Source organism: Odontesthes bonariensis, chromosome 10, assembly GCF_027942865.1.
Source record: "Odontesthes bonariensis isolate fOdoBon6 chromosome 10, fOdoBon6.hap1, whole genome shotgun sequence".
In the NCBI taxonomy this organism is placed as follows: domain Eukaryota; kingdom Metazoa; phylum Chordata; class Actinopteri; order Atheriniformes; family Atherinopsidae; genus Odontesthes; species Odontesthes bonariensis.
The window spans coordinates 22,527,925-22,672,103 of NC_134515.1; the positions used below are offsets into that span (position 1 = coordinate 22,527,925).

The window sequence follows — 144,179 nt, forward strand, 5'->3', positions numbered from 1 at the left end:
AGAATTTACTTGCGGTGGTTGGTTGACTTGTACCAATTAACCAAAGTGCTGTGAACAACCAACATGCAGGCAACAGAAAGTTATGAAACCGAAACAAGAGAACTTTTATCCAAATTATTATCACCACAGCGCTCATATAGTCTGAGTTTTTCCATTCCCGGCAATACACTCAAGTTCCAGACAAAAGCAAAGGTCTACAAGGCTGAGGTAAAAACATACAAAAACAACCATGCTTAAGGGTTGCCATCTCTAATGTTTTTGATGCGAGACATCTTTTAGGCTTTGCTTCATGCTTTCACACTGTTCAAACTAATCTCTTGCTAGAAAGACTTCAAAGCTCATTCTTTATCAAAAAAAAAAAAAAAGCTAAAAAAGCTTGCTCCATATGGGACCTTTGGTGCTGAACACAAGGTTCTTTCAACATTTCAGCAACAGTAATAAACGCATTGCAATCATGCACACACAGACCTCTCCACAATCATAAACTTTAATAGGTCTTAAATATGCATTTACAGCTTCCCACTTACTGAAAGAGTCATTTTCCCCTTATTACACAGCTCCTGCCTCCATTCAGCAAAGAGATGAAGATTGTCTAAGTTAGAGTTGTACACCTACATATAGCACAACAGCAATGAATTTATTAATTATTCAGAACTACTAATTACTCTGACTTGTAGGATTCTTATTGTTTTTCTTCCCGAGAAAGATGAGACATTTCTAGTTGGATAAATTGTCACATTTAGCTAACCTAATGTGGGGTCAAGGGAGGCCTATGACAAAGGGAATTTATGTTTTAAGTTACAATTGGTACCTTTAAAATGTGTAAGCGCACAGATTTGAATGCACTTCAGACGTGATTCCAGTGTAAATACTTTACAGAAACTCTTTTATTTTAAGATTTCAGTTCACTGAAATAAAATGCAAATGCAGTAATAAAACCTGATGCTGAACTGCCATCCAAAGAGGAGGTCACTACCCCTCCACCAACCCAAATATGCATGCAAATTCTCAAAAAAAATATATATATATGAAGAAAATTAAACAAATAAAGCCATAAAACAAAGTGTACACCAATTCAGGACTGAGCAGTTACAGTAAAGCTCATCAGATCCTGTTCAAAGTATACGGTTAGGTGCTAGACATGAACCAACTTGTATGGATTGCCTGGACACAACTCCTAAACCCACATCTCAAGCCTGCAGGACAGTGCAAGTGGAGACCCACAGAAATCACAGGTGGAGACACTCTAAAACAAGAGGGAAAGATGACTAGATGCAAGACAACAGAAGCTGGGACCACGGCACCACAATGCACCAAGAAAATACAAGAAAACTACACGTTACACATGCCCACAATACAAATAACATACCTTATATGGGCACATACATATCTGGGAGCTGAGACACAGCTTCACCACACATGGTAGATCGCTGAAGCAGTGAGTCACATCCAAATAAGTACTGCCTGCAAATTTAGAAGACATACCTCAGGAGGTACAACTACACGCAAACACAAATGCCACAGCCAACACACAGCCTGCTACAAGGCAAAGAATCCGAGCAGCTTAATGCCAGCAATCACTTAGCAAAGTTCAACTTAAAAAGGATCTGAATGCAAAACTTACGGATCCAGGTGGACAGAGGAGCCAACACAAGGCATGCAAGAGCCATGCTGCTGCAGGCCACCACACCAACACCTGGAGATCAGGTTCTAGCCAGGGACCAAGGCATACTGATAAATGCAAACACCTGCTAATATATGCACACACCAGGTGTGTGTTTAACGAGAGAAGAAGGCAGAGCGGTAAGGTACTGTTATTTATTTTGTTATATGGGATTGTATAATACATCTGTGTGACATTATGTCCTAATATTAAGTTTATGACTTGTTTTTGATGCCAAAGCATTACCTGAATTCACCTTCAACCTATTTCGTAACTGCATAGCACTGCAGCTGTTTGTGCAGGTTAGACTGGGCCAGTGTTTTTCAATTCCGGTCCTCGGGACCCACTCGGGGCCCTGCATGTTTTCGATGTTTCCCCCCTCCAGCACACCTGATTCAAATGAATGGCTCCTGATCAGGACACTGCAGAGCTTGATGACGAGTTGATCATTTGAATCAGGTGTGCTAGGGGAGGGAAACATCGAAAACATGCAGGGCAGTGGGTCCAGAGGACCAGAATTGAGAAACACTGGACTGGGCTAACTGTAATCTGTTTTATGGTGGAGTCATTAAAAAGTTATTTCCTTGGCCAATAGTGCTATAAAGTGGCCTCAGTTCAAAGAATGACTCCTAATGAGGCTTGATTTTGAGATTGTGCATATGCAAAATAAGTAGAATTCAGACATTTACATTCTCATCATTTGCTTCTCTCGCTGAAAGCAAACGGGATAAAATGAAATGACGAGCGATGGTTACATGGACAACTATTACATCCACACAACAGAATTCAGCCAAGACATTCTAATTTAACTTTTCGAGTGGACACTTAACATGGCTTTTAGGTGTGTGTTTACACGTGGGAGGTAGTGCCTAAGGACATGGAGCAGGTTGTCCACGAGTCGGAAGGCTCCAGCTTACACGACACCCGTCCTTGGACAAGACACTCAGTGGTCGACAAGATTAGTAAAGCTCGATACAAGCACTCTGGTTTTGCCTTCTAATATTCTGGAAATTGAATAGATTTTATGTTTTTTTTTTTTAGATTTAACTGATTAAATTCAATTAATCTATTCATTTGTTCATTTGGACGAAAACCAAGTTGGATTTATAATGAGCCCTGGGATCAATATTTGCATTTCTGCTGTTTCTGATTAAGCATCAATCTTAGCAGCACATAATTTTCTGGCCATCTTTCAACAAGTGTGTGAAACTCCTATAGCTCACTAAGAGTTACATACTTGACCTCCTGCCTTGGACAGAAGCTGGTGGATAAATGACCAAAGCAAATACTGGAGAGAAAGAGAATAATAAATAGAACTAAATTATCTCAATTAGGCAGCATTGTTTATCAAATTATGTATAATAATGGAGAAGCATATAGTCCAAGAGGATGGTTCTGTTCCACCTGGAAAATTGGTCACACCACATAATGTTACTAATGGGGTAAATGTTCAAGGAAAAAAACACTGATATGTTGAAAGGGGAAAAAAAAGAAAAGAAGAAAAACAAACAAAAAAGAGTTCCTAAGAGTTTTCCTATGAATGGATTATCAAATGGCTTACATCACCATACTAAACCAAGAGAGAAATTCATTCTGATTGGTGCCGATGGGGCCGGTATGTTTTAACTGAAAAAAAGGACATGTTAGAATACGATTCACATTGTCTGTGGAAAGTTCCATCTTGTATTACACATGCATTTTGAGTTGTGGCAGTAATCAGGTCAAAACCTATTGATCACTTCATAAGTGGCTAGTTGCCACTACGGTATCTAAAAGCAGTGACATACTCATTAATTGAATCCCAGATAATATTTATTTACCATTCCATTTTACTCCAGAACAAATGATATGCCCTTGGGTAGATGAATTTACCACTTTTTATACAATCCTTTATATTCTTTTGAACAAAAAAAAATGATGTAAACATTTTCACAGTGCATCTGAAACTTCACTGACAACAATCAATAATTTAATAATTGTAATGTTCTAACATATTTTTTTAAACCTATATAGATAGATATAACTTTTCCATGTATAAACATACATAAATGTACATCACATCAAATTCAGCCTGGTTTGTGTCTCCAAAAACTGGGGGAGGAGGATTGCTGGGAGATGTGTATGTGTGACAATTTGTATTTACATATGCCAGCATACTGTGTAGGGCACTCAAAAGCTGACAATCTCCTGAGGACAAAGTTTTTGCTTTCCAGAAGACAAAGAAAAGTGACTCATAGAAAGACTTTGTCGTACGAATTTTTTGTTTCTAGCTGCATCTTCCTCAACTCATTTCACTTTAGATTTGTGTGTGTATATAGATATATAGATATATCTATATATCTATATATATAGATATATATATATATTTCACTCAGACCTATAGTATGCTTAGAGGAACCAGCACTTCTGGGAATGGGATTAACAAAGTCTTTGTAATGTTTTCAGCCTGCATCTTGACAGATACGATTCCAAGTAAAGAGGAATAATTTGGTCAAAGGTATTAATATGATCCATTTTAGTGCTGTTGACAGCAGATGATTTCTTTATTTTAGTCTTTATGATAATTGCATCTAGCTTGAGGTGTTTTCATGAGCACACCTTCCTTTATCAACACTTTGATTTCTCTATAATTAAGCTCGCTTGCAGTAAACAGCTCCACCAAGAAAGCTTCTGCTTCTGGAATCTTTTTAATAATAAATGCTTCAACATCCCAAATGAAATTGAGCAACAAATACATTCTTATGATTAATTGGGAGGAAGAAAGAGTCACCTTATGGATACGGAGTGAAAATGGTCCGTTGGTTTGACCATGAACTTGTTAAGTAGGTATCCCTCGTTAAATTGTTCATATCTCTGAAGAAAAGAAAAGCCATCCTGTACTCTGGGGGCGTATTTAGGCTAATTTTGCATTTTTTTGATGGGGTCAGCTTTTCTGGCCTGTGTGGCATCCTTAGCTTCTTTGTGTGAAGAAACACGCACATATGCAGAGGCAAATAGCACTGCATTAGCTGTCTCGTGGCAACCTTAAAGAGCTCAAGGAAAATAGACTCCAGCTGCAGTGAGGGACTCCACAGACCCGGCAGCTACTTTGCACTTAAACTTTATAATAAGAAACATTTTTGAAAACACCTGGAATGCGACCCGCCAGAAGCTGAAACAACATGAAATATAAAACTCTTCATCCCCATTTCAAGACACTGCTAGGGGTTTCTCCATCCTTTTCATACATTTTGACTGATATTAATAATTGATATATGAATTACATTTGGCATCTGTACAAACAAATAATATCTACATACATGCAGGCATATATATTATATACAAGATATTTTTTTGAATGAGTAAAGCCAGTGTGGATGACCCAGGTGGGAATGGCTAGTGATACAGAATATGCACCTAGGTACTTGCAGGATTAGTTCTTTGAGTAGAACGCAGTAGAAAAAAGAGACATCGGGAGCAGATTTTCACAGTTATGTTTCCTGGTTTGTTCATTCATCTTTGCTCACATTGCTGGGAAACAAAGCCTTTCCAGCACAGGACCTGGAGCAAAGTCTTTGATATGTATATTCTTTTCATGGTAACCTGCATATTTGTAGAAATAGCTTTTTGGCTTTGACAGTGAGTGTAAAGGTGACTGTAACCTTTGGTTGCAACATGACAAGGAGAAAATTCTCCTTGCATTTCACTGATCTTACATTTTTCACACCAGTTTCCTTTTTTCCAACTGCTCCAGTCAACATAAAACCACCACTATTCTGGAGACATCAGAGGAGTAAGTACAATCATTTTTGTTTCCATAGGAATGAGCACCATGACATGCATGTAGGCTACTTATCTCTTTCCATTTCTTTCTGGAGGTTACAAAGCAAGATACAGTAATAAGCTGCTACCCTAAGACACCCATGTATTTGTAATTGTCGAATACACACTGTAGCTGAAAAATTAAAGATGACAGTGCTGTCTCCAACATCCTGATAAGACCTCTGTATGTCTGTGGAAAAGCCTATTTGTCTTTGCAAACGGTCCTTCTTTTTACAGCAGTAAGGCTTTCACATGCAGCTACACGTGTCAGCTGAAATAAACTCAGGCTACAGACAGCCTGAGGCTTCTTTCATTTCATCTCACAGTTCGAGTGTTAAAGGATTCACTTGAGCTGCACAAGTCTGGGCTGAGGTTATGAAACTTGTTTGATTTGATTCGACAACATATGCTCATTGCTTTTTATCTTTTGCCAGATTAAATCATTTTCTCTGTTTTTATTTTTTGTCATGGAATAACATTAAGAATTTATGAATTACTATAATAACCCCAGATTTAGGGATTGGTAAGGGAAAATTTTGCCTGGGGATACTCCACATTCAGGGGATGAAGCAACTGTGTGTTCACAGGAGACAACACCGCAGTCCAAACTGCAAAGAGTTGCAGCTGCGGTGGTTTGTTACATAAAGAAAGGCTGTGCCATGTTGAATGCAATTTATGTCCCGTGCCAAGTGCCAAGAAGGGGGGGGGGGGGGGTGGGGTCCGACAAGTTATGCACCAACACAGAAAGTATGTGATGAGGGGGTGATACCATATTTAAACCACGTGTTGTTTAATAAAAAAAATAGTAATTTTTCCATTCTGTTAACCATACTGCTGTTAAGAGAACACTGTGCTGTGGTGTTAATAGAAAACATTGGCTCTGGATGTCAAAAACAAATTAAGAAAATGAAATTTCATGCATTTACAGATTGAACTTACAGCAATTTATAATGCTGTGAGACATACTTTAACTGGAAAATCATGGCAGAAGTAGTCTTTATCCTCCATCTTGAATTTAAAGAGGTAGAAATGAACCTTTTAGGTCACCAGTAATGTGCACTTAAACATACAGTATTTCATTCGCCAACTGAGTGTGTGGCTGAATACATAATGGCAAAACTAAGCCAGACGAAGAAATTTACTAGCTGACACTCCTTACTAAGATGAACAAGGGGCATTTGTTCTTAATGAAGAGTTAATGTCTGTCTGAGCATGGCTTACGTCCACCATTGACAGAGACGTAAGCCCTGCGCTAACAAGCATCTAACCCTAGGGCTAAGTGTCATGTGAAATGCCCAAGTGCAGTATTAGTTTAGCTGGTGATGGTAATTTTGTTTGATGTTCTTATAGAAGTCGCTTGCAAGGCGAGAGCAGTAATTTGAGGAGTGTGGCAAGCAGCAAAACACACCCCAATTGGTGACCTGGTTGTTCTGTATGACCTCAGGCAAATTATTTTCATGCCATCTCAAAATAGGAACACCAAATGGGAGCCGCTTTTCTAGTCAGGTAATTAATGGAAACTGAACAGAGTTGCTGTCTAAATGAAGGAATCGTGAAAGTCATGCCAGTCAAGCACAACATTCACTCAGGCAGATCTAATTTATCTCGAACATGGCATGTCTTTTTGCACCTCCATTTGATAACCCCTGCTGCCAGTGAAGAAATACAAAAGTGCTTAATGGGCAAACACTACAGTTCAGTTGCGCTCTGTGGGCATTTTATTGGAGTAATGTTGGTGGGTGCTGAGGCGAAGCCTTCTGTCTCTCACATTGCAAACTCTTTTATTGAACAGCAGATAAGAAGAGCACCGAAGGCAAGTGGTCTATATTGATGCATAGACTTAACGTTTTTCTTTTTTTCTCATTTTGTAATAATGACATGGAAACACGGACATGTTAAATGTGCCCATTTATGTGTTCTCTTTTCCTATTTTTTTTAGCCTGTGTATCACAGCCAAACGAGTTTGCTGAGACACAGTTAGCTTTTCTCAGCAGCTGCACACTTGTACTCCTGCCCATGAAAGCACACTTTCACAGAGGCACATTAGAAAAATACACTCACATACAGTATATAAATACAACACATGATTTTTAAAACTCTTTTTATACACACAAAAAAACAACTGCTTGATCAAAGAAGCTCTGATCAAAGGATCTCTCTGATTGGTTGCAATTTTGGGCCTAGCTTTTGTAGGACTTGACCTAATAATTGACAGTAATTATACACGATCCAGGTCAATTGCTGTAATTTAGGGGCGCAACCATCACTTTAAGTAGTCCAATGAAAAGTGAAGGCTTGACTTTTAACAGTCAAAATCAAAGAAAGCTAAATCAATTTCCCCAACCTTGCTGTATTGACTTGTTCCCAACCGCTTGATCATTGACTGCTTCTCTATTCTTATGCAATGTATTTATTTATTTAACTTGTGTTTTGTTTCATAAAGATGTTGCTGCATTAGCTAATGCAAACCCAAAAGATTGTCTGAGAAAATCCAAAGAAGCGATATTTTTAGAATGAGACAGCTCCTGGGCTAGACACATCCTGGAAAAAGGAAGGGGCCAATACGTGAGCCCAGCCTCCTCTTTATATAGTTGGTTTGGCAAAACTCTGGCCAAAAGAATTTTCAGTTTGAGGAAAATGAACACAAACACTCATTAGCATCTAATCATAAAAGTGCATTAGTTTTTTTTTTTGTTTTTTTTTTACATTTTTGTCTTAATTTAATTAAGAGAATTAATTTGTTACTTATTTCACATCTTGGTCCTCAGAAACTGTAAAATTGACCATCCAAACCCAACCAAAGAGAGTCTCCACATAAAGCATATTGGGAGTGAATAGTGCTTATTGAGGGTTACTGTATGGGAGATTCTGCACTCATATCTTCCCAGGGGTGATTAGACAAAATAGACATCGACACAATTGGCATAGCTTTAATACATAGGATACTACCCTCTGGGCAAACTGTCCATAGAGAGGTAACAGAGGGCTTACTAAGTTAGATCGTTTGCTCTTTGCTTTTTTTTTCATCTCCCCAATGAACTTTGTTTATAAAGTTGAATATAAAGTTCAGCACACTGTAGGTAGATTAACTGGAGCTTTGAAGGCTTTGTTCATCTTTAACATTAAGGACACAGTACCTTTTTCCTGTTGGATGACAACAGCAAACCTTGTGGTCCTTCAGTTTGAGGCATGCATAAATAAGTACAGTATTTGTGAGAAACACTAAAATAAAAACACGTAAGATTTCAGTTCAGGGAGTAGTAGTAGTAGTTTCAGTATCACTTCCTCCCTCTGAATCCAGCGTAAACTGATTTGCATTGTGACTTCACAGTCTCGTTTGCTTGATGTTGATTGTTCAGAGTGATAAGATAGTTACTAATGCTTATTCATTTGACCTGATGGAATATTAATGTACACATCTGTTGGCTGTTTGGCTCACTTATTCTCCTGTATTGGCTTTTAACTATATGGTCATTATCTTTTTCATATTGTTTATTCTTCCTTTCTCTTTTTTTTGGCAGTGTCACATTTTTGAGGCATTAGATAAGTTTCTCCATATGTGTATGTGTATTTTTACATGTATTTTTTTTTTTACTGAATACAGAATCAGTCTTTATCCTCCTATTTTTCATTACATTTAGTTTGATGAGGACCTTTCCCTAAGTCACTATTAGTCTCTTTCGTCCATCATTCTTGCCGTGTTTTCTCCTTCCTTCATTTTACCCAGCCTTTTATAGTCTTTAGCTTTCTTTCTTTTCCTCTACAGGAAGTCGCTCTGTAGCTCATTTGAGAGCTGACTGACTGCTACCTCACTGTGCAGAGATCCCGTCAATATCCTGGCAGTCTGCTGAGGACTGTAATCTGTAAAGTTTTCCCTGGCACCCATGACTGTTTCAGGGCAAGGACAATGTCTGCAGGTCCTGTGGTTCTCGGGCAGTCCATTGGACAATCTTGTAGAGTTGCACTCTTCATTGTGATGTGATTGCCTGCAAGATCCCTTCCGTGGCGAGCTGTGCTGACACACACATCCGCAGAATGTGCTTTTGCACTGGGCCACATCCCGACACAGCGACTTGCGGAAATTGGGCTTGAAGACCAAATAGACAATAGGGTTGTAAAGGGTGGAGGACTTGGCAAATATAGCTGCCAAAGCAAAAGCCATGGGTGGTACATTTTCTGGGTTACCAAACGCTGCCCACATGGAAACTATAGCATATGGACTCCATGCTGTCAGGAAACCGATGCAAACTGCCACAGAAAGCTGTAAAGCAACATAACAAAACTCAAAAAACAGTGTCATGTAATCATGAAATAATTTGGTGACTAATACAAAGTATGAGTAATCCTGCAAAGTAAGCCTTTGCATTTACCTTAACGATAAGTGCATGTGCGTTGGTGATCTTGTTCTGTGGGGACATATGCTGCTGCACTGCCTGGCGAGAGCCTCGCACAGTCAGCAGGATGTAAGTGTAGGACAGAAAAATGACAGTGCAGGGTATAATGTAGCAGAAGAAGAAGAGGCAGATGATGTAGCTCATGGCTGCAAAACTTTGGCTGGGAGCATGCCAGTTGATGCAGCATGCTGTTCCATAGGGCTCAGCCCCATACTCTCCCCAGCCAGACAGTGGACCTACAGCAAACACTCCAGCATAGCCCCAGACACCAGCAACCAGCAGGCAGGCGTGGCAGTATGAGAACTTGTTACCTGCAGAAAAGTATAAGAGTGCAGCGATAGAGGGAAAGGTATGAGAGTCTGGGAGTAATTATTGATGGATAAGGACATAAAGGAAGGCTTCAAAAACAGTTAAGGAACAATGGACAATACAATAATCCATCCATCCATTCTTTTTCTATACCCGCTTAATCCAATTCAGGGTCGCAGGGGACCTGGAGTCAATCACAGCTGTCATTAGGCGAGAGGTTTATCCAGTTTATCACAGGGCCACATAGAGACAAATGAGGCAAACAACCAGCCACGCTCACACACACTCCCAGGGTCAATTTAGAGTCACCAATTAACCTAACATGCATATTTTTGGGCGGTGGGAGGAAGCCGGAGTATCCCGGGAGAACCCACACAGAAAGGCCCCAGCTACAACAATGGACCACTGAACCATCTGGAAAAAGGTGGAGAAACGTTGTCCCATAAGTAATGAATAACTCGATAGGATGTGTCCCTTGAAGGAATGGGTAGATTTGACAGGGAGAATGAATTGCTACACAAAGAAAAAAATATTATATCCTCTTTTAAACTTAAAATATGCATTCAAGCCAACACATAATTTACCTTAGGCATGTTCCAATGAGAAATCACATGGTCTACAAGAATGCACATATGGAGTTAGTAATGGTTATAAGGTCCCCAACCCAAACATAAACAATATTCAGTGTATTTGGACAGCTGCCATACAGCAAGTTGGCTTGGGGCGAATGCATGTGAGGAAAATCCCTTGAGAAAAGGTACTTCTCAGAGTTTGAGACATGTGCACACAAGACCTCCAGAAACACATTCACCAATGTTTGTGTGGGTTTTTCTGCAAGAAAAGATCACTGCAGATGCACATGAAAAAGTATGTGTGTGTGTAAAATGTGTGCATGGCAACCATGCATCAAGCCTTTCATTTGAATTCTTGAATCTAACATGAACACTGTACAGAAGGTGTTCTTACAATATTTTTGATTTCTTGAAAATGGCAACGTTTTATTCAGAAAGCATTACATTTGTACAAGGGCTTCTCTCAGGCAAGTGAGCGTCTTTGCACAGCAACACAAATTCATTAGTGACGCTGAACTTTAGATACAAGCCACCGTCCTTTGATTTGAGCAAAATTGCTTACTCATTTGATGTCAAACTTATTTTCCAATTAAGAATAATAAGTCCAATTTTTTTTTCTGCCAGAAATCAAACAGGCACCCCTTGCATCTGCACTCATGCAGTATGCAGTATAGCCACTCGGCTATTGGGTTGTATGATACATTTATGACACATTACAATTTATAGTTTTGTGTGACATGTTGTACAGCCCTCCATTGTCACATTACTCGTGTCAGAGTGCGAATCAGAGAATCCATGGGAAATACTGAAACCTCCCTCACCATATTCTGCTTTAATTGATTTAGTCAAGGGTTTCTTCAGTGTGCAATCAGTGAGGAGAAGAACACAGGCAGTCTTATCTGGCACCAAACAGCCTCTTCAGCAGAATGTCAGTCCCTCTAACATTTCAAGCTGAGGGTGGGGGGAGGTGATTACGCCCAGTGGCACTCGCTGAACTGTGTGGCGCTAAGGAAGGGTAGTTAGCCATTGCAGAAGGCTTTTTATCTGATGCGGAGCATCCCCTCCACAAACAAAAACTCGAGCTATCCAACTGGCACATGAAGCATTCAACTTAAGCTCTTTTTTATGATGAGAGCTTAATTCAATTTAAAAAGGAGCCCACAAATATATACCGTACTTCTACATTTTAAATAGGGATGCACCAAGTGTTATTGTCCTCCTGATATAGATTATCAAGTCCACAACTGGAAGGTGTGAATGAATGACTGCTCTTACCATTTACCCACCTGATATGAGCACACCATTTCCTTCTAGTTGCTATTGGTGGTGGTGGAACCAATCAAGTTTTAAAAAGGCCATCCAAAAACCATATGTTTACAATTTGGTGTCATAATTCTTGAGATTACCATTGTGCCAGACAATATTTGGTTTTATTTTATTTCCTGATATAGCAATTTTGACATTCTCATCAGAAAAGTGTGAAATGATCCAATTTCCGTGCAACCAATTACGTGTCAAAGTTAACATGGTTTATTTTCTTTTTTCATTTAGGTGCTGTTTACACATACCCGGGTATTTTGATAAACGAAGACCTTTCCCTTCGTTTGTGCCTTTCGTTTATACACAAACGGAGTTTTTTCCTCCGAAAACGAAGCTAAAAAAAAACTCCGGCAAAAGTGGAGATTTTTTAAAAACCCTGTTTAGCGTTTGTGTGTAAACTGGTTGAAAGAGACAAAAACGGAGTTTTGGGAATGGAATGAGGAGTTGTCGTCATAGTACAGAGCCCCGCCCCTATCCGCCATGTTGGCAGGATGCTAGCGTGAAAACGCCATTCTCTCCGTCCATTGTTTATCTAGCAAGCATGGAGGTACTAGCAGCATTTCTGTTGTTGAGAGCTATACTCGCTTGTGTGATTTTGAAAATTACAGTCATACAATGTATTGAACAACAAAGACATTTTTCACGGCTTTAGCAGTTTTATAGTCCAGCGCAACGTGTAAAAGTAGCTCAGTCTCGCTATCAGTCCACACACATGAGCCTGGCGCCATATTTTCTTCTTGAAAAGGATCCGGAAGTTCTTCCTGTCAGCGGTTCTCTATTAGGCTTCTGATTGGCTTGTGTGGAATTCTCATTGTTCTAACACTGCCACCGTCAGCCTTTGCGTAATTTAACAGCTCTTGATAGCGTATTTATGCGGATCAATGTAGACGTGTTTTTTTTTAAAAACGGGGCTGTGTGCACCTAGTTTTTTTTTGCAAACGAAGGTTAGAAAATATGCATTTATCAAAATACCCGGGTATGTGTAAACAGCACCTTAATCAAATATTTTTTTTTTTTTTTGGCCAAATGTAATTCTAGAGCAAAAGAAAATTAAACTAACAATCACCTGAAAAACACGGCAACAGAATAAAGGTTTCACATAGGTCCTGAGCCCCAGTGGCCTGACTAAAGGTCTATAGCAGTCAGTGTTGTTTTCGTCAACGATGACGATGACGAAATCATTTCGTTGACGGCACTTTTTTTCATGACGATAACGAGACGGTGACGAGATAAACATAGCTGTCTGATGACGAAAACATGACGAGACGTGTGTGAGTTTTCGTTGACAAGACGAGAATGGACGAAAATGTTAGTGGGTGATCTGTCAGACGTTTAAAATGCATGACATTTCTGCTTATTGTGTGTGTCAATTAAAACCTAAAAAGTATCTGCTGCGGCACCTTAAGGCTCGCCACAGGGATATTTTTTCAAAGGTAAGTTACAAATGCTGTTAACATAATCGATAAATTTCATAGTAAGCTAATACATTAGTACGTTTTCCACATACTCCTGGCGCAAATGGGCTGCTAACTTCAGGCTAAAGTTAGCTTTTGTTACGCTAACGTCAATTCATTATGTGTGTGTTACTTTAGCAGCATGTTTAGCAGCATGTTTACATTCAGTGACGATGTGGTTATCTCTTTGTGTGTACGTTCTGTCAGCACGTAACTTGATATGTTAAACAGGTCGAGTTACTGTTATACGTAGAGTCTGCTAGCTTTAGCCTAAAAGCCACAAGTGACGTTGTGCAGCCCTAACCAGGACCTGTGCGTTTAGTGCGCTTACAGTAAAGTTGGGACACACGCACAGTACAGAATGAAAAATCAGAAAGCTTTAGTACAGGGTCAGTTAATAAGCTATGTATTTTCGTTCTGCTTGTTTGATAGTTAAGACCATACTATTTTCTTAACACGGTAGACTATACTTATTTTTTCTCTTTTTTTTGACTAAAACTAGACTAAAACCCTTTTGAGTTTTCGTCGACTAAAACTGGACTAAAACTATCACATATAGAAATGACTAAAATGTGACTAAAACTAATAAGCATTTTAGTCCAAAAGACTAAGACTAAGACTAAATCTAAGATGGTTGTCAAAAACAACACTGATAGCAGTCATGCTGTTCCACCACCATGCCTACCTGTCTTTATATGCTGACTTTTGTCAGTCTTTATACCTCCATTCATGCATTGTCTATACTCGTTTAGTCCAGTTTATGTTCGAGAGGAGTCTGTGTGGATGAGGGCCACACAGACACAAACAACGACGTACACTCAAACTCACACTCACTCCTAGGGTCAATTTAGTATGACCAATTAACCTAATGTGCATGTTTTTGGATGGTGGAAGGAAGCTGGAATACCCAGAGAGAACCCACGCATGCACAGGGAGAACATGCAAACTCCACTCAGAAAGGCCACAGCTGGGATTTGAACCAGGAACTTGCTGTGAGGTGACCATTACACCCCTGTGAAGTCCAGGGGCCTCATGTACAAAGCGTGCGTACGCACAAAATAGTGTCGTACGCACCTTTTCACGTCAACGATCAGATGTATCAAGAACGAAAAGACCGTGGAAATGTGCGGTGCCTCACGGCAGGGCTGGCGTACGCACGTTTCTGCAGCTGCTGATTCTTTGGCGACACCTAAGGTGATGTTAGGAAACTGTTATAATAAATAAATGTGAAAACAATTAGTGCTCAGACAGTGATGTGCACATTTGAGATAGATGAACAATTAATACTGATAAACAATTAATACACCCATGTGTCTCCATTTACACGAGTGGATATAAAAGCAGCGCAAAGTGGTGCAATGCATACCATTAAAAACAATGGCTGCTTTAAAAGTATTAGAAGACTTTGCAAATGGTGCAATTCGAAGAGAGCGTGTGTTCACTACAACAGAGAGGATTAGCTGGCATATGATGGCGACTGACTCATTAGCCGTTTTGAGGGAAATCCTCCTGGAACTGTGCGCAGAGCTGCGGCCGGCGTTGGAGCGCAACACAGCCAGGAGCCATGCGCTGCCTGTGCTCACAGGTGATGTGCACACTGGGGTTCCAACCGGAGCATTCCAGGGGCAGGTGGCCAACCGATTGGGACTGTGCCAGTCTACCCTGAGCCGAGCCATGCCAGCCGCGTGGGACAGAATTATCCGCATCTCAGCCACGTATATCATTCCCAAAAGGCCAACATTAAAGCTCAATTTGAAGCGAGAGCCGATTTTGTAATCGGAGCTATCGACTGCGGACACATTGCTATAAAAGCGCAATCACATGATGAATTTGTATGTTAACAGGGAACATTTTCATTCGATCGATGTACAGATCATATGTGATGCGTAAATGCAATTAACCAACATTGTGGCGAGGTGGCCTGGTTCAACGCACGATTCATACATTCTGAGTAACAGCATCGTTGGGAACAGACTTACAAGGTGGCACTGTGCGTGATGGTTGGCTTCTTGGTGAGTAACTTCATTCTTGTAATGGTCCTAATATTATTCCCCGTGGAATAATATTGGGGGCGCATTGAGTATGTGCGCCCCCAATTTCTATCCCGTCTTCACAGCATCATTATTATATTATATGTATTAGTCGGTGGTTAAAGTTAGTTTCTTGCTGTTTTTTTTGCTGGTTAAACTTCAGTTTAAGATCTTTCTAACAAGCCCCTGATCGTCTCTGTGGGCAAATGTTAATAACCCCATGCGTAAAGTGTGAAATGTCTTAAAGGTGGGGTAGGGGATCTTTTTCTGGAACATTTTTTTACATATTGCTTGAAATACTCTTCACACCCCCATTGCAACCAATTAATTAAAAGTTTTGACACAAATATAAAAAGTTTTAGTGGCCTCTAGAACGTACAATCTAGGACAGAGAGTCTCTATTATGAGGAGAGGGAAAACTGGCGGCTATTTCCGGGTGGTACTGCACTCTAGGGGCGCCAACGAAGCAGTGCAGAGCACGCCGAACTCTATGGTGGTACTATGAAATCCACATTAGATCCAGCCATTGCTTTCGATAGAATTTTTTATATTTTTTTATTTTCATTTTCCTAAAGGAAGGATAAATTATCCTTTCAAACGGCACTTGGTTTGATTTTTTAGACTCGCTAGATCTTTTTAAAATACACATTTATTGTCAGTATTGCCTCACGAGTGACGTCAGGCATGTGGCATCACTTTACGGCATGGTCAGTCCTAGCGCTGAGCTAGCAGAGAGGGGTTAGCTCAAATAGTTACAGATTTCAGCACATCCCTTTTACATAGTCTCTGACTAGCCTCTGGTTTAGCTTTGGTTGTAGTTAGCAGCACCAGGTTAGCACTCTGGCACAGTGGACGAGTGCCGTAAAGCAGCCGGTCGTAATCTGCCGTGCGTTCATCAGATTCCGTTAGCAAAATGCTAGCGGAGACTGACTCGCAAATGCCAGACCTGTAAGAAAACAGAAAGATATAACTCCCAGGTTATTGTACTTTTGATATAAATCTACATCCCGCTGTCAGAAATCACAGTAATATTTTCAGGTTTCAGTCGCTAGCGGGGACATTTTTTGAGTTATTAGCGCCAGCCCTATGGAAAATGGTCATTCTGCACTCGCTCGCCAGCGCCCCCAGAGAAAATCAACTGAACTGCAGCCAAATTTTTTATAATGGGGCGAATAGGAAGTGGAACGGCTGTCTGTAAAAGGGCTGTGTCTAGGAAAAACACTATCCAATCATACTGAACGGACCGTTAACAATGATTGGATTCTGATGCCGTCTATCAAACTGCAATCTGCTCCTCCCTCCCCCTCCTTCCCCCTGTGCGCGTACCCTGCTCTGTGAACGAATTACGCGTCCAGAAGCTTGACAGGAAGCTAAACTAGAGCCAGCTTGGCTAGCACCTAGTATTATTAAACGTATAGTTATCATATACTAAATAGTAAATACGGCAACGATCGATGCTTGCTGTCAGAACAGCGCTCGTGCACCTTCGTGCTTGTGCGCGTTCATGTACTCTAGAGGCGTGCCTTTGGGGGGAAAGTGAAGAAAAGGGTTGGGACTTTTTACCTGTGTATTTTCGCTGGACTCAAAATCCAGGATCTCCTACCCTACCTTTAATCAGCCTCGACTTTTCCCCGGCGCAATTCTGCACGTTACTGTACACGTTGTTGTGAGTTTCCCAAAAACATCGGTATTTACCTTGGGGATAATCAGAGTCACCCACATGAGCTCCCACCACCCCAGAGAGAGCAGTGTCACCCATAGTTGCACCAACTCTCTGTTCAAACAGAGTCGGTCACCCCCCCCACCCGACTGTTTTGGCCACACTGCGGCGGTGGGCAGCCAGTCTCCGCTTCACATCCACCTTAATGTGGGACCACTTCTTCTTCCCCTCTGCTTGTGAGGCTTCTCAGACCCCACAGCATTAACAGCCTCGTACACGCTCTCCCACCCACTCCTCTTAGTTTGCTGCTTATGCCGGAGGACAGCGTACCAAAGAACACATTTTTTGCGGGCCTCCACTTCAGAAAGTAGCACCGACATATCGCTTTCCGTGAAGTTCTTCTTTTTTCCTGTCTTATTCATTCTTTTTTCTTTATTTTCTGACCGTACACAGAGGGGAATCGCAGGTGCAGGGCTCACTTAAATATGATTTGTGTATTTAAGTAGGGGCGTGGACAGGGAGGAGTCGGGTGCTCCGACGTGCGCTCAATTCCACATCTAAATTCTGTATGAATTAAGATGTGTGAATACCGAGCTTCCACTTTAATATTTTAACTGTAACACCCAGATTTTTTGGATTTCTCATTCAAAAAAGAGAACTTCAACCCCACCCTCAAAATGCAAGATGATTGCTCCATCTGTCATCAGTAAGGTAAAGGTGCTGAACTTTGTACTACTGTTATAAAATGCTAGTGCTCACAATGTTCCTCTCAATGCCTTTGTGTGAAATTCTATGCTGTTGTTGTCTGTATTTTGAAAGAGAAAACACAGCAAAGGTTTTCCTAAAGGCAACCTTCTAGTTATTTCAACTTTTTGTACAGGAACACTGTGAGCTCTGATGTGACGCCAGATGAAACAATTCTTTACTCTTTCCGACTTCTTCCTGATCCAGATCATGTGTCTCCTGAGTACCCCTCTTTGTGAGGTGATGCACATCATCAGATGCCTCTTGTGAATGACGGATTCAGAATGTTTCAATGCTTTTTCTCCTTATTTCAGCTGTTGTTTATGTCATTGTCCCATGGTTTATGTACATTTTCCATCATATCCTATATGTGGTTGAATGAGAGGTTCAATATATTTATATATATATATATATATATATATATATATATATATATATATATATATACAGTATATATAAAAGAACATAATAACTGATAGATAGCAGATGCAAACGGGTTATGTTTGCTCATGATTGTAATTTAGATCCTTGTCAGTTGTAAGATAAGCATGCACATAGATGCAATCAATTCCAGATGGTTCACTCTCTCTTTATTCCGTGTAAGCGGCTAATGTTTTTGTTGGCACAGTACATCTGCAATGATCATCTGGATTTCCGCATCAACAATTTAGGGATCCCTGTTCATTTCAATTCATAATTTTTTTTGTTTTGTTTGTTTGTCAGAAACTGAACGCTTGCCTGATAAAATGGGTCTGTCTGTTGCAGTGTATAAACCACTGTATACTCACCTAACCCAAAAGCACAAGGCAAAGCCATTTTTTTCTGTTTCTCCTTCTCTCACTTGCCTCAGATAATAATCATGTTTTGACCCAAGTTTAGCTGTACTCACTACCCAGGTGAGTTAATTAACTTTTGAATTACTTCTGAAACTTGTGCAGTCCATAGCTGTAGTAAAAACACAAAATGAAATAGGTCTCAAATGTCTGCACAGTGCTACTACTATGTGAACCACAAAGGAAAGGAGATGTTGGTCTGCTGGAGGTGTCTACCAGTATGATAAAGCTACTGGGACTGTTGCAGAATTTCACTTACTAGGTCACTTGAGCAGCATCAGGATAAAAAATTTAATTGGCTTTTTCCGCCTGTGAAAACGATGTTCGCCTTTACCCCCAGAGCAAAAAAAGGAAAGGTACAACGGACGTGGATCTGGAGGAACAATGAGGATATGTGACCTTTAATTTCTGAGTGTTCTAAGCTTTGTCTATTTTTTAGTTTTTTTTTTCATTTGTTTTGATTTTTTGTAATTTATTTTTCCATTTTAATACCCTCTCAAAACGAACATTTCTCGTTGTGCTTTACATTTTTAAATCATCCTAAATAATAGGGTAGGTGCATTTCTAAATCCCATGTGTATGGTTTAGAGGCAAAGGAAGTCTTGCAGGCAACTCTCCTAAAAGTGTAATAATTTATGCTCATTTCCATTTCAAACACTTTTATTTGTAAGGCTTGTTGACTCTTGAGATTTACATTCTTCATTATAGACTGTGTTTCCTTGGAAAACAGACAGGAAAAGCTCTTTGAAAACACAGCCTTCAATTATAGTGTGCAGTCGTAAAACCTGCTGAGTATGGAGAAACACTTTTAATTCTATTCTAACTAGTGGTGGGCCGTTATCGGCGTTAACGTGCTGCGATAATTTGAGAGTTTTATCGGGCGATATATAAAATATCGCCGTTACTCTATTCTCAAAGTTGGGTTGGGAACTGGGTCAAAATAGGTAGCCTAAGCAAACTGTGATGACTTTTACCTTGATATTTTAGCTCGGGTGTGGGCTGATGTACTTTGTCTGCCGTTAAGTGTGATTAAAACAGAAGAACGCCACTTTGCAGAAGCCTGTGCTAGGCAGTTTATGGAGGTCGCTAATCTGTGGGGGATAGTTGACAAAATCTGCTCTGTAGGAACAGACAGCGCTCCTAATATGGTGGCCGCAGGGAGGATACTGCGCGTGTGGCGCAACAGAGACGCACTGCACACAACGCTATCTCAACAGCAGCACCACCTGGCCCTCCCAACAAGTGCTGAATTTGAGAAGTTGGCGAAGCTAGAGAAACTGCTGGAGCCATGCATGTGAATAAGCTGGTCTGCCTGCTGCGTGTACACCAAGAGCGACCTCGCTAGAGAAGCTTCGCTTGAGAATTTGCTTTGGTAGCTTTGGAAGCTCGTGACGTCACATTTAGAATGTTCAATTCTTAAAGGCCCCGCGGCTGTGCAGCACTAGCCTGGGCGAAAGCCGACTGTTGACTCCGTCAAACAGTCTGGAAAAACCCAAGAGGAATCCGTTTCCATGGAGGGTGGGACCTTACTCAGCAACTTAAATTCATTGGAGTTCCCTTAACAAATCAGTAATGTTTAGAAATGACGTAGGTTATGCGCCGAGGTTCTTGCTTACTCTCGCGAGGCTCTAGCTCGCGAATCACGCTTCCCACATCCGCTTTCATTATACCGGTACCATTTGATAAATCAAACTTTTCCCAAAGCCAGTTGGAAGGAGAGCTACGACATCCTTGCCACTAACAAAATTGACGAGGCATTCCTCTTGCTCTTGTTTTAATTGTGTAATGCTCTCCAGGGTTGAGACAACTTCATGGATAGCTTCTAGCGTTCTTCCGTCGCCATGTTTATTTCCGCTGCGGTTGAACTACAATCATATGGACTACAATGGACTCCGCGCGTGAGTTCTGCGTCACCACTCGCAACTGTTTGTTAATTTGGCAAAACACTGAGCGAACCGAGGTAGGGGGATTTGGCCAGACTATGTGCGGAGCCAAAATCTTTGGGCGGAAGTACGTAGGATGGCGTCGCCAGGCTAGTGCAGCACCCCCGCGAGAAAAAAACATGAGGAAAGTGAGGGCAGGGACACGAATAAACGTGTTGTTATTTACAATTTGTTATACAAGATATACATCACGTTACAAATGATGTAAAACTACATTAGGTACACCTGAGAAGAGCAGGAATAGCAGAGGTAGCTGTGAAAAAGAAACTAAATTCGAAATAAAATCCGAAATAAAACTTAATTGCAGTGAGAAAGGTATGCGTGGGGTTACTACACTATTGTATTGAAGCACTCGACACGGCAATTGCAACAGTCTCAGGATTAAACGACTATTGTTTGGATAGGAACTAAAGTTTACACGTCTGTTTCCGCGAACCCCGCGGATTGTCGGACCCCTGAATGAGCCATTTTAATCTAGGTTAATCTAGATTAATTTCAAGATTTCAGTGAGATTAATCTAGTAAAATTAATCTATGCCCACCACTAATTCTAACACTGTCAAGCTGGATGCATACAAGCGGGAATTAGTTCATCTTTGGTATGTTAGTGCCATGCACCGTTCTTCAGATCAACACAATATTGAGCTGAGTTTGGTAACCCCGCATTTCTAATGTCTTAATCTGCATACTAAAGTATCCAGTTTCTATTTGATCAAATCTGCCTTCTACTTTAAACTCTGTCAGTGCATGTTTACCACATCTATAAGGGTTTATAATTTCAAATGATACATGTTCACTTCACTCGACAGTTGGATTAAGCAGGTATAGAAAATGGATGGACATGTTCACTGACAATGAAACCTGTTCAGATACATGTTATGTTCAGACTGCTTTTATTCTGTTTGCCCCTGAGGTGTCAGTAGATGAGTATGAGAGTGTGAGGAATATAAACGAGAACATCCAAGGACTTTGTGCTGCATGATGAAGATTCCTTGAGTGAGGAATCTGTACAATAGAGTAAAACTCTGTCAGACATGGTTGGGACTCACTATTACACTTACTTATGTGTAATCATTGCATTGCAAAAAACAAAGAATCCATCTACTTAACAACCAGCTTGGTTGGGGAGCAACACAGATTAAAGCAACAACCTCAAATGCTGTTCTTAGCCTGAATAAATAAATGGAGAACCATTTTTTATGAGGAGATAGACATGAAAGAAATAAGTGGTGAACAGACTTTAAAAGGACCAGAAAGGAGGAAGCTCATGTTTATTTCAACTGCTGAAAAAAATTCAGCCCTTCCATAACACAATTAAATCACTCAAATTCAATTTGGTGTGTTCGGACGATCTTAATAAAGATGTCCTGGCAGCTCAGCTCAACATCATTCCCGAGAAAGGCTGCTTCATTACAAAAACATCAACCAGGGATATGTGTGTAACAGCTGAACTCTGATACTTAAGTACTTTTAGCGATATTGGAACAAGAAGGTGGGACTCATAGTACTCGACGATACCTTTTGACTTAGTTTGTAACCAAATGCAGTGACTAGACCTGAGAGACAACACTCTCACTCTCCCCTGTGAGACAACAGCGAGAGCTCATTACTTTTGTTTAAAATCCAAATTTTTGCCAGGGAGAATTCAGTCTCTGAGTATTCACATCTGCATATAGGCCATGCCAAACGCTACACTCATTTGTACAATACGGACAGTAAAATGGAAATGGTCACAGTTCTGCCATTACTGGCAGGTTTTGGAGCACATTGCATATGGTCTCTTTTAGATGATGCCAATTCAAATGTATGACAGAGTCCATATTTCTAAATCAATTATGATTCATGATGATTATGGCTAAGTGGTGCTGTGTATTACATTATATCATAAAGACAAAATGAAAAAATGGAATAAGAATCTTTAATGAGTAAATTAGAAATGAGTAATGAGTCGTGAAAAAATTCAATTTGCATTAACCTCCTGCAAAAACCGATATGCAACCACGTAGCCAGTGGAACTGTCCTTGGAAGCCCCCACGGTGCATTTAAGAATAAAAGATACGGACTCTATCTCAACTGCCTGTGCTGCTGAGAGATTTGGCTCATAGACACAGCCATTTGTGTAAATAAAGCCTCAATGGCTAAAAGTGCGACTAAAAGATTAATTATGCTCTGCAACATTGAGCTGCTTGAACAGAAAACATTTTTTTCTACCAGTGTTCATATGCACTAACACTATATGACCGTTATGTGACACTTCATGATAACTGAGTTGTTAAAAATGGAGTTAGTGTCATTAGGAAACTAATGTCAACTTATACTATATTGTAAGCTTGGGGAAATGCTAATACATCAACAGAACCAGATTCCGTCTTCCACTCACAGTATATCTGACATTTTGAGCCTTTCTCTGAGTCTCTCATGTAATGCTGCATTTAAAGACCACGCAATAGCAGTATTTCACTTGAAGTACCCTGTATGCGACGGTCCCATAAAACACTTATTATGTTATTATGGTTTCTGGAGGCAAGAGAATCAGGTCCTTTGGAGATTCTGTATATAAGAGTAAAATTCAGTGACCACCCATTATAAATGCCTTTGGGGGATGTTACAATTTGTTTGTCCACATCCCAATTATCCCTATTTCTCGTTGCTCATTCTGATTGTCTGTGTTTGATTCTTTCAGGAATGTTTCTCTTTGTAGTTGGGAATTTTTAACTAGCCCATTAACATTCTGATCATGTATGATTGACATCATTAAAGATCGGTTAATTATCTTGTGTTGCTTTGACAGTATCACAATGCTTTCTGTCCGTCCGCTTTACTCATGTAAATGCTTCTTCCGTTGACATTGCAACTACAGTAACCAAGCTTGGCTTTTAATTGCAACACAACAGAATGCCATTGTGTTTTTATTTTTTATGACTGCTCTATGAGAATGGTGTTAAACCATTAACTTATTCATGTTAAATACAGCAGAAGGACATAGACACCCAAGGAAAGTCAAATCCAAGTGCTGCTGCAAAGTAACAATCTTGACAACAACCTTGTTGCAGAGAGGGCAGGAACTGAAATAGAAAGTTAAGTTTGGTGTATTTCATTCATTTTGGGTGAAAAGAGTATCTATATGAAATCAAAGCTGTGTGAAATTATAAAATGACCTATCTGGGTCTCACAGCTATAAATCTCAGATGCTAAACTGCTACAGAATATGAAATTGTAACCCTTATGACTCCTACCTGTCAGTGTGTCAGTAAGGGGTTTATGGAGTTGCCTCTACAAGTCATGTTTGATAATGACAGCTGCAGTTGTTCTCAATGTCCTCTTGAAGTGTCCCAAGCGATTTCAATGCATACAATCAAACAAAAAGTGTTCTGAGACATTGGATCTTTTATCTTATTGCCAAGTCAATAATCAGTGTGGCTGGTAGGGCTTTGATCCTTTTTGATCAAGTCAAAATGAAAGAGGATTATTTCAAAGCTGTATTTCGTCCTGATAACAGAGAATTAAAAGTAGCAGCACTTTAAAAGTTTAATAGCAACTGGGGTGGTTCAGTGGGTCAATTTCACACTTCACCATGATACTGAGTCCTTACTGTACAGTATATTGTGTTTACAGTACTTGCCCAATTTCCATTTTATAATGATAACCTTTTAGCTTAGTGCCATCTAGTTGCCAAGAACTCAACATGCGGAATAGCCTCCCCTTTCAAGCACGTAGAGGAAACTACGCTGGTCATGAAAAATCCCCTCTCTATAGCCAGAGTTTGATTTGACCTTTCTGTACGAATGATCAAACTTCAAAAATAGATTCCACCCTTTTGACAATATTGATCCAAATTTTACATTACATTTGATACTACACAAAAACTACAAATTATATAATTATATAATATAATGCCAACGGGAACTCACTGTAACTTCTAAGAACCAGTGCTATCATCTGAAAAAGAGATTTTATTGTGGGGTTCCCTGAAGTGGACTTCACTCAGAAACAGTTAGGGTTGAGCCAGATGATCATCTGTGAGTGCTTTCTGGAAAGAGGCTTAACTGTTTGAGAGGTTTACATAAGAGATGTGGGCATCTGACCATTTTGAACCCAGAAAGAAGTTGTTGCCATCAGTTTTATCAAATGCTGCCATCTAAACTAAGCACTTCTCTATTTCTAAAAGAAATTAACTTAATGTACTTTAAGTCTCCTTAAACAGCATTCATAGGCAGTATAATTATGCTTCATTGGTGGATCATAAACACTATAACTGCAAGCAGTGGTGCTTACCTCAACAAAAAGAGAATGTATAACAAAAAAAACAGTAAAACACAATATATGACAGTTACAGCTCTTGTTTGGTTAAAGTAACTTTTAACATCTACTGAAATTTAAGTCTTTAGTCTATGCAGTTTTATTTTGATATTTGTTCTTCTCCAGCTGGCAAAATAAACTGTTTTATGTGGTTGTTATCAAAAAGTCAATAATCAATCATTTCTTTTTTTTTTTTGTTACTTTGTTTATTGGTAGAGTTGTAGGCTACAACATATACAATTTCATCATCATCATCAAAATATATATATCATTTATTTTTTTTATTTATTTATTTTTTCCTTTCTTCTTTCTCTTCCTCCAGTTCACAGTGTATGCCCATACACGACTACAGTTATTTTCCATTATGTTTCAACATACCACCATATAAATTTTTTTTTTTTTTTTTTAACAAAGATACACAATAATAAAAAAATCAATCATTTTGAAAGTACAGATGTAGCTGAAATAGCTCCTCTCGATCCCCAGAGCTCTCTCACTTGCTGCAGTCTGATTTGTTATATGCATCATGATTAGGACTAATACCTGGACATAGTGTAATAACAGTGACGCAGATTAATGCAGACTGTTAATTAAACCTTCATGTGGCAGGGGAAGTAACTGGAGAAAGCAGAGTGTGTGCAGCCACCACCGCAATGTTTCAAATGCACTCTGATGCAGCAGAAAGACTGTTCACTGCAGCGATTTCATGCACAAAAAGATCATGAGGACTAAAACTTTAATAGCTATAGATGTTATATAAGATTTACACCTTTGCTGATAGTTGTTTTTTTTTACGTCTCATTGACATGAAACATTGTTTTGAAATGAAATTCTTTCTTCTGCACTTTCCTAACTGATAAACAACTGTGGTGCTCCAGTACGATGTTCAACTGCAACAAAGTGTTCACGTTTACTCATGTGTGGAGGATGTATTTAACTAGTGCATGAACAGAGAGGATTAGCAGTTGAAATTAGCAGTCTGATGATTTGTATGTATGGCATGGAGTGGAGTGTGGGCAAAAGCCTGGTATGAGTAATTGTTTCAGCTGGTCCCCCACAACCACCATTTTTAATACGTGCAATGTAGTCATGTTGTAGTAATACAAAAATATTTTTGATGATGGCAGTTTTTATTCAGTTTTATTTTATACTTTAAAAAAAACAGTTTGGATTACCGTAGTTTGGGCAGCAGACCTTGAGCCAGCAGACGCAGGAGAGCACTGTGAGGTTCGTCAGACTGCACAGGCCAAATAAAACACCACAGAAGGCATAGACAGTGCAAGTCGTCAGATTAAACAGCCACCTGAGCGGAGAAAGAAGAGAACATTTGTTACTGACTGACATCCTGATATTAAGTGAAGGTTTCTCTGCACAATCCTTGAGGTGGATTTCACAATTCATATCCAAGCGATGAGACAAGTAATACATTTTCTGGCCTTCCCCCTCAGTCATGTATGACGTTTGTGAGCAGTGATGCACTTTGACCCAACACTGGAGCATATGACAACTTGGATCCCGCCTCCTCAGGGGATCAGTGAAGAAGGCAGGGAAGGTCATAGGATGAAGCAAGAGGGCTATGAGCGACAGAGGAAGCATGTATTGTGTCATTTCAACTGTTTGTACACGTGGTGTATGTTATTCTCACTTTGTGAGTCAGTGTGGGTTCTTGTCGTCTCAGCTAAACGTGGTCCTGCAGACACAGTAGCCCAAGTACCACAAAGGCTGCTTTTAGTACTCTGGGAGGTGATTTGATCCCTAGTGCATTACAGCCATTTAAAATACAAGGTGCCATTAAAATCCCAATAAATTTGAAGATGCAGTGAGTGCTCACCTAATCATATAATTACATAGTGTCTACTGGCGATTCATGAATTGGAAAGTCGACATGTTGAATGCATTTGCAGCTGATGTGATCCCACAGCAAAATGGACTCAAGTTAATGCTATTTTTTCCATTGCATGTTCGCATGTGATTGAGACGCTGCTGTTCATCTCGGCCAGCCAAGATGGTATTTTTAAACTGCTTTGGTGCTTGTGCCTTTTCAGGCAACTATTAACTCTAAAAATGATGGATTGTTAAGAATTGTCTTGGCTGCAGCAGCCCTAATCTACAAAGTGGTGCACACTTGTTGAGGCCTCAGATGAGAAACTCAGCAAATCATTTCTGAAAGTTTTAAAAGTTAAAGCTCTGAACCAAGGCCATATTCATTTGCCAAGTAAAAATACTGCATGTACTGCCTCACATAAAGAAATGTAAATATACTTCGTGGAGAGGCAGGACTGGAGGTCAAACTACTCACCTGTAAGTGCTCTCAAGTGCTCTTCTGACTGAGGAAAATGAAATTAGCTGCTTCTTTCTTCTGTTTTGGTGTTTAATTAAAGCTTGAAATGTGCTGAGATGATAGCTGAAATGTCCTTAACCTGTTTGACTTTGATCTTTAGCCTGGGGTGACCCATATGTCACATTTCTAAGCAACATGAATAAGTGTAATTATCAAAAAAAAATGTTGAGAACCATCAGGGAAAGGTTTGCAATTTCTAGGACATTAACCTGAGTTTTATCGTGGTATATTGGACAGAAAAACCAATAAGTCTTTTTTCAACCCAAGGCTTTTTTTTTTTTTTTTTACAAAGCCTTGGGTTGTAATGGCTTATAAGAGGCATTTATGATTAAAAGTTGTCATATTTGAATGTAAATATTCTCCCCATCTTATGTTTTCAGCTTGATCTTATGTAAACCTCTGTCACACTTAAACACAAGAGAATGCCTGAAGAGTCAGGTCCTGAATTTCTCTGCAGCTTCACATGTGCACATGTAATGGATTCTAATAATTGGAAATACTCCTGAGCTGTGCACAGCATTATGCTTAAAGTAAGTAAATTACAATTTTTGCCTACTGCACATTGAGGCTGGAGGATGAAGCCCGACATAAACGTAATAATGATTTTTTTTTGTGTCAGTTTTGTTTGATAAATTTTTTGGACATTTCTGCAGTTTTGAGGAGCAAGTCGAAAACAAGTGTGTGACGTCCGAACGGTTGCCAGCAGCCTGCTCACTCACTGAATTCTCCAGAAGATTACCTGGCAACTGAGCTGGATGGGTAAACTCTGATATAGGTTCAAATAGAATGCTATGGATATTCATGTTTACATATGAAGCTGTCGCAGGAACTCCTCCTGAGACCCAGCAATTCATTTTTGTCCTCTGTAGAGGACATAGGTTTTTGGTCTGTATCTCTTAAGCCATACATGCCACCATATTAATTCCTGTTGGCCCTTACAGAGGACATCCTGGGCTTTTCAAAGATATGACATGTGTTTGGGTGGAGTCTCGACAGAATTCTCTTCCTGGTTCTTCAAAATGGCCGCGATCACAACAAGCACATTTTAGGGAAAGAAGAAAGGTAAGTGTATAATTGTGTAATTATGAGCTTTGTGAGTTTAATATTCAGATTGATTCTAGTAAATTAATATCTAAGGAATAGTTTAGATGAGTTTTCAGAGGAGTGTAATTATTTTTTCACCTAAGAAATATCTTGTTTATGTGTGTCCTCCATAGAGGACATCAAGATGTGCTGACTTTGTTTTCACCTGTTTTACACAATAAAATAGTGTAAAATATCTGCATCTCAAAGAGGAAGAACTGCTTCATGGAGTACCACAATCCAAAACCAACCCAGAACTAACACACCTGATTCAACTACTACACTAATCAGCTAGCTCTTGATTTGTTAAATAAGGTGATGGGAACGACTGGCTCAAAGGAAGTGGCCATTTTACTTACCTTTGTGCCAAAGTAACGTACCTTTGTTACATTACTTTGTTACGTTACTTTACTACGTTACTTTGGCTGAGTATCACCTCTCTCTCAGGAATATTCCTTGCACCAATAACTAAGGTTCAAAAGAGTTCAGTTGTAAATGTACAACCTTAAAGGTGGTCAGAGTTCAGAGGTAAATGTACAACTCTAAATGTGTTTATATGTTCATATTTGCAATAGCGGAGTCCCGATGTCCTCTCCAAAGGACATACTGTAAAAAAAAATAAAAACATGTTTTGACATTTTTTTTATCCTAGTAATGTTTTTTTTCACCCCAAAGACTTATGTGGTGTAAAAAAAAAAAAGAAATCCAAAAACTTTTTTTTCTCTGGGTCTCAGGAGGATATAAAAAGTGGTTGTAATATTTCAGATTGAAAGGGAATGATGGAAATGAGAGTGTAGTGATCTGTAACTTAAAGAGTGGGGGTCAAGTGTTTAAAGTAGGAGAGCAAAAAGGCCTTTACTGTTCTTCTTCTTCAAGGACTTTGCTTTGGGTACAAAAAATTGGAAATGAAAGGCACGTGAGAGTATAGACACTTTAATCAACGTGTTTCATTTTGATACATTTTTGTGTAATTTACCTACAAAGAAAAATCCAAAGAAACAACCTAATGTTTTATTTCATTCAACAGGAGAATAGCTAGATCCTTTTCAAATATATATTCTTAGAACTTAGTTTTAACAACAACAAAAATATATTCTCTCTCTGCCTAAAAAAAGAAACCCTCACGTTTGTATTGGTAACGTATGTGGGAATGTCATTGCCTTTTCATTATGCCGATGCGCTTTTCATGAGGCTAACACGTCTCTTTGCTGCAATCACTTGCCTTTCTTTGTGGGTCAAAACAAAGATAACATGCTATGATGCGTTCAGGATCCCTGCTATAGTAGTCATACTACTGACAGCTGTTCTGAGAACAAGCTGGGACCCAATAGGATTCCTGTATTAATTAGTAAAAGAAGGAATCGAAAACAGTCAACCTGCTTGGTGAATTGGTCTAATCTGTTAACGGTTCCATTTACAACTCAGAATACAACAGAGACCAGTGTAAACTCCACAAAACTAACTTTGCTTAATATTAGATCTTTGTCCAATAAGTCACTGTTAGTTAATGACTTCATAATTTCACACAATTTAGATTTCCTTTTTCTGACAGAAACATGGTTAACAGAGAGCACAAGTGCTACTGTTCTTAATGAAACAGCCCCCCCCCCCCCCCCCCCATTTTAAATGCCGAAATGAGAAAACAGGTGCTCAGTTTAGGGAGGCCATCTATGTCCTCAACTATGAGTGCAAAGTCGGTTGAAGGAATGCTGGATCATTTCCACTTCAAAATCCACTTAGAATGTAATGGAAGCTGTTGCACCAATAAGAATTAAGAGCACCTTGATCAAACAGAAAACCCCATGGAGAAACACCACAGCGGTCAAAAATCTGAAAAGAGAATGCAGGAAAGCTGGACGTAAGTGGAGGAAAACAAAGCTTCAGATTTACTATGAGCTGTACAAACACAGCCTGCATAGTTATAACAATGAGCCGTGCAGGGCCAGACAGCTGCATTTATCTGAAATGATTAATAAGAACGTCAACAATTCTCGAACCTTGACAGGATCATGAAAAGCTTCTGTTGCTAGTCTCACCGCCTTATTTAATTTTTTCCTCCTGAGCGGGTTTTACTGCATGTTGAGATGACAGAACAGATGAATGGATGGAAAGAAGGAAAAACCATGAAAAGAAACAGAAGGGTGACTCACATGTGAGCATAGGCTGAAGGAATTGCCAGTGGGAACAGAGTCATTGTCATACACAGGTCACTGATGGCCAGGTTGACAACAAAGTACTCTGCTGGCTTCAAGGAGGACTTCTTTCTGTAGGCGACAAATAGCAGGATCCCATTTCCCAGTATTGACAGCACACCTATGAGACGGAGAGGTAACATACATAGAAGCTCTTGGAATTGAGTTCACATTCATTCACTTAAGATTTGCAAAAAAAATTAAAAAATTCACTTACCAAAAATGGTGTAGAGTGTGCCCATGACAAAGTCACTGTCTTTTGATATTCTGGACACCAACAAAAATGTTTCGGTGGCATTTCCCATCTGGAGCAAAGATGTAGAAACAAGAGAAAAGAAAATATGGAAGAGACATTTTTAACTGTTTTTTGTGAATTGAGGGAATTAAAACATACCTCAAACAACTATCTTGTTTGAGGGGGGGCTTTTTTTTAATTATACCCCAATATATTTAGAGGAAAATAATGTTTTTTTTGAGGTGGTTCTTTTAAAGTTAAAGAAAAACCTAATCCAACGAAGGTTTGAATTTTAACACTCTGCTCTTTCACCATTTTTTCTGTAGAGGTAACATGGCAAAATGCAGACACACGTGTCCACCTCCCTCTGTTTTAATAACTTGGAACCTTCTTGTCTCATCAAAGAGAAAAGAAGAGGGTGCAGAAATTCAATGCCATCTTTCGCTCCGAAATCAGCCTCATCTCAGAAACCAGAGTGTGATTTGCATACACAGCATGCACCTGCTGCCGGTACAGTATTCACTGTGGCCAAGGCAAATTGCTGAGGCAATCTTGCTGACAGAATTCATGGGTGGAGATAACATGAAAATATATTCATAGACTTTCTATTTACTCAGTGACTTTACCTGTATTTACATATTAAAGGAAAAGAGTCAAGTTAAATCACCTGGGGTTAAGAAAGGAGCCGCTTCTGGATAATTCCAAATTACCACACAATGTAGCCAATCTTCAAAGAGGAAATTCTTTTATGTTATTTCATGCAGACCTTATATTAGAATGTTACATGACCTTTATGTGGCAAGACATAGCTTGAAAGTAGATACATAAAAGTTTATAGATAAGTGGTAATGTGATGTGTGTAGCTCCTGTTTTGGGGGATTTTAAATACGTATGACACATTACAGTAGAAATCTGAAAGTAATCCACAACTAAATGCTTTTTCCCCACATTATTCACCAATTTTTATTCACATGGTATCACTCAGCATGTACCATTGTATTATGCAGTTAATTTATTTTCTCATGAATTATTCTGTGTGTTATGACATGGGTTGAGACCTCTGAATATGTTTTATTGTAAACTTGAATGTGAGAATATACATAACCATAGCATTTGCTTTTGTTTATTCATTCATGCTAAGTACTAAAAACTATCTTGCACAAGTTTTGTACAATATGTACTTCCTTTTCACTTTTCTATTCCCACTGATGTTAGGGGGCTTGAGGGTCTGGTGAGTGTGTGGAGAACAGATGGGATATGATGGTGCTTGAGAAGCCCCGAAGGAATCGCAATATGTCACACCAGCAGATGAGCACGTAGATAAGTGTAGATAAAGAATGCACTTCTACATAAAATTTCATAAGGTGGGAACGTGTGAATAATGTAGAAATAAGACTGTCAACATTATGAAGAAGGTGAGATTATGTGGCAGTATAATGTGAATAAAATCCACTCAAATGTATGTGTGTTGCACTTTTTCGAATACAAGTGTAACCCAAAGTGCTTTACACAACTAAAGTGAGACTTAAAGGGAAATATGGGAAACAGGGAAAAAAGTTCAATAAAACAAAATGTAAAAGATTAAAAGATTAGCATCCCTTATGAAAACAAATGGACACTAGCGGTAAAAATTTGATATGTACAAAAATAATAGAAATAAAAACAAAGTTTAAAGTAAACATAAATCAAAAGGAGCATATTTAAGCAAGTAGTGCTCAGCGTACAGGAATCAGCGTATTAAATATAAGGTCTTTCAAAAAGGCATATTTTAAGCTTAGTCTTAAAAGTAGAGTGTCCTGTACCAAAACCGGAAGCCGATTCCACAGGATAGAAGTCTGAAGGGCGGCGCTTTAGAGGAAGGAGGCCATATAGAGATGTTAAAATGGGAGACATTTGATTTTTCAGAGTGGTAACTTGGTGCCAAGCTTTTGGATAAAATAATTCATTTCTAGGGAATTTTGGACACCCAGCTAAGATGGAATTGCAACAGTTTAGCCTGTTTATGATGAATGTATGAACCAATTTATCTGCGTCGCTTTCACAACAGATGCTCCTGTTTTTGATAATCTTCTATTGATGAAAAAAGGCTCCTCTAAGTCCCTGGTTTATTATCTGCATTAGACAAAATGCAAAATGACCTTTTTAAATCTTGTGAAGCTACCTTTAAAGGCTAGCAAGATTGAGATTTTATGATTTCCTCTCCAGTTTTCTCATTGCGTCTCATCACACAATTCTTTATCAAACCATCAAACCATCTCATCAAACTGTGTCAAAGTCACGCAGCCAATCCAACTGTGATGGAGTTAAGTTGGGGGAGTTGCCCTCCCCACTATCTAGAGATGAAATATAATGTTGATAATATTTAATTAAATCTGTTCATAAAATTTTCAGACGGTAAAGTAATAATGTTTTCTTCTTTTTTTTCTCAAGCTCAGTTTCATCAAGATCTGGACCAGTCATCTGAAGAGCAGCTTTTTACTTAGAGGAGTGAATATGCAGCTGAACTCCTACAGGATTAATTCACTTGAAATCAAATGATTGGACTTTTGAATTAATTGGACTTTAAACTTCTTAGCAGGACTTTTCATGCACTTAATCATCTTTGTCTTATTGTCTCACTTTATCTCTTTACGTCAGTGTTACCTTATCTAATTTTTATTCATTTATTAGGCTTTTCCAACAGCTTCTAACTGAATTTCGTATATTTATTTTATGCAATGATAACAAAAGGATCAATCTAATGACAACCTTTGCTTGGGAAATATATATATATGAACAGTACATAGACATTGACACGTATGACAACTCTGCCATCTTTAGTTCATACAAAAACCTGCCAGCAGTCTTTGCACTTTGTTACTTGTCTTCTGCTGCTTGAATTCAGGGAATTTTAATCATTAGGAAAGCACAATTAGCCATAGAAGAGCTGCAGTTTTTGCAATTAACACCGACCCACATACAGGTGAGACAGCAACACCAATATGCATTTTAAATTAACCAGTCCAAACAAACAAGTCCTTATTTCTTCATCCATCATCATATATAAATTGGATAACCATTTTCTCACCTATGGGACATTACACAACCGTCTCTTGAAATAGCTGATTAGCATTACTAAACTTTATAGTAAAGTAAAATAATACTGACATCATCCTTTTGGTGTCAGTATGTAACCCAATTATCAGGTTGCAACTTGATCGAATTGGTTAATCTGTAATCTCACTTTCACCCCTTGGACGCTGAAGTCTCCTGCTTCTTTTTCTCCAACCTCCACACAGAATTATACCTTTTTAAGTGTGTATAGCTCCTCCGGGTAAGCTAATTCAAAAGGAAATTTAAATATACACATTCCTTTTTTTTGTCTGTTGCAGAACTTTAAATTCAAATTCCCCAAGATTAAAAGAGAGGAATGGGAGGCAAGCTGAATTTCAATCCGTTTTTTTATATACCTTAATACATGCATATTCATTATTCAGTATCTAGAGATTGGACTATCAGCAAGTCTTCTGGAAATATTTACAACAAATTAAAATAACCTTTTTCTCAGACCATCAGCAGGGGGTCGACTGTGCCTTTGAAACTGGTATGTGGAAATACTGTAAATTTCCTTGCTAGATCCCTCTTTTACATGTCATTGCTATTTCATACAGATCAAAGATCAGTCCAACTCTGCACAGGACCAGCAATGTTGATCACAGCGCAATGGATTCTGCTGAGATCATTTTCAGATTAGATCTGAAGTCATGCAACAAAATCCTAACGAAAGGCCAGTTGTAGTTTACAGAGCCAGATGGCTCAGATATTCTCACTAAAATTCTAGACCCATATTGTGTAAGTTTCCAATTCATCTACCAACATTTAGCTCATGTTTAGAAAAGTCATGACTCCATCTCTGTAGAAATGAGCCTCAATATTACCTATTCAAAAATGCTCCTTTTCTTCATGAAAATCATTATTCTCAGAAGATTCAAAGCTATGTGCTTCACGTACCACAGTTTAATGGCCACTGCATTTTTACACAGTGATGGCATTGTCAGGATAGAAAGTAGCCCTTTTCATTGCACTCAGAAAAGCTTTTAATCCAGTAATTTGAAAAATCCTCTTTTATCAAATACAGTCTAAAGATCTTGATGAAGCCGCAGTTAACTCTCAGAACCCCTCCTGTCAAAAAGACTGTACTCTGACTATTCACTCTCTCGTTGCTGATGTTAACCACCAGAAATGAGACTCAACACAGTATGTGCTCGGTCTGTTATTGTGTTCCTACTCAGTGTTTAAATGTAGTATTTTTTTATGCTAATTTTTTATGAATAGGGTTCCTACTGAGACACTGACTTCTGTTCAGTCTGCCTTTGATAGTATCCAGTTTACATTTAGCTTTACATGAAGAAAAGATAAAGAATGGGATATTCCTCGGCTTTACCTCTGACTCTGACTAAAGTGCCATTAAGACTTGAATATTTGTCTCAACAGTGTATCAAATTAGGCTTTGAGTATAGAATTAAACGATACTAGTCCTCCAACAAACATTAAGCCATTATGCAGTCAACCTTCATGTCTGTCCTTGGCTTCGGAGAAATTCTTCTTGTCATGCTGCTTCAGCATCACTACAGCAGTAAAACCTCTTACATCATAGCTCATTGAGCTTTATCACAATTTTTCCTACTTCTCACTCGCTGTATATCAAACAGTTGAATAGACTTTCCTATTGTCCAGGGGAAAATAATCTCTTGTTATTCATTTAAACGTTACTGCTGAAGCTTTCCAACCACCTTCCATCTCTCATGGACATCTTACAGTGGATGATCTCACAAATGTTGGCTGCTTTCAGGCACTTTCGTGAACCTTACAATAGAATGAATCACAGACTGCTCTCAAAGTTAGACGTTCCCCTATGAGTTCAAAGCCTATTTGATGTTTTTTGAGTCTTTTAACGTTTTTTGCTCTTCGTTGAATGTACTGCTTTGATTCTGCTTGCTATTTGTGAATGTTTCTTTTGATCACTGTTCATTCAAAATAATTCTTTTGGCAATAAGGCTGCAAAAGCGATGATCAGATTAAATAAATATTGAATAACAGGGACTTATGGGGAACAAGTGGGAAATAATTTACCCAACTCAGACTGGTTTAGGTGGGGATGGTTTATGTTCTATGAAACATGATTTTTTTATAAACTATGTAAATGTGACTCAGACTAAATATAATCTATTATAGTTCCAACCTTTAAAATTCGCGTTATCCATCTCATTGTTGAAAGTATCAAGTGACTCAAACCTTTGGTAAAAGGAATGTGAGGACTTTCAAAAACAGCTGCTAAAATGTAAGACTTTTGCACCAACTGTTGGATTATTTATTTAAACTGTTCATTCATGTTGTGAGGGTCTTCAGTTTGAGAAAGATAAACATATAAGTCCTGTTTGGACAGCCACTTTATATCCAGCAGTCAGAAAGATAACGGCCTCTCATGTCTTCAGCCTTTTTCCCAAGTGCATGTTGTGCTGAAATTTCAAAAGTATGTTTTCCGAAAGGGCCGCGTGTGAGAACGAATGGTTCCAACATCCCCTCCCCCCCCCCCCCCCCCCCCCCCCCGACTTCTTGTGGAGACAACCCAGCCAAATACAAGTAATTTACTGTGGAAAACGACTGGAAGCCATGTGTGAAAACAGTAGATAATGCACCAGGGCATTTACGGAGGGTGAATGTGCGCTGAAAAGAGTTGCTGCCCTCCGTATGCCTTACTGCTGACCTGTAGGCTGCCTTGCAGTCTCTCGTCAACATTCATCAAAATATATTACGGATAGAGAGCCACCATTATTGTTGATGTGCTGTAAATGCAACACCGGGATTTCCACAGCGTACCTTTTGGGGTCCTGTGCTCAGCTCAGATGCCATATTTACTGTTTTAATGCATCGTCAGCAGAGAATCTCCTGACGTTTATCACGTGTGTGAACAGGAAACTAGCCTGTGATACCTGGAAATAACAGTTATGACTGACTAAAATACAGCCGACTGTTTAGCAAGAAATTTTTTTTAAAGATTTTGGGATGTCCAGTTTCAGATTTGCAGAATTAAACCAGCTAAATAACTGTAAATAGCTGTAAAGCACTTTGAATTACTTTATGTACGAATTGTGCTCTATAAATAAAATTGCCTTGCCTTGCCTAAATACCCCCTGCCTCACCTTTCCTTTCCAAGTGTCTCGGACAAACTCATGGCTGCTAAAAACACAAAGTGTCCACATGTGGGCCAGTATTTAGTTTACTCCTTTAGGGCTATTATATCAACTCTGCAGAGCAAAATGGCAAACTTCATGAAAGAGAAGCTGTGCAGTATGTAGATATTGATGACTTGTATTACTACACACAGGAACTTTGAGTGTTTTAGTGAATTCTTGAGCCGACTTGTGCTGACCGAACAGTTTCAGTGCACCTTGGCCTTGATTCTACAAGTCATTTGGACCCTCCTGGAGGTTTGGAACACCGTTCTTTCAAAACATATTCCACTCATTAAGTGTTTTGACTACAGAGGCGGAGAATGTGCGTAACTCAGACAGAACATCGACAAACCTCAGAGAATAAAATTAACATTATTTTCATACTCATCCATACAATCCAGTACACAAATTTTCCCACTAAAGGAACAAGTCACCCCAAACCGTTAAAAAAAAAGAATTAAGAGTTAAGAAAAAAAATTACAGAAACTTTCGGTCTCGTGATTGTAGGGGTCAAGGTTTCAGGTTTTTCCTTTAATTTGTCACGTGCCGGGATATCTGCCAACATTGTAGTCAGAAATCTTGGCGTATTATGCAAGCTACAGATAAAATAGATGAGGGACATAGCAAGCAAGCTGTAGAACAATGATTTACTTAACATAAAGACCTCCAGATGTATTTATTTTTTTAAACTTTTACTTTTCATTCCCAACTGAAGACAAAGCACATGACAATGTGAGCCAATTCATCAGACTCCACAGAGCATATTCTGGAGTCACAAAAGGTTTCATACCTTTTTTCAACAATATGATTGAAGTGGAAACTCCTAAAATATTTAGATCAACCTCTTTAACTGGTTAAAATTTTTCATTTGGGAGAGTTAGAAGTTAGAAGTTATATTACAAATATAATACATATAGAAAGCAAACTAAAAGGAGACCTTTAGATGAAGCTCTCCTTCCTCTGCAGTGTCAGTAGTAAAAGAGGCTGGAGAAACAGTCTGAGAGGATGAAATCAAGAAAGACACTTTCATTGAGCGATAGACCAAAGAGTGAGTCAGGGTAAGACAGGAATCCATCCTCACCATGATTAGTTTGAGAGGGGTAAACTGCCATGGAAAGTGATTGAAAGTTGTAAAGTGACTGTCAGCCTGACGCTGGAAAAGTGAACTTTGGGCTAATCGTTGTAGAGGACATCTGTGACAACTTAAGCCTTACTCTCATACAAATGGAACTTCCAGTCAGTACACACGCAGACATGCTCAGAAATGCACGTTCAGAACAAAAAGAAATAGTGGGTGCAAAATTGTCAAGGAGAGTGAGGGAGGTGGAGACAAGTGAAGGATGAGAGAAATCTCATAACTGAAACTGTCAGAAGCATAGGATTGAAAGCAGAATGATGGATTTCACCCATAGGGTTACAGGACATAGGGGCAATTCAGTAGTACTGAAAACATCTACTCAGCACACAAAAATCACATATATGTAACTGTATGTCTAATGCAAAATGATTTATAGAGCCAGATACAGATTAGTGAGGGAATTTTCCACTGAATATATTTGGAAAATGGATTACCATATATTTCAGAACCCCATGAGTCAGATTTTACACCCACATTTTAATTAACAAGTCCTCAGCTGGAAAGTGTCAGAGTTTAGGGTTATGCCAGCTGTTTATTGACTGATAAAAATAGTTGTGGTTGATAATGAGTTGCGATCTGTATCTTGTTCTCACACCAGCTGTTCCTGACAGCATTAACCTGTCCTGAATCTCGCCCTGATTGTGAGATGTTATTTCACATTACAAATGCGTTTCACTTATTGTTGAGATCAAGCAGGGAGAGAGACCCAGTTTAAACAAATTAGATGTGTACACTGACAGCATTGTGGACAATTAATGATATTGCCTGAAAGATAAGGCTGTTAATACCATACCAAACTTGCTGATTAACCAAAGCAACCTGGAATTTTTTTTTCCTGCTGCATATGCATGAAAAATAATGTGAGTGTGCATTTGTTTGAAGGTTAAGATATGAACTTGACGAAGATATGTCAAGATATGATTCAAGATATGCCATCGACAATTATCAAACAACACAGTCTGGTGGTGGAAAAAGTCACGGAGACTCAGGTATGACTCAGCTATAAAAACTGTTGAAACGGTTGTTTTTTTTCACTTACATGGTTAAACACACAGTTAGAGTCCCTTAATTTTCTGTTCTGAATCTCGTTCACTGTTTGGCTACTTGGTCAGGGTTACCAGAAAAAAAGGAATGGTTTGGCCCGAAATAAACCCTGTCACAAAATGTAACCCTGCACATGAAATATCATGTGTGGCCAATGCGTCCCAGTATGATGTCTAGGGGTCCTAAAAAGAGGTAATTTCCCGTACAGAATAGACTTAATCCCACATTATAGGAGTGCTGGTCTTTGGTTGAACATCGAAGAACTCATCCCATCTTGCAATTTGAATCAGTGATGACTTTTTTCTCTGACTTCAACCAAGTGCTTTTAGTTGCTGAAACTTTAATAAAGTGCCTTAGTTAAGAAAAGAAAATGAAGCTGACATAGCTTTTATAATCTTTAACAGTAAAAATAATCTTGTCGGAAACATTATGTCAAAGAACATGCTCGACAGCTAATTACAAAACTGATCTTGAGTTAGGGAGTCAAGTCACATCTCACATGTTCACATTCATTCAATTCAAAACCTTCTCTCCTTTCATGCGTTAGTGTTATTCTACAGAGGCACCATCTATAATGTACAGTTGGCATATTGAAATAGCTGTAAAGTTGGCAGATGAATAATGAATGAATGCGTACAATAGTTTTCATAAAAACTTGAAAAGAAGCGGAGGTCAAAAATCACCTTAAACAGTTATAAATTGCCAAGCTGTGAAACAGCCTTCGCATATATCTTTGCTCTCTCTGCATCATCTCCAGCACGCACTCAAACAGGTCATCTACAACTTGCATATGCATGAGGTCTTCTATTATTTATAGTGAAATACCAATATGATAAATGTTATACACTAACTATACATTTTTAACAGCTTCAAAATAATACATAAATAATCCAAAACATTGATTGATAATAAATTAAAAGAAAGTTTAACTTCCAGTAATGAGTAATATCTAACCAATTATTTATATAAATACTGACAGAAAACAGTGGTTGCAATGAAGCATCATGAGTGTGCACATCAACGAGGTTCCAAGTGTGCTAACTGCATTGCTCTATTTTGTTGCTACATTAAATTCCCAAAGCTATGAGACAATGAGTGTATTGGGTAGCTGGGGTTGATTATTCCGTGTTTTTGTGCTGAAAGATATGCTCAGTGACATTTGCTCCATTTCATTACCAGAGGACCTCTGAATTGTAGCTTAGGCTATCTCCATGATCTCTGTTAAATCTTGCTGTAATGTCTACCATAATAAATCAGTTGTTTAATGAAAGTAATTTCCAGGAACAGTGTAGCTGTTGGGTATGAGATGGAATGTGTTCCAATTGTCTTTTAATTTAAAGAAAAAAAGAAATCAAATAAATTATGCATCGTACCATGAGAAATATTTGGTGTCTTTTAACTGAGAACTTTAAAACCTATCCCAAAAGATGTAGTGCAAATTGACACCTCTATCAGTCTGATCTCAATAGTTTGGTTTTACAGTGTACTATGCATACGGAGTTCGGAAATGCAATACTTAGTCCAGTATCCTCTAAGGCTCTTTCTAATTTGTAAGTGACAAATCCTAAATGTGACCTGAATAAATAAGATTTGAATGCAAACAAAAAAAACATGATATATGTAATCCGATCATGATGGTTGGAGTTTAATTATGCTAAGCAGCTGCATATTGCACAAGATTGGAAATGGGAAACCCTGATCTGTGCAGATGGAAGGCAGCTGAGCCAGACATTTGTCTTTTTGTGTCACTAATGTGGTGAAGAACCTTTTCCCATTTCAAATAATATTGTTCTATCATGGCAAGCAAAAAAGAGGATACCAGTTCATTCTGCCACCCTGGCGAGGAGATGCTACTGTGTAACTGAAGGTGTGTGAGCTGACTTCCATTGTTGAACAAGGCATATCAAATAATATAGCAGTATGCTCTAGATTTTCAGAACAATCGGTCACTTTAATTGAATTTAACCTGGTGCTGAATCGTATAGCATGCTTTCTCAATAACATAGGATGTTGATCCATTCAATCCCATCTTTAAAAGGACAAGGTGAAAAAATAATTAAATCGAAAATAAAGGATTCTTCACCTTTGGGGGATTTAAGAGGCTTTAAAGAATGATTTAAGTAAACTAAGAATTTGCATACACTACCAGCATTGCTTTTTGTGTGCTTCAATTTGGCCTGAGAACAGTGAAAGGATTTGAGGTCCTGCCCTATGTAAAGGTCACCGAGTCCTTCAATGCCCTTCTGAGCCCATTTTTCCCCCCCAAAAAAAAGATTTGCTGAAATGTAAGTGGGGATTATAACATATACGAGAGGTTGTGTTAAGGGGTCAAAATTGAGAAGCCATTCAATATTCATTCAATCAAAGCCAAGGAGGAGAAGTAGGGCAGGAGTAAATTCTTCAGTGAACCACAGGGGTGCTGGGTCTGGAGGGAAAAACCACAGAGTACCGTAGGGGACCATTCATCACCTGATCCCCTCTCAATTAACATCACTAATTTCCTTGAAAGAATTTATGGTAGAATTTCTATTAAGTTTAAAACGCTATGCCAAACCCGGAAGCTCCAGTGTCCAGTGAGTTTTGTTTGGAAAGCTCAGCCCTTGGAGCTAAATGTGATCATTCTTGTGATCACATTCTTTTTAAGACTCATCAATCAGTCATTTTCAATAGACTGGGCGAGAATTTTTCACTGGACATCCATAAAACCTTGAGGATTTGTAACTGAACTGTTACGTGCGAATATTTTGAACATTTTTAGTTTTTGAAAATGTGCACCTCCACTAGTTTTCACTTTTTTTGCAACCAAATTGATATTCTGTGTGACATTTAAGGAAGTCTTTAAACTAAGATTGAGGAGCAAAGAAACACCTCACATAATCAATTCCCTGTTAACTACCTAAAGGCATGTTTAACCCCTCGGTCTTCTGTTGGTCTTAGTTCTCACAATCCAACCTCGCATTACCTGCATGTAATGTGCGCCATTTTATATAGTTTCAGATGACACTTAAGAAACAGAATAAAATATTTATAAATGTAGTAACAATTAGTTAAATTGCCTTATTTTGCATTGTTCATTATTTGTCCTCACAAAAATAAATTTCCTCTCGCAATGAAAATAAGTTACCATGTTACTCTATCATGTGATACTCCTCATTGGCTGCAATATAACATTCAATGGTTTTATTTCATTCATAGGTATTTTGTTCTTTTTTTTTTTTGTAAAGGTTTTACATTTCTGAAGGATGCCTTCACTCTCCAGCCACTTCGTGAGGAAACCCTGTGAAATCTACTGCCGTTCAACAGCCACTGAAGAAGTGTGTCCTACATTTAAAAAGCAGTGTACACCCAACTCTTCCTCCAATTTGGCTGTGAACCTCCTAAAAAAATAAAGTCGTCTGCACTGTAACTGAATCCTCACTAATTATAACTTGAATGTGTTTTGGTCGTAGACAAAAATAGCAAAAACCGCTGAGAAATACTGAGCTCTGAACAGAGGAAATTGCACCATCTATGATGTTAGTATAATCTGGGAAAGTTTGCACAAGCTGTCATTTAGCATTCTGGCTGTGAAACTTTCTCTTTTTCAAGGTTCAGAAACTGCTGCCTTTTCTCTCTTTTTACTAGAGGTCTATTAAAAGTATAAATCCCTTGAAAAATCTTTTGGTGTCTGCCGGTGTCATACAGAACGCACCTTAAAATACTGTAATCTGCTCTCGTAATAATTACTGATTGGCTCATACCCTGCTTTTACCGACTGCAGAGCCTCATTGTTCTGACTTGAAGCCAGCATGCAACACAGCCACAAAAAAGAAAAAAGCACAATAGACAAATAACAAGCAGAGAAATGAACAAAAATAACCCCAGAGCAGAATGCAAAAACATCAGGTACTCTTAAACACAAAGCTGTCAGTGAGTTTATAATCTACTCATTTGCAAAGCTTTTAGACTACCATGGAAATACCACGAAAAACGCACCAGGTCACCCGGCGACAAAATAAGTGGTATTTTATGAGAGCCAGCTCCATCCACATCATCAGCAAATGCAGGAATACATTATGAAATAAGAAGCTAGGTCAAAAGTAAATTATGTAAAGTCTTTTTAACACCTTTGTCCAATGCAGCATGAAGAATTATTAAACCATTAAGAACAATAGGTGGTGTCTGAAAATAGCTGGTTAGAGCAATGCGAAAAGGAAACCGCAATCCCGTCTGATTATGTCTTGATTAGGCGTTTACTCCAAACTCCAAACAAACTCCAAGTATATCTGTACGTTTAAGATGCAGAGACTGAAAGTTCAGCCTTTGGCATCTTTGCCTCATCTTATTTGGCATCCCTTTGCTTCAGTTGCTGGTCCTTGCTTACACCTCAGAGCTGGGGCATGTTTTTTTGTTCTGGCTTTAGCCCTAGTATGTTTGAAGTTATTTCTTATTTTTCCTTTCTTTTATTTTTTTTTATTGTTCTTTCTGGTCTGTGTCTTTGACTTTTTTTGACAAAAGTTATAGCTTTTAAAGCTTTCAGTCTATCCTCGATAGTGACTCCCATGGAAGGGTTTTCAAAGTGCTGGTGAGATGTCATCCCACCTATAAAACATGCATTCACATAACCTCTGTAAAATAACAATTTGAGATCATTAAGAAATAGAAAAAACAAATGACTCAATGTTGGAGCGTTACTGAGACATATCAAGTTTAGCACTGAGTTGTGAGTAATGGGTTAAAATTTTGCTACAGGGACATAAACAGCACATAAAACAAGATTTGGCCGTTTTATTATGCCTGAAAGAAAGAGAAAAAGGGCAGAAAAAGAGAACAGAAACTGAGCTGAGTCTGAAGCCAATTATAACATATAAGCATGATTATGTAAACAGGACAAGAATGATTATCTTTCCCCCTAAGATATCACAGATGAGAAGGATACAAATAAAGATAAGAATCCTTCCCCCCCCTTTCCAACCATTGCTGCCTTCCCTCTTCTCTTCCCCTGAGTTGTGTCTCTTGCCATCTCATCATCAAAATTCGAATCATTCTTAACTCCATAACCTAGATATAAAGGCTGATGTATTTAATTGCTGCTTTAATTACATAAACAAGCCACTCCTGATGGCTTCTTGCAGTAGGACACATAGCAACTGTATACCCTTTGCAGGAAATCATTTCAAATTTGAAAGGTGATCAGAGTTTACGCTGGAACAACTTGAAAAAACACAGCAGGGATGTCATTAGTCAAGGACAGTGTCACAGTCGGTGCTAGTTTCTCACTTGCAACAATTCCAGTAAGTGTCCACACTTGTATTTTCAGTGTTGGCTGCATTTCACATTGCAAACTTCATCACCTCTGATGGAGCTACTTCATCAATAATGTGGTCAAGTCTTATGAAAGTGGTGTTTAAACTTCCTCATGCTGGCTCACTCCTTCCATTCCTCTGCTTCATTTCTTGTGTAAGTCGCTGCTCTTTGGTGAGCAAAGGAATCAAAGTTGAATAAGTGAAAATGCTTTTAGCTTCCACCCACTGATGCACATCCCTTACCATCACCTCGTGCCTCATGTTTTCTCAAACACTTTCACTCATCTAGCCTCCTATTTTAATCTGTCCTCTCTTACACACTTTAAAAAAAAGTAAACTAGTGCAAACATTTTAGCCTGTTCTAATGATCTATATCTCAATTAACCCATCTCTTCTGTTAATATTATACTCTGATTGTTGAATTCTCCAATGGAATTGACCAAATAGGTCTTTTGTTCAAATTGACCCATAGGGGACAGTCTGGATTGTAAAGAGATTAAAAGGAAAAAAGAAACAGTTGAGGTACAGCATCTGTTTGAGTGAATTTATATGGATTGCTAATATGCTCAAAGCCCACTGTAATGCTTCAATATTGTTGATCCGTGTGTGTGGTTTTAGTATTTACAATCAAATTTCCAATATTTTTTAGAATAAAAATATCTTAGTAGATATTCAAAGGTATGACAAGCTTTACTTTTCTGGATAATGTGTATTTTAGATAATCCATGCGAGTTCAAATCAAGCTGACCCCTTCTTTACTGCCCTAAACTTTATTTTGTCCACCTCACTGTTAGTGCTTCACTGCAGCTCTCAGTTAAGACAGCCATGCTATACACTGCAGCATTGACATAATCTGCAAATGTATTTTTATGCCCCAGTAAATTGCTAGAGAGGCACTCTGATTGCCAAGGTGAATACATGTGGTCTCTTAGATTAGAAACAAACCTTTAAAAAACATCCTCATTTAATACTGACCATCAATTCCCTTTCTTGAAAAGTCATAATTGATAATCCAGCAACTGCACTTATTTGCAGTTCTGTGAGTAACTTGAGGATTGATGAAAGCACACACATAAGTATTTTTGCTTTAAAAACACTGGGCTTCAAAACAAGAAGAAATCAAGAACAGGAAATCAGCTGAAGAGGCAAACTTACAAAGAGGGAGCAGGCAAATGACAGAAAACTAGTAGATAGAAAATCAAGGAGGTTTTTTTACGTTGTTAATGAACAGGTGAAGGAGAGAGTGTGTGGAGTGGGGGTGGTATAAACAAGCTGGTATCCTACACAGTCAGGAATACCCAATAAATTAAACAAACAAAGTCTTAAAATACTAGGAACAGATTCATTTGGAAAATCTAGAAGAGACAAGAAACAGGGGAGTCTATATACTGCAGGAATAATAACTGATACCAAACTGGTGTGTGAGGTGCAAGAAGAGCAGTGGGGTAATCAGAAGAACTTAGAACAGGTATGCAGCAAGTAGACACACAAGGTAAAAGTAACAATCAGCATCATTAAACATACACAAAATCAATTTTAATGTAAAGATGGAAGTGAACGTAAAGCTAATTAAAATGTAAAAACATGGAGAACTTGACCTATGACAAAAATGTCATTCAGCTATGACAAAGTTAATGGCTTCATTTACAGTATTACATAAAGAGATGTGATTTGATATAAAGGAAAATTTCAGAACCTTCTAACCTGGGATCTAGTTTTTCTTTACAGTCAGAACCATACTGATTAATAACCCAGCGACTGACAGTCTGTAAATAGTTTCAATACAATTAGGTGGCAATTATAAGTTGAAAAACATGTGTGGTTAGGTTTGCCTCTGACAGGCTTAGACTGATATTTTTAAGTGTCTGACAGCGTTATGGAAGGAATCTCTATTGAAGTCTCACTGAAGAAAAGTTTCACAGTGGTGAACTTTTCCAAATAATGTCAGCAAAATGTCGAGCCACACCACCAAGCTTTCACACAGTACTTTTAGAAGACAGGTAAATCTTGAAATTGTGGCCAGCTGTGCTACAAATGAACAAGGATTAGCCTGTCCACACACTGCCTTGCAGACCGTGGTGTTCACAGAGAGCATTTTGACCAGGATGACCACTGAAAGTCAAATAAAAAGAAGAAAACCTGCATCCAAAAGCCTTTTCTGGAGGAGAAGGCAGAGTTGATTTCATTTGCTAAAGTTAACCCCTCGCTGCTTGTTATTGTTATTATTTTTTTCTTTATCCAATCAAGAGTGGTGGCCATGAAAGCTGCTTTACTTTGTCACATGGCTGTCTGTGTAATCAAAATTCTGATTGTGAATGTAGTCTTTGATTTTTAACTCTAAAACAAGAGCTCCTGGGAAGCCTGCTGTAATGTCATTAAGTCTTTTGAAAATTAAATCTTAAAAGTTGAACAAACTGTCATTGTGGACCCACCATGGGAAAAGAGATCTTCAATTATTATGTTTGATTCAGATTTGAAACTGGAAAAATATTTCTATATGACTGACTATTAGTTTGAATAGCTTTAAAATGTACTGGGAATACAATGATATTTGGTCATACATACCAGATGGGTCTCAGCTTGTACAGTATTCAGTTTAGTTCAGTTTAGTAGTGGATTAACAGTTTAGTGTTGACTGCCTCATTTTCAAAGTTTCTCTACAAGGAAGGTAGCTTTGCACCTAAAGTAGGTTACTGAAGTTGTTGAGTAAGACAATAAGGAAAAAAGGAAAATATCAACTCTTTAGTTCATATTAAAGCACAATCTCACTGGTGTAGTGCTGTAGCAGGTTTTCTTTTTGATTTATTTTTTGGCTTTTAGCTGTTTCAATTTTGCTCCTTCACACACCTATATGAAAAATGGTTATTAGGTTTAGGAGGAATTATATAAATTACACATAATATTACACAAAATAATTATATAAAAGATATATTCAATACTTTCACATTGACAGAAAAAAAAACTCCTCTAGTTTTGAAGTCAACAATACTGGTAATTTTGAATAACTCATTTTAAATTTTAGAGATCACCAGTAGGGTTGGGTCTTGTTTTGTTTTTTTCTGACTAAAACTAAATTTTAAGAATACTCCACACAGTGCTTGATCAATATTTAAATGATTGATTTATGGCAACGTTTGTTATTGCCAATGTAAATCTGAGCTTAAAGTTAAAAAAACATGTTAACTTTGTTAACAATCCCAAGTAATAGTTTTCAGCTTAAATGAATACCCAAATAAAAACATAACAGTTTTGGCTTACAAATTTGCTTGATAAATGAATATAAACCAAATACAATAGTTACTCGTGAATAATACTTACACGAATAACATAAAAATCAATTTGCTACATGTTTTCTTTCTCAAACAAAATATCTCTTGCAAATAATATCTCGCGAAGAGACTGCGCCCCAGGAAAGCAGCCGGCCCTGATGGTGTCTGTCCTAGACTTCTGAAAGCCTGTGCTGTTGAACTGGGAGAGCCTCTGCAGCACATCTACAACCTGAGCCTCCAACTTGTATCTTGGTGATGATTAGGAGGCAAATGGTTAAAACAACTGATGTGTTGGTGGGAGTCTAGGTTTCCCAAGCAGTTCTAACAAAGACATTGAAATTACTGTTACAGAACACACTGCAGCTAGAAAAATATTAAACAAAAATGTCCATTCTTCAAGAGGAACGAGTTCAATTTGAAAGATTAACACGCTGGTCATGGATGGTGCACACATTATAGCATGCAGGATGCAACGGCTTAGTGCTGGGTTGTTGCTTAAGGCTTCACAGATGAGGTCTCTTTATTCTGGTATAGCTACCAAGCCGGAAAAGGGTGGAATGCCCTCTCCGGGTCGGGAATGAGATCCTTCCCCAAGTGGAGGAGTTCAAGTATCTCGGGGTCTTGTTCACGAGTGAGGGACGAATGGAGCAGGAGATTGACAGACGGATCGGTGCGGCGTCTGCAGTGATGCGGGCTCTGCACCGGCCCGTTGTGGTGAAGAAGGAGCTGAGCCAGAAGGCGAAGCTCTCGATTTACCGGTCAATCTATGTTCCTACCCTCACCTATGGTCACGAGCTGTGGGTAGTGACCGAAAGTACGAGATCGCGAATACAAGCGGCCGAAATGAGTTTCCTCCGCAGGGTGTCTGGGCTCTCCCTTAGAGATAGGGTGAGAAGCTCGGTCATCCGGGAGGGGCTCGGAGTAGAACCGCTGCTCTTCCGCATCGAGAGGAGTCAGATGAGGTGGCTCGGGCATCTAGTGAGAGTGCCTCCTGGACGCCTCCCCGGTGAGGTGTTCCGGGCCCGTCCCACTGGGAGGAGGCCCTGGGGAAGACCCAGGACACGTTGGAGAGACTATGTCTCTCGGCTAGCCTGGGAACGCCTCGGGGTCCCCCCAGAAGAGCTGGAGGAAGTGAGCAAAGCAAGCTTTGCTCAAGCTGCTGCCCCCGCGACCCGTCCCCGGACCAGCGGAAGATGATGGATGGATGGATGGATGGATAGCTACCAAGACATTTTGTGCAGCAAATTAAATAGCAAGTTAAAAAAGATCACAAGCTCTGTCACAGTATTGAATAACTTAATTAATTGCTTTATTTAATTTAACCCTTAATTTACACTTTCCTATTAGATCTGATCACCAGTTGCTCTAATTACATATATATGTCTTTATCAAGGTGTTGTACTCAGCTACAGTGCAGACCTATAGGAACGAATCAGCCACCCAAAACATTTTTTTACATGAACAAACCATTTCACCCTCAGAGTGCAGGCTTTCTTGTGACTAGAACTCCTCAAGTAGAATTGTCACCAGACCTTCAGCTAACAGATTCCTTGACAGTGGAGCGAGTTTGGGATTGAAGACAATGGCTCAGACACTGAACCAGTCTTAGGTTGTTTAAGCACTGGGGACATCCCTTGACATACTGAGCACCTATAACTACTCTCCTCTCTTTCTCTCATCGTGCATTTATGTCTCTATTGAATTATTAACTTATTTCTTTCCCTTCTCATTAAATGCTTGTTCAAATGGAATTGTTGAGTTTTCTTTTGAATATATTTAGGTCCTTTTACCCTTCCAAGTAACGTACCCTGAAACAATAGTACTATGATTTGGTGCTACTTAAAAGACGAAAATGTAATTGCCACCGGCTCACTGCATTTTTTCTATAATTTGCTGTCAGAAATGTCTGCTGATATAATGGTTTGTTCATTCACCCTGACAAAGGAAACTCAGAAAAAAATTCTCTGAACTAAGTTGTTTCTCTGTAATCCAAACCAGACAATAGTTTTCCATCTTTAATGGAAAATTGTGAGGTTTTTTTATGCTGCTATTTGTTTTTTGAGTGACATCACGTGAAACAACTTGACATGGAAACTGCATTTCAATGGTATCTCACAGTACTTTCCGGTGATCTATGTCCAACCAAAATTATCTCCTTTGACACCAATACACAAACTTTCTATTTCATCTATTTCAGGGCTCATTACCAAGTTTCATCTTGTGCCGTTGGATGTGTTTCAAAAGCGGCAAGCCGTCTGAAGACATTTTTAACCTGATGGGTCGACCTGGCACATCAGGTTAACACTCTACAGTTGGGATATTTTATTGGAATATTCTGATCATGCAAAATTTATTCATTTCTATTTATTTTTTACAGATAGTTTCAATTCCGTATTCAATATTTAGAGCAGCTAATCATGTTGCAATGTTGAGTATATCTTGCAAATTTAATAATATTGACTTGAAATGAACTCATAAAGGCCGTATTTCTGATGTCAGGATTTGTCTAGATAAAAGGTTATGCATGTGGCTTACATGAACTGGTCTCTGATCATAGCATTTGAACGCGGAATGGCAATGGGATTACAATTCAAGTCCAGAAATGTCTTGGCCAAGGTGTCACAATACAAACCAACAATATCTTATAACACTATGTCAACACCAGCTGATGTGTATAATCACATAAGTACTGTTTCATGCAAGCTGGTTTCTTCTAGGTGTCCGCGTCATTAACTGGCCTTCTTGCAAAAACTATGATAAAAAAATTTAATTAACAATGTTACCAAGAGAAAACCAATCCACATTTTTTTCTGGAATCACTTAAAACCTCAGGCGACTCCGAGGAGATGACCTGACAATCACCTGTTCACTCAGATGTAGTGAACAGTTGCAATGATTTTCTGCCTCCGTAATTCAATCCACAAAATGATGCAATACTCTGCCAGTCAGTTTCATGAATACAAATGTAGTGAAATTAAGGCTTGCCTTGAAAGTGGATCAGGAAGTAAAATGACGAGACAAAATGGCACACAAAGTGTCAAAGTGTAAGCACGGCGACTCCTCGGCCCTTTCTAACTCGACGTAAAAACACTATGATGAGTTCATATTATGTGCTCTGAGCACTGCATGTGATTTTGAGGCGACAAAATACTGGAAAATCCCTAAAGTACACTCAAGTTCAAGCCTGATATCAATAAGCTGCAGCATTTCAGTGTGTTGTTTGTAACAGTTGTGCAAGACACCATATGACTGTAACTTTACCTCCCCTCAAGCTGAATGGAACACTGTGTCTTCTCTTCATCTTTGGCTCTAGATACCCATCATTTGTCCCCGCTCCAAACTCCCCTACCCATCTTCTTGTCATCAACCCATTCCAGCCAGCATTGCCCCTTTTAACCCCAACATTTATCCAAGTTCATGTAAATTAGATGTGCAGCAGTTAGAGCTTCCTCCCCCCACATGCTCTTTCCCTCTATCATTTATACATCCATCTGTTCACCTCTTTGCCTCTGACAAATGCCTCTCCAACAGCACAACACTCAAAGGTTGACATTCTCTCGTGGTGCTCTTAGTTTAACATCATGAGTGACTGAAGTAATTCATCCCGCACGCAACCCAGCGGCTCACCTCATGTCAAGCTGCTGCTGACCACAAACACAAACCTGAGATATAAAACATCCCTCAGCCGAGGGGATTTTTCCTCGTGACAAACCGACATATGTAGATGTGTATGTGAAAATATACAGGCTGATCTTGAACTTCATTCCTCAAAGTAATCAGTTGAGACTTTCCTAATGGTTTTTCTTAAAAGCTTTTACAAAAAAACAGGCTTCAAGTGACAGCTTTCAGGCCTTGTGAGTTCTGTCATGTGTACTAAAGAGTTGAGGGCTAAAGGACAACAGGTGTTCTTCCTCATCCATTTATCATCCTCTCCGTTGCTGATGCCGCTGCCTCATGCTTCAAGTTTAATCTTTCACCATGGCCCTATTCTTTTCAGCCTTTGAGTCGAGACTTTGAAAGGGGACAAGGTTATACACTTTGTTCCAAACAAGGACATTGATTTCACATTGATGGGCAGTTTTCCAGCCAACTACACACAGAAAAATGTGTATATGGCACATAGCAAACATATATCATCATACAATTGCATGTGCGCTGTATATATTATAAATAAATCTTAAACTGGTGAGGAGAAGGCCCTGTCAACAATTTGTTTATGTCTAAATAATGTGTTGACAGTTTCAAAAATGAGGGATGCTCAGAAATATCATAGTTAAGTTGTGAGTTAAGACAATCCTGTGGACCTTCATAATGATCTGAAACACTTGTCATCTCTTCTAACCATTTTTTCGACACTTACTGAACTCTAATTGACGTTCTGACCTCATTGTATTACATGTATTACATTTAAGCTAATAGGGGTATAGGGCAATCAAAGTGCACGTTGTCATGTTAGTTGTTAATCCTCAAATCTTGTCTACAATCTTAACTATTTAGCTATTGTGCATGTCACAGCTTTGCAAGAGTCTGGCTTCAAACGATAATCAGCATCTCTTATCCGATAGGTACTGACACTAAGCATGAAAAGGAACGGAACACTTGGTTTAAAAGTCTACTTTCTAAAGGAAGAAAATGACTAACAGAGTCTTACTCTAATGTTGTAAATGTTGTAAATAAATGTAATAATGTTGTATTAATTCACACTGGGAATATGCACATAATTCAGTAATTATCATTCTTTATTTTCCTTTAAAACAGTAGACATAAAATTAGACGTAAATTATTGCTGTCTGCTCATTTACAGCTCTGAATTGTTGTTTTTAGACCACACTGTAAATGATTCGCGTTTATTTATTGTGTGAATATATATATATATATATATATATGTCTGAGTATGTGTGTGTGTTTGTATTGGTAGAGTCTAAATTACCATGGATATTACAGTTTCCTCATAACAGTAGAACGGCACAAAGTTCACATGAAGAGAAATGTGGGAGGGTGGATGGTGCAGTTACGAGCAGCACTTTCAACCATGTGGCTTAATCCGTGGAATCTATCTTTTTTTTCCACAACAATCCTTTACTGAAACACTTCCATCCCTTCCTAATTGGGTGTAGACAATTACATTACTTGGTCAGGGTAAGAAATCAAAACAATTTGGTTAGGGTTACAAAATAATTATAGTTCGGCTACAGAGGTATGATAGCTTAAACTTAAAGAAAAAGCTCCTTGTGAGAGATCTGCCTTTGATGTTGCTCATAACAAATTTTTTCAAATATAAAATCAATACATTTGTAAATTATTTATTCACTTATTTAGTCTTTTAATTTTCAAAATCACCTTTGGTTATACTTAAATAGCAAACTTTAACCTCTAAACAAAATGGAAACAAAGCTGCAACTGGTCCCACCTGATGTGAAGTGTGGAAAAAAACTTGATGTGCCATCCCCCTACCAAAACATGTACAGATCGCTATCAGCTATTAAGGTATATATATGTAAGGTTGTCACCAGTACCTTATTTTTACACATATATTCTTACTGAGGTTTGCTCAGATCTTACTGTTCTACATTAGTTACATATTTAAAGCGAGCTTGCTTACGTCTTTATTCAGCATGATATATAAATAAAATTAAGCCTACCAGCAAGGGCAGGCAACCCAGCAAAAATTGACATTAAAATTTACAAGACAACACTTCTGTCACAGCAACATGTTCAGCAAACCCTTTAATTGTGGCAGCATACTTCTATAATCACAGCTGTGCTTAGTTCTTTTGCTGCACTCCAAAGCACAAGCTCACCTGAACACCATGCTCGTTCCTGCTGCCACAGCTGTCAGCATTTCAAAATCCCCATTTCCACAACAGCTTGCACCTGGTCTCTAAGCATTTAGTGTCCACCTCTAAAAGGTGGAAGTTAGCTCAAGTCAATGCAAACACAAGAACGTGTGTTTTACATACAGTACACTAAATGTACTTAACAAATGCATTGCAAATCAAGCAGTTGAATAAGATGCTTATTGGCTTTGGTTTATGTGCATAACAGGAATTCACTGTATTGTACACGATAACTATATACAGTATGTGTGAATCAATTGGAGTTCCTGCCTCTCTGCCATGTCTTATCAACAATGAGTCAAAGTGTCATCAATGTTTTACAAGAATGAAAAGAACAGATGAATTTGTGAGTCTCTCTGACTGAAATATGATACATTATTGAAGTGTTTAGCTCCATGTGGGTTCATCTGGTTCCTCAGAAAGGTTCATCTGCTTCTCATGAGGCAAGCAGACAATTTGATATGGGAAACAAAGAGATCCGCTAGCTTCACATGACCCGCCTGCTTCAGACCACGAGTCTGTCAGAGACAAATAAGTGCATAGATAAGTAATGAAACTCTGCAAGCTCCTGTTCTCTATGTGGAAGTTATGTAGTGTGGTACAATGACAGCACACTGTATCATCATCTTATTGATGTTAGCGTCACCCACTCACCATGTAACGTAAATAGTCATAGATTCCATGTCTTGTTATGTAACATCACTGTTTGAAATTGGAGAACTTTTTCTTTTGTTTCCTTTTTTTTATATATATTCACTTGCTGAAGGAAAATCTTGGTTCAACCCACACATGTTCAAATATGATTTGTGACATACAGTCCCCTCCAAAAGTTACAGCTATGTCTGATTATGGTTCCAATAGTGATTTCCCAGTGGACTAATGGACATAGGATGGGTAAATGAGGAAGAATATGTAAACATTTATCTGTAAGAAAGAATAACAATGCAACAATTTAAATAATTTTTCCCAAAAATATTTCTAAATTGATACAACTACAAAAAAAGGCATCAGTGTGCATGGACCATATGATCTTGGTGGAGGGGCAAACGGACAAAGCAACAGGCAAAGTCACTTCTTACACACTACTCAGAAGGAAGTGTGTGGACACTTTATTGTAGAAACGATCACCAGTTCTGCTCTCTTTTGGCTGTGTAAAACCAATGTTATGAGCCTTCATTCAATATGTGTGATTGATAAAAATAATTAATAATTGCGAAATACATGCATGATTAATTTCTAATCAGATGTGAACATAACTCCATACCCCTAGCCATGGCCCAGGGTCTGGTTCTTCTTTGCTCACATCAGTGTATTCAAAGAGATCCTTTTTTTTTTTCTTTCTAAATGTTGAGAATTTACTGGTAGAGCATTTGATGACTTCGGCTGAGACTTTGAAATCATTCCCATCTTTCTCATGATTGTTTTCGGATTATTTTTGTGATACTGTTTGTGACAAGATGACCCGTAGCCATGGAAAGAACAAGGCATCACACTGGCTTGAATGGTCAGGAAAACAGGACTACATTTATTTTCAAACATGTGAGAAAATCCGCAGCCTCAAAAAATGGCAAAATAGTGTGGAGAAAGATATTCTGTACATTATTCCTTCCAACATAGAGATGTGCTTCCTTCAAGCAGCCCGACCCTATTGTTTGGCAGTATACATATGTATAGCATGAGACTCAACCTCTGAGTTCAAACTGGCCAATCAGGCCAAACCTCCAGACAAATGAACTGAGAAAATTATTGGCAAATACATTACATTGATACATTTTGACTCATTGACTGAATATTACGTTGGTGCCTAGCCCTCCAACCTCCACACAAACTCAAAGTTTAAAGATGGTTAAAGAGGCAGCGAAATGTTTCCTAACACTGTTTCCTTGTCTTTTTCGGTGGCTACTGTGCCATGTTTCTAAGAGAGGATGACATCTTCCCACCTGTCTTTGAGGCATTGGGTGTGAGTGGTGCCACAGGCAGGTGAAGTTTGCAGTTGGACAACAGGTGGGGCACGGACATTTCTCATATGTTTCAAGTATCAGTAAAAGTGTAGTTGTTTTGTGTAAAAATAAAAAGTGTTTGTCAGTCATTTCATTGAGACCAGAGACAATCTGAATAACAACTTTTACCAGCTGGCTGTACCTATCGTGTGGATATTGTAAGGGCGTCAAACTGAAACGTGTGGTATCCACGACGGAGGTTTATTCATAGTGTGTGTTAACTCTGGAAACATGGAGTGTTTTGAATGGGAAAATGTGGGTCGTGCTCTGAATGCGCTGCAAAATTCACAGCAGGTTGCAGCAGATGGTGGGGAGGAAAGCAGTCAGCGGAGGAGGCTGCCCGGGGCCACTGACTGAGTATATTGGCTCTGTGGTTTATCGCACCATTGTTGGAATCTCTGTAGCTGCTAGTGTTGGTGGTTCCATTTCTGGTACTGATGATGTTGGTTGATAATGGATGGCCTCAACAGGATGTGGAGTGCCGTATTGTAAAGGAGCGGCTTTTCTAAAGCTTTATCAAGAAAAGTTTTGTACTTGAAAATTGTGGGACAAAATCAAAACGTAGAGGATAGAAACGTGTTACCAAACTGTAATCTCATCTTTGAAGGGTTACTTGATTTTAAACTATTGGCTCTCTCTCTCTTCATAACCCCATAATTATCATCGGGTGACTTTATTATTGCTCGTTGCTTTTCGAAAAAGGATGACATTAGACCTTATAATGATATCAGCTCTCAATTATCAATTATGTAGCTTTCTGATTTTTTTTAGCTGTGTACAAATGAAGTATTCCTATATGATAACAGACCATTAATAAGATATATTATGTAATTATTGTATGTGTGTGGGGTTTGATGTGCTTTGAATGTTGTATAGTAGGTTTCCTACCTCCATTAGACACCTCTTAGTCTGTTAGGCAGACCACTACTTCCTCTCAGCAACGTATCCTCTTAGATTATCAGGTAAGGTCTGAGATAATTGGTGCTTTAACTTGATTGTGCCTCTTATATTCTTAAGAGAAAATGTGGTGTCTTGATGTACACTTATGAGGGCTTACTTCTAAAACGCAATCATTGTATCTTGAATTTTGCCCCTCTTAAAGGGGAACTCCGGGGCATTTGAAGCGCAATCCCATTGCTAGAGGTTGTCAAATACTGATAGTAGGACACAGAGAGGTGCAAATCGGCGCTCCCTGTGCAGCGATTGCGCTGTTTGCGCAGCCTGTCATGCTAGCCAAATACGTGGTGGCCAAGGGGCAAATAATAAACCTTCCACGTAAAACAACAACTTGCACACTGCAGAAACGTCACACCACTTTATAAACCATCCGACAATAAAGTCACAAGCCTTACCATCAAAACCATATGCATGGTTCTCACATTACTGGCATGGGGACGTTACAAAACAACTTTATAAACAGCATGTCACTTACCTCCTGTCGGTAGGCACGCGCATGTGAAAGCCCAAAAGAGTCAATGGACGATACTCCCATATACAAAGCAATTATCTTCTCTAGAAATACTGCGTTCAAGTATTTAAAACATTACAACAATACATGCCAAGTAATATTGTAATATTCATCTCACTGCGATTTTTTTCTGTCACCCACAAAATAGTATTCGAACTCCTCCATGTGGCATAGACTCTTTCACTTCACCTGATGAGAGAATGCCATCTTTTTCTGGCAGAGAACCTTGACAGAAGTAATCTACATTCTAGCTGCATCCTGCTCGGCTCACTTCAACTCCTCACGAGAGCTGAAAGAGCCCCTGTAATGGTGCCAGAAGCAAAACATCATCCACAGAAAGCAGATGTGTTACCCTCGGACATCCAAGCTGAATTACATCCCCACTATGGCTACACATCAAAATTGTGATTTAGAATATTGAAGATGCATTTGTGAAAAAAATGCTACCAGCAAGATTTGTAGTAATTTCAAGACTGGTGCAAATGCCACATTTGTTTGGTTCCTGTTAGAACGGATTCGTGTACACATCATAAAATAAATACCGTTGAATGTTATTTATAATATAGTAAAAAAGTTGAGTGTGTCATGATTCCAAAATACATTGGATTTCTTCAAATGTGTTTTATATTATTGATTTTGGACAGTATTAAAAAAAACAGCACTGCCAAAAGTAGACTGAACCTAAGGGCGTATTCACACCTACCTCGTTTGGTCCGGACCAAACGGACCAGATTTTCGTTGGTTCGGACCTTTTTGGATGGTCTGAATACAAACCACTGAACTCTGGTCCGGACCAAACAAGCGGACCGAGACCGAGCTGAAAGGTCGGACTCGGTCCGGATCAAACGAACCCTGGTGCGGATCTTTTGGAAGTGTGAAAACAGACCGGACCTTATCCCAGACTTTTTGCTTTTTTGTACCTCGGGAGCATCCGTCGTCTGTCTGCTGCTAGGTAACAGAACAGACCGTCGTTCTTCTAATTACTAGACCGGCTGTGGTAAAGCTAACGAAAGACCGAAAATAATATTTCTAGACCGAAAATGAGTAGCGGACAAACGTGGGCCGAAGAGGAGACCCGTGCTCTTGTGGACGTTTGGGCAGATGCCCACATATAATTTATTTTACTTGTACAGCAGCATAGTAATAACACAGTTGTGAAAATAGCAAAATGTTGAAAAAACATATAGTTTTGATTATATTAAAAGCAATAACGGCACGGAAAGCGTCCATGACTACATTCATTTTTGAACTTAGCACTTTGTGTTGCGCGTGTCGATTCTGACCAATAGCCGAACGACTTCAGGCCGCGTGGCTTTGTTGACATATTTTGGTCCGTTTACTGAAATGTACAGTCTGAAAGCGAACCGCACCAAAATGAAAAAAAAAAAGTTTCGGACCAAAGCAAGTGAACTATCGGACTTTCCTGGTCTGAATACGCCCTAAAAGACACTTCAGGTGATGTTTTGTATAAAGAGCCAACTTTTCAGGACATTCATTTTTCCATAGCAAAAGGTTAAAGTGAAAACAAGACAAGGAGAAAAAAACGAAAGAAAAACAACAAAACAATGTGAATTCGCTGCTCCGACGGTCATTTTTTTTCTATTTTCACCATGAAACTAGTAATGAAGTACTGCAAATCAGAATGACTCCAGAACAGACAGTTTCAACCTACTCTGTTTTCCCTTTGGATCAAATGGCTGAAAAATAATCATATAGATCTAAAACATCGGCAGGCACACTAGCTTGCATATCGTACAAAAGTCCTCATTTTCAAATTAAACGTATGATAAACACTTTAGATGGTGTACATTATTGGAGGAAAATAACTTACATGTGCAGTGCTTACATCAGCCTCTGACAGGGGTGGTTTAAGACAGAGGGAGGTATGAAGCCCCTTGGATGACATTGCCACAAGCATTGAAATCCTGCTATAAAGCGTTGTTGTAGAGAGCACTTTGACTGCAAGATAACTAAAACCTAGTACACAGTCCTGTGCTTGTGTGAATATCTTTTCTTGGCATGATGAGCAAGTACCACGAGTGAGATGTGATCATTTAACGGTTTTGATATTATTCAGCAATTGCGCTGGACTTTTCTAACTTAAGCAGCAATTTACTTTTTTCCCCTGGTTAATAAACGTATGCCTTAAACAACAAACTATAAAATGAGGAAAATGAAATAATACAGTTTTAGAAATACACTGTAAGCCTGCATATTGTGTCTCATTTCATTTACTGATGATTTGGTCTGTGTCTCTTCTCACTGCTGCTGCATATTACTCCTGTTATCACTATGATATATAATGACCATTACAAAGTCAATAAGCAACATAGCAATACCTGGATTTTATATATATAAAAAAATTAATTAATTAAAAACTGTTGCAATAACTGTTAACTGACTCTAAATATCTAATAACTTGTAACAAAGATAGAGATTCTATCTACAAGAGGGTTGGATGGAAAGAATGAAGACATTGAACTCTCAGTTGGTATTTGTTGAAGAGATTTTATCTCTGACTGTGATGCCTTAGGGCAAGGAAGTATACTAAACATTGTGTGTATTCTGCTGTTTTCATTTTGTTCCGTCCAGCAAACACTGGCTGGCCAGCTGTCTGCTTATATCAGGCTGATGTCTTCGCAAAGCAGAAATCTCAAATCAATTTCTAAAGCTTTATGTTTCTGCTCTGCTCAAGCATAGATTTACACTGATAATTTATGTGTTTTTGCAGAAAAAAACTGTTCATAGAACAGGAATATTAGTTCACAGTAAACCCGATAATGTCATGAAAAACTAACCATTGCCTCTGGAGGCATACACATCACACAATAGCGATCACATAGATTTAGAGGCCACTGAACAGCCCCAGCATTAGTTAAGCCACGTCGTTAAATCAATGATATAACTCAGCTAAATATGCTGTCAGGATGTTGACAGGATTGAGATATAAAATCACTTAGAATAGGATTTACAGTTGGAAGCACTTACAGTATGGGTGGCTTAGAAAAAATTCTGAAAGTTTTTATTTATCCTTTTTGCATCCAGAGGAGCCAAATTTCACTCTGACATTTGCTGTTTACAGCTGTGGCTGCATGTCCCCATCAGACTCTGCATTGTTTCTTCTGTTTTCCCTTCCCCGTGATCCCAGTGCTCCTCTGTCTGTTTTGCTCTGTTTGTTCGTACGCATTATTGTGTGTGTTTGTGGTGTCTGTTCTACAGGCTCCTCGCTCTGTCATTCTGCAAGCCACTACAATCTTTGTCAGATTGTTTCAACTACAGTGCCTGACACACTTTAAAACCAGCCAAGAAAAAAACCCTTGTCTCCACTGACACTGCTCACGGTGCACCACTCCACACCTATGCTGGCTCCATTATCCATTATGCTCACTCTTGTCTACAGCTCCTGATTGCCTACTCCCTTATCCTAATCCTTGAGAATGAAATGCAACTTTGTTTGTGATCAAGAACAATTTTCACATCTGAGATACAAAGTCATTGTCCTTTGGTTTCCTGTTGCACACTTCCATAAATGAATAAATTACACACAGTGTTACACAGTGTTGTGCAAGTTTTTATTGACTGAAAAGCAAATATTTGAAATGTTGTGAGATAGTAAAAGCTACTAATGTGGACAATCTTCAACAGAATACAGTTAAATTTTTTCTTAGTTTTTTTATGTACTCTTATTAAATGTACGCAGTGCGAAACCTCGTCACTCTAAAGCCTTTGCACTGAAGAGCTGGTCGGTACTCCAGATGATTCTGTTCACTGACTTCCCGCCAATATTTTTAACAAGTTAAATATTGGAATGAACAAGTGGTTAAAAACACTGGTGTTCATTATGTGGCTAATATATTTTATGAACATTCTGTGATGATGAAGATGATTATTATTATTATCATCATTAACAGTAGCAGTGGTCAACAAAAGTGACTCAAGTGAACCGGATCCCTTTATTGAGTGAGTCAAAAGTCTATAAAATGAATCAAGTTTATCACCCGTATTGCACAATGAATTCTGTCTTCATTTTGGGATTTTAAGCAAACTCCGCAAAGACACAAAGTGGAGTTACAACTGCAGATCTGCTTTTTTGCTTATTGTTGATGAAAGAATTGGTATAGACTAGTTCAACTCTATTGTACTACTATAAAGGTACGTGGCACAGAATCAATAAATAAATAAATGAATAAAACATCTGAAGAATATCAGCAGAGAGAAAAGAGGCTCACAAAAGTGATTTTAGGAAGTCAAGCTCGAACATGAAGTGGTCCTTTTGGTGCTATACAGCCCATTTGAAAAATTCTAAGGTCATCTGTGAGTGCCAAAGCAACCATTTGAGTGCAGCAATGAATATTCATCGCTCACCCCGCTGAACAAATGCACTTAACGCAAATGAGTTTTTCTCTTCTACTATTTATTTTATGGGGGGGGGGGATTTAAGAAGGAACAAGAAAGCAAAGTGAGTGAGTTAAATTAAACTTGAGTGTTTAATGAAATATGGATAGATTTATTATGAGTTTGACTGTCCATCATAGCATTCTGCACATCAATGTATGTCATTTCGTGGTAGTACATAATAAAAGAGTAATTAGCTGAAAATGTCTATCTATCTATCTATTTACACTTTGGTGCTGTTTAAGAATGTAAGGTGTCAGATTTTAAGCAGTGGTATCTGAAGCCAAGCGAAGTACATGTCTAAAGTTGATTTCATTCAAAATGATTAAAGATACGGTAAGGGTTTCTGCTGAAGGGTGCATATCCACTTATGTGTGCCAACTGCTGCACGATACGTAGAGCTGTTTAAATCATTGTGGTCATCATCATGTCAAAGTTTTAATGGCTTGATTTACTAAAAATTTAAACTAGAGCTGAATAATATGGCTTCTTGTGGCCATTTTCAAAAACTTGGATTCACTATTCTCTGCTTGAAACATACCTCTTGCTGCACTCTTTTACCGGCAGTTAGTCATTCTCTGGTAAAAACATTTTAAGATGTCGTCTTGGATTTGAGAAAATTCTATTTAGAAAAGAATCATCTCTGGATTAGAGTTTATAAACTCAAATGCCACAAACGGTTACTGTAGGTTACTTGGACAGATGTCTCTTCCAAGTTACTGTGGCATGGAATGATTTTATATAAATAAGTGGCCACTTTGCTAGATGACCTTCAGCCTATAAGGTCGTAGCCTCTGGGGTCACATGTAGAGAGTCTGAGGACAATCACTTCAAACACGTCTGTAAAAAAACAGCATGATGAAGCATGTTGGAGTGCAAGTGCATATAAGTCCTGGCAAAAAGAAGATTAGGTGAAGCATATTTGACATGAAACAACATATTTTTCTGGTACAATATAAAATCATTTTGTGTCACTAGAAAAAAAAAAGAATGAAAAAAGCTATCATGAAATTTCTATCTACATCCACATAAAGCACAATGCTGAGGATAATAAATGCATTACAGCCAAGGATTTAAAGCTGAAGGACTCTGGTCAAGTCAATAATCTGTTCTCAGCAAGCTGTCATATTTGAACAAGCTCTCAGTCACTCAGATTCATCCGTTCCTGAACGAACTCTGAAAACGAATTACTCTGTACTGATGGCTTTTCATTACACGAGCTGCATATACCACCATAACATCTTATTCTTAAAGAGCTTTTCAATAAACGTAAAAACAGCTGCCTTAAACAACAGACTATGAAATGAGGAAAATGAAAGAATACAGTTTTAGGAATATACTGTAAGCCTGCATATTGCGTCAACATACTGCTGACCTCCTTCCTGAACCACATACTCTAAAAGAAACCTTGTGAAAACTTTGTTTTGCAATCAGTCCTTGAATTTCTTTTGAATGTGGATCCCTCCAATGGAGTTTGACGTTTAGAGTCCAAAAGGAATGAGCCAAAAATGAAGAATAATTTCTTCAGTAAATAAATAAATCGTAAGCAGCATCAGTCGGGGCCAGGTACCCTGACATCTGGTTGAAATGACAAAGAGTGAACAGTTCATGTCGATGTTTTTCTCTAAACTCAAACAACAAATCAAGTACTTGGCCTGCAGCCCTGCCCGAGGATGTCTTTGAGAGACAATGAACACAACACATACAATGGTGTTGTTGTTCCTCTTTTAACTGTGAACTGCTGAACTGACCAGTGAACCATAGAAAAAAACAAACAAACAAAAGAGACCAAAAAAAAACAAAAAACGGATCATATAAATGCTTCCATACAAGACTAGTCTTGTGTAAAACTGACTATAACGAACAAACTGTTTTGCCCAAACTATTAATAACGCTTTTGAATTTCAGAGGACATGGATACTGTTTGATTATACTGTTAGAAAAGCTTTGACACTAAACACTCACATTCGTGTGAGGCCTACTTGCAGTAGGTAACTTCAAATTTATGAACTTAGATTTGGGACAAATGATTAACTTTAATGTCATCATTTAAAACATCATTATTTGTTCAAATAGTATTACTGTTTGTACTCTGCTCAATCCTCCACCAGCTCCGTGATAGGAGTGAATATACTGGTTGCACAAGTAAAAAAGCAAATCAGCACCATTCAATTATTGTTTTTGTGGTATCATGGTTTTACACTTGCACCTCTTCCTGTTTCATTATGAAATATTCAGTCACCTGGCATCTCAGTCAGCCTCATTTATACTTTCTGAAATGCTTTTTGCAGTTCAGCACAGACACACAGAGTGTGACAGAGGGTGGTGGCATGGGCTCAGTGTACAGTGTTAAAATAAGCACTCTATGAATTTGCTCATTAATGGGTGTTAGAGACTGGACTGAAAGGTTAGAAAAGGTATGTCAATTCAATCCATTTACCAGTTGCAAGGTATTAGCCAGGCAGGTAAATAAACAAGGGTAAACGGTCAAATATAAGACAGGAAACACAATGACCAGCCCAAAGTCAATAAACTAAACTAAAAGCAGATCCTATGATACAGATTTCAAATTCCATTCGTTTTTTGGTATCTATCACAGAGAATAATCAATGAATAAAACGGACTTATTCTGTTTTGGTAAAAATGTACAGTCGTGCCTGATCACATTTGTTAAAGCGGGAAGTCTGCAGGATTTGTTGTTGTCATACGTAAAGTCCTAATTTTTGGCATTTTAAGAGTTTACATGATCTATCAGAACGCTTGAAGTTGAAAACGGTGACCTCCGTAGTCGCAAAATGCAAGAAATGCTTGTTTTTTTAACCGAAAAATAAAAAGTTATTCAACTTCCTGTCCCGCCCCATCAAAACACATGAGAACTCGTGCACGCCAGATGCGCGTACACGACTCCTCATTCATCAACTCACCTGTCATTTGCGATCATGGAAGACACAGTAAAGAAGGCTGGTTCTGTTCTGGGGACGGCCGTGGAACCTCTGGAGACAATAATGCAAAGAAGGATTTTGCATAAAATCAAGAGAATTATGGACAACCCTGAACATCCTCTCCATGAGACTGTTATCCGAAAACAGAGTCTCTTCAGTCAAAGGCTTCTTCAGTTTGGATGCAAAACGGACCGCTACAGGAAATCTTTCCTGCCCACAGCCATCAGCATCTATAATAACTCCTTGATTTAATTGAGCTACATCAACATTTAATTTCCCTCTGGGATAAATAAAGTATTTTTGAATTGAATTGAATTAAATTGTAAGTAGACTAGCCCGTAATGAAGTTCAATAGTCTAGATAAATAAGCGTGGGGACGAGCCTACCTTGTATCGCGCGTGCACAATCCGTGATTGACAGGCAGCAGAGCCCAGCTCGTAACCTGATTGGTTACCTTTTACCGGTCCGGTCTGCAATTTTGTAAACAAACCTGCTGGCTTTGGAGGGACCTAGCGGGACATATAGAGGACCTAGAGAACTCTTTTTTTTTTTGTATTGGGGTATTTAATGTACTACTTTCAGAATCTCCGGACAGTTCCAGGCATTATGCTTGAAAAAGAGTTGCAGTCTGCAGCTTTAAAGATTATTTGAAAACATTAAAAGGTTTTAACGTTGGGAGCTCTAAGCTTCAGCTGTAATATTTGAAGCAAACGACAGGCATTGATGAAATAACTATATAAATAAGTAAAATAAAAGTAAAAACGTAAAGCTTTCCATGAACAATAAAGATATTTAATTCTTCGTTGCTCTTCATGATTTGTTGTTTCTTGACACAAGTGGGCGGTGAGCGAGTGTGCTTGAAAGATGAGCCAAATGAAGTCTCTTAACACGTGCTTTTTAGGAGGGGATGCACAAAGCCTAAAGAAGAAAAGCTGGCTTAACACATCAAGATGAAAACCACTGTCAGGATATCATTACTTCGTCGAGCCAGGTAAAACAAAGTAATCTTGACTATGCTGAACTTTGTAGTACACCGCCCTCATGGGTCATGTCATGGTAATTCATCAGAAAATGTAGGTGTTGCTATCCAAGAGTCATTCTGGTACACATATCTAAAAAATAAATCAAATTTAAAAAAAGAATGATATATACGTATATATATATTGTATATATATATACGTATATATATAAAAAATTTACATTTTTTATTGATTTATTCATTTTTGTGCAGCAGTTGCGGTTAAATCGAGCTGATTTTTGCAGGGGTCACTTGTAACGGAGCTTTCATTTGATTTTCTCATACAAATCTTTCAAGGCACAAGTCGATTTTTTCTCCCCAGTATATGAATTGAAAAGCTCCATGCTTTGCAGTAGCACAGCAGGTGCATTGTAATGGGTAGCTGAACTTCATCCGCATTTTTTTCCCTTATTCGCATTGCACATAGTGTTTGTTTTGAGATAACACTGAGCATTGGCTTTGGTTGAAAAGAAAAAGCCTATTAGTAGTAATTTCAAAGTGAAACAAATTCAATGACGTTTGCAGTAGCGCACTGTTTTAATGAATGTAACAGCTGTAATAGTGGGCACATGGAGAAGAGCTTGGTTATGCAGTAAGTTACCTGGAAACCCTATGAGTTGCCCAAATACAGCTAGTCTCAGGTCTGCTAGAATAATTCCGTCAAACTGCAATCCATCAATTTTCAATGTTGAGGAAAAATTATGCAAGCATACTGAATTGTAAGCAACTTGATTGGATGAAATATTTTCATTCTGTCTTCTAAAACTGTACAAAGTAGAGTATTCGAATGATATCTAATACAATAACAACATAGAATCATACTGAGTATCACATCTTGTCCCAAGTGTGTTGTTGTGCTTTTCTCTACAGACACACCCTACTCTATTTGTCTTTCTCTTGATTCTTTTCATTTTGCTGTTTTTGAGCTGCAGTCTTTGAGCAGAAGGTGTAAATATACCAAAAAAAGAAAAAAATATAAAGACCATTACAGAAAAAAACACAGTTGCTGCAATTAAGACAAAGGAGGAAGGCTGCCAAAAAAAATCCAAGTTGTGCAAATAATATCAGTCAATTTAAATCAAAGCAATCTTTTATTTATTCAATTGTCACTGAAACAAAGGCCTACCCTGATTCATTTTCTAATCTGTGTTGGACTTTTTTACAAATAAAATGGGACAAGACATATAAATAGATTGATTTACACTACGAACTGAGATCAGGGTAACGTGATTGACAACCTACATTTTGTTTTACTCTAACTGCAAAGCTTCTTTGGTGGCACAGTGTCAAAGGGTTCACATATTTAAAGGATTTTTTCAGTTGAGAAGTTGCATTTTGAGGTGTTAATTCAACCTTGAACTTTGATCAAAATATCTGAATTTTAGTCAAGATTGGAATCCAGCATTTTTTTTTCCATGGTTGTCTTTTAGTTTTCATAATTTTGAAATTGTGAGGATTTAATTTTCCTTTTAACTTTTCAGCATCTAATTTTATAAAGCAAATGCTGAAAAGATAATGTGGTTGACTTTTAAGATGAAAACTGAATTACTGATTTTATGTCACTTGTCATGTGACAATTCAATGTTTATTCAAAGTCAATTAAATGGTTTCAGTTTGATATAACCGTCCATTACTTCTACTTGACTATATTTTAATGTTGTTTTTAGTCTGATTGCTGTCTGGGATATCTTGAGAACAAGATTCAGTAGAAAGATGGTGCTTTTTACTGACAGTTTAATCCTAAACACTGATCCTAAACCTCCCTGGGGCAGGTTAGGAGTTTAGCCTTAGTTACCATCACGATCTAGCAATGTTAAAAGAAAACTACTTTCATGACACAGAAAACTCTGGGTTTCAGCTCAATATAACTCACTGAGCAACTTTATTTCTTTTCATAGTGAACATCCCCGGTGCAAGGAATGTAAAAACATAGAAAATGTCTGAAAGTACCATCCTCTCCCTCTTTTTGTTCTTGACTAAACACACATTCAAGCAGATAAGCATATTTGCAAAGATGTACTTGAAGCCAAAAGTTCAAACAAACATAACTTATTGACCATTAATTGACTTGGTAGCAAAACTACCCATACTTCCCACTGGTGGATCATCAGCTAAAACTCTTCTAAATGATATAAAGGCATTCCCGAGCCAACCAAGAGACAAAATCTCTCAAGTGTGTAATGGGGTTTCCACAGAATATACTCTCAGCCGAGCATCTGAAAAATGATGGATGGATCAGAGTTGTGTCTGTGAAATATCACAGATAACCACCAACTGCCTGTATTTACTGTAGGAGCAAAGGCTCTCCTATTGGCCCCTCCCAATGACTGATCTTCGCACACTATTTCCAGGGGTTAGCTCAGACACCTTTCAAACAATCTTATCGATTATCTTAACCTGTTGTTGGTGAGGACAGAAGCTTAAACCAATAAATAAACAGCTTCCTTTCAGTTTACGACCATGGCGGATGAGTAGCTTCAATATGACTGCAAATGCTCCACTTGCCAACAATTTCGCCCTCTTGTGAATGGAAAGGATCCTTCTTTATCCTGCTGCAATGTAAACTGCTCACTACTCCAAAAGCAGACCGGATGATGAGATGAAGTGCAAAAAACTAAGATGCAGTTATGACCCACTGAATTACCCCGAATGACTCTAGAAATCACGTTAACAAAAGTTATGTGCAAATAGCAAGCGTGTGCATATTACAAAATTCATCTAGAATGAATATGACTTATTGCCAGCATTGCTAACCACAGACTAGTTCCAATTATATAGGGGCTAAATGGTGGTTTACATTGACCCAATAGACCATTAACTCTAAAGCATCTCCCCACAGAACACCCCCAGTAATATGGTTTTGTGCCTTTTCCAAGTCCACAAGTTCATATTGACTGACTGGGCAAACTCCCATTGCTCCCAATAGTATACATGAAGTTCCAATAAATTATATTTCAATCAATACAGCAGTAAGTGACAATTTACTATGTGAAGATTTAACATTGCATTGATGTTCTTACCAGAGTGTGCAGCTTCTCTTCCAGGACCTGCCTCATATTTCCTGCTCACATGCTTCTTGTTTTCAACACCCAACTATGTAATTTGAATGTACAACTCCTTCAGTGTGAGCAATTACTATTTTCTCATCGACTGAGTGGTACCATATCTGGTTAAAAAGACTGCAGCGACAGAAGGGATACAATATAGGTTTATATAAGTTGTTTTTTTAACTAGATATGGGGTCTTGTGAACTATATTTTGAGGGAAAAAAAGTTACTTTTCACTTTTTGACTTTTTTGTTTTGGTATGAGAGTCTGAGTCTCTCATTCAAAACCCAGTGGTTGTTCAAAGGTTGCACATTACACCTTTAAGAGGGTAAAGAGCTTGTTTGATGTTGCACAGGATAATTAAATTTGCTTCAAATTGGTGGCCTGACATTTCCAACAGTCTGACATTTCCATTTGCCATGCCCGGTGCTTAATTTACTGATAAGTAGGTCCAGGAACACAGAGAGGGTGCTCTTCCAGATGTCAGGGTAGAGAAAACGTCAAAGTATACATGAAAAGGTCCACATTGCCTGGAGCTCACTGGACAAGGCTCTGGCACTATCTGTTAGGAATATGGAAATTGTCATCACAAACAAAGCATTATTTGTTCATGTCTGATAAGCTTTAACCAAACAATCGTCGCAATGCAACCTTGAAAGCCCAAATCTAAAAGGTCCTGTTCTGACAGGATGTCATTAACCATGATAGAAATACAATTGCAATGAGTGCAGTTGAGGTCAATCAATTTTAATGATTAGGTCAATAACACATGGCCCAATTTCTAAAACACAGATGGTTGAGTGCATTTTCAATATTTAGCAAATTTCAACTAGCTAGCAAGATTCGAAAGTGGCCCCTCCTCTAAGCTCCACCACCCCCACCCCATTCCGTCAGTGCTTCATCCAAAGCCACGCCCCCACAAACTTGAACGCGCATCTGACGCTGGGACTCTGCCGACATGTCCCACTCACCTGTAAGTAAACTATATTATTATTGCAATGATTATTTAAAAGAAAAAGAAAAAAAAAGTACCGTAGTATGTCTCTGCACACCCAGAGGCTGCAGATTCAGCTCTCCAGCTAGCATGTCATGTTTAGCATGAAGTTTAGTGTTAGATTTCTTCCACACTTTGCGGCCTATGATAAACACCGTCCCCCATTACCCCCACGCCATTGTTAGAAGAGGGTGAACTCTCAAATGTACGGCACTTTGGATAAAGCGTCTGCTAAATTAGACTGTATGCAACGTAACGTTTTTTCCCCTGGCAAACGTGATTTTTGATTTTTTTAAAGATATGTCTTTGTTATTTTGCTTGTTAGAGCACCCACGACGAGAGCGGCTCTGATCCTAGCTACAGTCCGGAGCCGAGCACGTCTTCAGGTCAAAGAGGACAGCGAGTTCATGCTCGAGCAAGAGGGGGCCGTGCAAGAGGTGGTGCACCACGGGGTAGAAGCCGAGGAACTCGAGGTAGAGGACGGGGAGCAAGCCGGACTGTGACCGGAGAACAACTTCAACATGAAGACATTGTGCGAGTGGATAATCTGCAAGCTCAAAGAATTGCAGATGAGCAGGTAACCTATTTAAAATAGCATTTTTAACCTCTACATCATCAATAACTATAAATGATGACCTGCCATGTAGGCCTACTATGGACATAAAAGTCCTCTTAGAGGAAAATAAAGTTGTCAAAAAAGTCTAATCTTCTTGATGAATTGTTTTACAGTCCAGAATTCATACACTGAGCTTGCAAGAATCCCATCGCTTGCTGCAGATCTGCCTGACAAGGGACCCAAGTCTCATGTTTGATATCCTGCACATATCAACATCAGGAGATGTGCCTCCACCAGGCCCTCCAGCTCCAGGTCAACCCACTTGGTGTGTGTGCCGAAACTGCCGGGAGATGCCCACAGGTGTCGAAAGAAAGTGTTGTGGGCAACAACCCGACTCCTGCATTTCCACGCTGCCTCACCTTGAAGCATACATTTTTCAGGAGGGGGTCTTGCGACTTGCCAGAAGGATCTGGAACGATGTACGGGCTGTGGAGGATGTTCCAAACCCAGGGGAGAGCAAGAAACAATTCCGGCATGCTGCATACCGGCAATATGTTGTGTGGCAATATGGGGCACTGGGAGCTGGGCACAGAGTAGTGATTCCTAGCTGCTGTGTTTGGAAAATTAGAGACTGCTACCCAGATCCACATGGACAGTACAAAGGTTTCATCCCCAGTAGGGTGTAAGCACAGTGCATAAAATAGCATGTGCTCTTGAGCCCTGCCATTCATACTGTTAATGTTTACATATTTCTTTAAAATTTGCACTCAGGTTTACAGTCTGTACTGTCCAAAGTTCTGTCTTTTTATTGTTATTTATATTTTGTCAAGTTTGAATAAAATTTTAAAAATGATAAATGCCTTTCCTTTACAATTTATGCATGAACAAGGTATTACATTTCTCACCTTCTCACATTCTAAATGAATAATAACAAATGTGGTATAACACTTTTTATTGTAAAAAAAAAATGCAAAAGATATTTCCAGGGATGGCCGACCGACTGGTCAGGCTGTGCATGTGGCGATCTATTCCTTTGGCAGCGATTTACCTTTAGGAAGAATATCAAAATTAAACATCTGACAATAATTACTGCGTTTCAGAGACACAATGACAACACTTACAACTTTGTTTCCATTTTACACAGTAACAAACATTTGTGACAATTTTCTAAGTGTTACATCCTTGGCTTTGTTTAGATAATTATTTTAGATCATAAGTTATGATATGGATTTTTTAAACTAACTTTTGCACATAATTATGTTCAAACTTCGTGATCAAGCTACAATATTCCAAGAAAACTCACCTAGCCCTCTGCTGAGTTGTCTCTGCAAAAGCTCCTGCGTTGATGGGGCCGGGACACCTGACAGAACCCCATGTTGACGGGGATCGTCAGGCCTCTTCCTTGCAGTCCGTGGCAAACCCCCAGCAATGGACAATCTGTGCCGCAGAATTGCACTTTGCATCGCTTTGCAGGCCCTTCAGATCCCTCAGTTGTCTCCACCGCTCAAACGCTGTACCGATGTTGACTCTGGTCTTGTTTCTGGCTTTATCCGTAGCCTTTTTAGTAGCAGCCGTTTCTGCCGCCGGCTTTCTTTTTCTTCCCTTTTTAGCGGGGGGAGCCGTCACAAGTAAGGGGATTGGTGGTTTCGGCTGCATTTTATCTGCCATTTTTGCCGTATAAAGTCGTTTTCGCTACCGATAGTACCGCGTGCGCGCGGAGCAGGGAGCCGACAGAGGGGGGCGTAGGCAGAAAGCGCAGAGGCATCTGATTGGTTTTTTGTAGGCGCCCCTATCCGAGATCAGCGCCCCGCTGATCTCGGATTGGTCAGCTTTTTCTCAGTCCTGCAGCTGCCACAGAGGTCTGATTATTTTCGTCCCTTTTTCTAAATACATCTTGTATAGATTTCTCTCAGGATAGACAGACCATTTCACCCAGTATTACAAAATGTGTTTCTGAACAGGATTACCAACCATAGCTTTAAATCCAGTGTTTTTGCTGATATGATGTATTTATTAACTTTATGTAACTTAACATGAACTCTAAACCCAGATTTTCAAGATGCTGAAACAAGCTTATAGAATTTTAATTGGAAGAAACCCAGGAGTGAAGCATTTAAAAATATAATCATGTAGAAATATTGGATATTTCCTTAAGCTCACTTTAGACTTTGTTGGCTAAACTAAATCTAATTCACGCCATGACTGTCAAATTACAAATATTACTGCAAAACCCATATTAAAGAAAAACTTTGTTAACTGTAAATGATATCTCATGAAATGCTGGCTTATTCTGTGTTGATGTTGTGTTTAACAGGCAGGTGTTCTTTGCTGCCTATAGATTATCTTTAGGTCTGTGCAATGGACCTAATGTGAGTCTGGACTAAAATGAAATGGAACAGCCCCATCAGTCTTGTGTTGCATTGTGAAACAATCATCTGTGGTGTTATTCAGTGACCCAGGGGGGAGCTTACATTGAAAACTCTAAAGCTAATGTTAGTTAATTAGATGTGTACAGTGACAGAGATGAAAGGCAAAGGATTACATTTTTTGTCATTTTCACAAGGGACTTAGCCTCACTTCTTAGCTGTGTCTAGTAGATGGGCCACAGTGATAGATTGTGAACAGAAAAAGACATGCATTCCTAAAAACCAATGCGGAGATTCGTTAAACTGTTGGCAAGATTCCAATGTTCACTCATTCAAAAGGCTTGTCCACTAATTTGATTTACAGACACAAAGACTGAAGGTCAAATATCTTTACAACAACATGTTTCATGGATGTTTCACTACTTATTTACAGCTACTGCAGGTCCTCTGTTATCTAGCATGCAGTGGAATACTTCAATTGTAGGATTCTTCTCAAAAAGATGTCAATTACTCTGCTTGGCAGGCTACATATATATCTTTAGAGTTCCACATGAAAGAAAAGAGGAGTATGAGGCAAATAGATAAGAAGCTTGCATCAGTTATTAAAGAAATAGTTTGATATGGAAGGAAAAGATTAAAAGTATTTTGATGAGGTACTCTGTGTGGTAACCCAAACATGTCATGGCCAATTGAAATAGCTCACTGAAGAGCTACTTTAACTGTCTTGCAAATATATAGTATGGAGCATGATACTTGTTTGCCAGGCAAGTATTGAAAAATATATATATATTTATTTTTTTAACTAACTTTAAGTTAGCTAATTTTTTATTAGTAAAATGATTTAATCATTTTGATGATAAGGACATGTAAAACGCCTTGGGTCTCACAGTTTGGTTCATGGCCAAAGAATGCCAACAGAGGGCCTCATTCATCAATATCCTCATGATAATTTTGTTATATTATTTCTTAAGTTGTTCTTAGAAATGTCTTAAGAAAATTCCGTATACGTAAGATTCGTGAGCGTGTTCTTAGAATGAGAAATTGTCCGCACAGAAAGGCCCCAGCTGGGAGTTGAACCTAGAACCCCCTCTGAGGACATTTTACAATCTGAAAAGCTCAGCAGTTTGGTTGATCAAATAACTGCATCATTCCAATAAGCTCTGTTTAGTCAAGCAGAAATGCACTCTACTCTCTGCTTTTATTTATTTTTACAGCATTCGAATACTTGTTTTTACTGTTTAACAGTAAAGTATTCCGATGCTATGAAAATAACAGTGGTAAATTACAACACTCTCACATTTTCTTCTTTTACTTAAATTTAGCTTTTCCTACCTCTCTTTTTTATGATTTTTCATACCATTTCAAATATAATTGGTTACTTTCTAGCCCCTTTATGTAAAAGAAACGAATGCATTATCTTCAAACAACTACTTCCTACTTGATATATCGCAGCAAACGCCATTCCCACATCCCACCATTCTGACATCCCACTATTCTGACATGCAAACGTCCCACCATTCCTACAAGGCTTTCCATATAAGGAAATGTGCGTTACTCAACAGGTAAAAGTCCCTTCTTTCTGTTCATGCATTTTACATGTTTTAATACATGTGTACAGATGTGATGAAGTCTTTAAAAACGAAATTATATTATTCTTCAAAGCTTGTGATGTTTGAATGATATTAAATTGATACTGAATGATAATTTAATGGTCAAATTTACAGTCAGAGGGGAGGATCAGGTGGATGTGGGCTTATTTGGGATTTTAAAAATGAAAATTAAAAGATTAATGGCACTCAGAATCCATCAATAAGGGCAGTGTTGTTACTGTTGCACTATAAATCTGGTGTGTGCGTGTAACAGCTGTCATGTAGGTGTGTCAAATACCGTCAGATCCTGACAATGTCATGAGTCCATGGTAATTTTCAAAACACACTCCAAAGGCAAATTAATGATATTCAGATAGTTTATTACACAAAAAGGAGTCACAAACATAGACAAACAATATTCACTTACTGATTTAAAACTAATAAAAAAATATATATTTATCATTTTTTGGGTAGTCTAATATATGAAATTGGTTTTATTTGCAACACTGGGACGTCCGACACAGGTGAGCTGTCATTGATGTCTGTAATTGCAATTATTAATCTTGCATATGATGCATATGATTTTTTTTTCTAACGTCAAGCACCTTGTCAGTGCTCCAGTCATCTGCTGCATCTAATCTGCAGATTCCTCCAACATCTGCTTGTGAATCCTCCATCTTTGCCTTTTAGTTTCCATGAATGGCCATGAATTCCATGAATTGTTATCTTGCAAAATCATTTCTAAAATCATTAGAATCTTTCCTTAGACGTTTAGGTCTCTTGCAAAAGTAAAGTAGAAAATGTTTGAACAATTTAAACTTTGTGAGAATGTGTTATTCAAACTCAGAAATGGATTTAGTTGATTTTTTCTCAACAGTCTACAGAGCTACTTCACAATGACAATGCAAAAATAAGTTTTTAAGTGTTTTGAATTTCCCTAGTTTACACTTATTTTCCTGTATTATTGATATTTTTGGGCAGCAACCTTTGGCCAGTGGGTATATAGCTTCTGCCACTGTACGGTTGCGAGGGATATTGAAACCTTTTTTTGTATTCCATCACTCTGTTATATGACAGGGTGAACCACACACACAAACAGGCTCATTAGCGCTGAGTTTTAATGCTGAGTTTTTAAACAGTGACTAAAAATAGTGGCCTCATCTACTTTTAAATAATCAAAAAATAAATGAGAGAAAATAATTAAACAAGTTATCATGGCACCTCGCAAGTGAGTTGTGAAGATCCTACTTCTAAAAAAAGAATCTGTCTACAACTTGACTGAATCCCATCTGCGTTGAATTTAATTGATTTTGCATAATTAGGAGTGACACACACCTGTCTACAAGAGGTATCACTGTTGATGGTGTATACCAAGTTGACAAGTCATGAATTTGTGAATTGTCTGTCGACCTGAGACAGGATTGTCAAAGCTCAGAATTGAAAATATACAATGCAACATATGTAGCATTAAACGTCCCGAGGCGTAGGAACGTAAAAAATTCTATTAAATTATATTTAATACAAATTACATTTGTCTAAGCTATAAAGCAAGCTATCCAGCATTAATTATACAAAGAAAACAGTCCAAATTATTCCCAAATAAACTGAAATAGTATCAATTACTGATTTCTTGAAGGTGAAAATATTGAATAGATAAAGAAATGGTAATAGTTGAACTTACCATTCTTTTTACACATCATTTTAGGCTTAAATACTGTGACTATGACCACTAGATATGGTTCCATGGGAAAATGACCAATGTTTTTAATTAACAACACAGAGATTGTGTTAAGGCACAAAACCATCTTGGTTTAGTTTATTATTCAAAACTTTATGGGTAGGAAAACAGGATTTTCCTCGTATGTCAGGCACTTTTCAGCATTTGTTATATTGTGTCACAAGGCCAATGGAAGAGTTACTCGCAGGAACATTTGATTGAGCTTTCGAAATGCCAATGAAAGCTTGAGAAAAACATTGCAAATTCCAGACACTTTGAAAGGAAATGGTGTCGAGCAGGAGCAAGGCAGAGGAATAGGAAGGGAAATTCTTCACCAAGTCTTCCCTTGATAATAATGGGAAATGTGGGCTCACTAGAAAATAAAATGGACAAGGTTGGAGCATTCATGAGGACACAGCAAGAGTATTAGAATGCAGTATTATCTGTTTCACTGAGACATGGCAACAGGAGCATATACCGACTAGAGGTGGGGGAAATTTCCGATTTTTAGATTAATCTAGATTCGGCCGTGCAAGAATCGAGAACGATTCACAAACATCCAAATTCCGATTATTCAAATATGCCAAGTAAAGCGGAACTAATACAGCAAGTGCAGTCTTCAAGATACTACAGGGAACGGACCGAGAGCACACATCCACCGCACACGCCCCCAGAAAACAAAAACAACAAGTATGGCTGAGCTAGCCAACCCACCTCGTCGTGAGATCCGACCTGCTCCTAAACATTTAAAAGCAGATGTGTGGAATAATTTTGGATTCTACAACGTTGATGGAGGAAAAGAATTGGACAAAAGCTACGTTGTGTGCAAGATTTGTCGCTCTAAAATAAAATACTTTGGCAACACAACGAACATGAGAAGTCACAGCATGATTCCACCCGACGGAGGAGGTGGGAAAGCCAGCTGCTGTTGCTACTAGCAGCAAGAGAACAATTGAGGACGCTCTGAGTTAACCTGGTTCTCACGCAGATGGATGTTTCTCATCCATCTGGAATTTTGTCGGTTGCCTAGCTGTTCTCTGCTGTGAGTAGGCGGGGGTTGTATTCAAAAACCTCTCGAACCTGATTGGAGAATTCAATGTGTGTCACGTACTACTTCGACCACTCATATCGAAAGCGGACGTGACTCGTTGGAGCGCGACCAGTCTCTCGGTCTGTGGTGGAAAATAAACAAAACACAACAGCAGCGAGCAAAGCAGGAGCTAGCAGCAGCTAATCGTCCTGTTAACACCCCTTCCCACGATTGTGATTGGATCTAGGCATAGAGGCGGGCCCGTTTATGGGGTAACCGAAGACTTCGGGCTCAACAAGGCGCGCCCAGACCCTCGTGCGAGCTCACGAAGTGTAACGAAGATGCACGAAGCACGAAGGGTCTGCGTGAGAGCCAGGCTAGCTCTGAGTAAGCTGCCACCCACATGGGAAAAGGCCAAGCGAATTACAAAAGGCATCGCGGAATTCATAGCCATGGGTTTGCAACCTTACTCGGTTGTAGAAAATTGGGGATTTCGGCGAATGATGGAAGCAACGGAGCCGAGGTACGTCATCCGTTCTCGATTCTTCCACGGCCGAATCTAGATTAATCTAAAAATCGGATATTTCCCCCACTTCTATTTGTAACTAACATTTGAAACACTAAAAGCAGCAAAAAGCACCTTGAGCTGTACACTAAGGTTCAAATGTTCATGAATTTCCATTGGATATTTCCATAAAGGTTAATAAAATATAATGGAAATTAATTCAACTATTTGTTTTTTATTACAAATGCACTGTTTTTTGAACTGCAATTGATGAATGCTCATTCAGTGAGACAAAAAGAATTGTGGAAAAAGTGCATCAATATACATAAATTAAAAATGCATCAATAATCGTTTTATAATCGAATCGTAGCCTCTCAATCGTAATCGTAATCGAATCGTAAGATGCCCCAAGATTCCCACCCCTAATACCGACACCTCTCTATTAGGCGTTATACATTTGTTTTTACTTATTCTTCTCTTTATTTATTACCTGCTGTAAAGCACTTTGGTACATTGTAAGGATTGTCTGTAAAGGGCTGTTTTAATAAAGTACATTTACATTACATTTACATATAAGCAAACAGAGACATGAGATGTAGTGGCAAAAGCAAATACGGAGGAATCACAGTGTTTGTTAACAACAGATGATGTAATACAGGATGTGTTACTGTGAAAGAGACACCAAACTGTTGGCTTTGATTTAATGTACATATCAACCTCCGAGAGAGTTTGCCTGTATTATTCTATATTATGCTTCACTTCCAATCTTTCAACAGTGTTAATTGCTCTACTACAGAAAATAAAAAGTTGGATTTATTCTATGCAAATGTAAAAGATGCATACAGCTCCTCTGCTAATCTTCTATGAGGAAAATCATCCCATAATCTAGTTTTTCTCACATCCAACTCCAGCACCCATTATTAAGTGGCAACCTGCAACCATGTGGACATTGATGAAATGGTCTTGGAAAGCTGAAGAAGATCTGCATGGATGCTTTGAGGCCACTGAATGGAATGTATTCTGTGAGCCACATAGAGAGAATATCAACACCGTGACTCAGTATGTGACAGACTACATCAACTCCTATGTGTAGAGTATAATCCCCACAAGGACCATTAGGTGCTTAGAACAGAAGTCTAGCTGTGTGTTGGGAACTACACTGGAGTCCCTGGTCCTGATTGTACAAAGAAGAATGCTGCAAAAGTATATTAGCATAATGGACATTACTGCCCACCCTATACATAACATAGTCTTGAAACAACTGAGTGTGTTCGGTCAGAAGCTTCTTCAGCTCCACTGCAACTCAGAGCAGTACAGGAGGTCAAATACAATGACAACCCTCAGATGATTTTTCAAAAAGAAAAGAATGACTGCAAGATTATAATTTTTTCCTTTTATTGATTTAAAGACTTGACTGGATAAAACATTTGAATGTCTTGGAATAAACTTGTCAAGACCCAGACCTCAAATGAATTGAGAAGTTTGACTTGAGTATGACTATGAAGAAGCTGTTTTTACTTGAGAAAAGGCAGGCATTTCACGTTAATCAAATTATAAAAATCCCCAAAATCAATTTCAACTCTGGGTTGTCAGGAAACAAAATAGGAAAAACTTTACTTTACTTTATATACAATATATAATAAATACTCTTGGAAGGCAGTGTATAAAAATCTGGTGATGTAATTATATGAGTGAATATAATGTCATGGTCTCTCCACTGGCTCCTGGTAACAAGCACTTAGTGCTTTCAATTAACTCTCACTCTGCTCTGCTTAATTGCTACACCTGTTTTCACTCTGCCTCCTCATTGGCCAGCCAGCTGCACTGCATTCACTCTGCCGTTAACCTCTGTATATTAAGCTCTGGTTTTCAGTTCCACTCTGTCAGACCGTCTGCGAACACGCTCCTGATTCCTGTTCTCTGGCAAAAGAACGCTGACTCCTGTTGACAAACCCGGACCTGCTCTGAAACCCTGCCTGATCTCCAGTCCTTGAAAACCCGACCTGCCTTCTGCCTGAAATCCTCTCTGATCTCCTGCCCCGGTAATGTTGACCTGCCTTCCGCCTAGTGATGGCAAAATGAGGCTTTGTGAACCAATGAGGCTTTCCAGCCCAAAGGTTCGCCAAAAGGTTCATTACCCGAAGCCTCATTGAAACGGTCTCTCTAGTGACACCTGCTGTGCATAAGGAATATATGACAGACTAAATTAACCCTGAGTTAGAGCATCCTGCAATATAAAATAAACAATTGTTGTCACTGTGTCTCAATGAAAATAAATGTGTGAAAACTGCATATATGGAAGTATTATTGAGTGCTATGGTGTTGATCACTCAAATGAAATATATCAATGATGTACACTGACTACAGTGCTTATGGAACTGGGAGTATGAAAGTGCTTATGGGACCGGGAGTCAGGAATAAACTGTAACAGAGCAGTATGGGCAACAAGACAAATATAAGTTATTGTTTTTTATTTTAAAAAATGTGTGTCAATAACGTTGCGGTTTAATATGCCCAGAAGAAAAAAGAGCGACAACAACTACCGATAATACGGAGCCCCTTGAGTCTTAAGGTGAAATATATTGGGGTGTCGAGAAAGCGTGCACCCGTTTTAAAAAGCGCGCTCTCATTTAACCAAACCGTGCTCTCCTTAAAATATAGCAAGCGCACGTTTACCTAAATCGTGCGCTCGAATTACTAATGTCGTGTACTCGCTGTAATACAGTCGTACTCACGTTATATCCCTCGTGAGCACAATTTACTGAAACGTGTCTTCACTTTGCAAAGTGCGCACTCATTTAACCAAAACGTGCTCTCGTTGAAATACAACGTGCGCACGTTTACCTAAATCGTGCGCTCGATTTAGTAGTTTCTTGCTCTCGTTGTAGTAACAAAGTTATATACCTCGTGACCACAATTTACTAAAGCGTGGTCATGATTCACAAAACGTGTTAACGTTATTTAAGAAATGTATAGCCTAATTAAAATTGGCACAAGTAAGCAAAGCGTGGCCACGATTCCACACTCTCATAACATCATGAGCCAAATTTACCAGCAGGATATGATTCTTCACCATTTTGAAATGGACTTAATCAGGGTTTACCATGGGCTAGGTATGGAATACAAGAATATTCTTTCAACCTTGGCGTCCAGTCATGGCATCATCATGAGCCTAGTTGACTCAAAGTACTTCACACACCCTCACCTGTTCTCAAGGCTGCCTTGTAAGGCGCCCAAGTCAGGGCTGTAGCCAAATGAAAATCCTAAAATATTTATTTGCATTCGTTAATTTTTTCCCCAGGATGAATTGAACAGCATCCAAGACACATGGAATGCACATCGCATCCGTCCGTCCAGAAACCCAGGTGTTCCGGCTGGAATACCGGATATAATGCACCTGGCTCCGCATCTGTGGGGGGCTGAAGATCATCTCTTTCCTCTCGATGAAGCCAATCTGACCGTCTGCAAGTGGAAATGCACCTTCCTCGACTCCATACCATGCGACATCGATGTATTTGATTTTTGCACAGGCATAATGCAAGAACGAGGGTTACAGTTGACAAACAGTCCAGACCAAGCACTTAAATTATACATTACATTAAGGGACACTGTTCGTCCCATAATACTTGCTTAGGCATACATTCGCCATAGCACAATGCACTTACTGTTCCATTCCAAGCAACTTCCAAATAGATTAAAAAGGTGAGATGCTCACACTGTAATGGTAACAGATTTCGTGGCCACAATTAATACAACGTGCGAACGTTTCAAGCAATTTGGATTTATTGTTGCCATACAGAATGTCGTGGGCACGTCTTACAGATCGTGGGCACACTTTTGTTTATTGTGCTCACAAGGTATATAATGTGGGCACGACTGAGGGGCAGTGAGCGCACGGTTTTAGTAAGACGAGCGCACGGTTTATGTATACGCGCGCACGCTTTATTTAGACGAGCGCACGATTTAATAAAGCGAGGGCACACTTTGAAAAGTGAGAGAACGCTTTCTTGAAACCCCCTGAAAAAGATATTGTTTGATCTCCACCGGGCTCCGTACGATAACTATGTTCTTCTCTCGAAAAAACACACCTGCACCGCGGGCTTTAGAAGAAAAAAAAAGCTGAGTCAGGATGCAGCGGCTCAGTCAGAAGAGCAGTGAAATACACGCGAGTCACTATTTGTCCTACTGTAGCCTACTTTGTATTTTTTTTTCATAATCATTTTTCATTTTCTCCCGTTCTAATCCAATGACTCGGGTTGCGGTGCTGATCTCCGCAATTTGAAGCCTTCAGTTCGTATTGATGATTCAAATTATTATTTTACAGTAGGCCTACAGTAGTTATTTGTAAAAAAAAAATAAAGGTTACTACTTCACGGATTTCGCCTTTCACGGGTTCTTTTTGGAACGTAACCCCCGCGAAAAACGAGGGTTCATATCCTAACTATTCTAACACTATTCTAACCTAATTACGATATATTCTAATGCAGTATAATAATAATAATAGATGATATGACTGATATAATAACTGAACTTAACCACTAACTCTGATACAATCAACGCACACTCTACCTCTCACCAATACCAAACGCCAACTCAAAACCCTCGAAGTGCCGCAAGGTTCAAACCCTTTTTATGTGATAGTGACGCTCAAAATGAATCAGTGACGTGTACACTGAATCCGAGGCCTCGTTTGTCATCAGTCACGTGATTTTTATGGAAACGATACAAGCCTCGAACCAACGCTTCATCTGGCTCGCCCCTTTTTGCTCGACACATGCTCCGAGGCCTCGCTTCAAACGCCACATCACTACTTCCGCCTACCTACCACGATTTCTGCATTGCCCTTGACTGTACTGCCGCTTTGGTCATCTTTCCTGTTGTGTGTGTGTGTTCCCCCCCAGGACTCCCAGCCCCATGGCAAGTGAGCCCGGACCTACCACCACCACCTACACAAGATGCCGCTCAACCACTGGGGGACACACACACAGGCACCTGGACCATAGCACAGTGGTTAGCACACCAGCCTGCCAAGCCACCGACCTGGGTTCGATACCTGAGTCGGCCCCAACTCTTTTTCCCCTGAAACCTAAATAAACTGTGTAACGTGACGCATTGTGGTCCTCTGTCTGGTCCTGACAGTATGGTCTGACCAGCATGGACCCAGCACGACACATCCAGCATGGAAACCTCCGATCCTGAGCCACCAACTGCCATGCAGCGACTGGAACATGCAGAGGGAGAGATGCAACGAATATCTGGAGACATTTCATCGCTGATTCAGCTTGGTCAACAGCAGCGACAGCTAGCCCAGGTATTGCAAATGCTTACCCACCTGACTTCTCCGTCTGTCCCTGCTCCATCTGCACCACCTCTACTCTCTTCTCCAGTGGCTCCTCAGCATCCCAGCACCGCTCCAGACCCCAACGCTCCAGTCCCCCAAAGCTCCTGGTGCCCCAGAGCCAAAGATTGGCAACCCCGAACGCTTTGACGGTGACCCTGGCCAAGTGAGGGCGTTCTTGACCAGCTGCCGGCTCCAGTTTTCACTACAGCCCAGAACCTTCGCAACAGAGGGGGCTAGAGTGGGGTACACCATTACACACCTGACAGGCCGGGCTCGGCTGTGGGGAACCGCTGAGGGAACCGCGGCAAACACCAGCCTGCGCTTCTATCGATGCCTTTTCTGAGATGTTGAAGGTGTTCGACCTGGGCTCATCGACTTCGGAGGCATCTGGGGCTCTGATGACCATTCGCCAGGGGAACCGGACAGTGTCGGACTATTCCATCGATTTCCGCACCCTGGCAAGGCGCAGCTGCTGGAATGAGGCCGCACAGGTGGATGCCTTCCTTCACAGCCTGGCAGACTACGTGAAGGACGAACTCGTCTCGCACGACACTCGATGAGGCCATCAGCCTTGCTGTTCGGATCGACCGCCGGATCCAGACTCGCCGACGGGAGAAGGGACGCTCCATCCAGCCCTCTGTCTGCACTCGGAGTGATTCTTCTGCTCTGCTCCCCAGAACCAGCTCAACCAGCCCGAACCCATGGAGATTGGTCGTACCTCCCTCACTCCAGCAGAGCGCCAGCGCCGCTTCTCGTCCAACCTCTGCCTGTACTGCGGGAGTGAGGGCCATCGTGTCGCCACCTGTTCAGCAAAAGCCGGAGCTCACCGGACGTAGGAGGGTTCCGGCTGAGCTCGATGAACACCCATTCCTCCACCGGCTGTAAGCCTCTTTTTGAAGTCCGTCTCCTCTTCTCCCGAACCACCCACACTTTGACTGCCCTGGTGGACTCTGGTGCCGAAGCCAACATTATGGACCCTGAACTGGCCCATCAGTTGGGTCTGGAGACCCATCATCTGCCCTCTCCTATCCCAGTCCGTGCTCTAGATGGCCATCTCCTTGGTACAGTCACCAGCATCACCGCCCCCATCTCAATGATCCTGTCGGGTAACCACCAGGAGACTCTCTGCTTTCACCTGCTCCGCTCCCCAAACCAACCTCTTATCCTGGGCTACCCATGGCTCCGCCGCCATAACCCTCACCTCGACTGGATGACCAGGACAATCAAAGAGTGGGGAGAGGACTGCCACCAGACCTGTTTGCGTTCTGCCACATTGCCCCCCAGTTCGGTGCCCACCGATTCAGCCCCTGACCTCTCCAATGTCCCCAAATGCTACCACAGACTTCGGCAGGTATTCAACAAGGCCAAGGCCACGTCACTGCCCCCCAACTCCCTTTCCCCTGAAACCTAAATAAACTGTGTAACGTGACACATTTGTGGTCCTCTGTCTGGTCCTGACATATAACTGTCCATCTCTTTAACACAAGTCTCACTGATTAGAATGGTGCTGTGTTTTGTCATACTTATCAATATTGCATGTTGAACAGGATCTACATAATTTACACAAATAGGTTTTTAAATCTAAACAATCTGTGCAAGACCTTTGAAATGTTCAATTGAATCCAGTCTTTCAATACTTTTGTTTGTTGTATTTGTTCTGTCAGTGATATAACCGAAAAAAAGTTGAATGATTTTGTCCTTCAGTTACCTGTGAGTGAGAAAAATTACACATCATCAAAGTTCCCTGTATAAAGAATCATATATTAATTAAGAATTTATATAAAAAAAATTACGCATTACTATATCACAACTCTGCAGAATTTTCTGTTGCTACACTGTATGTAGAATTTTCTGCATGACTGCTATTTAAGAACGGAAATGAGAGGCCCAGGCTACTTAAGATTTTGAGACATCATAAACAAACGGCTGTTCCAAACGCCACAACAGTACTGGGTGAACCATGCTGCTTCAGAACTTTCTAAAAAATCTAAAGTGGAGTTAAGGGTGAAGAGACTGCATAAACAAGCCCTCTGCCTCAAATTATATTGTTTTTATTTGGCATAGCTTCTCACTGTTTCTTTCCTCAATGAAAACTGGAACAACAAAGACAGATTCTGTAACCCTCTGTATGGAGGGTTTTAGCACTTGTTTCTTTAAACTATTTTAATTTGTTGGTTACCACAAGCTCTTATAGCAATGACTTTTATTACATTTTCCTGAACATAATGATTTATCTCTGCTGTCCTCAGATCTGACCTGCCAAGAATTAATCATAAAACATAGCTGATGACAAACGACTCATACTGTTGGCACCAGCAACACTTTCATGTCTTACTTTAACAGTATGCAACTTGAGCTTTTAGCTATAATTTCTTCATTGTACACAAATGAGCTAGAACATTATGACCAGATACACAATGTCTATTGATTACTTCTTATAACGCCATATATCAAGTTCAAGAGATTGCTTTATTTGTCATTTATTTACACAATGTACCTTAATGGACATTAAATGTTTTCACTATCCTGCTCAGCTGATGTTTTTCCAGGTGTTTGCAGCTGCCAAACCAGGAGGTAAGGCCATACATGAGGACAGATTCCACTGTGCCTCTTTAGAAGATGAGATGGGGTGGGGGTAGACCTGCCTTTTAAAGAATGGCTGTTGTGTTTGTGGAAGAGGTCAGATCGTTCATCTGGTGGACTCAGGACAGGAATTAAATGCTGTCAACTCTCTCCACTTGAGCACCACCAGTGGTCAGTGGTGTGTGATGGTGCTCATCAGCCCTCCTAAAGTCTATCACCTTCTCTTTTGTTCACATTTTGGTGGAAGTTGTGCAAGCTGCTAATCATTATTGCTGATCAAACTCACCACTGTCATGTCATCTGCGAACTTGATCATTTTATTGGTGTTGAAGTGGGCGGTGCAGTCATGGATGAGCAGGCTAAACAACAGCCTCCCTTCTTGCTCTACTTCTGTGCCCTCCCACACCGCTTGCGTGATTGTCTCGTAGCTGGAGCTTCCCCAAGCGTGGTTGCTGTCATAGAGTCAGTCCTACGGTCTATTCCCAGCACACTAAGTACGCCCAGCCAGTGGTGACTGTCTGACTTCATGTCTTTTTTACCAATGTCCAAGAGACACTGACGATCATAAACATATCTCCGCGCTCCATTCACTGACATGGTCATAGACACACACCCAGGCACTGTACTACTGCTGAGAGAGGCTGCCGCACGCTCAGGCAGCACCGCCATTTAGACATATATGGTGAACTGTAAATTCTAGAAGTTAATGTGACGAATGCTTTAGAATTGGGCTGCTGTTGAGATCGGGGCATCAAGGTCAAGAGCCCAATTGTTCGGCCAGTATGACCAAATGATCTCTTAAGCAGCAGTACTTTATTTTCTGGTGCTGGTCAGCAGTCCAAATAGACACTTCATGAATAAGCAAAAGAAGGTTGAGAGATGTGTAGGTACCTTCAAATCATCAACAAAGTCTTGATAGAAAATGCACCCACCACAACAATCTGATATTTTTTTTTTTCGATAAAAGCAATCTAAATACTTTTTGGAGCACTCCTTGTGCTTTCTATCCTTAATCCCTCTCCTCTTCTTACCCACTTAATAATTCATTTGTAAGTGCTGAGCATCCATTTTGCTGCACCTCTGATGACTTCTAACTTTGTTATCCGCAGACCTTACACAATGGCATAATCGTGTTGAGAGAAGGAGGTGAGTAATGAAGCTTAGGTTCTGTATTAGATAGACATGAGAGGCATAGATCCAGAGGGAGAGTAGAGGAGAGATGTGATGTAATCTTTCACCACACAAAAAAAGTCATGGAAGAGATGTGGAGCAGAGACAGTGAGTAATGAGAAATTTTCAACCAACTTCAGAGCGTAATCTAGAGAGATGATTAAATGAGTCATTTTTGAGTTAATGAGATTGAAAGACTGGTGATAATACCCATGGGAGTTATGGCCCTGTCACACTGTTGCATATGGCAGCGTATGAAAATTATCACTTATACGCTGGTATACGCTGACATACGCTAGGGGAACGTTAGCCATAGGTTGTATACGTTTCAAGCACGCTGGCATACGTTGGCATACGCTGAGGCAGAAATAAATTTTTGAACATGCTCAAAACTTTTGTGCGTATGGTTAATACGCTAAGCATACGCTAGGCATACGCTGAATACGCTAGAGGTACGATATAGGTACGTTACTGATAGGTCGAGAACGCTGGACATAAATTGCCATATGTTGGCATGAAGGTGTACCGTACAGCTAGCGTATTTATAGCCTCCGCCCGTCTGCCGCCTCCATCCGACGATTCACGGGAGCGGTCAGGAGGAGGAGTTGGGGATCTTGATCGCTCAGAAGCATGTAACTCATCAGCCGCAGGTGCATCAGGCATTTCAGCAGGTTTGGGTGAGAATGAATCTTGTGTTTTTTTGCCTTTTCCTTGACCTCGGCCCAGGGCCCGGGCAAACTACGATTGCTTCTTGGGAGGCATGACCGAGATGAAGGTCTCGAGAGATGTTGATAGTGCGTCGTCTACTGCAATAATGGAGCAATGTGGAAAGGCTGCTGATATAGGCGCATTGAAACGTACGCTGGGCATGCGCAGTTGATATGCTACTCATGCGCTAGTCCTACGCAGAGTACGCTGGTTATACGTTGTTCATACGCTGGCCATACGCTGTCAATACCCTGACCATAAGCTACTCATACGCTACTCATAGGTTCAATACGGTAAGTATACGCACAATTCTTTATTTTCAAGGACTTTTAATAATAGTATAATTTTCATACGCTTCTCTCATACGCTTCTCTCATACGCAACAGTGTGACAGGGCAATTAGTAGTGTAAAGTATTTATATAAATGTGTAGGAACATGTGAAATAATTCCATTTAGTGGAGTTTTGTTTTTAGTATTTTATTTTGAATGAATATAGAGGGTTGCATGGTAGTGTGATGATTAGCACCGTCCCCTCACAGCTAGAAGGTTCCTGGTTTGAATCCCCAGCGGGCCTTTCTGCGTGGAGTTTGCATGCTCTCCTCCGTGTATGTGTGGGTTCACGCTGGGTACTCTGGCTACCCCCCCCCCCCCCCTTCCCCCCCCCCCCCCCCCATGATGCTGAGTTGGATTAAGCAGGTGTTAAAAATGGATGGATGGCTGAATAAATATAGGGAGGATTATGAGCGAAAACAGAGGGTCATACAAATATGAGATGTTATCAAGGATGCTTCTTGATAGCAGTTTGTCATCTTTCATGACTGAATGATAAGAGTTGCTGTTCTTTGATGATGGCAAAGCATGTTGTGCACTATATAGATAAATAAGTGCATGTGTTTCTTTGTGCGTGGCGTGTGTATTCTTTTTTCCCCATATGGTAGGGCTGCAAATCTGACTTAATAGCCGCTTTCGGACTGTAGGAACCTTTGGCAGTTCTAATAACCTTTTAATCCGCGGGGCCGTTTTCTCCCGTGTTCGGACATACAGGAACTCGGGGCTTTCTCCCTTAGTTCCTATAACTATTTAGCTCCTTCTCCGAGGTCGGGTCTTTTCATAGTTCTATAGAACTAATCTAACGAAGGTGTGTGGTGGTCGGTAGCTACGCCCCATGTCATGCTATCACGGCTGAAATGTTTCCTCATATGACACAGACACAACCGGTGGGTGTTTAATAAGTTAAACTTACACTGGTCTCATTTGTCTGCAGCGCTCTGCTCTCCTTTCTTCCTTCATGAAATGAAAAAGAATTCTCCTGACTCTCTCTGTGAGCTCTTCCAGCCTCGATATTAGACGCCTGATGTGATTGTCCATGATTAATATCACCATCATGCAGACCATAAACACGGTGGCCTCCCCACTCTCCATATGAGCTTCTTGGTGGTGTTTTTTCTACTCTCCTTACTTTTACCGTTTTGTTTTGTGTTTGAATGTAGCGCTAAACGGCTAATGGCTAACACGTCACTGAAGCAGACGGCTGCGCGCGGCGCATCAGTCCCTATCAGGTCCCGACTCATGTGCGAATGCAGACTGAAACAGTTCCGCTGGGGAAGGATAGTTATCAGAACGAAATTCGAGGAGGGTAGTTCTGATAACTACTTTCTTAGAACGGTCTGTCCGAAAGCGGCTATTACCAATTTATGGGGACTTTCTGTAAAGGTTGGGGACACCAATTTTGTCACCATGGCTACAGAGTTAGTTTTGAGAATAGACGTGGCTTGGGGTAAGAATTAGGTTATAATCATGTTAGAGTAAGCATTAAGGTCAAAGTGGAAGTTATTATTTTTTTTTTAAACCTGGACCATATTTCTGGCATAAAATACGTTCATCTATTCACCGATAACAGTTTGATGAAAGTCCGGGTCCTTCGGAAGATATTTAGATCACTCGAGATCCGTGTATATCCATATAACAGGAGAGAACAGGGCATAGACAGTACAGCCTCTAAATAAGGCATTATGTGTCTTTATTTCACCAATACTTTAAGCCGAATTAATGAATGAACGCGTACTATTACACTGTTAGCTCATAGCTGCCCTGTTGTTGTTATTCGGGGCTATTGGGGGGCTTATAGAAAGCTTTCTAGACATGCATCTAGTGGAATGACTGCATCAATGTGCGCCGCTTATTCACTCCGGTAAGGACGTCCATCGTAGTCAAAGTCATCGTCCACGTCATCAAAATCTGATAAATATCCTGCTATGTTGCACAAAACTAGCAGTAACAAACTCTGTGTGAAGTTAGCCGACTGTCACAGAGAACCGAGTGAATGAGCTGTTCAGACATGTGTGAGCGGTTGAGATCACATACTCCAGTTTCCCAAGTTTTTTTTTCTTCTAATTCACATTTATAACGTTTCAATTAACAAATTTTAAAAATAAAAAATTTGGAGGTTTATCATGTGAATCATAATTAGATGTAGTCTATTCAGTCCTAATAATGCATTTTACATTTTACATATTAAAAAATGCTGCATTGCAACTTTAATATATTTCTAAGATATAAAAGCTGTAAAAACCTATTCACTGGCTCAGGAACACTTAGTGGTCTTAATGTCACTGAACAGAAAATCCTCATGTCTTACTGACAATGAGACAGAGATGAAGTTTCAGAAACCAACGCACTTAGATAGAAGTGAAACAGTAGACCATAACTGAACTACAATAGGCCAACTAATAATTTAGAAAGTGACAGAAATTTGTACTAAACAATTCTTCTATTTATTCAATATCCTCCACATCAATAAATAATAGGCTGGACTGGCATTTGAAACTCCAGAGCGGAAACTCAGTAACACTCCAGCCCTGTGCTCTCCTCACAGTGGCTTTTTGTGGCAAAATATGTGCCTATACCCAATGCGACAGCAAGTGAAAGTGAAGGTTTTAAATTTAAAACAATAGAAAATGTAATAAGTACGGGTTCAGCAAGAAATAATCCTGAGTCTACACAGCTGCACTCTGAGCCTGCCTAAAAGACTCTGTTTTTACATATCTAATAAATCAAATGTTTTGCTTGCTGTTTGGGTAGATATTTGTAACCAACTACACAGGGTTTGTGTGACTGACATAAGAGTGAAGAATGCCGCTACATGACACATAATAATATAGTTTTTATATTCTGGCTTGCAAAGTTGGGCTGAAACAAACTAAATAAGTCATGAGTCAAACAGTGAGGGAGGCAGGTGAGCAGATCTTATTCACATTGTGACTGATAATAAGCATTTAAATGTATGTATGTGCTTTTCACACCTTTGTTTACATGCCGGTGTCTGTGTTTAACACCATGTTCTTGTTGTTCATACAGTCTAACCTGGAAGTGAAAGTCTGCATATGTACAAGAGGATAAGCATAGCTGACATTTGGTTGCTTGTCATTCAGGATGCAACTTCCCTCGGGGATGACCGTGCTCACACAGACTCACACATGGGTATTTAAACACATACACAGATGCCGTACCAAAGCCAAAGCATGTTTCTTTTCTGTAGTACTGTATATGGCAGATGTCCCTGTCAGTCCCAAAGGTTCTGTTCTGCCCGGAGGAAAACTACCCAATCTCTGCTTAACATCTCAGCATATGTACTACATTATCATCAGTGTGGTGTAGATTCCACATGTAGTTAAATGTAAACGTCAAAGCCATTTTTTCAACCTGATTAGAAGAAGAGCACCAATATTGATTAAAAATACAGGAAACTGTGCTCAATACAACATCACACCAACTGACAGTATTTAGCAAACAACCAGTATGTCGTAATATGTAATTGAATTTATTACGTTGTCAACTGAATCCTACACACCACATTATAGACACACACATAACACTCTGACAGAGAAATGGAAAAAGCAGCTGCTCAGCCAGGGCCAGGGCTTACTGTTGCAATTAAAGTTTTATTTTTAAACTGGCAGTTTGTGTCACTCAGTGAGAGGAGACCAAATAACAGGAATGACGGGAACTTGTCACAACAAAGCATTTGAAGACATGCTTAAACATTTGAAGTTTATATTTCTCAGTCTCTCGTGGATTTTCTTGTGCCATTCCTATGCAGAAATTTCCATGATATTTACATAACAGCAGTCAACATGTGTGTATTTTTGGTAGGAGAGTTGGGAGACAGGTGGGGGTGTTGGGTTAGAGTATTGTTTTGATATAGTTTGCAGCACTGATTCTGTTTCAAACTCCCTCTAACCTGCGTTAATAAGCTTTTGTTTACAGTAATGAACATGACACTAATTCAGACACATTTTGTATGCAATATTAGTGTCAAATGTCAATGTACATTTAACCATTTTGTCGAATTATAATCGCTGTTGTCACACTACGACATTAAGCAGAACTCAGGGATACTCTGCCACTTTTTTCAAATGTCAATATTGCTGCATTCCTCGGACTTTAACAAAGTGACAAGCTGCTAAATGTCAGCTAAGGGAAAGATGGAGGTGGGGAGGTTGTGTGTGTGTGTGTGTGTGTGTGTGTGTGTGAACCGTGCATTTCTCACAGGGTCTTGTAGAGAGAAAAAAGACAAATGAAAAGAGTCTTGATTCAGTGAAGCCTGAGGAATTAAGTGAAAGTCTGATCCAGTTGTGAGCTTCTGGCTGAGGGTCCAAAGCTCCTCTTGGAGCATAGCAACCACTTGGTGATTGGAGTGATTCATAATCACAATAACCCCTGCTAACCCTTGTCCTTTGTGAAATCTATGCCTGTGGCATCCTCACAATCCCCATTTGACATGTGAAAAACTTTGGAAAAACATGCAAATTGCCCCCAAACCATATAATTAATGTTAATGTTAGTCTTACTCCAGATTTAGGATGAAGCTAAAAGTAATTCCATATCAGCAAAATCACAATATTGAACTTGAGGAAAAATGTTCTCAGTGTAATTAATATAATGTACCATGCATTTTCCAATAAACCACTTAATTTGGGCAGAGGCCAAAATGTGATCTTAGCTCTCTGCCAGGTGGACAGACATTAACTTCATATCAATGTGTCACTTGTAGGAAGGTCACAATTAAAGGAAAAATATCTGCTTGGACAACATCCAGGATGTATTTTATTCCCTGTAAAGACGCGGCCACTTTGAATAAATGCATATCCACTGCACTGGTTTGTAATACTCACTGACAACAGCGTGGAATTACGATAATAACTCCCAGCACAGTAACTGTGTGATTCAATTTGTGAACTATTTTTATATGCTCTTACCCTTAATCGTAGTTGTATATAATTTTTTCAAATTATTCACCAGCCTCGATTCTGCTACTGCACAGCCGCAGGAAAAAGAGCTCATCCTCTGTTTAGCGCAACACCACTCCCACTGTTCCAGACTGGATCTGCCAGCTCCACGCAGTGCAGCTCTTGATAATTCATAAACAATTTCCTCAGTAAGACTAATTAATCAATTAATGACATATTTTACTGGAAAACATATACAGCATAATCATGAAGACAGAGGCAGTCGTCAACTCCCGCCCAGACAAGAAAACAATTCCATGCATGTATCGTATTTATCCAATGATTTTCCCTGACTTTTAAACACACAGGAAATGTATACATATCTCATATCAGAGAAAAGGATACGGCCAAAAAGCATGAGTTAAAGTAAACCCAAAACGGCGCATTATGTCTACATGTTCAGATTTGACTGAGTCACAGCTGGCCGAATAAGTACGATTTTTCACTGCATGTTCCAAAGAACAGTTATTGTTGTTTATCAAAGCGTGTGCTTCAGCTTCAACTGGCACTGTGTTTGTAGAATAAATGAGCCAAATCAGCAGGCCAAACCAAAATAACACATCCCATTATTTTGGAGCAAAGCCACACATTTTCTTAATTTTCTGCTTTTGTAACTTTTGTCCAATGTTTATCCAGCGTTCAACATGCTCTACAAATGAAGTGATATTCTTAATGAACATGAGAATAGATAGATAGATAGATAGATAGATTCTTAATTGATCCCGAAGGAAATTCAAGCATCCAGTAGCAAGACATAAAGCAATACAAATGTTTATACAATTATAAACACTTTAAAAACAATCTAAAAATTTAAAAAAACTATTTAAAAAAACAGTTTAAAAAATATAAAGTGACCAGTGAAGTAAGACGAAAGTGAAATATAAAGTGACCAGGGAAATTCAGAAGTGCCATCACTGAGAGCTGTCGTACAGCCTGATGGCCAGAGGAACAAAAGAGTTTTTGGGTCTGTTGGTGGAGCAGGATTGAGACAGCAGTCTGCCACTGAACAAACTCCTCTGCCTGATGAAGGTGTTGTGCAGAGGGTGGTGGGCGTTGTCCAGTATGGACAGCAGTTTGTCCAGGGTCCTTCTCTCTGCCACTGTCACCAGAGAGTCCAGCTCTGTTCCCGCCACTGAGCCAGCTCTCCTCACCACTCTGTCCAGTCGGGCAGATGACTGGTAGAACATCTGCAGCAGTTTTTTGCAGCTGTTGAAGGACCCCAGCCTTCTCAGAAAGTACAGACAGCTCTGTCCTTTCCTGTGTATCGAGTCTATCGTTGCTGTCCAGTCCAACCTGTCATCCATCTGCAGCCCCAGATATTTGTATGTCCTGACCACCTCCACATCGACCCCCTGTGATGGTTTTCAAGCCATCCCAGACCTCCCTCATGTTGTTCCGCTGCAGCTTCTGTTCCACCTTCCTTCTGTATTCCTCCTTTGCCTCTCTCAGCCGGACCTTGAGTTCCCCCTGTACGCGCTTCAGCTCATCTCTGTCACCATCCTTGAATGCCCTCTTCTTCCTGTTAAGGATGTCCTTGACATAGCTGATGATCCAGGGCTTGTTGTTCAGCAAGCAGCATACAGTTTTAATGGGAACCACAATCCTATTTTTCTGCCTCCAGCCAGTGTTAGGTGTATAATGCGTGAAATTCATTTACCGGTAACTGAAATTTACTAAATTTAAAGTAGAAGTGATTTCACTTTTTTTTTGTGTTGCAGCAGCTCCAGCGCAGCCCCACATGGAGAAGGAAAAACAAATTTTCCCTCACAGAAAATGAAAAAAATAATTCAGGACAGAGTTAATGAAGGCCACAGAGTATTATTTGGCAAGGACCTACAACTCTGTCGCACAGTAGTTTCCCAATTCCGCATTCAAGTCACATAAAATGCACATAAATGGCTAATGCATTACCTATTAATAAAATGCTATCGAGCTACACTTCTGCCCTCTACTTTAGCCACCGATTTAAATACTACATTCAAACTAAACATGCAGCGTTTACATATCCTCTTATAATCAGTACCTAAATAATACACATTATGCAATGAATAAAATGTATTCATTTATTTTTTTCTGATAATATCAAGGGGAAGTTAAGAGTATCAAGAAGCCCGTAGATGGGTGACAAAAAAATATACCATAATTACTGATGGCAATGTATTTTCAACTGGTTTCTGTCAGACCTTGCTCTCTTGAAAAAGGAAACCAATTTGAGGCATATGCATATTTAATTTGCAGTGGCAGCAAACTTTTAAGACAAAAATGATTATATTTAATTCTTCTTCATTGTGCAACCCTGCCATTACATGACACATGATCAAAGGCTGCAAGTTGTGTAAAGAAAATTGCAGGGCAAAATGTGTTCTCGCTCCCTAAACTCCCAACGCTGAGCATTATATAAAAAGGTACAAGTTGACAGGAGGACACAAACTTCGTACCAGACTTTGATGTCACAGAAAAAGATGCTAAATTGCAGCAATTGTGGCAAAAGTTTGGCACTGTGCAGGGGATAAACAGTCAGATTTCAATGGCAGCTTTGTATGTTCATCCTCATGACAAACCATTTCACAAGAACAACATCCAAAGAATAGAAAATGGATTGTCATACATATTGAAAATCTGAGGTTTGGGAATGATATGGTTTGTAAATGGACTGTACAATTCTTTCCCCCCATGAAGATAAATTTTAAAGGCTTCTTTGTTAAACACTGAACCAAAGTTGTCCTTCAGTCAGAGTGCTCAAAGGGTCTTGGAATTCTCATGCATACATTTCTGAACAAGCATTCCTTTATATATAGATGTAATCACAGGAGTAGGAAAATGCACTGCTTTTCATTTCAACGTGTATTGTACTCCTCCAAGTTCCACGTCACATCGTCGTAATTGTGACTCCTGTGGATTTGAAGGCTTCTGGATCCTGAAGACTTTAAGTGAGAGACCTTCAAAGATTTTTGAGAAAGGAAATCAGCTGTTTAATCTGTTTTAAAGTGAGAGCATAGTTTACTACTTGTTCTTCTTCTATTCTTACCATCTTTACAAGATATGAAATCAAAATCCATCAAAACTTTTGCACTTACTCGGGCTCTAAAGACTACTTACACTAAATTCTCCACTTTTATCTATTAGGTACAATGTTTCAAATTCAGTATGTTTCTGTGATCTCTTATTTATACTGTGTTTTTTTATATATATATATCTACAAAGTGAGCTGTGCCATCTGGGGACAGATTTATAAACACTATATCTATTTAACCTTTTCCACTAAACTGACCCAAAATTACACACTGGTTCCATGGTACATACACTTAACTTAATATAAAATAATCTCATTACAACAAAAATCATCATCCGGCTTTCACTTCATTTAGTACCATCTGTCACAACAGTGACACCAAGAGAGCATATTTGAAAAAAAAAATTACTCAGAGGTCTCCAAACCGAAAGGTTGACTGCTAAAGAGACCAGCATCACTACTCTCATTTTGTGAGAACTCAAGAATTAGGAACCATTAGTAGAGCCCTGCTAGAGGATCTCAGAGAGCGGTTAAGCTCATAGGGAGTTAGCAGATTGCAGATACAATATACAGCAGGCTAGTCCTGAAATCACTGGAGGCTTTCCAAACAAACAGTGGGATTATGTTATGATTGCATCATTTGGCAATTATGGTGGATGAAACAAAACATTTTCTTAACACAATTTTAAAAGGAAGGTTCACTCTCCTTACTAAGTGTTTTCAGTTCATCCTTTAAAAAGCGGAGCTCATGGACATTGTGTCTGTCAACCCCAAATAGAGCACAGGAAATTGACTTAGACTGTGGGGGATGGTTGGTTTCATAAGTCAAAGGATAGATGACCCTCTTTGTGAAGTTGCGTATGGGTGTAACCACTGCATGCATGACAAAGTACTCATATTGGAGCAGTAATGAGAGCTCATTTATTATGCACTCCTACACTATGTCAGTGACCACTTACACTTGGTTTTGGTAATCATGTTTTCATGTTTTACAGCAAAAAATATCAAATGAGTATTCCTACAAAATCCAAACAATACCACCCTATCAAACGTCAGTACGACAAGAGATTTGTTATGAGAGAAGAACGGACACAAGGCTATTATCTGGGATGCCGTGGCACATACATGATGCTTCTGCCACGGAGCATGAACACACTCCAATAAAATATTACCTTCTTAGTTCACAGCGACATTGGACTTCCCATTCATCTGCTCCATAAACCTGATTATTGTAGACTCAGTCTTTCACTCCTCCTGGATCGTCATTGCAAAATGCCTCCCCTCCCACAACTGCTGCTCATAATGACACCTCTGTAACCTATCGTCACAGAGTGGGTGTGCATGGGTTACGTCATGGGTTATTTATATAAAGTCAAAAGACAGATAAAGTAGGCCCAGACTTACATAAATAGACATGCACCAAGCAAACGTGGATACATTCCTTCTAGTGTTTTCTTTAAATCGTCAGAAATCACAATTCAAGCAAAACAGATGTTTTCACCACGTAGCTGCACCAAATAATTGCTTCACTTTGATAGGATGACTATTTACAACTGATTAATTGTTTGGTCTGTTAGTAACGAAAAAAGTCAATAAACATGATGATTATTCAACACAGTTTTCCAACTGACACTGTCAAATGCCATTAGTTTCCTATTAAACAATAATTGCCCCCAAGATAATCAGTTACTATCATAGACAAGAGAAAAGGTAAAAATCCTCATATTTGATATGTAGGTGTTTACCGTGACTGCATAGAAAAGAATGACAATCATCATAAGAGTTGCCAGCCCACAAATGCATTAACTGACAAACTGTTTCACATGGAGCTCACACTTACAGTATATGCCCTAACAGTTCATGACAATCAAATCTAGACTCTTTTTTTTCTTAAGCAAATTAAAATGACTTAAAGTCCTAACTGGCTATTTTTCAGTCCGTCCACTATTTAAGTGACTGAACGTTAGTCACTTTCAACAAGATGATTCCCTCTTGTTTTCATTTTAAACTATGTGCATGTGTTTGAACACATCAAACTGTGGTAGAAATCCAGCCCCCTTTTTACTTTCCCAACATTCTTCTGATTTTTTTTTTTTTTTTTTTTAAACGAGAAAGAAAGTTCCTTGTGTTACAAAGACAACTTTGTCCTCAACTTTGACATTTCATTGCTCAGACTTTCAGGCTGCAGCCTTTACTTCCACTGTGGTCCTGACCATCACGTGAGCAGTGAGCATTACAGGTTTCCTCCAGAAACGGTGGCAGCAGGCATGACAAAGCTCTGTGTCTAATATTCGATACTGGATGTGGGCAGCCTAATTATTATTGCAGCTGGCAGGGTCATGTAGAATATCAGCAGCATAGGATACTGGGATGTCTGGTCCTTCACTTGACAGGACATGCAGTGCACATACACCCATAATAATCAAATAACCTTGTGTGATGCAAATGTCTGGCATTTCTGGTGCTGTCATTCATACTCTGACTCTCAAAATAGTAGTCCCTCAAGTGGCTTCACTGCTCACTAACAATTTTTTATAAAAACTAAAACACCTCGTAAAAAGATTTATTCCAGCTATGATTTAATTAGAGAACAAAAAGGCTTGAAGGCAATCATATTTGATTCAGTGATTTGTGCCTGCTGTTGTGTTGTGCTGCAGTTTAAGGAAGCAGCACCAAAACTGTACAGAATTAATTAGATAAATCAGACTGACTATTCAGTTCATGCCACTGTCAGTCAGCTAATCAATTAGAGAATATTTCTAAAATACAGCAGTTATCCTCCACACAGACGTGCTTACGAAGGATCTCTATGTAACATGTCCAGGTTCAAGTGTAAAAGCAAATACAGTAAGAAGACACATTGGACGTAAACACGAGAGAGAAAGATCCAGCAGTAGAGAGATCTTCTGATAGCTAAAGCTCACATTACTGAACGGCGGTATGTATATTTTGGGAAGCTGCATTGGGAGACCCTATTTGTATTTTATGAGTGTCTCAGTTGCAAGCACATTTTTTTTTTTAAAGACGTACAACAAAGTGACAGGCAAAAGCATGTCCCATGAAGAAGAGGACTCCAAAATATTGCCTCATTGTAAATACTTCAAACTTGATATAGTTTATTACAGGAGTATTTTGTATTTACTCACTGTACAGTGTAAGCCACTCAAATGTGTTTTGTAAATATTTATGTGAGAGAACTGTTACTGTATGTCATAACTATTGCACCCCGCATGACAGAGCACAAGCAACTTGAACTCGCTTAAATGCCCCGATAAAGCACACAGAATTGAATATGGGCTCGGTTAACCTATAATGCATGTGTGAGTAATAGGTGCTGAGGCTTCAAAATTAATACAAAGATTATGCAAAATACCATGAACTGTTCCAGCCTCATCAGACCAAGACAGAATCAACAGCTAATAACGTCAAGTAAAGTGATTACACAAGCGCACGTGCTGTGAAGATAAACTGCAGGGGTCAATCACTTGATATAGGCAAGTCCATCAAGATGCTTGTACACATATTAAAGCAGATCAGAGAACACACAGTAAACAGTGAAACTTGAGCTCGGGACATGCAATGTGATGCACTGTACAGCATTCAGTTTTAAATTGACCAACCATTCTTATATAATAAAACTCTTACTGGTTTTAGAGTTATTTTCAAAATGATGATGAATATAATATATTACAAAGATAAGCATACTGTTTAAGTCACATTTAAACACCATTTATTGTCAATAAAACACCATCTGCTTACCTTAATGAGAGGGTATGCCAGCGTTGACTGGGGCTCATGGGTGTTTAGTCAAGTCCAGATCGAAGCTGGTCCAACCTTCACTCATGTGGCAGTACTATAACCAGCAGAGTTGAACACAGATTTAATGCATAGCCACAGGGAAACTCTGGCATGTACTAAGCACTCAGGCTCCACTCGCAAGTCGGCAGCAGCCCGGCAGCTGTGCTCAGGGAGATCCAGAAGGCGACGGATAGAGGCAGACGTGCGGCTGCTGGTCTTTGCACTCTCCTCCTCTCACTCTCTTGTCCCTTTTTCTCTCAGTCTGCAGCTCCCGCTCTCTCCCCAGTCCCTTCTCTGCTGCTCTGCTCTCACTCTCCTCTTAAATCTCCTCTAGCAGACGCATTCTCCACACTGCATCTCCTCCCTCTCTCACACAAACACACACTGGCATGCACGTCTGTCAGTTTCAGCCTCTATGCCCCACTTTATAATCACACCTCGTGCGTTCTGTGTAATCTTGACTTACAGTCTTTCCTATGGATTTCATACCTCTTTTCCAACGAGTTGCTTTTTTTTCTGTTCTGATATCTATGTCCACATCGATCCTGCACTCATTTTAAATATTCAACTGTACATGGTGTACGACACCAAGAAAGGGTATGAGCCACTAACGAGTCAGAGATACTGTTGAGAAAGAAAGATAACAGCAAGGAGGCAAAGAAATTACAGCATGATCCAAAAAAAAATCTGGATGTGAAGAGTTCTGTAGGGTGGGGTTGTGACTAGGGCACAGATTCAGCTTTGAAGTACAAGTGAAAGCAAAACGTCATGGTTAATCTTTGCTAGCATGTGCTAGGTGGAGCCGTGGCCTAGTGGTTAGGGAGGTGGACTTAATATCAGAGGGTTGCAAGTTCAAGTCCTGCCATTACCTCTCCCTACACCTCTATTCATGGCTGAAGTGCCCTTGAGCAAGGCACCTAACCCCACATTGCTCCAGGGCCTGTAACCAATGCCCTGTATCTAAATAGATGTAAGTCGCTTTGGATAAAAAGCATCAGCTAAGTGTAATGTAATGAGTGCAGTTTATTGCCACCAGCAAAGACACACTGGTGAGTGTACATATGTTTCCTAGATTTTTTGAATTTCACAAAACACTGGAGGATCTATATTGGCTCCGTTATTCATAAAGAAAGCAGAGACATGATTTTACACCAGTCTTCATTAATTCATTACTTTCAGCACTGAAATGAATTAATTTGTGACATTAAAAACGGCAGTTTATCATATGCTGTATTTCCTGTTGCATATTTTTTGTGTGTACATTAAAATGTAAAAATGTGCCATCATTCATTGAAGGGCCATGTCAAATTTCTGAGGGGGTTTTGGGATGATCACAAACATTTGAACCTATTCTGTTCTCTGCAGTTAGTTTTTGTTGTCTTTGTGTAAACATCAAGATATTGTTTCCTAGACTGAGAAGGTGGCTCAGTCTGTGAAAAAATACCTTGATGTTTGTCTGAATTATCAGTAAATATGGACATCAGTAACAAAAACACACATAGAAAACAAACAGACAGCTTCGGAGCACCTAGTACCTGCATCTCGTTAATACATACAAAAGTATGTGATAAAATAACTAGATTCAATTTAATCTTTCTCTTCAGTATTGATGCTTACAAAACATGAAGAAAGTTACAGTCAGGGCAATTTTACGCAACAGTTTTTTCTGTAAAGTGATCAGGGACACTCTGTATACACTCTTATCAAGCTGACCATCATCACTTTAACTGAACAATAACTTTAGTTTTGTGTAATCTTAAAGGGGAAGTTCGGTTTTTTTAAACCTGGACCTTATTTCTGGCATAAAACACGTTCATCTACTCACCGATAACAGTTCGGTGAAAGTCGGCGTCCTTCGGACGCTATTTAGATCACTCGAGATCCGCGTATATCTATATAACAGGAGTGAACGGGGCATAGACAATACAGCCTCTAAATATGGCAATATCTGTTTTTATTTCACCAATACTTTAAGACGAATGAATGAATGAATTAACTATTGCACTGTTAGTTCAGAGCTGCCGAGTTGTTCTTATTGGGAGCTTTCTACACCTGGGTCAATTGGGATAAAGTCATCGACACGTGCCGCTGGAGCACAGCTTATTTACTCGGTGCTCTGTGACTGTCGGGTAACTTCACACAGTTAACTGCTACTGCTAGTTTTGTGCAACATGGCAGAATATTTATCAGATTTTGACGACGGGGACGACAATGTGGATGACGACTTTGAGTACGATGTTTTGTACTTTCAGATATTATACACTGATCCTTGTGCACAGGTAATAGCCTAATAATATCATTATACAGCTTCAAAAGAAATGCATTACCTCCACTGTGTCTGTTGTCCCTTCTGCAACCATTGGGATGGCATTCTTCCTGAGAATCAGACACTGTCCTTTCTGACCTTCTTTCTGTGCCTTTGGGGGGAAAAAGTCTTCTGGAGCGAAGTGAGCACTGCAAACTCAATGATCCGAACGCTTCAATGCTCCCACGTCAGTATTCAGGTCCATTTTCAGCGCAACTAGCCAGTGAAAGCTGAACTTCGTCCAAGTAGTCATTTTGTTTGGACAATTTGGAAATACACAAACACAAACCATGTTACCAGCAGTAGCAAACTCCATGTGAAGATAGCCGACCGTCACAGAGCATGGAGTGATTAAGCTGTGCTGCAGCGGTGTGCGTCGATGACTTTATCCCAAGTGACCCGGGTGTAGAAAGCCCCCTATAACAACAACACGGCAGCTCTGAACTAACATTTGACCCTGAAACATCCCATAGTTAAGCTGCTATAGTCCTAGACTGCTAGGGGACCTCCTCTGTCACATCTGTCCTCACTTTTCTCTCTTTTTTGCCCCGTTTATTTGCTCATATGACATTATGTACATTTGGCATTATTGTTGTCATTAACTTGTATTTCTCTGTTTCAACGGGTATCCTTTGAATGGTGTTATGGTGTTTGTTGTTCCCTCTTTTCTGTCATCTCAAACCCCAGTTCAGGACGGGTATTGGACCGAAGAGAAGTTTCAGTGCAATCTGTTGGTTTTCTTAGCTAGGGAATTGTTTTTGAATTGGCTCTTTGGTATTGATTGGATTATGTTTAGAATTAATTGGACTCTAATTGGCTCGAATTGGATTGTATCATCGAAGTGCATTGAGATTACATTTGTTGTAATTTGGCGCTACATAAATAAACTAAATTTAATTGAATAGTGTGACAAAAGTGTTTCGTGAAAACGTGTTGGTCTCAATTACTCTGTCCAACCACCCCTCCTTCCTCTGATGTAGAAATGCTTAGATGAGGTGTTTTTCCCGAATGCAAATCGTAGAGGAGGTATTTTATTTTGCAGAATTATGAGTGGTATGTAAGGGAATTAAGAAACAACATTTATGACAGTTTCTGTTGGAGGACCACTTTACTGAATGACAGCTTGCCCTGTAATTTTACCATAACCTTGAATATTTGGTGAGTCATTTTATTGGCAAGTTTAAAAAGTTGCGCAACTCCCATCCAATACTTTGAATTTATTCCACCACAATCATGATAACATGGATGAAAAATATTAATTCGGAAAAACCATATCATTCAACTTATTCCTCAGTTACTTTCAGGCACCTTGACAAATGAAATACTACAAGAGAACTGCTGTTACTTTGTTGACTAGATAGGCATGCTACCAGTGCTGGCCCACCAATCTGCCTCAGAACATCTCTGTGGCCGAGTGTGATCATGGGAAGGTTTACAGCGATTTTTATAGAGCTCTGTTTGAAGCTATCATTTTTACACTACATGTGAGCACAAGGCTGTTACTTTTTGTTCAAAATTTGAGCATCCGTTCGAATATGTTGACACTCTGAACAACAGTACCCCATTCAAATTCAGAAATTAAAGTCCTTAAGTGCTCCAGACCAAAGGCTGTACAGATGGATGCATCAAACAGCTAGAAGTGGTTTGCATTCGTTTGCAATAAGATCCAGCAGAGGGTGCTTGAGTGACAGATGGCTTTAATGCATGCCCTTGTACCCTCTCAATAAAAGTAGCTAGTGTTGTGTTTTTCCGGAAACAGATTGTTTGGAGGTATTTTGGATTTTACCCCCTAAATAGTATATAAAACAAAATCAAGACCGTCCACTTTGCTCAGAACATTTGTCTTAAACTTAACATGGTTTTGTATCTGTTCCGTTTGGTGATTTTGCAAACACACGTCTACATGTTATAGTGTGTTGTTGCATGTCAATGGCAGTCAGAGATAATCTGAAAAATGGCCTGTTCTCAGCTGTATTGGTGCTGTTATAGGACTTCTAGCTTTGACCTGCTTAGAACAGACAGAGGTCAAAATGGACAAATTTTTGCTGTGTGATGGAATGAAAGACATGTTTTAAAAAAAGAAGAGTGCCCCCCCCCCCCTCTTATTTCATCTGCTGTGAAATCTGTTATTGTCGGCCCCTCCCAACCCTAGCTGACATTAAACCAATAGGCATTCGACAAGCATGTGATGTCATCAGGACTCAAAATTGAACCAAAATCCTTTACTCTGTGGGAGCTGAGAGCAACACATTCATAAACCTCTGAGCGAGCATAAATGGATCTTCACTTTGTGTCAAACACAAATCTGCAGAATCACTCACTTGCCACTAGAGGCAGCATAGGCAACGCATAAAAGCAATTCACCAATTGGTGTTTGGCATTGACTGCCTGTTTTTCAGCACAGTCAGCTACAGCAGGTCCCTAGGCAGAGACTCGTAAATATCACAGACAAGATAGTAAGATTTATTTTGAAAAATAATTGTTATAAAAGAAAGGTTCTACGAACTTAGAATAAAACTGCAGCCAAGATACAAAATTCTAACTCGCACTAAAATCTCGTCACATTTACAATTGTATGACACCCCATGGAAAAACATGACAATGACACTAAAGGATAAGACACTTACTCTAAAAGTCTAGCATGGTAATATGATAGTCACAGTTCCCTGCATTTCAGACTCATGGGACTTGACAGTTAAGTCATGTAAATCAACAAATCCAGAAAGAAGTCCAGATAACATTTTACTAAATTCTCAAAATAAGGAAAGATTTCTGCCATTTACAGAAACAAGTGGAATACAGGTTCGGGAATGTGGATTTGCAATATACACCTCATGTGCAATGTATATATTTTTTATTGTACAACATTTTGACAAACCACACTTGTTATAGGCTATTCAGCATCTCCCATATATAGTCCATGTAACTGCAATGTTTTCGTATATGATGGACATGAGTAAAACTGCTCCTTTTGGTTTGCATTATGGATTAGGGTCATTTTGTGTTTGTTTGTTTGAGAGAAGATATACAAACTCCAAGTCGAGCTCAGAATTTATTAAATGGTTCAAGGTTCAAGTTACACAGCGCTGTGGACCTCTCTCTGCCAGGCAGTCTGATCAGAAAAAGGGTTCCACTCTTTTGCGAAATAAACTTTTATATCTCCATACAAATATGATATAAATATTATTGGTCCAAAAGTTGGAGAGAAGTCGTAGATTAGACTTGGCTTTCCCTGATTGGTCCTTGGTCCGACATCATCTCTGCTCCAGTTAGATGTCTTCTCCCTGTGTGGGAAAACTCCTCCCTATCCCCCTGTGTTCGGTAATTTTCCACTATAGGCTCCATCTCACCTGTTTTGATCACCCCTATAAGCATGTAACAGTTTCTCTCAACACTCAACTCAGTCTCTTTCCTGTTTTAACCCTTTACACGGTGGGGTCAATGCTTGTTCCCTTCAAAAAGGAGTGTATCAACTCTGTATAAGCAACAATGAAACAATGAAAGGTCTATTCTGCGAGCAAAATTTGTTCAGAAAGTGACTTAATGTTTAAAGTTCTCTCTACATTTGTTCATATTTAATCTATTATTGATACTTTAATGAATGGTTAAATTGCTTTCACAGCCTGTCTTTGTGATTCTGATTTCCAAATGATCTGTCAATGTAATAAAGAAAGCAGGTAAAAAGGAAAAAGCTATTTAGAGGCCACAATCATTATTTCTCATGAGTCACAACTGTGCTTACACATGACGTGGGCTGTATAGTGGATTTCATACATCCATTCCACTGTTAAGACCCAAGCCAAAACCAATGGCCTTTAAGTGAATTACATTCAATTGAAGATGACATTTATTTGTTCAACTCCCAATCCCACAAGTTGCACAACTCAACTGCTCTCCTGATCAACTGATCACCATCTCCCCTATCCATAAAATTGCCACTTTCCTCTCCCCGCGATTCAAGAGCCTAAAGATGCTCTCACCAGATGACAGCTTGGAAGTCCAAGCTGAAGCCAGGAGAAAGACAACAGACCTCATTCCAGTTCTGCAGGCTCGGACTGCGCAAGGTAAATTGGATCCTCACTATAGCCTTCAGCTATAAAAAATAGTCTATACAATAATGATAATAATAATAATAATGATGATGATGATGATGATGATGATAATAATAATAATGGCCCAATAGGCTATACTACTACTACTACTAATAAAAAATAATACGAAGAAGAATAGGCCAAATAATAATAATAATAATAACAAGACCTCATTTTACCTTTTAGCTGCAGCAGCAGCCGGCCCAAGTGCAAGCGCAACATACACAGAGGAGGCAGAAGGGATAGCGCCAGTCATGCACGTAAGAGCAAAAGAATTCTGTGAAATAGCCTACTTCACACAGCTTTTTTTCCAACTTTAACAGATAGTGTATGCTTATACCAAACAGTAATAAAATGGTGATGCACTTTGTTCATTGTACAGAAGATGTGCTGAAAAGGTGCAGGATGTTCCTGGAATGGGAAGACACACCTGACATTATAGAACCAGATGAAGTACAGCGCTACATACAGTCACACTTCACTCTTGAGGAATGCAACAAAGACGTCCTTGGATTATAGAGGGCTCACAGTCACGATTTCCCTCTCCTTTCGATGTTGGCAAGAGCGGTGCTTTGCGTTCCTGCCACAAGTGCTTCCAGCGAGTGCACGTTCAGTTCGGCAGGTCGCCTATAGTAGTCAGGTGAACTATTGAGTAGGCTACTTCTTAGTGGCTGCTCCACTTTTGTTTTAGAGAAAACTGCGCTGCGCTGAGTCGTTCATAACAGTTCTTCAATAAAGAATGGCGTAAAATCGAATTTTGCTGTCTTTGTTGTTGTTGTTTGATGTAGCCTACCATTGAAGTTTCACAATAATGCGAGTCTAGCGCAAATCCTTCTCGTTTAGGTTCGTGTTAAATTATCCCTCTCTACAGGCCCAGGTTTTTTTTCTTTTGCGGGTCAGGCGGGCCGCTTTAGAATTTCCCACAGGTCGGGCGGGGCGGTTTGAAAATTCTCGCGGGTCGGGTTGGGGCGGGTGTTAAAAAAACCCTCCCCCACGCAACACCAGTGCATACCCTCTGGTTTGCATTTTTAGTTATTCACTTGGACTTGATTTTTCAAAAATTAAAAAAAAAGATAGCCTAAGCACACAAACATTATGATAATATGTGCGAGCACATGCAAAAAAAATGCATTTACAACCACAGCACTACTAAAGGCAGCTCTGTGACAAAGACACACACGCACACACACCTATTTTCCTTTCTTTCAATCAAGTCTTTGCCATCTCAGCTTATATAGAGCTAATAAACAGTCAGAAATTCATCTCCATATGTAGGAAGTACTTTTAGTCAGAGCTGTGTCTAAAACTGAGTGGAAGTCCAGGCCATCAGATCAGTCTAAATGCCCTAAGTAGAATGATCAATTATGCAAGGACTGTGGACATGAGAAGGGAAAAAAGCTTGTAGCCACTTCATCAAGGACAGCATGCTGTGGTGTATTTTGAGTTTGACTTGGAAAGACATGGGATGGGAAAGATCATGAACCATGTGTAAATTAATTTGTTGATTGCGATATTGGGAATAGCATTGCAGTCACCAAGATCATCATCATGCATCTTTGTGAGGATCTCCCTTTATCCTTAAGAGAGGAAAGCACGTTTAAAGTTGTCAGTACAGAATCAGATATCATTTTTAAACTTTTCACAGATGCCACTGTGGTGCATAATAACCTAATCTCCCAAACCCATTACTGGGGATGACAAACTTTTTTTATTCTTTTCTTTTTTTTTTTTTAGAGGAGTGCTGGATGTACCCTTATTCCTGGACATATCGCATTTCTCTATCTTTGTCTCCCTATGTGTCTTTCTTGCAGATTCTCTCTTTGTCTTATTCATGAGTTAGTAAAAGCAACTCCTTATATGTGGGTCAGCACTCTCTGTGATTTACTGTATAACAACCAGAAGAATGAAGAGTTGACTCCCAGAACAGAGGGAGAAAGAAAGTCTTTTGTTGGGAAATAAGAGGAGAGTATAGTCACATGTCAGTTCACATTGTACCATAACTGATCAATGATCAGTCTCTCAATCTCTCATAGCGCTGCCAGGAATTCAATAGGACACACATGGGTGAACTTCCTATGATGTAGCCAGGAAGTGGTTATTGAAAAAAACAAATATTGAACTTCAAATGGTGAATGTTTATCTGTGGTTTCAGATAGATCAAAGCTTGGACAAATTGGAATCAAAAGTGGATAATTTCTTAGAGTTCTTACTAAATAATCCTTTGCTGTATCCTTGCATTTCATACTTAAGCTGTTATTGTATTTAATCTGTACTCTCATAACAGGGCATAACAGTGGTAACCTCCATCTTATATCCTAACACCATTGAACATTTTATGATAGTAGAATGGTTAACCTAAAATGCAGCCAGGCTGTTGACAAGGTCGCCTTAATTTCAAAAGGATTATGTCCACATTAGCAGTATACAAATGTGAATAATAATACCTTATAATAACAGATGTGGGACAGACATGTTTATGCTGTGGCTGTTTTGAACCATAATCTCTTTATATCTGTCAAAAGAAAGCATGTAAATCCATTGGAATATAGGATAAAATAGCCTTAAAATACAACATAGCCTATATATATATATATATATATATGTATATATGTGTGTGTGTGTGTGTGTGTGTGTGTGAAGATGCTTAATTCTTGTGGTTACGCTCCTCACAAAATGGACTGCCAACTGAAATTACTTCAAAAGGACAATGCAGAGTGTTCTTTAAGCAGAAAAATAACCCAAGAGTAACAGCAAAAGCTTTAATGAATAACTTGCTATGTTCATGCTTATTAAAACCTTACCCTGAAGAAGACAATGCCCTGTGAACCCAATTTTTTTAGCCCCAAAATTAGATAATATTCAGAGTGAGCGGAGATGAAATTAAAGTATGTGGAATAAGCAGATCTTACAGGCATCCTAAGGACAAGTATACACCTTAATCGCAATATTACATCCCACTGGTGTTTTCCATACCTGATTTTATTTCCTTAATTACCAGATCTACTAATTATCAAGAATGCTGGCCTTCTTTTATAAGAACCAATTCATTTGATTTGGCCTAGTTTTTAGGGACCAGGTTGCTTGTTTCTATCAAAAACCAGAACAGGGGCTCCATTAGCAGAACAAAATATGGTCCAAAGGATTTGGGCAGATTTGTCTTGGTCCCTGTTTTTTTTTTTGTGTATTGGTTTTCTGTCTTTTGGTTTCTTCTTCTTTGCTCTGGTTTAATTATTTATTAATACCTTGGCTTAGTCTCTGTTCTGTGTTCTTGGTTGGTATGTTGTTAGAGCTTTTTCCTTATATTCTGTGTTAGTTTCCAGTCCTGAGTTTAAGGTTATTGGTTCTTGTCATTACCCCTAGATGTCCTCAGTTGTCTTGGTTTTGTTGCCTTGTCTAATCCCCACCTGTTTCCTGGTAATCATTCACCTGTTTTCACTCAACTTATCAATCCTCCCGATATTTACAGCTCTCGGTCACCTCGGTCAGCCACCAGATCATTGTATGTATGTTGTTGTTAAGATCAATGTCTTCATGGGGTTTCTCTTACCGGTTGTTTACCTGAGTCAGTCTGACCGCCACTCCTTTATCTGTTTCTTCGTTGGTTTTGTCTTGCACAGTCTGTAAATAGTTTTGCTTATACTGCCTCGGCAGCGCCTTTTGTTTAGTTTTATCAAAACCATCATTCATTTACCACTTGTCTCACGTGCTCGTCTGGTAGTCCTGCAATTGGTTCTTTTTCCTCAAACCACACATTATGAACCATGACAAGAACTACATGGCTGCAGGTAAAAAGAAGACATACTTTTAGGGCAAGGGAGTGACATGGGTGTGACTCGTAAATCAAACTAGATTCTGTAACTTGTAAACATGAATATGAATTCAAAATTCTATACAAAACTCATGGAAACACCTCTATTGGAATTTTGTCTTCTATAGGATAGGGTTAATTGTCAGTGTCCCACTGCAGGACACCCAAAAGACTGCTGCAGCTGATGTTTCTCAAAAACTTTAATAATAGTCCATAAAACTGCTGGAACCATGTGTTGTGGACTTGTTTGGGAGGATGATTGGTTCATAAAGTATTTGTAGTATAAAAAGGTCTCAGTATACCAACATTACCCTAATTGTGTAATATGGTAGAAAAAGGATTATGATTTATAGCTGATTTGCTCCTGGACATCTTACTATCATAAGTTGGAAATAACCTATGATGCTATCTTAATTGGTGTTGGCAGCTGAGTTGGGTTATGCAGCAGAAAATATGATTTTGATGCAATCAAACCCCAGGACCTTAACCTGACGAATACAAAAGAAGATACGGCTTAGGCTGAGGCAGTTGGGTAAGTGACAATGGCCCAAATTTCCACCAGAACTCTATGCAGGTCTGACTTGAAACTGCCAGAAACACTTTGAAGTTGTTGCTACCAAATGATATCTAATTAGTTATTATATTGAATTATTATTTTATTCCAAATGAACAGTGAATGCTCATCATGTTTTTTGTGTTAAAAAAGAGTGAGTTTCCCAACAAATAAAGATGATTCAAATCTTATTAGTTATCAATGCGGAAAGCCAAACTATTCCGAGTGGCCTTCTCTTTGTCACAGCCACTTGAATTTTTCCCATGTTTTTAGTTTTATGTTTTATCATGTTTTAGGTTATTTTTTGGTTTTCAGTTCATGTCTTGGTTTTCAGTTCTTGTTTTTAGTCTTGCCATTGTTTTTCCCCTCACTTCCCACGCTTCATTAGCTTCACACACTTCACCTGTGTTTTCCCCATCAGCTGTACTCATTCACTATCACCCAGTTCCCTATTTAGTTTCCAGTCTCCCCTGTCCTTTTCTCAGATCCTTACGTTCCTATCCATGTTACCCATGTTATCCGTCTTCACCCGCTACGTCTTCGCTACGTCATCTTTTGAAGCTAAGTATTTATTCCATGCCATATCAAGTGATTTTGTTTTGTTTTTGTCACAGTTTAGTTTTTGAATCCGGCTCAGATTGAACCTGTTTTTTTTTGTGAAATAAATCAAGTTTACTTTTTTGAAAGTCCGCATCCGTGTCCTACCTCACCCACCCCAACCTGACAGAAGGATCTGACCAACAATGGACGCGGCGGACTGTGCGGCTTTCTGGGAGCTGGTTGGGGTCTTCTGGACCCGCTCGGGACAAAGCAGAACCTCCTGGCAAAAATTGGAAGCTGCTAATGACTTCATGGACTTCTTTTTACAGAAGAAGGTCCTCCATCACATGCCAGGTGTGTCATCTATCTGGGCGGAGGTCAGAACTGTGCAGCGCACTGCCTCAGTAGACATTTTCGGCTTGGAGTCAGAAGAGGTAGCTGCGCTGTAAAGCTCCTCCCCCTCCTCTCCTACACCACAGCCCCAGGACCCGCAGACCCAGGACCCAGAAGCCACAGAGGCCGTAGAGCCTGACTATGCCACAGAGCCTGACTTTGCCACAGCCACAGAGCCTGACTTTGCCACAGCCGCAGAGCTTAACTTTGCCACAGCCGCAGAGCTTGACTTAGCCACAGCCGCAGAGCCTGACTTAGCCACAGCCGCAGAGCTTGACTTTGCCACAGCCGCAGAGCTTGACTTAGCCACAGCCGCAGAGCCTGACTTAGCCACAGCCGCAGAGCCTGACTTAGCCACAGAGGCCATAAAGCCCGAGCTGGCCCCCACAGAGCCCATGGGGCCCCGGCCTATGGACCCACAGTTCCAAGCCCCTCCCTCCCACCCTCAGACTTTGGGGATGTCTGGGATCCATCCCTTAAGGCCACAAGCCAGACGGTCTCCGGCTCCTCCTCCTGCCATGTTGTCGGATGTCCGGCCGCCCGCCGGATGGTCTCCGGCTTTTCCTCCTGCCTCCTCGTCGCAGGAAGTCTGGCCGCCCGCCAGACCGCCTCCTGCCACCTCGTCACAGGAAGTCTGGCCGCCCGCCAGACCGCCTCCTGCCGCCTGGTCGCAGGAAGTCTGGCCGCCCGCCAGACCGCCTCCTGCCACTCGAAGCTGGAACTCTGGCCACATGCCAGATCGGCCTCTGCAGCCACGTCGTCAAAAGTCTGGCCACCCGCCAGGCCGTCTCTGGCTTCGAGCCCCTCCCTCCCACCCTCAGACTTTTGGGTCGTCTGGGATCCACCCCTTGAGGGTGGGGGCTCTGTCACGCCCATGTGACTTTTTCCCATGTTTTTAGTTTTATGTTTTATCATGTTTTAGGTTATGTTTTGGTTTTCAGTTCATGTCTTGGTTTTCAGTTCTTGTTTTTAGTCTTGCCATTGTTTTTCCCCTCACTTCCCTTGCTTGTTCATTAGCTTCACTCACTTCACCTGTGTTTTCCCCATCAGCTGCACTCATTCACAATCACTCAGTTCCCTATTTAGTTTCCCATGTCCTTTTGTCAGATCCTTCGTCTACACCCCTTCATGCCTCGCTACACCTTCACGTTAAGCTAAGTATTTATTCCATGCCATGTCAAGTTATTTGTTTGTTTTGTCACAGTTTAGTTTTTGAATCCGGCTCAGCTGTGCCTTTTGTTTGAACTTTTTTTTTTTTTTTTTGTGAATAAATCAAGTTTTCTTTTTGAAAAGTCTACATCCGTGTCCTCCCTCCAACCACCCTAACCTGACATTCTTGCCATTGAGACTGTTGACTAAATGTGTTTTTATTTGATCTCGCATTCCCTACTTTGAAATAACTCAAAGCAGCAACTGTCACAGCACAGCATGAGTCTGGATGTGTAATGCAGGCTCAGGTCCAATCATAAAGGCCAAGGCAATTTACTTGTAACAATTGTCACAAGAATAAAAACAGATGACAACAGGCAGAGGAGAAAAACCAAAGCTGTGGAACAGGAAATATCAAGTGGGCAGCAGTTTATACAAGTCATTTATTTTAGCCAAGCAACAAACTAATGCATAATAGTTGGAAAAGAGAATGTTACTCTAACAGTCAAAGGAAATCAGCAGTTGGGCAAACTAATGCAGAAAACGAACCTCTATATATATAAACTGACAGCACACAGAAGGAAAATTTTTAGTAGTTTCAGATTTTTTTTTTCAAGTTTTAAGTTAGCTTTAAAGGGAATATATAATGGAAAAAATCTATTATTTTCTGTGTTAAAGAGAATACATTTGGCTGTATGAAGTTGCAACCCTGGCATTTTGTTTTGGGCCTACAGCTATATAGTTACTCTAGATGGTATTTCCTTGGCTTCTAGTTCTACAGTGAGGAACCTTGGAGTTATTTTTGACCAGAACTTATCATTTGACTCGCATATAAAACAGGTTTCTAGGACTGCCTTCTTTCATCTTCGTAATATTGTTAAAATCAGGAACATCTTGTCTCAGAGTGATGCAGAAAAACTAATTCATGCATTTGTTACTTCAAGATTGGACTACTGTAATTCTTTATTATTGGGCTGTCCCACATATTCTCTGAAAAGCCTCCAGCTGATCCAAAATGCTGCAGCCAGAGTTCTGATGAGAACTAACAGGAGAGATCATATTTCTCCAGTTTTAGCTTCTCTTCATTGGCTCCCTGTTAAATTCAGAATAGAATTTAAGATTCTTCTCCTTACATATAAAGCTCTTAATGACCGAGCTCCATCATATCTTAAAGATCTCATTGTAAGATATTTTCCAAACAGAGCACTTCGTTCCCAAACTGCAGGTTTACTTGAGGTTCCCAGAGTTTCTAAAAGTAGAATGGGAGGCAGAGCCTTCAGTTATCAGGCCCCTCTCTTGTGGAATAAGCTGCCAGTAAATGTCCGGGAAGCAGACACCCTTTCCACTTTTAAGACCAGTCTTAAAACTTTCCTTTTTTATAAAGCTTATAGTTAGGTCTGTTGAATCTGATAGTGTGTCTGCTAGTGTGTCTTGTCCTGCCTCCACCTCTGGCACCCTCTATACTTTCATTACCCCCTACCCGAACCAGGGTTTGAATCCCATTCCTGCCTATCTTACCTCTTTTATTTCTCCCCCTACCCGAACCAGGGTTTGCATCCCCACCCCGCTGTGACTGGTGTGCAGTTGGTGAGAGGCTGAGGTAGCTTGTGGCTGTAAAAGATGGTTCTATATATGGATCTGTATAGGGAGTATAGGGAATTACTCACTGAGTCTGGTCCTTTATTTATTTATTTATTTTCGTTAGCACAAGTTTCTTGTGTTTATCTTGAATAGGGATGGCTCAGGTGATCCTGAAACATCCCATAGTTAAGCTGCTATAGGCCTAGACTGCTGGGGGGCCTCATCTGTCACACCTTTCCTCACTTTACTCTCTTTATGTATATGTGATATTATTGTGGTCATTAACTCGTGTTTCCCTGTTCCAACAGATATCCTTTGAATGGTGTTACAGTGCCGTGCCGCCACCGCCCCCCCCCTTTCTGTCTTCTCAAACCCCAGCTGGTCGAGGCGGATGGCCCCCCTTCCTGAGTCTGGTTCTGCCAGAGGTTTCTTCCTGTTAAAAGGGAGTCGTTTCTCTCCACAGTCGCCTCAGGCACGCCGCTCAGGCCGGGAGATTGGACCGAAAAAACAAAAAGTTTTCAGTGCAATCTGTTGGTTTTCTTAGCTAGGAAATTGTTTTTGAATTGGTTCTATATGAACGAATTGGATTATTTTATGAATTATGATTATTATTAATAAATTGAATTCCAATTGGCTTGAATTGGACTTACTATCTAAGTGCCTTGAGATGACATTTGTTGTATTTGGCGCTATATAAATAAAAATGAATTGAAAAAAATGAATTGAATTGAATTTATCTGAAAACGTGTCAGTCACTGAGCTATTCAGATTTGCAGGGGAAACTCGCACTGGGTTATCCAACCACTTTTCTCGTTATCTCCACCTAACTTCAACTTCAGATGATTCTGCATTCGCTGTACCTTGTTAGTTTAAGGTCTTTTGCGCTTTCTTTTTGCTTTGACACGAACATCAAATATCATCATTAGTGATATAGTTCACTTAAAGGTAGGGTAGGAGATCCTGGATTTTGAGTCCAGCAAAGCTGCATTTTGAAAATACACAGGTCAAAAGTCCCAACCCTTTTCTTCACTTTCCCCCCGAAGGCACGCCTCTAGAGTACATGAACGCGCACGAGCACGAAGGTGCACGAGGGCTGTTCTGACAGCAAGCATCGATCGTTGCCGTATTTAGTACATGCTAACTATACGTTTAATAATGCAAGGTGCTAGCCAAGCTGGCTCTAGTTTAGCTTCCTGCCAAGCTTCTGGGCACGCGTAATTCGTTCACGAAGAAGGGTACGCGCACAGGGGGAAGGAGGGGGAGGGAGGAGCAGATTGTAGTTTGATAGACGGCATCAGAATCCAATCATCGTTAACGGTCCGTTCAGTATGATTGGATAGTGTTTTTCCTAGATTGTACGTTCTAGAGGCTACTAAAACTTTTCATTTTTGTGTCAAAACTTTTCATTAATTGGTTGCAATGGGGGGTGTAAGAGTATTTCAAGCAATATGTAAAAAAATGCTCCAGAAAAAGAACCCCTACCCTGCCTTTAAAGCATCTCTAGAGAATATAAAAAAAATTTTCTCGTTAATTTCCCCTACAGTTGTGGTATGGAAGAGTACTATTGTAAAAACAAATATCCATCTGAATCTTGCACATGCACATAGGTACATATTCTATACCCACTAAATCCAATTGATCAAGTGTCATGGGGAGCTGGAGCCTATCACAGTTGTCGTTATGCCAGAGATCGGGTATACTCTGGACAGGTTATCTATCCATCACAAGGCACATGGACAGTCATGCACATAAATTTGTTGTGATGGTAAAGAGGCTGACAAAAACACTATCAGATGCAACCAATTGTTTCAAGCTACCATGTAGTGTATAAGGAGCTAACAAGAAAAAGACAATGATAAATGTGATGAACAAACACACTCACAAAGAAAAATGATTAAATTTTTTGCTTTACATTTTTGAATTATTTGAAGATGATGTGCATATGAAATTTATACATGTGCAATGTATTGCACATTGGGAAATCCTTGAAAAAGTCCTGATGAGGACACAGCAGTATTATTACTTTGTCATTGAGAGCTGGCTGCCGAAACAACTCTAACACCTCTCCGTTCAGCTTTTCGGCTATATAGGCAGATGGAGGCTGCAGACCGAGAGGGTTACTTGTTGTTTTCTGGAGTTTCTAAAAGTACAATAAGAGGCAGAGCCTTCAGTTATCAGTTATTTCTTGTGGAAAAAAAGCTGTCAGTATGCGTTTGAGAAGTAGACACCGTCTCTCACTTTAAGATTAGGCTCAAAACCTTACTTTTTGATAACGTTTATGGTGAGGAAAGGAAGGAAGTGAGGAAAGATGTCACGTCCATGGGGTTTTCCCCATGTTTTTAGTTTTATGTTTTAGGTTGTTTTATGTCTTGGTTTTTGAGTTCATGTTTTGCCATTGTTTTTCCCCCTCACTTTCCATGCCAGGTTATTAGTTTCACTCACGTCACCTGTTTGTCATTGTCCCCAGCTGCACTCACTCACCATTCACTCCCAGTTTCCTATTTAGTTTCCAGGCTCCCCTTTCAGTTTGTGATTTCTTTCCACGATCTCACCATTTTTATGGTGAGATCGTAATTATTACTTTATTCATATTATGCCAAGTTATGTTCCTTGTTTTCTTTTTCCTTAGTCATGTTTTATTTTCCACAGTTTAGTTTTGATATCCGGCTCAGCCGCGCTTTTTGTTAATCCCTGTTTTTTGTAAACAAACCAAGTTTGCTTCCTACATCTCTGAGTCCGCATCTGTGTCCTGCCAACCCACCAAACCCGTTGTGACAAAAGAATCATCATGGGAGGTTCCCTAGGACCTCTAGGTCTAGGTCTATAATGGCTTAACTATTGGATGTTTCAGGGTTACCTGAACCGTCCCTAACTATAAGCTTGATCAAAAAGGAAGGTTTTAAGCCTAATCTTAAAGTTAGAGAGGGTGTCTGCTTCCTGGACATATACTGGCCGGTGGTTCCACAAGAGAGGGGCCTGATAACCGAAGGCTCTGCCTCCCGTTCTACTTTTAGAAACTCTGGGAAACACAAGTAAACCTGCAGTTTGAGAGCAAAGTGCTCTGTTGGGAAAATATCTAACAATCTTTAAGATATGATGGAGCTTGGTCATCAAGAGATTTATATGTGAGGAAAAGAATCTTAAATTCTATTCTGAATTTAACAGGGAGAAAATGAAGAAAAGCTCAAATTGGAGAAATAAGATCTCTCCTGTTCGATCTCATGAGAACTCTCTCTGCAGCATTTTGGATCAGCTGAAGGCTTTTCAGAGAATATGGGACAAGCCAATAATAAAGAATTACACTAGTCCAATCTTGAAGTGACAAATGCATGGACTAGTTTTTCTGCATCACTCTGAGACAGGATGCTCCTGATTTTGGCAATATTATGAAGGTGAAAGAAGGCAGTCCTAGAAACCTGTTTTATATGCGCGTCAAATGATAGATTCTGGTTTTAAAAAAAATCAAAAATTCAAGGTTCCTCACTGTAGTACGAGAAGCCAAGGAAATGCCATCGAGAGTAACTATATGGCTAGTTTCTCCCTGAAGTGCTCAGGTCCAAAGATGACGACTTTGCCTAAATTTAGAAGCAGAAAGTTCTGAGTCATCCAGGTCTTTATGTCTTTAAGACATGCTTGTAGTCTGACCAACCTATTGGTTTCATAGATACGTTGACTATCATCAGCATAGCAATGGAAATATATGCCATGCTCTCTAATAATGTTACCTAATTTGTTACGTTTCTGCACTTTGGTTTATTTCATGTTGTGTTTTCCGTCTATGTTTCCGTCCAGGCGACTTGGGGAGGTGTGGTCTCATCAGTGATCACACCTGCAGACTATCTCGGGTGCTTTAAAAGTCTGCTCCACTTACCTGTTCACTGCCAGATAATTCCGCTGTGACATAGAAATATTCTGCATATTCCTCCAAGAACGTTTTCTCAGTAACCTCGCATGTTTTCTGATCTTTTTTCAGACTGCCGCCTCATTCTGAGAGCTTTCCCCAGTCGCCTCCTTATGCAGAGTTTTTTGTTGTTCTTCTTTTTCTGCTGCAGAGCAGGGATTTTTCGTTGTGTTTTTGACCTGTGTTTTTTCATCGCACGAGCAGCGTTTTTGGTTACACTCCACCTTCGTGCAGCACTTTTTGTTCCTTGCCTAATAAAGCAAGTTATTTTTGTCTTCTGTTCTCTGCGTGTGGATCCGGCCCCCGCAGATCCTAACATAATTGAGGCATGTATAAAGTGAAAAGAATCGGTCCAAGCACAGAACCCTGAGGAATTTCATAACTTACCCTGGTGTGCGAGGAAGATTCTTCGTTTACAAGAACAAAACTGGAATCTATAAGATAAATATGACTTAAAGGTAGGGTAGGAGATCCTGGATTTTGAGTCCAGCGAAAATACACAGGTAAAAAGTCCCAACCCTTTTCTTCACTTTCCCCCCGAAGGCACGCCTCTAGAGTACATGAACGTGCACGAGCACGAAGGTGCACGAGCGCTGTTCTGACAGCAAGCATCGATCGTTGCCGTATTTAGTATTTAGTATATGCTAACTATACGTTTAATAATGCTAGGTGCTAGCCAAGCTGGCTCTAGTTTAGCTTCCTGCCAAGCTTCTGGACGCGTAATTCGTTCACGGAGCAGGGTACGCGCACGGGGGGGAGGAGGGGGAGGGAGGAGCAGATTGCAGTTTGATAGACGGCATCAGTATCCAATCACTGTGAACGGTCCGTTCACAATGATTGGATACTGTTTTTCCTAGAGTGTACGTTCTAGAGGCCACTAAAACTTTTCATATTTGTGTCAAAACTTTTAATTAATTGGTTGCAATGGGGGTGTGAAGAGTATTTCAAGCAATATGTAAAAAAATGTTCCAGAAAAAGATCCCCTACCCCACCTTTAAACCAGCCTAATGCAGTTCTTTTAATCCCAATAAAACGTTCAAGTCTCTGTAATAGAATGCTGTGATCGATTGTATCAAATGCAGCACTGAGATCCAAAAGGACAAATACAGACACAAGTCCGCTATCAGAGGCTAAGAGGAGATCATTGGTAACTGTCACCAGTGCTGTCTCTGTGCTATGATTCACTGTGAATCCTGACTGAAACTCTTCTAAGAGATTATTTCTGTGTAAATGATCTCAAAGTTGAGCTGCCACAATTTTTTCAAGAACTTTAGACGAAAAAAGGAAGATTAGATATAGGTCACCGATTCTGTTCATAATTTTTATGGACAGAATTTCTAGGCGCAGCCAGGGCGTTGAGGGGGTCCGGTTTGGCGACCTCAGAATCGGGTCTCTACTTTTTGCGGACGATTTGGTTCTGTTGGCGTCGTCAGGCCGTGACCTTCAGCTCTCACTGGAGCGGTTCGCAGCCGAGTGTGAAGCGGCTGGGATGACCATCAGCACCTCCAAATCTGAGACCATGGTCTTCGGCCGGAAAAGGGTGGAATGCTCTCTTCGGGTCGGGAATGAGATCCTTCCCCAAGTGGAGGAGTTCAAGTATCTCGGGGTCTTGTTCACGAGTGAGGGACGAATGGAACAGGAGATTGACAGACGGATTGGTGCGGCGTCTGCAGTGATGCGGGCTCTGCACCGGCCCGTCGTGGTGAAGAAGGAGCTGAGCCAGAAGGCGAAGCTCTCGATTTACCGGTCAATCTATGTTCCTACCCTCACCTATGGTCACGAGCTGTGGGTAGTGACCGAAAGAACGAGATCGCGAATACAAGCGGCCGAAATGAGTTTCCTCCGCAGGGTGTCTGGGCTCTCCCTTAGAGATAGGGTGAGAAGCTCGGTCATCCGGGAGGGGCTCGGAGTAGAACCGCTGCTCCTCCGCATCGAGAGGAGTCAGATGAGGTGGCTCGGGCATCTGGTGAGAATGCCTCCTGGACGCCTCCCCGGTGAGGTGTTCCGGGCCCGTCCCACTGGGAGGAGACCCCGGGGAAGACCCAGGACACGTTGGAGAGACTATGTCTCTCGGCTGGCCTGGGAACGCCTCGGGGTCCCCCCAGAAGAGCTGGAGGAAGTGGCCGGGGACAGGGACGTCTGGGTCTCTTTGCTCAAGCTGCTGCCCCCGCGACCCGATCCCCGGACCAGCGGAAGATAATGGATGGATGGATGGATAGATATAGGTCGATAATTAGCTAACACTTCTGAATCAAGAGTAGGTTTTTTAAGTACAGGTTTAATTACAGCAACCTTAAAAGTCTGAGGTACATAGCCTGTCAACAAAGACAGATTGATCTAATCCAATATGCAAGTGTCGATTAAAGGGGAAACCTCCTTGAACAGTCTGGTTGGGATTGGGTCTAAAATCAGAGAGATCAACTGGACAGAAGCCGTCTAAATACAAATCAGGTTCTAAAGACACTTCTAAAGCTGCTGTACTTGATGATAAATCAGTGAAATTAGTGGGAAGGATTCCATTAACCTCTCTGATAGAAATAATTTTACTGGTAAAGAAGCTCAAGAAATCATTCCTATTGAGAGTTAAAGGAATATGACTCGCCAGAGCTCGGACTCTTTGTCAGCCTGGCTACAGTGCTAAAAAGAAACCTGGGATTCTTCTTATTCTCTTCAATTATTAATGAAGCAGTAATAAACTTAATACAGTTTCAATAATCCAGCTAGAAGGTAGCCTGAAGAAAATGGTCCTTTGTGGTATTCCTTTGGAATATAGCAACAGGGGTCTGGGAAATCTCACTATACTTTCGGAAAAGGGGGTAGACATCTTGTCAGAAGATAGGTGATTTGCAAAGTTTTTAGAAAGGAGAACATTGGTCAGTCTGTTGGTCCGATGTCCTCTCCTACATTCCAGTGGCCTCTTTCTACATTTTATCTGATAAAATGATAAAATGAGGTTTATGGCAGGAGGGGTGATATGGTCTGATGCATGTAGCAGCAGTTGAAGTGTCAGTTTAAATTTAAGTGATGTTTATCTCTTACAAAGCTAGTGAAGTCAATAACTCCAACACAAGAATGTTAATAGGCTTCCCAAATATTAAGTTTCACATTCATCCACACTTGGGTTTGCTACAGTATGTTTATATGTTGTAATATAATTATGCAGATACTAGACCAGAGATGAACCTTCACGTTGACTCAGAACAAGATGGGATTCATTCCACAAGCAATACACTGTAGTTATGGTGGGGATGAATTTGCATGTCAGTTTGAGTCAGATCCCTCAGAAGCAGCTTATCTGCTCAGCTGACCGAAACAAAGCGATTAATGACTAATTGAGTTTTACCATTTGACAACGCACTGACAGTGACCTTGGGCTGGGGTAAACAAGCTGTGCACTAAGCTTGTCTCTGGTAAGTTCAAACAGTCACCATCACCCTCAACTGATCTATGGATATGCATAGCTCTATGAATGTGCATGGCAGGCATTACAAATAAAGATTAGTTCTCTTTATGGACAGCTCCCTGACCTTTCCTTCTCTTTTCTAAAATACATACACAAACATAGTATGAATAACTTGGACGGGACAAAATATGATAGTAAGATACTGTAGATGATCTCATAAATTTTGTGCTGACTCATCCATCCATGCAAGTAGCTGTTTCATACTTAGTTCATACACATCAAACTTCCACGGTGTGACTCATGCAAAAACTGACGCTTGAGTATCGTTTTTAACCCTAGTCCGGTATTTATACATTTCCATATACTTTTTTCGGAATACTACTGTGAAAAGATCACAGTAAGTAAACATTGGCATGCTAATCTCAGTGAAATTAATAGTTTGTATCCAAAACAGCATGCTGTATTGATAACCATACGGGCCAGAAGAGTTAATCAGTCAAAACAGCCATAATGAATCCATTTTGACACAAGGAGTGTATTAATTGGTGTTTATAAATTGATTTTAGGAGTGAGTGTGCACAGGCATAGGTGTTTTGTCTCATTTGGCTCTGTGTTGGCCCTGCAAAGGACTAACAATCAGTCCATGGTGTGCTCTCCCTTTTCTCTGATGGCAGCTGGGATAGGCTCAATCCCCCCACCCTAAAGGGATGGTATTTTTTAAAAAGGAAGAAAGTTATTAATCCAGCAAAGTGCGCCCTGATTGAATTGTGCTTAATTACTGCTTATTCTACATTTTGTTAAATGGGAGGGAGACTTGTAATTGGGACATGATGCACAAAACGTCTCTACCTAAAAGTAACATTAAGCAACACTGACATCGAACAGTCAAGGTGGAGATGGCAGCCAAATCCTGTCCACCCACTATCTTGCAAAAAATTCAATTTACAGTATATCAATAGGCTATTGTATGGTCCAGTACAGTACACTACTTCACAGTTTGACCCAGCACGGCTCTTTATGCTTTATTTTCTTTTTCAGACAGTATTCCCCTCACTGTGGGCGGAATCAGCTGTCGTAACAGAGATCAGATGCACAACTTTGCTCTGTGTGTTTGCTATGATATATGGACTTAGCGGATGCTCAAAGGAGTATTTAAGCACGTAGTTATTGCACTGAATGAGTTATTGACGAGGCTTTTAGTTCAGAAGGGTTTGAATATTTTTTGGGAGGGTCAAAAACTAAATTGAGCTTGGATCCAAGTTAGCAGAAAATTAAAAATCAATTTCCACTTAGCAACAGGCCCATCATTCTCGTTTTCTGTTTTTGTAGTAATTCCGCTTAACATCTTCATGATTTTGCTACTCTGATTAGGTCAGTTCACATGCTATTGCCTGTTCTTGCATTGTGAAATAAATATGATCCTCTATTCATCAAATTTGTACTGTTAAACTAATCCGATGACTGGGGGAGTTTGTAGAAGGGCTGCTACATGAACAAATAAGTACAGAGTAGGAAGATTACACCTCTACCAGCCACCAGACTACAAAAAACAGATAACTTGACATTTTGTGACATCATATTGTACAAGCCCAAAGAAGTTTAGAGACTGTGTAAAATGTAAATCAAAACAAAAATAATCTCAAATGATTTGCAAAAAAGAGCACCTCAGAGTAAATTGAAAGCATCGCCTTCCGTTCAGGTCCCTCTTTACCACAACAGACCAGAGCAGAACATTACAGCTGATGAAGCCCCAATCCAAGGTTTAGCAAACAGTTTGGAGCCTTTTCTCCAACATACTGGAGTAAACTTTCTGAAGCTGAGTAGTGTGATCCCCCCTGTAGTTGGAACTCAACCATGCATGCTCACACTTACCCTTTAGAATGACCAATTTAGAAATAACCTAACTTGTGTTTTTGGACTGTGGGAAGCCAGAGTATCCAGAGAGAACCCATGCACAGGGAGAATGTGCAAACTCTATGTGCAGACTCCACATAGAAAGGCCCCAGCTGAGATCCAACCAGATTATTATTATTATTGTTTATGTGGATGTGTTTTGCTTTACTTTGAAATTACTTACATTTTTTCTCCATTTTTGTCTTATTTCCTGATTTAATTTTTCTCATATCAGTTTTCTGTGTCGACGTTTTTTTCATTATCTAACAAGTCTTTAGTTTGTGTACACTTCAGTCATCCCACGCAGTAGCCAGATCGTCTGTTCTTTTCTTTGTTCTTCATATGTGACCCATGGGCCATTACTTTCCAGATGTCTGTTTTATTATCTTGTGCCTTGCTTAATTTCTTATTGTACTTTTTTCATACACCTTGTTTTCTGCCTATGCCTGCTTCTGTTTCTTTCATTCCTTAAATCTCTTAAACTAAACCATGTCCCAAATTTAAACAAAAGTGGAGTAAATTTAAGTTTTTTACGAACAGTACTGGATCACTTTTGTCACTATTTCTCACACGACCCTTGAAATGCATATGAACATATGAATGCATAAATATTCCCACTTTATGAGAGTACTACCCAGCAAATAGTCAGTCGATCTCCCTCTTTCCAGAACAGTTTGTTGCACTTTTTATTTATAACTGATCATCTCTGTTCTTAAAGGTTCTCTCAAAGGTTAAATAGTTTGCATCTTATTAATGGGACAAAAAGTATCTTTCTCTCTTGTCCTGACAGCCACTTTTGTCCCTTTCCACCAGCATACACAGGGTCCCAGGTCTTTCTGATGCTGAACTCTCTGATCACCTGGACAATCCTAACACCTTAGCTTGCTTTTGAATTTGTCAGCAATCTTTTCTAAAGCAAGATTTTTTTTTTATGCTCCACTCTCCAGACCACAAAAACAATATTTTTCCACTCCACCCAAGTCAACCTTTTCTCTAAGGGTTAAGGGATCTCTAAGGACAATTTAGTTGCTGTGAGTGTTTTTCAAAAGATTTAATAAACCACTGTTGAGAGTTTGCACACCAAGCTTTACACTGCCCTATTTACATCATCTGCTCTGTCCATCATCACCATCATCATCCCCAAGGAGCATAATCCTGTCAAAATCAGCTTGTTTCATGTCTGAAGGGGACCAAATGGTGAAAATCATGTGATGTGCATTACAATTAGCCAAGCATGACCACCTTAGATCAGACTCACCTGGTCAGTTTTTGGAGTGGACTGGATGGGGGTAGTTTAATTTGAGATTGCACTCTCTATAAAAGCTCATAACCTATAAAACAAAGTTGTCATGATCATTGTGGATTATGACAGAATTCAATGTTTCTTAATTTTATTCTTAATTTGTTTCACACGTATGAAGTCTTATCCTCTCCGTCGATTATCATCTGGATTAGCTCTACCAGGAGCCTGCTCTTCTGTCGCATTTTGTTTCTCTTTTCTCACGCAAATCATATAAATGTGGTAAATCTCCCCAGCATTCATCCTTATATACCCACTTTACATTGCTCATACATTTAGAAACAAAATAAATTCTAAAATAACCCCTGAAGCATGTTACGACCACACAGTGCTTTGTCTGAGAGCTGCCACTAGCATATACAGTAAACAAAGCTTACATTACCACACGCCAAACTGAGGAAAAAAAATAGTAGACAGGCAGTTGCTGTTCAACAGCATACACTCGGCTCTGATCCCTCTTCTAGTCACAATCTCGTTGTAGTCATGTTGTTTTCCAATTACACTTCGGCTAAATAAGCCCCGGGCTTCACCCTTGATCTGTTCCTCTGTTTTAGGTTGAAATTATTAGACTAGTGTTGAGAACTATTACTTACATGGGTAACCTTTCATCAGTACTTACAAATATGTTTTTGTAATGGCGGAACAGCGATTTCACAACCTGTGCTGTATTCAATAACAAACGGAGAAGACGAATTTTTAACTTTCAAGTGGGAATGATTTTTAGAAAATGCTAAGAAGTCTGTTTTTTTAGTTAAGAGACTTTCTAGTGCAAAGACACAACAAATGTACCACGATATGGAGTCCACTAAAGTTCAGGAGGCTGAATAATTCTATATTCTGAGCAGGTTTTGTGACAATGACAGGGACTTGCAAATCAGAACCACTTACCTAATTAGAATTTTCAGAACTAGACTCCCTCAAACAAAGTTCCTTCATTTTTTTATTTTCTTCCCTAAATTTAGACCCTGCGTCCATTGGAATGTACATGACATATTTCTGTCTCTAAACCAATAAATACTCTGTAATTGAATGATGCCAGCAGTGCATGTTACTGACGGGATCCTGATTATCCAATCACAATCATTTCATGACTTTGAGCAAGCTCTGAGAGAGTGACAGACATCAGATCACATTTATGTTCATGCTGGCCAAACAAATTTGCTCTCAATATAATTGTAACAGTTACATTTGATAATATTTGAAGTTATTTTGAATATATCATTCATTTATAGGATTTTTTCAAAGTCTGATGCAATGGACATCAGGAGTTGGGAGGGTTCAGCTAACATTCACATGTTTAGTGTCAGTATATAAAAAAGCAAAATACCTGTAAGCTTTTCATTTTCATACAGTTTACTAAGGGAAAAACCGATTTTTCAGGTAATCTAATCTACAGTCATACATCTATTGTGATCATGTGCATGTTCAGATTGCATCATTTCTGTATCTTCTTGCAGGCTCCGGGTTTTCCTGGTGATGACCTCACTGCTGTTCCCTACCCACTCGATACCCACTTGATACACCATCAAGTTCATGTGCATGTTAAAAACTATACACAGACTCAAAACCATGCAAACATCCAGTTCCATACCTGATTGGTTACTCTGTGGAACAACTCAGCATTATTTTCCTTATGTTTTTATGACATTTTATGCCCATTTTGTCGTGGCGTCCATTGGAATGCACATGAAAAAATACTATTACAAACATGAGTTATCTAAAATGTGTTTTTTGCACTTTGTTTTTATGTTGGAGAAGAGTCAGAATCAGTTTGAATTTTTTTTTTTTTTGCTCAGCCAATAAAATGCAGGTCTGAAGGGGTTAATTGAATTATATCTAACTTTATTAATCCACAAATGGAAATTATATTGTTAATATTCTAAGTATTGATGAAAATAAACAAATAACAGGAACAATTACTAGGGGTTGAGTTTGTAGGTTGGCAGCAGCTTAACTGATGACATCACTTGCAGCATCAACAGGTAACACAGCTGAACTCGCAGAAACAAAAAATGATGGAAAAATGGGAGGAAGAAATTAATTCAACATCTGGGGCCCAGATCCTTTTCTTCACAGTGACATGCATATTTTATTATCTGTTGCCAACAAATACTGACATTCCTCCTCCTCAGTATTACTGCTCTTTTTTTCTGTCTTTGTCTGCCCAAATAGTCTGAAAGCAGGATGGAGATATATGCTACTGCCAACATGTCTTGGTGTAACACATGATACTGTGTTCTGTATTTTCATGTGTGTCCTTTTGACAAAGACTCTCCCACAATGTTTACCAGATGTGAGAAATCTTCTTTTTCTTGCTATGTCGGTGATGAGTTCCAATCTATCTGCAAATGTCTAAAAAATGGTGCAAGCATGAAGGGAATGAAAATACGTTCAACAGAAAGTTGTGTTGAATGAAAACAAAGAAATATTTCCTCGGTGATAGCCGTTTTGTGTGTATGTCGTGTTTTACGTTTGACTGGGTCATCGTGGCACTATAATTATTTTCTTTCTCAGACATTCGGTTCTGTAATTGCTTGGGATCATTTTCTTGTTTCATGCATTGTCTGCCAAGTTTTAGCTCTTTGTCAGATGGCTTCAAAAACTAAAAGAAGCCTGATATTACCATCCTATTGTCAACGTGCTTGACAGTTGATATGAGGTGTTTGTGCGGTTATGCAGTTTGTTTTTCCCCCAAACACAGTGCTGTGAATTGTGACCACACGTCTTTACGTTTGTCTTGTCTTTCCCAATTATACCGTCCCAGAACCCTTTTGGTTTGTTCTTCTTGAAGAGAAGTGTCAGGGGGTGTGGTGTCGACGTGGAGATGAAGGACCCGAATGTAGATTTTAAATGAAACTGGATTTATTCCAAAGAAACTATAACACAAAACGCGGCTGAGACGGAATACCAAAAAAGTTAAACTGACAAAACAAAACCTTAGGAACAAACAAAAACCTGACCATGACTATGAAAAAAAAAACAACTTGACTTGAATCGTAACAAAAACCCTGACAAAACCTGACAAGAAACGTTCGCAACAGCATAGGTGACGGTGACAAGGACAAGCCTGATTTCAACATAAGTGACGGTGGGAATCTGACAATGAGCATGAACAAACCGGGAGACTAAATACTATGGAAGGGTGATTGGTGAGTTCAGCTGACGAATGGAAAGAAGAGAGACCGAGGAAAGTGGGTAAATGGCAAGACTAAAACACAAAACACAGACGTGACAAAAACATAAGATGCAGATCGTGACAAGAAGAGACTGTCTCCTGGCAACTGTTCCAAACAAGCCAAACTTTTTCAGTCTTTTCCAGTTCTACTGTCATAAATTTTGATTAGGACCTGCTGAGTCTGAGTTGCAGTTCTTGAGGTTTTTGATATTTTTTCTTGATGAACATAGCCGTATGTCAGTCACTGCCACAAGCCTTCAAACTGGCTACTGCTACAAATGGCATTCTCCAGCCATTCACCTTCATGTATTTTCTTATTTTTTAAAATTTTTTAAAATGGCAATTTTAATGAAGATTCTGATTTTGAAGAGATATTGGATTCTGCCTGCTAGGTTATTTTGGTGCAAATGGCTACAAAGATATAGGGGGAAAGAAATCATTTGAAAACTTCCTGCCAATTAGGGACATTCTTGCATGACTGGAGCCATAACTTAGACCAAAAGAAGACCTCTTAGTCCTGAGTTCATGATGGAGAGGGGAGCAATGTCACTGCACCCTCCCCTTTCTGCCGCCCAAGATTACTGGGATTGGCTCGAAAAATTATAAACCAGCCAAACTATTTTGTGCAACCAGACTATTTTCTTTCACAGCACTGAGATAATTTTGGTTATGCAGGACTGTAGCCATGTTACATACCAATGTCACACATCTAGCAAGCAGTGTTTACCAGAGGAATGTCTGCACTACTTTCCCCAAGAGAGTTTTTTTTTCTTCTCTTGTTTGTCTTTAAATGGTAAGATTTATTTGTCTAGAGCTCTCACCATTATTATTATTTTATTTGGTACTTTGTTGAACCTTGTTGTTCACCTTACAATAAAAGTAAACCTCGCCAGTCATAGCAACAATGTTTGTTACATTCACCGTTACTGTGATCTCTGAATAGGAGGTAATAACTTCACTTTTCTGAATAGGTGATTAAACAGTGTCACAGCCAGCTATTTACTCTGCATCCACAATAGTACGCTGAAGGGGTCACATGGGAACTGAAGGCTAAAGTCATCAGTCACGGTTAGTTGTCCATCTTTCTGGCTCGCATTCTGCCTTCTCTTTAATGTTTTCTATTCTCCCACTCCCTCTGGCTGTGCAATATGAGCCTTTACCCACCCCATCTCTCTCTGTCTGCACTTTTACGTTTATTCCTCCAAACCTACAGTAACTAATAAGCGAAAATGAGCAGGGATAAATAAAGATATTGCCTTGCCCTACAGTATGTGATGGAAGAATAACGCTGTTTAAGTTGAAGAGTCAGTGAAGCACAGAGAAAACCTGCATGAAATAAATATAAGCAGTAATAATCCTATTCTAGCATTGCTTAAAGTCATCCCTCACCCCCTGTTCTTTGATGCTTGTATCCAGTTAGACACTCCACAGGCCTTTACTGTGGCTGCCCCGCATGTCTCTAAAGTAAGGAGTAAGATTCCTTCAAAGCAGAGGAATGCACAATTTTCTATAAACGGGCTGAGATGCTGTTTCTGCAGTCTCAGCCATTTCTGCACCAGAACAGTATTCTTGATGTTACATTGTATATTTCTGCTGTGTTTATAAAAGGCAGACGGGTGTGTTGTTGAGGGAATTCATTAACATTTTCTGAAAAGTGATGACGCAAAGAATTATGGATATGGATTAATTAGCTACGGTGTGTACATTAAAAATTTTAGTAAACTTTCATACACCCACCCATCCAGGGTCTCAGGGCGGCTGGTGCTTATCCCAGCTGCCAGTGGGTGAGGGTCACCTTGACGTGTCACCAGTCCATCACAGAGCCACACAGACATAAAGAACCGTGCACGCTCAGACTCACTCTTAGGGTCAATTTAGAATCCTTTTTTTTTTATTGAATGGGTACCTTGAGGGTGCACCCTATCACATCAGAAATATATTTAGTTTACAAGCAATGTTTGTCTGCCAAAATAACCAATATTTCCAGCACAGGGAAGCATATTTTCATTATTGCATTTCTAGCCAATCACAGCACTTTGTACAAAATACCATGGCTCAGTTTAACATGAGCCAGTTTTTAAAGAATATATTTTTGAAATTCTTTTTCAAAAAACAAATACATTTTTCAATGTGAACCAAAATACATTTTCTTTCCTGTGGCCAAAGAAGGTCTGTGGCCCTGCTATAGAACACAACTTCTCTTAACCCTCTACACCCCATAGCGGCCGCCGCCGGTCAGTGTCCTTCAACAGAGCATACTACAGACTACACCCAAACTAAGAGATAATAAAGCACAGATGATGATGATCATTACCTTATCTGTTGGTTACCATTGAAGATCCCGAAATAGTAGTAATAGTAGTAGTAATTTCCAAATCCAAGTCCTTCCTTATTTAGTGATGTAATCCAGTGACAGTGCTAGCAAGAGCAACTCGAAACGCTGAACTCCGGAGAGGAAATGTCAAACGAAACTGTAGATTTTTTTTAAAAGTCTAACTCCTTGTTTGCTACTGGTAATCTAACTACCTGCCTGGTATAAGTAGCCTACACATATTTCCCGGTTTATGTAAGGCGCCTATCAACAAACATTTCAAGTGATGTCGTGCCTGATTATAATGCGAGAATTTCAAACCGGACCTGTCACCATCATTCGTCCACCAAGTGATAGCCCCAGCATTTAGGTTGCCAGAGTTAGACTATGATCAACTCGATCTTATAAATGTAATTGTGCAAACGTATTTGAAATACTTAATACATTTTGTGGAAAATTGTTTGTGGTAGTCTTGTCATGGTACTGTAGTGAAGTTCTGAAGTGGGCCCAAACTTTTTTTCTCTGAGGAAGGTTACCAAATAGCTGCCCCTATTTCTCTGCATTATAGCCTATCGTCTATAATAATAATAACAATAATAATTTAGTTTTATATAGCGCTTTTCAAGATACCCAAGGTCGCTTTACATTACATGTAGGCATGTGTGTAAATGTGTGTGTGTGTGTGTGTGTGTGTGTGTATGGCAGGGGGTGAGGGGGGAAATTACACTGAATTTCAATAAAAACAAATTTCATTACATTCACTTTACTCTCATTTTATTATTACTGAGGTCGTTCAGAATCACCTGAGATGTTGATATGTTATGCAAAATAATACTTAAATATGCCTACAGTACTATAACTATCAATTTCAAGTTAAAAAGAGGAGTGAATATTTGTTCAGTCTCAAAATATCCTTTTTGATACAGTTCAATGGTCGTCTATGGAATACATGAATGAATAATTACTAAAGGATCACATATCATTTGAAAGAGCCATTTCCAATCTTTAAATAGAAAGAAACTTACAATGAACACTTGTCATTAGTTTTCAAGTTATTCTTGGTTATTTGAAACGTTTCTCAAATTGCCCATTTCTTTCGGAATTCTCAGGAATCTGGGGCATTGTTGTAAAATTCTGTTGGGGTCTAGAGGGTTAACAAAGTGGAACCGACATATATCAAAAAGGAAATATCAGAAAAAATTGAATGCAGAATTTTTTTTATCACTTATACTTTAGCCAGTGAACCTACCAATATACACTAATGCTACATCTGGCAGACACAATTGTATAATTCATATCAACATTTTGATTCATTCATCATTCAGTATTCAGTAACATTTCTCTCTGTCTAGAATAAACATCAACAAATGTATTGTTTTGTCTGAACACGACTGATATTTAGGAGTTCCTCCTGGTGCAGCCAAACAGCTCTCATTCAGGGAGGGACTTTAGACCTCTGGGGGTGTCTATGAATCAGGTTTATTCCACAGATGATTGATTAGAATGGTCAGTTATCCGCAGGAATTAATTTGAGAGAAAGAGTCGATTCAAGAGGCCAGCTAATCTTTAGGGAAAAGTCTGTTTATTTTTTCAAATACTGACTGTTAGAAGCAGGTGATAACAGCTATAGAAGCGGAGTTAACACAGAATACATCTCCCTGTCAGTCCTCTACAGTTCAAAGGTTGCGAAGCACCGCAAAGGTTGACCTCAGTTAATTACAAATGAGATACATTGTTGTAAAATAGTGTTGTCCAACATCCATGCCACTGTGAAGAAATAACTGTAAAATTCACCTTATTTCAAAACTACAGTTTCCACCTTAATGCGTGTGAACATGCATACTTGGACAGGAACAGGCAACCATGAAATGTGCCATGTCATAAAGAAAGCAGGGAACGAAATGTTTGTCGTGCTGGGAAATCAAAATGACACCACAGACACTAGAGAAGTGGACTCGCTGTTAATCCTGCAACCCCACCTCGTCTTCTTGTCTCTTTGTGAAGATACACCGTCTTCGTCACTAGTTGTTTATTCTCCCCCACATGAATCTCCTATGTTATTCTTGCCCAAGTCCTCTTGCTCTGCCTTGTGTCGCTTTTTTTCCCAGCATTTAAGCTTGGTCCACATAATCTTATACAGCCTGATGTATAAGTGAGATTTTCAAAGTATTTGCATAAGCCTTTTTTATTTTAAAATAACAAACTATGAAAGATTTCTTCAACAAAAAAGGGGTATTGATACTGTAACATATTGATTTTTCCTACTGACGCCACATGAGAGCAAACATTACTAGTTTTAAAGCCTTTGTATGTGAATCTTCAGAATCAGAATCAGAATCAGAATCGGAAAAGGTTTTATTGCCAAGAGGGGTTTTAGTGTGTGTTTTTGTTCTGGCCCAGTTTGTGTTCCGAGTTGCTCTTTATGAAGGAAGCAAGAGGAGTAATATGAAACCATACGAACTGATATGTGACTCAACACTTTAATATTTCTTGTGTATACCAATAAGAATTAGAATTAAATCCCAGATTACTACTGTTATTAATGTAACAATGCAAAATAGCCCCATCTTTAATATCCTAATAGCATGGGTTATTGTTTATTCACTATTTGCTTGACTTTACTAAGTAAAAAAATCATTATGTTTGAAGTAATAGGGAAATTTGAGAAAAATACATCAAACACAGTTGGGGAGCCATCATGAGATGGCTCCTAGTGCAGTTCTCCAATAGCGGATTAATTAAATAAACCCATTCTCTCATGTAGTAATGGGCATTTGTGTAACCTTGGTTACTAAATCATTTGCATAAAACACATCAAACAGACCACTTATTATTCAGTGGCTTCTAGAACAATTCACAAACAGCTGGCTGATGTTTGGTCCACAAATCACAGTCATGGACACCAAAATTATTTTAAACCTAGTTCTGCAAAATGAGAAACATAATGGTCAGCATATTTACATGATGTGGTGAAATGTATTGCATGGATATTTACAGTTCTAATCATTTGACTCACCCATTCACACACACACACACATAATGATGGCAGAGCTTAGAAGAGGTATTTGGGAAATTCACTCAATAATCAGGGCTACTCTATCACGCTTTGTCCTGTCTTTGCACAGGCCAATCAGTGATGCAAAGTATTTAGACTCATTTTACTTGCCATTTGATGCATATGAAGTAAAGAAACAAGGTTGCACTAAATGTATTGTAAGACCTATTGGGTGCAGACTTGAGCTAATAGTTTGCATATTGTATCATTATACATTCACTTTGACTTCCATGTCAGAGACGACTGCACTACGCATTTCATCTCATCAAAAATAATTTAAATAAGATACAGAAATTATGGCATTTCAGGTTTATGAAAAATTCCAAACAAAAGTCGAGACAGTGTTTATGACTTTATTATTCTCACGGCAAAAAGATATTATGGCATTTGGACACAGCAAGCAATGAAGCTTTTCATAAGTTCACACTTTAATACGAAACATGTCTCAAGGTGTTGAACAGCGCACAATTGTAGCTGTCTTTTTCATTGAAAAATTCTCCACACATTCTCTACAGGTGACCAGTCAGGGCAGCGGGCGGGCCAGTCCAGTACCTGTACCCTCTTCTTCTGCAGTTGTGTATTTTTAATGTATGGAGAATGTGGATTTGAATTTTCTTCCTGAAAAATGCATGGATGCTCCTGAAAAATACATCATCTTGAAGGCAGCAGATTCGAAAATCTCATCAACCTGTCTGCATTAATGCCGCAATAACAAAAGTGTAAATGAGTTCTGAACCACTTATATTAGCCCATGACATCACAGAGTCTGACTTTTGGACTTGTTGCTGATATAACTTTTTGCATGTTCGCCACGTGTTACCCATTTCCTCCAAAAAAAGGTACTGAATTCTGATTCATACACATTTCCATTGTTTAATGGGCCATCACAGATTCCTCAGAGTGCAGAGAATTCCTCACCACATCTGGACATAGTTAATATAAAACATCTTTTAAGCAGTTACAGTCTGAGATCATGACTTTCCAGTTTGTGTCCTTGCCCTTTTTTCACTTATATCCCAGTTGTGTTTTTGCTGGCATCGAATCGTTGCTTTAATTATTTAATGACATCGTACACTGTAGAGGAAGACATTTTTTTTTTTACTACTCCTCATTGACTCAGCTTTCTGTAGTTACTGCTTTTGTTCCCAGTCCCGACTACAGTCATCTGTTGACTTCACTCGTTTGAAGCAACATCACAGTTTTTTGTTGTTGTTTTTTTTCTTCTTTCCCAACACGTTACTAGCACCCATTTGGGGCATTTTTTTCTGGAATTTCTTGCAGCCCTGAAATACCAGAAATTGATACATATTTACAAATAGAAAAGAAAAAAAGACGTGAGAAGATCTTGGGTTCAGACAAAAAAAAAAAAAGCTTCAGTAAAAACTAGAAGCACTTATTTTTCTTCATTTTACATACCTTCCCACCTGTTTATGATTTGGGGTTGTAGCAAAAATACCACTTACCTCTTTGTGACATAATGTTTACATCACAAGCCCTTCTGGTCAACAGTTTGTTGATGCCATGTTGGTGCCAATGATAGAAAAGAGAGAGACAGATATTAAAATAGTTACTTGTCTTTGCAATTAATATGTTCAGCTTCCCTCTTAGTGATCGTCAGTGCTGGCATTTGACAAAAACTCCCTTCTGGGTTGTTTATTGTACTGTAATCCATCTGTGACACACCATTTTGTTAGTCATAGCAATTTATAATACATACATTCCTCTAACTTTCCTTTCCACATTATCAAAAAAAAAAAAATCACAGGACAAGTCTGACCTCATCAGGGAAGCTATAGGCTACTTTCTTCTGCAGACTACTCAAGAATAATTCATTGAATTGAATTCCTTTGTATCACCAGACAGAATTTATTGTGCAGTCTGTGGTTTGTGCAATGAAATGAGAAAAAGCCTAAAACAATTCAGTCTGGACAATAACTTTTCCACTCCCCCAAAAGACTTGATGGATCCCAACTTCTGCATCGTCCATTTGCTGCTCTCAGACTTTCCAACATCATCAGGAAATGATTTACTGCTCCTTTTTATGGATTTCAGGAACAAAGATAACGACGCTCACTTGCCCTGACTGTGTGACAGTAGTGGTTCCCGTCAAAAACACTCTCCAATGTGAGAGAACACTTATTCTCTGAGTTCCTTCTTTCTTCAGAAACTATACTGTTGGGAGACACAGTGAAAGGGTTATCACTTTTGCCACACACAATTTGGGTTCTTGGTTTTCTTGGTTACCTTACCCTAGGTGTGCATGTAGATGGCTGAGTGTCTCTCTGTTAGCCCATTTCACTGATGAGATACTCTGCCCATCTTTGTCACAGTCTGTCAATCTAAACAGGAATTATAGTGTTTCAGGTCTTGTTGTTTTGTTCAGGTCTGATGACTGTAGAATAATTGGGAAAAAAATTGACTTGTTTCTCACCCACTTACTACACTCAAATTTGAAATTAGCCTAACGTAGGATTGCAGAGGGGCTGAAAGGCTGAATTGATTTGTACATCAACATTAGTCAGCTCACTGATTGGACAGAATCCACATGTAGCTAATCGGAGTAGGCTTTTTTATATAGATGGTAAAAGGCTGACCAGCTCTCACAAATTGGAGGTGAGACACTTCAGTTCTCACATTTGTCACATCGATTTTCTGCAATGAAAAGAATATCAATAATTAACAATGTGGGTGCCGGGTAGCTCAGCTTAAGTGCCCTCAGGATGAGATTGAGGAACAGGTTACTAACCTTTCTTTAAAGAAGATCAACCCAGTCTATAAAGGAAAAAAAAAAAACATTGAAGGTTTACGGAACGATATCAAAGTTTACAAAAATTCTCTTGCCCTTTTTCGACCAAAGTTGTGCCACTGCTGATTCAGGGCTGTTGCTAGAGCCACCTCAGAGATATGGCAAAGAACCAGCTTAGAACTGGTTTGCTTTTCCTCAGCCAGAGAGCCACTACAGAACCATGTCATTAAATGTCCCTTCCAATACATCTTTAAACCTCCCTCTAGCATATTCTACATTTCTGCAAAGAACCACCGTGCAGGGAGTCAGTTTATCTATCAGTGTTTGTCTTGGTTTCCATGCAAACTGATGTCTTAAAAACAGCAGTTTAGTTTTAAACAAGAGCCTGTCAGTACCCTGACCAGTGTTCCTAACTGCTTAATAGTATTAATGAAAGGGTCTGAAATCAGCATATATACACGTTGTTTTGAGCTGGATCTTTAAAAGCCAGCTGGTGATATTAAAACACAGAGCAATGATGGGAAAAAAGCCCCAAACACTGGTTATTGGTTATTATACTGGTAATTAGAAACAGTTAATGCTGCTCTTTTACAAATTGGGCAGTGCTCACAAACACAACTGGCATCCGTCCCAGCAAAGTGTTGCTGTAGCACCAGTTTTTTTTAGGGCTAGAGCCTGTGCTGTGCAGTTGAAACAGAATTAATTTTTTCCAATTTGGGCACTGTAACCACTGTGGTTGGAGAAAAACTCAACATCATCTCTCGTGCCTCTGACAAACCCAGACTCCTGGGGTTTTTCCCCAGACTTTGGAACGTGACATTGATTCACTTGTTTTTCAGCCATTCTGTTGTATATTTGCTGATGTGCTCGTACTGTTGAATGACAGCCTCACATTTGACTCAAGAATACTTTGGTGTACAGAGGTGTTCATGTTCAGGTCCTGAGACTGCAAAAAAGCCCAAACCATCACCCCTCCAACACTGTGCTTGATAGTTGGTATAAGGTGTTTGTGCTGATTTTCTGTGTTTGTCACATAGTGCTGTAAATTATGGCCAAACATTTGGTCCCATCTGTAAAAAAGGACATTATTCAAGAAAGCTTGTGGCTTGTTTAGATGCCACTTTGTAAATCTATGCCATGTTCTTTTTGAAGAGAAGAAGCTTTCTCCTGGCAACTATTTCAAACAATCTAGTTCAGTCTGTACACTCATGTGTGTTAACATTTAACATGCTAACTGAGACCTGAAGAGTCTGGGATGTAGACATTGTCGGTTTTTCTTCATATTTTTGGGGGGTATTTGAGTTTGTTTTCACTCTGCTAGGACATCCACTCCTGGGAAGATTGGCACACATGAGTAATATTCCTCACGTTAGATTGGTCAAACAGTTTGGAAACTGTTTAGAACTCTCCCCACCTTGTGCATCGTGTTAATACAAAACTGAATGCTCCAAAACCACCAAAAATCCAAACTTCCACTTTCATAAAGGTGCTCACACCTTCTGATGATCATTCATCAAGTGCGCATGATCAGCAGCACCTGACTGGAACTTACCCTCTCATTTCCTGTGGAAGCATTAAGGGTGTACTTACAATTTATTGAATTAATAATAAAACAGTGTACTTATTTAAGAAGATTATTTTTAAATTATCTCCAGATATATAAAACATTTTAATTAAAGATGAGGATCATCTCATTTATGCATGGCCGTATATCTATCCATTCATCCATTTTCTATTTCCACTAATCCAATTCAGCATCACAGGGATGCTGGAGTCTATGCCAGCTGTCATTGGGCGAATAAAAAAAAAGCATTTATTTAACTAAACTGGCAAACAATATAGAATGCTAGGTAAGTATTGGATTACCATTCTGAATGATTTATAATATTTATGGATTTTGGATTTTAGAATAGTTTTCCTTTGGAATTTTTATTTATTTAAATTTTTATCTAATCTCATTTCATTAGGCGGCCAGGCAACCAACTGTGTTTAGTGGATTCCATTATTGTATGCCAGCATAGGCAAAAGTAAATCCTATATTCATTTTGCTGCTAAAGTCAAAATGGTGGTTCCCTAAACCCTTGTTGGCTGGCTCCAAACATCAGCAATAGTTTTCTCCAGTGCAATGCAATGCTTGTAACTCAAACATGCCACACAAAGTACACTGCTGAAAAAAATAAAGGGAACACCTAAACAACACAGTGTAACTCCAAGTCAATCACACTTCTGTGAAATCAACCTGTCCAGTTAGGAAGCAACACTGATTGTGAATCAATTTCACCTGCTGTTGTGCAAATGGAACAGGCAGTGGGTGGAAATGAGAGGCAATTAGCAAGACAACCCCAATAAAGGAGTGGTTCTGCAGGTGGTGACCACAGACCAGCATGAGGCAGTGTCTACAACCCACAGAAGCTGCTCAGGTAGTGCTGCTCATCCAGCATGGCACATCATTGTGAGCTGTGGCAAAAAGGTTTGCTGTGTCTCTCAGCACAGTCTCCAGAGCATGGAGGAGATACCAAAAGACAGGCCAGTATGCAGTACAGGCCAGTGTCATGTCCATGGGGTTTTCCCCATGTCTTTAGTTCTTTTGAGTTTTATCATGTGTTAGTTTATGTCACGTCTTAGTTTTAAGTTCATGTTTAGTTTAGTTTTGCCAGTTTTTTTCCTCAGTCCCCATGTTCTGGTCATTAGTTCACTCACGTCACCTGTTCATTGTCTTCAACTGCACCCAGTCATTCATCAGTTCCCTCAATATTTAGTCTCTCTGGTTTCTCAATTTCATTGTGAGATCCTTTCACCATTCACGCCACGTCAATCCAAAGCTAAGTGTGTTTTCATGTCATGTCAAGTAATTCATTTTCTTTTCACCGTCATCTTCAGGTTTTGTTTCCACAGTTTAGTTTCTTCATCCGGCTCAGCCGCGCCATTGTTTTGACTTTTGCTGTTCTGATAATAAACCAAGTTTGCTCTTACCTCTGAAGTCTGCATCCGTGTCCTGCCAACCCCCCACGTTACAACCAGAAGAAGTGGAGGGGGGCCAGCAGCAGGACCACTACCTCCTTTGTGCAAGGAGGAGCACTGCCAGAGCCCTGCAAAATGACCCCCAGCAGGCCACTAATATGCATGTTTCTGCTCAAACTGTGAGAAACAGACTCCATGAGGGTGGTATGAGGGCCCGACGTCCACAAGTGGGGCTTGTGCTTACAGCCCAACACCGTGCAGGGCACCGTGCGCTGGCCAGAGGTACCCTGACTGCCAGTAGGTACCGCAGGGATGAGATCCTCAGACCAATGGTGAGACCATATGCTGGTGCAGTGGGCCCTGGGTTCCTTCTGATGCATGACAATGCTAGGCCTCATGTGGCTGAAGTGTGTCAGCAGTTCTTGCATGATGAAGGCATTGATGCTATGGACTGTCCTGCCCGTTCCCCAAACCTGAATCCAATCGAGCACATCTGGGACATCATGTCCCATTCCATCCACAAATGCAATGTTGCACCACAGACTATCCGGGAGTTGACTGATGCTTTAATCCAGTTCTGGGAGGAGATCCCTCAGGAGAACATCCGCCGCCTCATCAGGAGCATGCCCAGGCGTTGTAGATCATACAGGCACGTGGAGGCCACACATGCTACTGAGCCTACTGATGCTACTTTTTTTTTTTTTACAAAATTTTGATTTACACTGATCCTTTTTGTTATTTTGTTCTCAATGCATTCCACTTTGTATTGAATAACGATTTTCAACTGGAATATTTCATTCATTGAGATCTAGGAAGTGTTATTTTACTTTTCCTTTTTTTTCTTTTTTTTTGGGGCAGTGTATTTTCTACTGGTTCGTGCATGACTGAGCACCATTCCTGATTATTTCCCTTACTGACAACTCAATATGGGAAATAATCAGCAATCATTATTAAGTCCTAATTATCTACCATCACTTAGTGTGTTATTTGTCAGCCACGCAGGCACTGAAAAAGACAATACCCCAGTGTACTGTCTCATGTAGTTTGACTCATTGTTTGTCATCTTCTGTTCAATGCTGTCATGAATGTCATCCCTCTGGCAGTTGCGCATGCTAAGAAAAACCATGTGATCTGAGCCAACAGGATTTAAACTACACTGTCTGTGCTTATGTAATTATAGTCCATGCTCTTTATATAATACACAGTAAAAAAATATTAATACTGTATATTCAGCTGCATTGAAGTGATATGCCGTGCTGTGACTGAGGGAATCATTATCACACAATAAATGTGACAGAGCCGGTGATCCATCCTCCTGTTCTTTATTAAATGTGGTGATATAACTTTCATTATTAAACTTCACAGACAGGCAGAAGAAAGGCTTGTGGCAGGATGACAAGTAGATTAATCTCAGAATATTCTTTTTGTTTTCATCGGCCCTTTCTTCCTGAGAGAAAAAAAACTCTCTGCTGTACAACAGGCATGCTAGAAATTTCTTATATCATACTGCTAAATGTAGTTACATTATCAAATTAGAAAATTTCTGAATAAATTTTCACGGGTGCCAAGCTACTGCCCGCCCAGAGACAGATGCTGTACTCAGGGACCTGCTCATTGCCAGTCAAGCATTACATGTTTCAAATCCAGTTTTTAAATATGAGATACTGTGGCTCGTACCTTTAGTTTTCTCCAGTGCAATGCTATACTTTTAACTAAAACAGGCAACAGGAAGTATTTCTACTGGTCTGTGCGTGACTGAGCACCATTGCTTATTACTTTCCACATTGACAGCTCAGATAGAATCATTCATAGTGACAGTGCATGACACAAGTGAGGACAGATCCAGTGTACAGTCCATCTGTCCGCGTCAACTTTCAAACAAAAGTTCAACTTACAGTACAGATACTCTCTTCTGGCTCTTTCAGAAGACATGTTGGAAATAGTCTTAATGCAGCTGTATCAGTATTAATGCCTAGGACAGGTGCATAATTGATGCATAGATCATGTCAGTGCATCCATACTCCCCAAAACACAGGTTTCAGCATGCACAGGAGAGAGGAAGGGGTAAAACTAAATTTTGACGAATGAACAAAGTCAGATATACCTCAGCGTAATAAATCAATATTTAGATTAAACAAATAAACCCAACATGCTAAGAGCAAATGACTGGGCAGAACAGAGTTGAACTGAGAACAAACTTGTACACTTAGCCGCCCAAGTGCAGTAAATGCAGCACGTGATTTTATTTGAAAACAATGCACCATCCTCTCTAGTAATGTAATCATGTTAGCACAGGCAGAAACAGATGTAGTCATTCAGCTAAGTAAAATATAGTTTGGTTTATGTCCGTAACTTGAGATGATACTGAACGTTATCAAATGATTAATATCTCTATAAAAAAAAAACACTGCAACTATTTGAAGCAAGTATCAAGATGCAAAACTTATGAAAGTGCTTCTTATATTTATGAACCATACCGGCAGGTTGTAAGAACACTGCTATACACATTGTGTCAGTATCATCTTTCCGGGTACAATCATATCATAGTCATGGTTTTGCAAATGGTTTGCAAGGGAAATAATAAATGTTTGACAAGACTGTTTACATTTTAACAATGATAGAACCTCTGATCCAGAATTCCCCATTATTAATTAAATATCTCAAGTGTTATCTCCACAGTAGTAATGGTAATGAAAATATCTATGTAATGGTTCAAGGCATACCTATGCAGGGTAATTCCCCAAAGATAAGTGTGTATAAATGTTTGACTGTTACAAGTGCTTCAGTTACACCACAATCAGAACTTTTTCTTACTAGTCTCATTTTAACTCTACAACATTTTTCATTATAATCCAGTAAGCTATACTATATGGAAACCATCTAAATTACCACACCAGCTGTGCAGCCATTGTAAGAGAATACCTGAAAATGTGTGTGTACATGCACTTCTGTTTCTATCACATGTATTGGTCCATTATTTTATTTTCATAGCTGATTGAAGTGATACATGCAGTGAGGATTCAGTAACCAGGCCACTCTGAGGATGTGATGACCTTTATTACCAATACAGAAGTCACGTAATAATCCATAGATGGATTGAGGGTTTCAATCAACATGCAAGAGGTTTAAAACTGCTCTAGAGAATAAGCAGCAATAACCTCTATTTCAACTGCCTTAATCTCTTACCTGCTGCTACACCAAGCTGGTACTGTACTGCCAAATAGTCAGATAGCTTAAGGTATCAAGATTGAACACTTGTGCTTGAGCCTGAGCACAATACTCGTGCTTGTAGCATGCACTGTGTTTTGGGCTTCACTTAGACATGGATGCAAGTTGCATTGTACAATGTGTGATGCCCACAAAAGTGTTGCATTTGTGAGGTGGGAAATAAGAACTGTGGTGTTCTCTATATACAATATATAACTGTATTTCATTTTGAGGTAAAAATATTCTCAGAATTCATGCATTTAGAACTCCAGGCCAGCAGGGGGCAGAGTCGGGTGACGGGTTTGGCTGCGCGCATTGTGGGTTGTTTTCATTGCTGCAGAAAGCTTGAGAACTTGAAATACCGTCTCCTCGTCTCTCTCCTGTGTTTACAGGTGGGTAAAGGTACAAAAACATCACAAAGCTATGATTTAGCCGGGTAGAAATGTGTTTGGGAAAGAGGTGAATTGATTTAGTGAAGTGATTTTTGTTAGAACCTGTTTTTGATGTTGTTTCTGATAAGTTGTAACGAGAGAGTAAAAGCGACAGTCTGATTTTGCGCGCGCAAATCATTAAAGGCTGATTCTTACTCGGCGCGACCTCGCTCATACTAGCTGGTCGCAAATGGCGCAAACGGTCACGTGTCCCAAAATTCCGCTACGCCCCCCGTCGCAAGCTAGAAAATCCTCGCGCGGCGCAAGGGCGCGCACACAACTTTTTTTCTGACTTCACGCGCGCTCAACTGGAAACAGCTGACCAAGAAAAAGAAAAAATGAACACTGCAGAGACCGCGGTGACCGAGAGGATGCGCCTCTACAAACATCTGTACGACACGTCTATGAAGTTACACTGGGACAACGTTTGACAAAGTTCGTCTTGTTGCAAAGGACGAACATTCCACCTTCTCTTCTGTTTTTGCCGCAGCCGCTTAGCTCTGAGATACATATACAGTTCTACACCCAGAGTAAAATCATTCCGCATCAGATGTGCCAGCCTCTGCTGACGTGACACCACAGGTGGCATTGTGTATGCTTTCTTCGTATGCTTTTCAGCTTGTTTCCTCAACAGTGACGCTCGCTGGTCTGGAGAGAACTGCAAATGTGACGCATTCTCGGCGCAAACTGCGCTTATGAGCTGAAGGAACTGTGAAGGGGCTGGCGCTTTCGATGACGTCATTAATGGTTCTCGAGCCAGAACAGTTGCGCGTTTGCGCCGAGTATGAATCAGCCTTAAGAGTCATTAGCTCAACACACACACCTTCCCAACGTGCATGTACACACCGAAATGTTTTATGACCAATTTTGAAGTGTACTCATGGGCGTCAGTTTGATTTCAGAAGTGCTGGGGACACTTACCATAAACCTGAGTAAGGTTTGAAAAGTGCTGGGTACAAGCTAGGCCCATTACTTCCGAATTGAGGTTTCATGATAAATAATAGGCATTGCATTAGATGATGCGTATTGACGCGATATTGTCCCCATATTAAAAGTTAAAAGCCATCTGTGCGGTGTTGTTTAGGCCGTCGGAAACATCCTGGGTTGGGACAAACTTAAGAGTAGGCCCTATTCGTATTTCAAAATCCGCATTTTAGTACAAGACACGATTTCGGTTATTGCACAGCCCTTGACACACCAACAAATCTCAGACAAACCTCGACCAAGCAAGAGCGCATCAGGAGACGTAGCCTGGCTACAAACAGCCCTTGCCCTGACAAAGTTTTAAACATTGCCAGGCTATGAAATGACGGGCAAGCGTGAACGAGCAGCAACCCATCTGTGAAAAAAGTTTTCATTCATTGTCTATCTCGCCTGATATGCATCATAAACACTGACGAATCTTCACCTGCAACACCAGCGACGTCTTTCATCGCTCGTTACACTGTAACAGACTGCAGACCGCAAGCGCAGTGTGTGGGAGCGGAGCGGATTCAACACAGTTGCTATTCAGCAATGGGGGCTGATCGCAAGCGCATTCATACAAGGAGAGTGAAAGCAGAGTGGATCAAATAGTCTTTGGTTAGGAGAATGCCATGAGATAAAATTATAGTTTTTAGCAAAAGCGGCGTTTGCACTTTCTCTACTTTTTTAAAGTGGTGGGGACAATTCTGCTCGTCAGACAAAGTGCCGTCCCCGGCGGAAATTACGTGCCTGACGGTAGGCGTCCACTATTCCGGCACGTCAAGCCGTATCCAACGCATTCAATTCATTTTCAATGAAATCCGGCCGATCGTTGTCGCCGTGCTCGCAAAGCATGCTGGGATTCCGGCACAGCGAGCGGTGGACCTGCGGCACGTCAAAAAGTTGGGCTCGGCCGGACTTTATGCAAATTTGCCACGGCAGACGGAGTGCGTTATCCAATGACAGTAGATCATGTGATCTCCTGTGTCGCAGCAGCAGCAGCAGCACAGCAGCTCTCCTCGCTCGCAGATCCGGATCCATGGTACAATATGAAATAATGTTCCATTGCTGACGATTTATACACATTAATTTCCCTCCAAAACTCAAATTTTTAGAGGGAGAAACTTCGGTTGGTTAAAATCACAAGTTATTTACTTTCCCCCGGAGCCATTCTACACGCCCCACACACCCACTGTAGTAGCAACACGGCGACAACTAGGCATC

At 39.7% G+C, this 144,179-nt stretch overlaps 1 protein-coding gene and 1 long non-coding RNA gene across 2 annotated transcripts; both read right to left on the reverse strand.

Annotated features, from left to right (window-relative positions):
• Window positions 1–9,182: 9,182 nt before the first annotated feature.
• opn7b (opsin 7, group member b) lies at window positions 9,183–99,365 on the reverse strand. Its single transcript, XM_075475699.1, has 6 exons — window positions 99,151–99,365; window positions 30,855–30,942; window positions 30,596–30,758; window positions 26,197–26,324; window positions 9,835–10,169; window positions 9,183–9,725 (listed from the first exon to the last, which is right to left on the reverse strand). The coding sequence occupies exons 2-6, from the start codon at window positions 30,940–30,942 to the stop codon at window positions 9,225–9,227; spliced, it is 1,215 nt and encodes a 404-aa protein (XP_075331814.1). The 5' UTR covers window positions 99,151–99,365; the 3' UTR covers window positions 9,183–9,224.
• On the reverse strand, window positions 71,018–71,498 carry LOC142390304 (uncharacterized). The gene is made up of 2 exons (XR_012770449.1): window positions 71,384–71,498; window positions 71,018–71,128 (listed from the first exon to the last, which is right to left on the reverse strand). It is a non-coding gene; the product is annotated as an uncharacterized LOC142390304 (long non-coding RNA).
• Window positions 99,366–144,179: the final 44,814 nt, after the last annotated feature.

What these genes read in the sequence shown, in the direction of transcription:
- opn7b (XM_075475699.1), bottom strand. Translation starts at nt 30,942, where the DNA reads ATGGGAAATGCCACCGAAACATTTTTGTTGGTGTCCAGAATATCAAAA. An exon ending in CACACTCTACACCATTTTTG is followed by an intron (nt 30,759 to 30,854) that starts GTAAGTGAATTT and finishes TCCGTCTCATAG; the next exon opens with GTGTGCTGTCAATACTGGGA. An exon ending in GGTCTGCTGCCCAAACTACG is followed by an intron (nt 10,170 to 26,196) that starts GTAATCCAAACT and finishes ACTTTTCTGCAG; the next exon opens with GTAACAAGTTCTCATACTGC.